The sequence below is a fragment of the Podarcis raffonei genome, chromosome 11 (genome assembly GCF_027172205.1).
Source record: "Podarcis raffonei isolate rPodRaf1 chromosome 11, rPodRaf1.pri, whole genome shotgun sequence".
Lineage (NCBI taxonomy): Eukaryota > Metazoa > Chordata > Lepidosauria > Squamata > Lacertidae > Podarcis > Podarcis raffonei.
In genome coordinates this window covers 20117876-20262054 of record NC_070612.1, presented here as the reverse complement: position 1 = coordinate 20262054, position 144179 = coordinate 20117876, and the positions used below count along the sequence as shown (strand labels likewise).

General features: G+C 42.4%; 1 protein-coding gene across 1 annotated transcript; it reads left to right on the top strand.

The window, feature by feature from the left end:
- Positions 1-39474: 39474 nt before the first annotated feature.
- On the top strand, positions 39475-122150 carry FGF10 (fibroblast growth factor 10). Its single transcript, XM_053408167.1, has 3 exons — positions 39475-40260; positions 115542-115645; positions 121387-122150. Exons 1-3 carry the CDS (start codon positions 39861-39863, stop codon positions 121603-121605), a joined length of 723 nt encoding a protein of 240 aa, XP_053264142.1. The 5' UTR covers positions 39475-39860; the 3' UTR covers positions 121606-122150.
- The last annotated feature ends 22029 nt before the right edge of the window (positions 122151-144179 follow it).

Genomic DNA, 144179 nt, shown 5'->3' with positions numbered 1-144179 from the left:
TCTCTGGGGGAAGGTAAACGGTGTTTCTGTGCGCTGCTCTGGTTCGCCAGAAGCGGCTTAGTCATGCTGGCCACATGACCCGGAAGCTGTACGCCGGCTCCCTCAGCCAGTAAAGCGAGATGAGCACCGCAACCCCAGAGTTGGCCACAACTGGACCTAATGATCAGGGATTCCTTTACCTTAAATGTAATGGACGAGAGATTTGGGGAGGGTTTAGGAAGCATGCAGAGAGAGAAGAGAGAGGAGAAGTTCCACTGCACAAGTGAAAATCTTTGCTCAAGCAGAAGCACTTAGTTTGATACCACCTTAATTTTTTATTATTTGTTCAAAATAATGAAACTCCCAAATGCACAAGCAGTGACTGAAAATTAATGTGCTGCATTTGAAGAGTTCATTGAACAGACTTGTGCAAAACTGCAACACAAAGCCTGTAAATATGCCTGCCTTTGATTAAAAATTAAGCTTAATCTGGTTTGTGTGTGTATATGTATATGTATGTGTGTGTGTGTGTGTGTGTGTGTGTATGTGTATATATATATATATATATATATATATATGTATATGTGTGTGTGTGTGTGTATGTGTATGCATGCATATATATATATATATATATATATATATATATATATATATATTCATTTTTACTAAGGTGCCCTGCAGTCTGAACCCACATTCACAATGGACAAACAAATCTTACCTCTCTGTATCCTGAAAATCCAAAGAGACAATGTACACAAATGTTTCAATCCCTGGGATAAAGCCTATGAATAAATTTCCTTGTTAGTCTTCAGCTTCAAATAATGCATCATGTGTTTTCTGCCTTTCCATTATTGCTGGGCGAATCTCTGCATGCTTCCTGCAACCAGGACAAGTATAGAAAGCTGCATGTTATGGGAATGGCCCCAAAACCTTTAAAATTGATGGGAATAACATTGCGTTTACAATAAAATGCTTTGGATGAAACTCTCCAGTGTTTCAATAGGCACACAGGGAGGAGCCCATTATGTCACTCTCTTTTGCATTCGGAATTGCATAAAAATAAAGATATTATAGTCCAGTTGCATAAATAGTGTGTTTTCAGAGCTGCATTAGCAGAAACTTTAGAGCCTCGGGAAAAGCTATAAAAAGTAAAATATGCATTACATAATGTTTTTGAAAGAACCTGTAGAGAATTAGTTGGAGTGGTAAGAACATCCAAATGCACCGTAAAAATTTGCTAAAAGAGTCACCCAGAGCAGTTGGGGCAGTGTTATTCCAACGCATCATGTGAAACTACCGTATCTCTCTATCTAAGACAGAACAGGAACTGGCATTCCATGTTTGTTTGTTTTCTTGAATCATATTCATTTCAGGGAAACAGCGAGGAAAAACATATTTCTGGGAGGTTGTGGACTGTAGTCCCCAAAACATTCTCTCTCTCTCTCTCTCTCTCTCTCTCTCTCTCTCTCTCTCTATATATATATATATATATATATATATATATATAAAGAGAGGTGACATTGGGAATGTGTGTTAGTACAAAGTGTCAGATTGTTTACCATTTCCTAATCCTTGCAGGGTGGGAGGGGTGTGTGTGTGTGTGTGTGTGTGTGTGTGTGAGAGAGAGAGAGAGAGAGAGAGAGAGAGAGAGACAGACAGACAGACAGAGACAGCCCACTCATGAGGATAAGTAGGGTGATCTTCTCAGGTGTCAGGATCTACAGAGGCAGCAGATCCTGATGTAGATCTCATGGGTGGGTCAGCCCTGTTAGCCAGTCATTTTAATTATTATTTTGTATTGTTTTTATGGGAAGGGTGTCTGTGTCTGTGTGTGTCTGTGTGTTGCTGTGCACTGCCTTGATATTTCATATGAGTCAGTGGTATACTAATATTTATATAAATGAAAACTGAGGCAGAGTGAGGGAGCTAACCTCTGGCAGCTTTTGCTGAGGAACAAGCAGTGAGGTGGTGGTGGTTGCTGTTGTTGTTGTTGCTGCTGCTGCTGCTGTTGTGTGTGTGCACTGTACCTCCTGCCCTGCATTCTGTAGTGTGACCTGATGTCCTCAGGTTTGCTGTCCTGTAGCCAGGGCTGAGATATGATTCAGCTGCAAGTTCAGTCAGCTTCTGAATGTAGAATATGGCAGAGGCTATCTTGCCACTCACTTCAGGTGGCCAAATGTTCTGGGACGGCTCTAACGTTTTTGTTTGTTTAAAAGCACTTATGTACTGCTTAATATTTTTAAAAATATATTTTATACTGTTATTGGTGTTAAATTTATTACCCACCTTTCACCAGTGGGAGCCAGGGTGGGTTGCAAGAATTTAAAAATCAGTATTAATAACAGTTAAAATAGATTCACAGGAATAGGGTGAGTCCTGAAACACAAACAGCTCAGGTGGCAAAGAGGTGCATCATTAGCATTCATGAAAATGCTGCACAGTGAAGGTGCCAGACATGCCTCTGTGGGGAGGGAATCCCACAACTTGGGGGCTGCCACAGAGAATGCCCACTTCCTTGCCATTGCCACCGACCCACAAACCTCTGCAGGAAGTCATTGAACCTACCATGAAGTCCCCTCTGTAAGTAGTGTACATTCCATTTACAACCAATATTTCATTAAAACATGGAGATCACCTGAATTCCATTCATCACTAGTAGTAGAAGAAGAAGAAGAAGAAGAGTTTGGATTTGATATACCGCCTTTCACTCCCTTTAAGGAGTCTCAAAGCGGCTAACATTCTCCTTTCCCTTCCTCCCCCACAACAAACACTCTGTGAGGTGAGTGGGGCTGAGAGACTTCAGAGAAGTGTGACTGGCCCAAGTTCACCCAGCAGCTGCATGTGGAGGAGCGGAGACGCAAACCCGGTTCCCCAGCTTACGTGACTACCGCTCTTAACCACTACACCACACTGGCTCTTTGCTTGTCTATATTGCCCACCCAAAACCGAATGTAGTATGGACAGCAACAAGAATTAACAAGTTTTTTTGTTTTTGCTTTTGTTTATGGTAGTTTCTTTTTAAAGAAATATTAGCTCCACGTTTCCCTTCCCATAAAGATTCTCTTTAAAGAATAATTACTGTAAATATTTTAACTGCACGTGATTGGTGGGTTGTTTTTCTTTCATAGGATCCTATTACCAGGATCAACTCTCTCTCTCTCTCTCCTTGCGTCACTTGATACCAGCAGGTGCTCATTAACCCAGTAACCTTGTAGTTGTATTCGAGAGTTAACTGTAACCCATTCAGGTTTATTCATGTAATCAATCTATCTAGAGAAAACACTAGGATGGGGATATATATATATAGATGTTATGTCATCAGTGAGGTTTGATTGGTTAAAAAAACAACGAAGCTCCTCCGATGGGTTGGCATCTAAAATGGGATTTGGCTTGAAAGAGCACCTTTCATATTTAATGTAACTGCAGCAAGACAACTTTTGTCCTCTGTCAAATGGAGCAGGACAGTTCTCCCTTCCATGAGAAAGGAAATCTGGGAGCCTTTGAATAATTTACGCTAGCAGCTCGCCTCACTTTTTCACGGCACCCCTAGTTATTAGTAGTTTTAGCAGTTCACCTCAGCACATGCTTAATCCAAAGTAAATGTACATAAGATTCGCTGTTTCCACCTGCCCAGTGGAGATGTGGCTCAGCAAGTCGTACATGACAGTTTGCAGACCACAATTCATGAGAACATAGGAAGCCACCTTATACCAGATCAGACGAGAGCCAGTGTGGTGTAGTGGTTAAGAGTGGTAGTCTCGTAATCTGGTGAACTCCTCCACATGCAGCTGCTGAGTGACCTTGGGCCAGTCACACTTCTCTGAAGTCTCTCAGCCCCACTCACCTCACAGAGTGTTTGTTGTGGGGGAGGAAGGGAAAGGAGAATGTTAGCCACTTTGAGACTCCTTCGGGTAGTGATAAAGCAGGATATCAAATCCAAACTCTTCTTCAGTATTGTCTACACTGACTGGCAGAGACGCTCCAGGTTTTCAGGCAGGAGTCTCTCCCAGTCCTACCTGGAGTTGCTGGGGACTGACGGTGAGACCTTGTGCATGGAAAACAGATGGTCTGTTGCTGGGCTATGGCCATTCCCAGGCACTTCCCTCTATCCTGGATCCTCATTGGGTTGATGCCAACATTGAAGCAAATGCAACTAACAGAAATATCTCAAAGACACCACGGAAGGTCTCCATCCAAAGGAAGTCACAGCTATCTGATTCCAGAAATGAGGAGTGAGCAATAAAGCACATTCCTGTTATTATTACCCAAAGGACAGAGCTTACATCAAAATCAAGCAAAATGATGCACTTGGCTTTGGGCCTGGAAACCAGTAATTATAACTACAGTTTTCAGATCTTTTGGTAGCTCAATGAGAAAGGCATTGGAAATAACAAAGTTCATGCACCGTATAAAATCAGCATCTGACTGGGGTTCAAGAAACCCAACTCATCTATCAGAAGCTGTTGTACCAAAAGCCACCCCATTCTCAGAGAAGCACTGATCCAGAAAATGAAAAAGTAATTGATGTTGGATACTATGGGATTTGTTGGAGTACAGACTTTGGGTGGGGGGAGGTGATACTGGCAGTTGCATTTTGCAAGCAAATCAAGTACCGAAAGCAAATTATTTCTCACCAAAAGAAGATACATAGATGTATGTCAATAAATTCTTTTAAATCAGGTTTTCCATCCCATGGGTTTTTATGGTTATTGTTGATTGGTATCAAAGTGGTGGTGATTTTTTGCCTTATGAAATATACTCGGAGTCGAGTGTGAATTTCATGCTCTTTATTCAGCTCATAGTAGCAATGAATGAAACTTCCCCCAGAACATCTAGCTATATATACATTATTTACGCAATTGGCCCTGCGTGATTGGCTAATTCTGGGCTGCTCCTGTAGGCCAATCAGGTTGCGGATTCACCTCCTCCAGAAGCCTGATTGCTGATTCACTTCCACCTGAAGCTAGATTGGGTGGTTCCTGTGGACCAATCCGACTGTTGCATTCTGGATCCTATTGTTCTAGGATTCAGCTCAGTACATAACACCTTATTTCTCAAAAAACTACAGTGTAGAAAGACACCAGGGGATTGCCTTTAGAATGAGGGGGGAAAGTAGCAGGCATCATTCGTTATTGAAGAAACAAGAGAGGGAATGGGGCACATTGAGCTGTCTTTAGCAAATCAGATCTGGGAGGGGGGGACTTGGTAAGATCAGACATAGCCTCAGCAAAATAAACTTGCCAAGCCAGAGATCAAAGATAGAAAACCAGCCTTTCAGTGGTAAAGCCAAACAGGAGATCAAGAGGCAGAGGTCTCCTCAAAGGCAGGGAAGTACAAAGGGAAGACCTCAACTTTAAATGGAGATTCTAGGCTCAAGAGGAAAACAAGCCCCACCACACACAGGAAGAGAGAAACAAGAGGGGCATGATCCAGGTCAGAAACAATAGGAAAACTTTCTTGGAGTAGCCAGTCCTTTCTGGAACTGATGCAGGCCAATCGGGTTGGAGAATTTTCAGATTTTAATATTATAACATTGCATAATTCCAGCTGGCTCACTGAGCCAACTGCATCATACATTTAAGACAGCAACATACCACTTTAAACAGCCATAGCTTCCCCCAAAGAATCCTGGGAACTGTAGTTTGTTAAGGGTGCAGAGAGTTGTTAGGAGACCCCTATTCACACCCACACACACCCCGAGCTGCAATTCTCACAGCTGTGTAACAACCAGTCCCTCTTCCCAGGGAAGAATTATAGCTCTATGGGGGGAATAGCAGGTTGAATTGGAAAGACAGGCTGCTTTCCTAAAGCTACAGGTACAAGTCATGCCTGGGGTAACATCCCTGACAACTGGAGGCTTCATTAAAAATCTTCTCTCATTAACATGGTAACATATGAAATATGGAACTGGAAAACATTTAAATCACTTGAAACAGAGTTATTATTTTTGGTCTTTGTATATTTGCCTGGAATTGTCCTACTGATGTATGAAATGTTTACACGATTCTATTATTTTTATTTTTATTATTATGCCTTCACATAAATCCCAAAGCAATGGACAAACATATAATAATAAAGAAACTAAAAATAGGTTTAAAAACAATACAGAAAACAACTATTTGTGCTGTTTTTAAACATATCATTAAATAGCCAAGACATTAAAAAAAACAACACCAGAAAACAACTCGCATGCTGGAAAGCCTTATCAAAACAAAAAGTCTTCAATGTTTGCAAAAACTACAAATAGTGGGTGGCTGTCATGTATCAACAGGGATGCCAAGCCACAAACAGAGGCAAGGACACTGAAAATGTTGCTCCAAGTTGTTCTGAAGTGGGATTCTGATATTTGGGGGGCTTTAAGGTGAATAGCACCTGCATAATGCAGTGACCTAGTGGGTATATAAGGGATTAGATAGTTTCTTAAATAACTTGGTCCTGAGCTATGCTGGCCCTTGTACTACCAGAACATAGAACTTGATCCAGAAGCCAAATGGCAATCCTTATTTACAATATTCAACCCTCTGAAAAGCAACTGATGGAGTGCTATCTCTCAAGCAATTAGTTATGGGAAACTTAAATCATAACCAATTTCAACAAACCCTGTGTCATAGAACATTTTTGGAGAATTCTTCAAAAGTCAACAGTCTATTGTAGTGTCTTAATTAATTTAAGATTGTGCTTCATTGATGTGCGAATAAGGTCTATGGCACCAAACCAGTTGGTGTGATTTCTGCTGGCACTTCTTTCTTTTAATCATCATGTTTGAGTATTTTTGTTAAAGCACAACAGCAGTGACTATCCTTGTTCCATGTTTACTCCTTTTGTATACTGGGAAAATATTTGGCCCACCATAATCAACTGCCGACTCTCTGAAGATAACAGCCGATGGACCTCAAGCAATCTATCCAAGAGAGGATCAAGAGTCTATTTTCACAAACCGATTTTAGTCCCATTGGTTGCATATCATTTCCCAGACTAAAGGTAAAGGTACCCCTGCCCGTACGGGCCAGTCATGTCCGACTCTGGGGTTGCGCGCCCATCTCGCTTAAGAGGCCGGGGGCCAGCGCTGTCCGAAGACACTTCCGGGTCACGTGGCCAGCGTGACAAGCTGCATCTGGCGAGCCAGCGCAGCACACGGAAACACCGTTTACCTTCCCGCTAGTAAGCAGTCCCTATTTATCTACTTGCACCCGGGGGTGCTTTCGAACTGCTAGGTTGGCAGGTGCTGGGACCGAGCAACGGGAGCGCACCCCGCCGCGGGGATTCGAACTGCCGACCTGACGATCGACAAGTCCTAGGCGCTGAGGTTTTACCCATAGCGCCACCCGCATCCCTAGTATACTAGTCCCCAGACTAGTATGAGCCAATAACCTGGTCTACATGGTTTAATGGTCAGGGGGCAGTAAATGAGAGGGCCGCTTGCTCAAGAAAATGAGGCGTATACAGTAAAACCTGCCATTGGCGCCAAGTCAACAAGGACAAGTCATTTTCTTATCCTTTTAGCCCAATTCTAAACATATTTGCTCAGAAGAATACCCTGCTGAACTCAGAGGAACTTGCAGTGCAGTCCTAATCATGTTTTACCCATGTTCAAAGGGACTTCCACACTAGAGAAGGACCATACATACCACAGAGGCAAAACACACACCCTGATTGCAAAAGGGCCCAGTTTAGACCCCAGAATCTCCAAGCAGGGCTGGAAAGGTCTCTTGCCTGAACCCCTGGAGAAATGGTGCCAATCCGTGAAGACCAGGCGTGGGGAACCTGTGGCCTTTCAGATATTGCTGAACTACAAATCCCATCATCCCTGACTGCTGTCCATGCTGGCTGGGGTTGATAGGAGTTGGAGTCCATAAACATCAAGTGGGCCATAGGTTCCCTATCCCTAGTGCTGTACTGAACTAGCTAGATGGATTGATGGCCTGGCTCAGCTTAAAGCACTTTCCTATGTTAAGTCTTCTTGGATTCCAGTCCTAAACATGTTTACTTCAAATAAATCCTACTGATCATCTAGTATTTTTGTTGTTGTTGTTAACATACTTGCTATTCAAATAGCCAAATACTTTTAAAATGCCAGCATAATTTTGGCTCCACTTACAGATAAATTCAAAAGCGTCCAGAGTAGAGCAACAAAGATGGTCAGGGGTCTGAAAAATAAGTCCCATGAGGAAAGGTTGAAGAGGCCGAGTATTTTTAGCCTGGAGAAGAGAAGGCTCTGGGGAGACATGGTAGCACTGCTTAAACAAAATACCCGATTCTTTGCTGCCCTAGAGAGGAGGACTAGATCTAATGAGCTTAATAGGGCAGATTTCAATTGAACAATGGGATAAACTTGTTGACAGTAAGGGCAGTTCAACAATGGACCCATTGCATGGGAAGGGTCTTGTTCACTGGTGGTCTTTAAGCCAAGGACAGCTCAAGCACCCTCCATTTCACATGCAGTAACTGACTCAAGGGGCACTTCAATCATACTTCTACATTGACAATGGGGATGCATGTACCATCATACCTGTGGCCTGCAAGGTAGCCAAGAGGGCACATGGCAGACTGTACAAACCACGCTTTCCTCCAAGGCCTCACTACTGCCCCACCGCAGCTGAATCATTTTGCCGGATGGTAGGGCATTGGCAGCCGGTGCCCATTGGTCAAGGTGCTTAACAACTGGTGGTGCCAGAGCCAAGGACAGGAAGAGCCAACTAATTCTAGCTTTGTCTCTATCCTCCTTCCTGAGTTCTACAAGGGCAACACTCAGACTAAGGTGAAGGAAGCTGACAGGCAGCAGCACAGCCTGCTGGACTGGTTGTACATAAGAAGGCAAACAGGGTGATGGATGGCTGAAGGCAACTGAGATTGGTCAGTTGGTGTCCCATTCACTTTAATGGACCAGCCTCCTCTGTGGTAGGTGAGTCCTGCCTCAAGCAGAATCTGGATAGGTCTTGTTTTGGCAGGGAGTGCTCTAGCTCTGAATTTCCTGCACTGAGCAGGTTATTGAACTAGATGGTCTACAACGTTTGAATAGGACCATCAGTGGGTGGAATTCAATGTAGCACACAGTGGGGTCTGTATACATGGAATAAGATCTGTTCACGCAATGTGACTTTTTCAACTTCTACTTCCCCTCACATGCCCACCATGTATCCCCTAAATGTGTTCTCCCAACCCCCCAGAGCAAATTTAGGGGGCTGTAATGCTTTGAGCAAGTGAATCTTATTCCATGCACACATGAATCCCACACAATGGGTCTACTCTGACTATGAATTATTGGATCCAACCCATGGATACATTTCATCAAAGTCCCCCAAGATTCTCTTTTAGGTTCCAATATCCCTTTCTTCTCAGCCTTTTAATTGACCTCAGGGTGGGGCAGAGAAAAACTGAGGGTGGAGGAACCCTGGAGGCAGACAATCCCCAGGAGAAGGGAAGTCGTTTCACTTTTATTACTCACCACACTTGACTTTTTTTTTTTTTTGCAAACACATTGTAGTATATGAGTGGAGTGCCTCAACTGCTGAACAGTGCTGATTTTATTATATAAATATAGGGCTCTTCTTAAGAAATGGAAAGCTTAGGCAATCGCTCGCTTTCCGGTCCACACACGCTGCCGCACTCAATGGTCCTGTTAACAGCTATATTTTTCAGTCCACCTTCCTTGATTCTGGTTAGATTCAACCTGCAAGGCATACATAGAACATGATATGTGTTGATCCCACTTTACAAGCAGTCATTTGAAGCAGCCTCGAATTTGTTAACAGTGGGACAACAGGGAAGGTATCAGGTTTGCCGTGAACTTAACTCCCTCAAAGGGAGCTCTTTAAAAAAAAAAATGTTTTGGTTAATGAAATGTATCATAAAGAGGGAAAAGTTCAAACACTTGCTTCATGTGTGTGTTATACCCTGCAGGTATGGTATTTAACACCACTCTTAAACCACGTCTTTTGCTTTTCCACTTGAAACGTAATGAGGAAGCCAAAGCATACGGTAGGCTGAGATTTCTATGGTTCTGATCACAGGTTTACAAGAAGGCAATGCAGGATTACAGCAGCGTCTCTTTGCAACCCCACTGCAGGGGCTTCATATTGTACTCCACTGAAGAGTACATTTTAGAGTCAGGAGGAGGGACAGATGAACACCGCCGCCCCCCTCCACATCATGATATACTTTAACAGAGGAGTCAATTTGCAGACTTCACATGGTTCCATGGGGTCATTGTCCTAACACCACCCCATTTGTTGTACTTTTATTCTCTGGAGGAAACCTCTTGAGTAATAGTGAGTTTATTTAGCTGCATAAAGTTTGGCTGGCTCCGGTTCATTCAGAGGCCTGTGTGTGGAAGGCAGGAAAATCCCAGTTTGCAGCTCCAGAGGAGTCGGTGCTCAGTGACATTAATAAGATCCAGAGCCAAGAGTTGGACAGCTGTGATCTTCTTTATCCCCTGCCCTGCAGGGTGAGTGTGTTTTAAAGCTTATCATCTCCTTTACAGTATTCCTCGCTCCATACTGCTGCAGCATGAATGGGGCTGGGAAGGCTGGAATAAGAGAGCTGAGAATTGCTATTCTCACGTTGCTATGTGAGAGCAGTGGGTACAAATGTTTCCAAACAAGATTTTCTCTACAGTGGTACCTCGGGTTAAGTACTTAATTCGTTCCGGAGGTCCGTACTTAACCTGAAACTGTTCTTAACCTGAAGCACCACTTTAGCTAATGGGGCCTCCAGCTGCTGCCGCACCGCCGGAGCACGATTTCTGTTCTCATCCTGAAGCAAAGTTCTTAACCTGAAGCACTATTTCTGGGTTAGCGGAGTCTATAACCTGAAGCGTATGTAACCTGAAGCATATGTAACCTGAAGCGTATGTAACCCGAGGTACCACTGTATTTATAGTCACCTTGATGAGAACCGCTAAAGTAGGAACATTCTTACAAGGAATCATTGGGGGAGGGGGTAATAAACAGGCATTTGAAAGGAGTGGCGTAGTAGATTCTGTAGATAAAAGAAGATGGACTAAAGCTCCGAGGTGGTAAAATCCAGAGGCACAGCATGTTCAGTAGAAACTTTGGGAGAAATGTCTCCCCGCTCAAACGGCTGCTTACACCGGATGTGGAATGCAGCTGCACGTTTTCTAATGACCAGGATGTTAGGAAGGTTCTTTCTGTGTGTGTGAAATGAAGGCTGTTAAATGGATGCAACATGGTGATTATGTAATGCTATCTCTATCACTTCCCAGCTCCTCTTATGAGAAAGCAATCCTGGATTTGTTCCCCAGCCCCCACCCCAAAAAGGTTTACTAGCAATTTAATAAAAGGGACTGTTTCACAAGTTATTTTAATTTTAAACATATGCAACTTAATGAATCACGCCACTCTTTTATATACAATGCTGAAAATAAGTTACAGCTTGTATGAATATGTGGCCAGGATCCTTTAGGGCAATGCATGTGACGGCGAAGGGTCTGAAATCTGGTGAATGCCAGCCATCCCAAATAAATAACTGTAAATGTCCGAAATGTCAGGGATACACTGGTGCACATATTGTAGACACTCATCTAATAGTGATTGTCTCTTTCAAATGCCTCCAAAGTGAGATAATTGGGGGCCTTCACAAAATTCCCCTGGGATTGTCAGCATGTCAACATTCACCAAATTTTGGACATCCAGTGAAATAGATAATGTATAATTGTCAGGGGTCCCTTTACCTTTACCTAATCTGCAGCAACTAGTGTCCTGTTAAGGGTAAAGCAACTTAGTGATCCTATATTTTCTGCCAAGCTGAGTCAATGTCTCCAGGATTGTGTCCTCCTAGTGAGCATTTCCCATCAATCAAGAAGATAAAATCCTTGCAGGCAACAGATGCTGATTCTTAAACAGCTTAGATGCTCAGACCACATCAGAAATGTCAAGAAGAGCCCTTTTGAACTTTATTTATTGTCGTCAAAACGAAATTCACCTTTCATCTCCCTTAACATCATATCCTTTTCTGTAAATTTCTTAAACTGCTGCACCTGCTACAGTAGGCTTTTAATTGGGATTTTTATGACTTTTATATTTGATGTCCAAATTCCACTATAACATTTAAAACAGATGAGTATCACCAGACTAGATGTGCAATTAAGGTAAACAGCTGAAGGAGATTATATATTATACCAGAAAACTGTATTTTACTTATATAAGTTTCAGATTTATTTGTTTACTGCAGTTATGATCATTCAGTTTATCATTCCTAGACCAGCATCTCAATCTGAAAGTTGTAGGGTTTATCTAGCAAAATTAGGAACAACATCTATTTTCTAATGAGATCTATGAGATGAAAGACAGCCACACCTATCAGTCTGATCCTTAGCTTATCCTAGCATAACTTCCACTTCAGTGATACGCAAATGAATATTCACTGTACTGCAAACTTAATTCCATAATTAAGGGACTTAGTTAATAATATATAACTTTTGATGTCTCCATACATACAGAGAAATTGTTTTTTGCATATATAGTAGTTAGGAATACTTAAATCAGTCTATTTATGACCTGTGTCAATTTCCTAAATTCATTCTGTCACAATTTCCACATTAATCTATAGATTTTTTTTAAAAAAGTACTTAAATACACATTTAATTAATGTACAGACTTCTAAATGTACACTCTTCTAAATATATTTTATTTAATATACACACTTCTATGCCTTTGGGGATATACTTTGAGCTGACAACCAGAACACAAAACTCAGAGAGGGCTATTGCATTCTGACTTGTACATTAGTCTGGGAGGTGAAAAACAAGTCATTTCCCTTTCAAAATGCAATCAAAGTGAAATGTTTATTCATTCCTAAAAGTAGTTCAACTTGGGTGAGGTGCCACATGAATGAGCAGAGAACTGTTTATTAAAGATGGAGGGTACCAGGTTGGGGAAGGTTGATCTAATCCAATGTTTGTGGAATGCTCCTCCAAGGTAGGCTCACCTGGCACTTTGCTTACATATGTCAATAATCATCCGACTGTGACACTTGGCATTGGATAGTCACTTGCACCAATGAAATTACTAACAAGGTCAACAGGTGCATGCAGTTGTGAACCCGACCTTTAAAACTGAGCAATTTCCTCATTCGCTTTATTTAATAACCCAGATTGATTGACTGTGCAACCTTTGTATTTTCTCCACCAATAATTATCTTCTCTTCCACAATATTCCTACCCTACACAAAAATGTAAACTAGCTGCAACACTGTTAACTACATTGGGGAATAAGTTATAACCCTGTGATGAAGAGTTGCAGGATCTGGACCTCTGATAAGTCTTAAACATCTTTTTATTCCCTGCTTCAGTAAAAAAATTTGATGCTGTCAAAACAAACAGCAGATTAAGCTATAAAAGTCTGGAATGCACAGTAGGCATGAGGTTTTAGGAGTTACAGATGTTGTGCATTGAACAGCTGATACACGGATGTAGTTCTATCAAAAAGTTAAATATTTACAGAATAATTTATTTGAGTATATTAAAGGCTTAATCATTTCTGGAAGGATCTTCCCAACCAAAGAAAGACGATAATGCTAGACATGGACAATCATTGACAAAAAAATGAATTTTGTTATGTATCTAACAAAATGCATCTCTGTGTAGAGCACTAGGGTCCAAGATTCATTCTGCAACAAACATACTTCAGGGAAGAGCTGTAGCTCAGTGGTAGAGAATCTGTTTTGCATGCAGAAGGTCTCAGGTACAATCCCCAACATCTCCAGGTGTAGGTCTGGGAGAGAACCCTGCCTGAAACCTTGGAGTGCCACTGCCAGGCGGGGTAGAACAAATTGAGCTAGATAAGACCAGTGTTCCCCTTCATGGATCACTGTCTTGCCATGGCGAAGGGGCTTGAATAACTCAGAGATAGTGTTCTTGAAGCTACCAGCATGAGTTTGACCAAACTGTGGGAGGCAGTGGAAGACAGGAGTGCCTGGCGTGCTCTGGTCCATGGGGTCACAAAGAGTCAGACACGACTAAACGACAAAACAACAACAAAGACCAGTGTTAAATAAGTTGGAATTCTTGTTATTAAATATACCAAGAAAAAAGCACACCAAGAACTCAGGCCAATGTAAATTTCAATAGACTATGGACTAACATGAACCTACTGATTTCTGTTCCATAATTGACTTCTGACTTCTGCTCATTGATTGAAACTAAGACCTCCACGTCGAATCTGACTATGGACTAGCATGAACTTATCTCTACTCACAAACTCTTATTTCTAATTCTGTAACAAATTATTGTGTTATACATATCTTTATGAGTTTCAGTTTATAATCTCTATATGAATTTGTAATCCTTGTCAGAATACATACTTTTGAATGGATTAGTTTTTGTTACCATTGACTAGTGATTTGCAAGTAGGGACCACTCCCACTATTGAAACTTACATTGGCCTGAATTCTTGGTGTGCTTTTTTCCTGGTATAGATAAGACCAGTGGCCTCACTCATTATAAGGCAGCTTCTTGTCCCCCTATGTGTTTCCCAATAGAAGGGGAGGCTCTATAAAGAATGGATGGACATACCATTAGGATATTTCCGTTCCACCTTAAAAGGGAGCAGGATGTTTATGTCACAGCCTGCGTGTTTCCTGTTCACAGGATGTTTCTGTTGTATCTATTGCTTTCGTTTCTCTCTGTGTGCCTGAACACGCAAGCAGGCAGTCATGTTTTTTCTGTGTTCTGACCAACGCTGAATAAACTTGTAAATATGCTCTCCTGCTGTGCATCTTTCGCTGTGTGAATTCTGCTGATAGAGCGTGCATCAGCCCAGGAATGTGGGAAGCTATTTTCTGGAGCTCATGTTGCTAATTGCTGATACTGCGTGTCTATGGGAGATCGATGGACGTCCGGAGACGACGTGGAGTCATGATGGACTTTATCTCCCTGGCAGTATCCCAACACATACTACCTACTTAACAATATTAAAATCAAAGGAACTTTCTGCTTTATTTTGATGAGGGTGGAATATATTTCAAAATAATATATGGGTCAATGGGTCATTTAAAGAACTAGTGTAGTGGAAAGTATGATACTTCTGATAAGGAAACTGAATACAAATCTCTGTTAGCCATGTGTGAGACCATAGCCACTCCATACATTTAAAGCACTTGTTGGCATCTGTCTGCTTTGAGAGACAGTGGAGTGCTGCTCTGGGAGTCAAGTCAAACTGGTGCATTGCCAGAATCAAAGTGACCTCCCCAGGGCGCAAGCCTGGTCAGTGTGTGTGGAGATCCCAGGCTGCCCAGATGATAAGGCCCCTCTCTCAGCCTCGCTGATGTGGTCCAAAGGAAAGCAGAGCAATATGTTTGACACCAGATTAGCTGCAGGAGTTGCCAGAAGGAGGCGTACAAGGTGCCATCCAACTGTCTTAGGAACTCACTAAGGATTTGTGTAGGGTTTGCTCCTTAACCTTTTATTCTCCTGAAGATATTCCGCAAGGCAGGTGAAGTTTAGGACCACAGTTTTCCTTCTCCTTAGATGGGCTACCTTCCCAGGTTGACAAACCCCATTTGCTCCCATTTAAAGCACTCTGATACCACTTTAACAGTCATGGCTTCCCTCAAAGAATCCTGGGAACTGCAGTTACTTGGAGTTCCCTATCTTGCACACAGAGCTACAGTTTACCGAGTGGCTTAATAATCATTCCCTCTTCCTAGGGAGCTCTGGGAATTGTAGCTCCTCTTCCAGATCCCACTTGCTCATGTGCATGTGCTAAACCTTGGTTTGGCTTACAGTGACACGTGAACCAAGCCAGTATGTGCGTTCCTTTTTCCCCTCTCAAAATTTTTATTGGTTTTCATAAAATTAAAAACACACTAACAAATAAACAAACAAACAGGAATCATAACCTTATTAAAACTAATCTTCTTAACATTGTTATGTGACTTCCTCGTATCCCCCTAGTTGAATTTCAATGCATATCATTTTAACGTTTTTCCAAATCAAAGTTCTTCTAATCTTAACTTAATCACTTAACATCTCCTTTTCTTCCCAATTCCACATTAAACATGATAATTCATCACATTACTTATTTAAGTCCTAAGCCTAACTAGTGATTGCAAGCTTTTTCCAATTAATTTAGTATGTGCATTCCTATCATGAAAACCCATCTAACATGAAAATATGCATCTTTGGTCAATTGTACCTGCTTTATACCATGCTTTTTAAGAGCAAGTAGAGAAGTGCAAGGTTGTTCCTTTTCAATGCACGGGATGGCTGTTTCCACTGGACCTACCTCTAAACCAACATAGTCAATGTCCATGTGTTATTAGACTCCAGCTCCCATCAGCCTCAGCCAGCATGGCCAATGGTCAGGGGTGATGGGAGTTTTAGTTCAGCAGCATCTGAAGGCAACTATGTTGACTACCACTGATCTGAACAGTCTTCTCTGGTTTAGGTTGGGAAAGCTAAAGTCATTTTGTTGATGCAACTATCAGGAATAGTGTTTTATCTAATGTTCCTTTTTGTCTGGACTCAACAGGGTAATATGCAATCAAATTTGCATATAGTTGAACTCCAGGCAACAGACAACAGGGCTGCAGGACACAAACGTATCTGTCAAAAGTTAATGAGCATCTGTTTACTATACTTGGGCTGCAGTGTTAAAAACACAAATTTAACTCATCTTCCCCCCCCCAAAGTAAATATGCCTGCTTTGAACATGAAGGGGTTACCTGCAGACAAAAACAAAACAAAACAAAAAACCGTAACTTGAATGTATAGAGAGACTAAAGCTGATCCCTGTAATTTAGCTCTTTTGTAGTACAGCAGTCTAAAGAAACAGATAGCTTAGCTGTTTCAGATGTTAGACTTCAATGAGCCAGGATGGATTTCTTTTAAGATGGCACCAATTTTTATCTAATTTATTGGCTTTGTAGTCTTTATTAGTTTGCTTTCTTAATGTCAACAGTTAAAGAGGGATTCACACGCATTTAGTGGTCACCTTCTTCTTTTTGGAGTCCATATATTCTTTTATATTTAATTCCCATTTGGATTATTGGTGTGTCTTTAAAAAAATAAAATCACCTGTCTTACATGATCAGGGCCAGCTTTCAAGATTTAGTAACCACAAGTACAATACCTGAATATCATCTAAAGTTGATGAATAATGACTAGCTAGCTATATGGCTGGCCGTCCTGTGGCAAAGGAACCACAGTAGCAACAATGAGTCATTACAGGACACGAGAACCATTGCAAGAGGGTCTATGAAGTGTCAAGCCCGCACTCTTCAGACAAGGGATCATTGCTCTGTAGTGCAGACAGGATAGTGGAGAAATTAACTTCAGTTCACATTTAAAGACAAATTGACCTATTTTGCCATTTTCTCTATTCATTTTCTCCATGCCATGCATAATTCCACAAATTTCTACCATGTCACCTCTTATTGCCTTTTCTCTGAACTAAAAAGTCCTCATTACTGCAGTACAAGTAACGCTGACTTGGGGAAAGCAGAAATCTATAAGATGGAGACTAAATGAAACTTTATTGAGAGATGAAATAATAATAGAAAAAGCCAAAAAGACCTTAAAGGAATTTTTTGAATTGAATTTAAATAAGGGCACCAATTTAAAGATAGTCTGGGATGCTAGTAAAGCTGTCTTAAGAGGTTTCTTTATTCAACAAAACATACGTAATTCAAAGAAAACAAAAGGAAAAACAACAACAAGAAATCTTAGAGGAGACTAGAAAAAGCGAGCTGGAATTATACAAAAAACCAAATAGTGTAGAATTACTGCAAACTTTCCTTGAAGAAGAGTTGTAGCAAAAGGCAGAATAAACCCTCATAACAGGGCATCTGGGGGGGGGGGGCAGGATTGGGCTGCACCAACGTAAGATCCACGGGATCCTGGACAGATCCTGCTAACATGATGGCATTGGGCTCAATTCGGACCTCTTTGCTATGCTTGCCCCTACAACTTCCATCATGGATGATGCAAGTGTTAGTGCTTTGCATGCGGTGCTGGCTGTGCCACTTCATCAACTCCTGCCACAGACAGACAGGGCTAAGGATTGCACCCTAAGCCAATATGGCTCTCCTACTACCACTCTGTGTGCAGTACTGATCAAATGGAGGCCACATTCACACCATACATGTAAAACACTGTGATACCAAGAGTCATGGCTTTCTCTAAAGAATTCTGGGAGTTGTTGTTGTTGTTTTGGGGGGGTTAATGGGTTACTGCCTTTGGTTTGATTTCGTATGTTGTGGTCTTCTTGTGAACTGTCCTAAGACCTCTGGGTATAGGGTGCTGTATAAGTTGAATAAATAAAACAAAAAATAAAATGGGATGCGGAGAGTTGTTAAGGGAATCCTATTCCCTTCCCAGAGCCTCAGTTCCCAGAATAGGGAACTACGGGGTCTCCTAACAACTCAGAATGCTTAACAAACCACAGCTCCCAGAATTCTTTGGTGGAAGCCATGACTGTTTATGGGACGCAGGTGGCGCTGTGGGTTAAACCACACAGCCTAGGACTTGCCGATCAGAAGGTCAGCGGTTCGAATCCCTGCGATGGCGTGAGCTCCTGTTGCTCGGTCCCTGCTCCTGCCAACCTAGCAGTTCGAAAACATGTCAAAGTGCAAGTAGATAAATAGGTGCCGCTCTGGCAGGAAGGTAAACGGCGTTTCCGTGCACTGCTCTGGTTCGTCAGAAGCGGCTTAGTCATGCTGGCCACATGACCCGGAAGCTGTATGCTGGCTCCCTTGGCCAATAAAGCGAGATGAGCGCCGCAACCTCAGGGGTCCCTTTACCTTTATGACTGTTTAAAGTGCCATCGTGGTGTTTTAAATGTGTGGAGTGAATGTAGCCTGATTCACTTCATATCGTGATTTAGCATGGTAACTCAATAGCACAGAGTCTCCACCTGTTGACATGTCCTAAGATCTTGCCCCTCCTTCCCTTCTCACTTCATACAATATGGCCGAACTCTTGGCTCATATTTTTGGGATGAAATTGTTTGAAACACTTCCATAATTAGCCAGAGCTTTGCCTTGGAGAAAGCTGAGAGGAGGAATGAGTGTGTGGGGGAGAAGGGGAGCCTGCCATGTTCAAGATTGGAAAACTTCTGCAGTTTTATAAGTAACACCAGAAAGAGCGAACTCCTGCATGCGGCTGTTCTCATGGCTTTCATTAGCGCAGGGAGTTAATCAAAAACACTTCGACCTCAGGCAAGTACCACTCTGCAACGAGAATATTAAAAGGGGTATAAAAACATCATGCTCACTCTTGCATTAATTTGCTTAGTCCTTTTAAAAATAAAAATAATGAAGGAGTTTTGCCTTTAAGAGAGAGAGAGCACTGTAGGTGTCAGCTAACACCTGGCATGTCTTTGAATTTACTATGTGTGTGCAAACAAATGAAATCTGATCAGTCGCTCTTGAAGGAAGTTACAGAATATCCTCCAGTTGGCTCATCCATTGGACGGAGAGATGATCATGGGGATGGTTGAAAAATATAGTAAATGGGAGTGGTGAGATGGTGGGAGCAGAGTGCATATATTCAGGGCTATTTTTCTAGAAAAAAGAGGAGCCGGAACTCACCACAAACGCCTCCATGCTTCTCTTATAATGGCAATGGTGCCTACCTGAGAGGTGCCAGAACTGAGTTCCAATGTGTTGCAGCTGAAAAAAGCCCTAGCATATATTGGTGCTGGAAGGGGGTTCCAGAGGGAAAGGGAAACAAGACATTCCAATGAAAATAAAGGTGAAAAGTGGGACTTGAAAGGATCTGAAATAGGTTCTTGCAGGGTATGCATAAAGGAGCAGAACTTTGGTCCCAGCCACCTGTGAGTTCTGGAACTTAAGCGGTGAGAAAGGGGGGCTTTTGTCAATGACCTCCCATGGCATTAGTACTAGTCTGAGCATTTGAAAGACTGAAAGTCTGAGCAGAAGGGTGATAACAGAGGGGTGGAACTTCATCCCTGCTTTCACCTGTTTGAAAACTGCTGCTACATGCTGGGAAGACTGGCTACTAAGTGCCCAAGAGTGTGATTCACTGGTTTGGTTTGCTGGTGTGGGTTTTTTGGTTTGTTAGTTTGTTTTAAACCAAATGAAAGAACAAAAAACATTTAGCTTAAAAACAACAACACTTTATGCGCTGATTTCTTTAAAAGCAAAATAAAAAAACCATTCACTTCAGAAAAAGAAAAAGAAAAGTATCATGTGCTTAGTAGAGAGCCTGCCTACATCCTCACACTTAGAAGAAAGCCAAGCCAAAGATTTCACAAGGTTTTCAGGAAATGGGATCACTCAGGAAGATGGCAGAATGAAGACCACCGGAGAGATAACTTGGAGAATGGAAGAAAAGACTCTAACAAAATCTCTCAGCGATCTCAAAAGTTGAAGTGCAAAAAAACCGTGACACCCTACTCATGAGAACTTCACCAAAATTTTCTCTCCCCACTTGATAATTTTCAAATGTAATTACTTTTCTCTTTAATTGACGGCGGGGGAAACTGTGAAATAAATTTTCAGCACATTATTAACTGTACCTTCATAGAGGATTGTCTTCTGTTAGGAAAATGCCATTATCAACATTCGGAGAGTTTAAATATTAGATTCATTTGTCCCAGATCTTAAGCTTTTGGAACTTTAGGATGATGTGTGTCCATTGTAAGTTATTCTGTTGCACTAATTAATAATAGAGCGGATGCTTTTGAGTATTTCTGTTTACTCAGCTTGCTCTTCTATGAAACTAATCCACACCTACATTATTTATGATTAATGAGCACCTCTCCAGTTTACAGCAACTAAATAATGCAGAATTAAAGGACAACAGACAAATGAATTAATGGAGTCACACCAATTCAGACTGAGATTATTACATCTGTTTGCTCATGATTATCCACAAAATATATTGATTACAGCCAAACTGATATAACTTCATGGATTTAGAAGAACAGACTTTAGTTGAGTTAATGTCTCATGCTCATGAAAGATGGCTTTGGATGGACAACTGAGCACATCCTTATGATTTCAAATAATAATGATTCGCAGTAGTGAGCATGCAAAGTTGCTCTCAGATTGCCTTAAATTAACTGCAAATCAGTGACAATGTTGAGTGATCATGTCCTGAAACAAGAGGCATCTATTGCGTTTAGAATAAGCCCAGGCCTTCAAAATAAAGGTCCACAAAACACCAATATACAAAAATAATTTCTGGAAAGCTGTGTTTATTTGTTCATTGGCTACAGACAAACAACCGCTGAACAGGAAATCAGTATTCAGCATCAAATTCACTACAATACATCATTTATTCAACACCTGCAAAATGACAATCACAGCCATCAAATCGCAGTTCAAAGGGGCAGCACTTGACAGTTCCCATAGTAGTGAAGAGCATTAATCTGTGTAGAATCAAATCTAAAAAACACACACATGAAAAGAATGTGCTTGGTGATATTATTGTGCCAAGAGCTAATCCTCTGCCCCTTACCTGTCTTGCCATGTAAGTTATCCGATTGCCTGGAACTGAAATATTTCCCACCCCCACAAAAAGAATGGACCCCTAATTTCAGGAACCCAAATTTGCCCCTGAACATTGTGGGAAATTATTATTTTTTGTGGTTTTCAATTTAGTCATAATGGGTTGTAGCCAAATAAATTCTACTCAGAGTAGACTTTTTGATATTAATGGATCCAAGTTAGTCATGCCTATTAACATAAATGGGTCTACTCTGAGTAGGACCAGCATTGGCTGCATCCCAATATTTATAAAACAGGTATCAGAGTCGCAGCCACTACAATGCTACACCAAGTGAGAGAGACCAGGACCAGGTTATGCTGCTAAAGGGATAGAATCAATAAGGACAATTCTGCTTAGCACTGCTAAGTCCTGGATTCCAAATTTGCTATTGCCATAGCGGAAACATTTCCACAAGTGCATTGTAGCACTAGCTGTCAGGCTGAAATAATGCCTTACATGCCCTTTTGTAGCTTGCAGAATTAGCATTATAAAATCCAGCTGCTTCAAAGAAATCCGTGACTAGCAGTGCCATCTAGCATTTTACAAAATGCTGCCGTGTTCAGATTGGGTGGGTTAGTATTTATGAAACCGGCCATTTGGTGTAATGGATGCATTTATGAAGTTATTTGCCATCCTTGAATACATAATAGGACTTGTTTTCACAATCTGTGAATTACCCAGTGCAAAATCTGTACACACAAACCATACCGGCAATTAAAATGTCAGAAAGCTTGGAGTCTGATGTATCCTTTAAGAGAGCAGAGAAATAGGAAAGAAGAAAAGGGTTGTATTCAATAGCTTCAGGTTGTATTGCAATGTAGCGAAAGTACTGTAAAGATTGAAATAAGGGACGGCAGGCATTTAGGGAGTCCAACCCCCACCCCTGGCTTTGTTTTAAAGAGCCCACACCAATGTGAAATGAACACAGGGGAGTGCAGCACAAAAAATATGCCAATATATTAATGATCAACATCTGCCTCCCATGGCTGCGCAATTTAACTTCTCATAATTTACTGTCATTATAAAATAAAAATGCTCTGTGTACATCTTAGGCCCTTTTTAATGTGCTTAGCCTAAAAAGCTCAACAACTTTGATCTGAACCCCCCAAAAAACAGGGGTAGATCAATGCCAGCTTTTAATTCTGTGAGTAGATCGCCGTCTCTTGGGAGTTGGCTACTCCTGCCCTATATGGCACAGGGTTAGAAGCACCAATGTTGCCCCTGCTGCCAGTCATGCCCACCACCCCACTTAACACCAGTGGTGGTTCTTTGGGCAATACTGGAGGACAACAAAGGGCCCCTTGTTCAGAAGGATGCTTTTGCTTGGACCACAGCAGTCAGATCTGTGTTGGGAAAGCATCCAGCCAACGCCCCCATCTCTCCAAAAGAAACCCAAAGCATAGATGTCCTGAGGGAAGTTTATCAGCCTTCACCGTATCAGAGGAACAGATCAGCAAGCACACATGGTGGACACAGTGTACAGCATGATAGGAAGGTGCATTTGCCAAAAGCCATTTAACTGTGTGTGTTTTTATAAGCAGTGGAAAGCAAACCTTTTAAAAAAAAATTAAAGCATACAACCCTGGAGGGAAGAGGGGCACCTCCACGCTACAAATTCTCTCTTATGAAGCTGATTAGATGCCAGAAGCCCTGAAAACACAATTACCATGAGCAAAGCCTGAAAACTGTGGACTTCTGTGACTGTCTGGCCCAATCCAACACTTCAAAGAACTGTGCCACAGTACAAAATACATCTACAGCACAACTCACCCAAGTTGCACTAGTAGAAGCCAGCTTGCCATTTCTAAGTTTTAAAAGATACTGGACCTCTAGGTGGAGCTAGGAGGCAGAGATAGGGGGGAACTTGGTGGATTATGGGCAAAGCATGGAAGAACGTGGTAGGGCATGGAAGAATATGGTGCCCTACAACTTGGTAAAACTTGGAGTGTGTGAGTTTTCACTCCTGAATACTAGCAAACCAGCACAATGCAGGTTTACTGCTCAAACCAGTAAAATTCCAGCTGGTTAGTGTTTCAAAGTCCTGGTCTTTTTGCACTTGGTTCTGTCTGTTTTGCCTAACAGGCCATGAGCACTTAAGACATGTTTTTGGCCTTGCTTTTTTGTGTGTTCTTTGTGGGAGAAAATTACATCTTCCAAAAGTAATATGTTATATTAAGCTTTTAGGCTTTGGACTCCAAAACATACAATGCGTTGAGGCATCTCTTCTTTCTTTTTATAATTAAAATCAACTGTCGGAAACCCAATCCCTTCAGAAAGAACGTGGCACCATAATACCGCTTTTACTCTAAAGTTTCTTATTTTTTTCCCTCCCAGTGCAAGGAAGCAAAAATATGTGCTGACTAACTGAATGCCTGTTACAGGGAAATTTCACTCTTCGTCCGGGCAACCTCTGACATTTTTTTGCAACTCTAATAACCCAAAATCTAGTTTATGAAGCAATCAGTATTTCCACTGGAGCTGTAAAGGAAGAAGTCTTTTTCACGTACCATAGAATAAACAAAAGGTGTTTCCTTCTTTTCTTAGCTGGAAGCTATGTTACTATAAGGCCGATGGAGCAGGAAGACTGAGCTAATAACTTTGCCATTTGTGGATGCATCAATTTGCTGTCACTGCCAGTGAAACTGATGAAAAGTATTTTCCTATTGCAGGAAAAGTAGCAAAATTACAGAGGCTGCAATCCTACCACCTATTACTCATAAGGAAAATACTGCTCTGCCATCTAGTCAAGAACTTTTTCCTCAATGATCAGAGTGGCTGTCCCATTAAGCAACCTGAGGCAGCCTAAGACATTTGTCTCAGGTGGTGGACTGGGTGGGGTGGCAGAGTGGCGCCCCCATGGCCAACACCCATGGCTCATCTCCACTTCCCTGCCACCCCAATGCCTTAATTTTAGGAGGGGTGACTTTTAGATTGAGGTATTGTGGGGCAAGATGGACCCAGGGAGCTCCCACACTGCTCACACTGAGAGCCAGTGTGGTGTAGGGGTTAAGAGCGGTAGACTCCTAATCTGGTGAACCAGGTTCGCGTCTCCGCTCCTCCACATGCAGCTGCTGGGTGACCTTGGGCTAGTCACACTTCTTTGAAGTCTCTCAGCCCCACTCACCTCACAGAGTGTTTGTTGTGGGGGAGGAAGGGAAAGGAGAATGTTAGCCACTTTGAGACTCCTTCGGGTAGTGATAAAGCGGGATATCAAATCGAAACTCCTTTTCTTCTTCTTCTTCTTCTTCTCACTATTATAATCTTAGTCAGTATTTGCTGTTGCAGCAATCTGACTGGTGCTGCTCTTATGGGGCCGCCCGAGGCCATTTCGCCCTGGTCACCGCAATGATTCAGTCCGAGGAATGGCTGTCTGGACATAGGGTCCTTCCTCAGAGTGAGGCATTGTGGGGTGAGAGCCTATATTTTGCCTGTGTTGGTGCTATTGAAGCAGCAGCAAAAATGTAGAGATGGTGGTGATGATGAGGCCAGGGGTGGAGGAAGGGTGTTTGTGGTCGGGACAGCCCCCCCCCAGGTGTCACCTCTGAGGGGGGTGGGTGACAAAATGCCGGGCGGCACTCATCATGGGATCTGCAGTGCGCCTGAGCCACTCGTCTCTCCTTGGAAAGACGCAGTGACTTGGGCGCCCGCAGGCTCCACGCTGCCCCAAACGGTCCACCTGCCACCTCCCCCTCAGCTGTCGGGTGGCTGAGTGGGAGGAGGCAGGCAGACTCATGAATGGGAGACTGAGTGGGAGGAGGCGGAGTGTCCTGCCCCAGCTAGCCCCCACCCCACGGGCGGCTGGCCCTGCCCGTGGACACAGGCACACACGCTGCCCCAGGCACCCAATCGGCTTGCTCCACCGCTGGTTGACGCTCACTGATCTGGCATTTTGCTGCCTGACTCAGAGTATCAAACTCTCCCCACTCAAGGTCCATTGTATCCAAGGCCGATCAAGGTTTATAAGCACCTACGGCAGAAAACCCCCAAAGCACACCTTCCTTTTCCTGGCAGTAAGAATACAACAATAATACATCAACAATTTGCTTCACTTTCATGGCACTCAAAACCGGCTGCTTGATGTGGCTTCCTCATTCTACCCAATGGTAGGGCTGGCTGATAATATCCCTCCCTTGTTGTAGTATTCAGAAGTATGCTGCCTTAGAACATGGAGGTTTCATTTACCCATCACTGCTAACGTGCAGCTAAATCAGCCTCAAGTTTTCATATGAAGACAAATGCCTCAACCACAAAATCCCACAAATTCATTTTTTTTTACTAACCTCAAATGAAAGAAGAGTTTAAGCCACTTAAAGAAGATACGGATTTGTGGCCCAAAACTGTCTGGTTTCCTTCTCCAGCTCTAAAATTATCCAGAGCATAGCGGATGGGGTTTGGGCTGGGCTCTGGCTGTGGTGAGCCCTTTAGCCACAATGAAATGGATGGATTTCTGTGGGCTTATTGGTAGCACAAAATGTCACACATTTCCCTTTAGTCTGGCAATATGAAATGTCAAAAGAATCAGGTTGCTTGATTGAAATGATTGTATGGATGCACAGAAAAGCTTCGTTTATTGATCCAGATAGATCCAAAATGTTTGGAAAGTAGGATTTTGGATTCATGAAATTAAGATTCATGAAAGTAAAATTGTGGATTCGTCCCAATGTTGTTTGCTGCAGCCTGATGCATTTCAAGTTGGGGGGGGGGGCAACAGAATGTGTCCTATCTAGGATTTGGGAGGGGGTTGATTCAGTTTGTATTTAAAGGCAAATCTATCAAATCTGTACTTTTCAAAACAGCACGAGAACTGAAACACAGCCATTCGTTGAAATCCAAACTTACCTGAATTTTGTAATGGAGTTATCCAACCAATATTTACAAAAATGCACCTATTACTCAAAATAACATATCAAAATGCATTACATTGGGGGGGGGATACTTTCAAAAATGCATACATTCGTCAGAACTGCAAACCCAAAGGTGTTTTTTAGTAGAAATTTGTGCTAAAATGCTAAAGAATTTTCATGAATTACAGAATTAACAAATTGCTGCAGTTGTCCCATGCACACAATGATTAAGTTGGATATAATGCTATATCTCTGCAGCATAATTTTTTTAAGTATTAATACACTTTGTTGTGTGTATGTGTATATACACACACACACAGTGGTACCTCGGGTTACATACACTTCAGGTTACATACGCTTCAGGTTACAGACTCCACTTACCCAGAAATAGTACCTAGGTTTAAGAACTTTGCTTCAGGTTGAGAACAGAAATCATGCTCCAGCGGCGCAGCGGCAGCAGGAAGCCCCATTTGTTAAAGTGGTGCTTCAGGTTAAGAACAGTTTCAGGTTAAGAACTGACCTCCAGGACGAATTATGTACTTAACCCGAGGTACCACTGTATGTGCTGTTTACATTACAAAACCTGGACTGCATATATGTGTGGCATCGCTGTAATAAAACAGGACTGTGTACATGTCATAATTGTGAAAACTGAATTGTTCCCCTGTCCTGACCAATCCCATGTGTTTCTAGAATAACTCTGGAAAGATCCTACAGCTTTGACATGAGTGCAGACCCTTTCGGAAGTTGTGCTGACCATGCAACAGGGGTAGGCAGGCATGACTCCACTCTCCCACCAATGCCCTATGTGCATTCGGTGTGCACAGTCAAAACATGTGCACAATCTTACTGCCAGCCTTATTTCCCAGTTGTCTTTGAACAAGGCACTGAGGCCAATACCTGCCCAGTCAAAGGAAGAACAATAAAGGGAACATAAATATAGGTGGAGAAGATATTCGTTCTGGCCAGGATATCTTGGCAGGCTAAATGTGAAGGCGTTCTGCATAACAAGCCTACAGAGGTCAGGAGGGCCCTGGTTTCCCCTGTGATCAGGAAGGCCCTGCCTCTCACAGCACAGTGCCGCCTGATGCTGGCGCAGCTCCAAAGAGCTGTCGAACTAATTCTGTGAGCCCAAGAGGTCTTGACATTTGGTGTGGCCCTTATCACAAACAATTGCCCCCGTGCCACGGAGCCAGTTGTTTTCGAAATGGAAGGGAGGTTCGACATCAGTTTGTGATAAGAAATTTGGTTCTGGGGGTGGCGCTGCCGTGCAAAGAGAAAGATTTAAAACATTATATCACCAGCTAACCGTTGTGACACACCGATATATCATGATGTCTGAAATAAGGGTGGAACTGTGTAGAGAAGAATGGAGTAATGTCCTGGCAACAGCTACTACTTAGGGGTCTAAAACCAATACATTTTTACTTACCGTATTTTTCGCTCTATAAGACGCACCAGACCATAAGGCGCACCTAGGTTTTGGAGGAGGAAAAGAAGAAAAAAATATATTCTGAATCCCAGAAGCCAGAACAGCAAGAGGAATCTGGCTTCTGGGATAGCCTCTTGCTGTTCTGGCTTCTGGGGTAGCCACGCGAAGCCTCTTCAGGGCAGCAGGATGAAGGAAGAGGCTGTGTGTTCCTCCCTGCCTGGAAGAGGCTGTGTGTGGCTAAGGCAGAAGCCAGGGCATCAAGCAAGGCTCCGTTCCTCCTCCCGCTTCACAGGAGAGGCGCTTCGCTGAAGGGGCGCTGCGCAGCTCTCCCTCTCTGCGCAGCGCCATTCACTCCATAAGACGCACCCACATTTCCCCTTATATTTTAGGAGGAAAAAAGTGCATCTTATGGAGAAATACGGTACCTTTAACATATTGTTACAACTGTTATTTTATAGTACAGAGGAACAGGGGCAGCAAGAATCATGAGAAAAGTGTTGGCAGGCTTCACTGTTTTCCTCACATCGCAATTCTTTACATAGCACACACACTCATTGTGATTCGCAATATATATTTGCCATGTCAAATATGATGAAACCGTTATCATGATGTGGACTTCAAACCGATTTTGGATAATACATTGTCCAGCCCTAGAGCTCAGTTCTAGCTGGCACACAGATGATGGCCTCTTCCTAATTGTGGCCACATACAGTATGTATTGTTTGTGGTTTGCATCAAATTTGCAAATACTTATTTATATGTATATATGCAGACTTTAAGTACTATAATTTAAATAGAAGTAAATGCTTCCTATATTCCCAAGACGGTGATCAGGTGAGTGTGCCTGCTCAGTCTTTTTCCCCCCTCTGTTTTAATTTTTTATTAAATTTTCCAACATACATTTATAGTATCCAATCTAAATTTATCACATATTTTCTCTTTTAGACTTCCTTCAACCTCTCTGACAATCACCCATTATTCAAATTTTTAAATACGCATTTCCTAATTTTATATTGCATTTTATAAACCTTCACACACTTAGTTTTCATCAATATTGATGATGGCTGCTCAGTCTTTCGTCCAGGGACTAACTGCTGGTGTGCTACTGAAGACCCCTGCTATCCTTTCTTACGATTCTTTGTCTTTAAATTGCACTTGGAATAGACAGCTCTTCAAACAGGGATTTTTTTTCTATATATAAGAATGCCCACTGAGATTCTATAGAACACAAAGAATGTCCTCAGTACTGTAGGACACATGACCACCCTATTGAAGCCCCAGAGTCTCTGAGGCAGAGATTGGGTGGGAAGGGATGCTGGCTTCTCAGAGACATACCAGGAGCTCAGTCAAACACAGGACATTGAACTAATACATTGGGTGAATCATCTTTCATAAAAACGATCTCAATAATAGAAGGGTGGCGTGCAAATAGTAAAGAGCAGAGTAGGGAGGGGCAGTGCAGTTCTAGCAAAGACAAGGAAACACAGATATTTCCTTTCTTTATTTTTTCCCGGAGCCCAACCTGTTTTGGTGTAATGTGTTCGACCCCTTTGCTTCTGGGAAATGACCAGAGTGAGACCACTTTTGTAAGAAGTGGCTCCAACGCTCACAAACATGGGAGAAACGCCTTGTCTGTTGGCAAAGAAGGTTTGCTAGGACAGTCTGTGGCTGGCTGCTCTCTGGATTCTGGAAAAGCGCCTGTTGGGCTTTTCCAATATGCTGCAATTTTTCAGAAGAAGATGCCATTTTTTCACATGCAAATAGAAACATAAGCAATGCAAATCCCATTGTTTGCAGTGGGATGAGGTACACATCAAACCTAGTGGCGTGTTTAGGGGGAGCTTAGCATGAGGCTGCAGTGATTTGGATCTGTGTGGCCAATTTCTCAAAGGGTTGTAAGATAGAATGACTAAACTTCAGACAGCTTACTAAATCTAACTAACATGCTGGATGAATTTGAAATAATGCTCGAAAGAAGATACCGTATCATTAAGCTTTTGCTCATGCACTCTGATGTTTGTGAAAGCCTAAGCAATTTGCTAATAGCTCTAAATCCTGATTCATTTCAGTATTTAGAGGTTCTGATTTAATCTGACATTTCCCACAATTTAATTAGATTATTCTAACCAGAGCAAACTTGTAAAAGTACCGTCCATTCCAAGCCATGTGGCCTACAGCAATGGCAGGTAATTAAGCTTCACAAAGATACAAAAAAAAAATTAAAAAATGACAATAGCAATGCTGGGAATGAGCAGTGGCCTTCATATACACCTTAGCTCTCCCCTTCAAATTGAAGCTGGCTTGGGAGTCCATAAAACAAAGACTGAACCTGACTGACCAGTTGCCCTCCAGCAGTTGTTGTTTTTTTTAGGAAATGAGGCACCATATTTCAACATTTTTTTCTCAAACCAGCAACCAGGTACCTGTTACCAATTTCCAGAGGTCACTTGTTCAGGAGCCCTTCTTGAGGAAGCAAGATGGGTCACAATTCTGCAACAGCATGGTCTCAATACTGCTGAATGCAATTGCTGATCTACCTATGACCTTGAAATACATGTGCAGAACTGAGGAACATCAAACTGAGTGCCTTATGCACAGATACCTGTTTTTCTCTCTTTCCCTTTCCTCATTGTAGCATGGTCTAATCTTCCTCTATGAATGATATAGAACAGATACTGAAACTTACAGCCCTCCCCTCCCAAACTCCTGATCTCTCTCATCCATTGGGATAGCTCTGAGGGAATACCCCAAAATATAAAGCTGGCCTTCACAGTAAAAACGAAATTAGTTATTGCAGTTATTCAATATTAGTCCAATTTTCAACATTTGTATGTTGAAATTCTCCAGATTTTTGGCTTTTGAAGGTATCGAATATAAAATATTACCAGCTGACAGCTGTCAAATATGAAACACGACTACATGTCAACTATCCTGTCAACATCAATCTTCAAATACGTTTCAAATAATGAAATCAAATGCTACTGGGTTGTTTATGCACTATCATTGGGTAACAGTGATCTGGTGCACAGTCAACATGAATCGTGGGTAAGATTTAACATTGAGATTTAAAGGTTCAAAGGAAGTTAAAATGACTCTTAACTCAGAATCTGAGATTACATTGAGAAACACTGTGAAGAACAAATTAAGTTATTAAAAACCCATAAGCCTAAGTATGGCTACTGAATAACACTGTTTCCCAAAACTATGAATGGGTCTAGCATCTTTCAGTTTGTTATGTGGCTATTCTAGATTAGCATTTTGTTTTCCACCTTTGGTTTATTTTAATCAAATCAGAATTAGATGGCTACCTATGGTGCCCACAGAGGTGGATTTCAGGCAGCGTGATTGGTTTCCCCGCTCTGGGCGCCAAGTTGGGGGGAGGGGCACCGTAGGCAATCACAACTATGTTGTAGTGCACATGCACATGAAGGTGAGAGGGCACCAAATTTTGGCTTCCCACAGGGCACCACTGATATTTGAAATACCCAAGTCCACCCCTGGGTGAAGACATGACTTTTTACGCAAACAATCCTGATTGTTTCCTTCTCATAGATAACCTAGTGTTAAATGTCTGAATCAGCAAAACATATGAAGGATATGCCTTGTACCTAAGGCACAAAAGCCAAATATGCTACTGGCTAATACATCTCTAATAAAACCGGGGGGGGGGGGGACCAGTTAAAGAACAACCACTTGCCCTCCCTTTGTACTGCGGTTTTCTATATGCTAACTTTTCTTCCTTCCCGGTGCACCACATTTTTTACCATGCTATGACAGCACTAAGCAGATCACTCCATCATTGCAAGCATTTGTGCTTCCCTGATGGAACGACAGTCCCAGATTTAGCATGGTGTGGGCTGTTCTCCCGCCAAGGGGGTGCATAACACAATAGTAAAACCTATATTTATACGGGTACATACAGAGAAGATCCATAAACAAGCAACTGTACCAAAATGAATTATTGTGAAAATAATAAATATTTAGGTGGAGGGGCACCAAATTTTGTCATCGCTCAGGGCATCTTATTACGCAAGTGCACCCCAAGCAATCTGCTTTTTCAGGGGCTCTCCTGACTCCACCAAGACAATTTTGCACAGGGGGTTTTGCAGGGAGAGGAGAGGCAGGGAATGCCCCATTGCACTTTTGGAAGTCCTTGCAGGGACCTCTGCTGGCGGAATCCGGCCTGTTGGTTTTAATGGGAATGCTGTGACATAGGTGTGTGACCTTAGGGTCATATACAACCCTTAGTCTTTAAAGGATAATCCTTATGTGTAATGGTTTCCATAAGAGAAACCACATGATCTCTCTAATGCAGGGATGGGAAACCTGTGGCCCTGCAGAAGTTGTGGGATTAAAACTCCTATAATCTCTGACCAAAGTTTTCTCATTCCTGCTGTAAGGCAAAAATTGGTGCCATGACTCAGTTTATACATCTCTCTCTCTCTCTCTCTCTCTCTCTCTCTCTCTCTCTCTCTCTCTCTCTCTCTGTGTGTGTGTGTGTGTGTGTTGTATACGGCAGCTTCCCATGTCTGATAGCTAAAATAACATGGCAGGGGCTGGCTACTGCTTTGTTATAAACTTTGGGTAAAGGTAATACTTTCAAGTGAAAAACAAAGTAGACAATAGGAATACAGTTTCATCATGTTACAAAATCATTTAAAATGGATTGAGCATATATCCTCTGCTGGGGTAGCCTATTGCTTCAATGTGAAAAGCTCAGGGTTTATTCTTTGCCCTGAAAAACAAAACAAAACACTGAGTTGATAAAGTGAAATTGTGACACCTCTTTTCTGTTTTCTGAATTGTATTATGAGCCCGTTGCAGCACGGATGTGTCAGAGTTCACAAATGTTTGTAGGACTACATCAAGATGAATAATTTGCAAATTTGCAAAGGTCTTGGAGGGGAGAGAGCAAGAGAGAATGAAACACAATTTTAGAGGTAGTAGGTACCTCTTCTAACCTAGGACCTGTACTGAAGATAGCTCCCTTTCAAACCTAGCAGGGGGAACAATTAATAAAGGAACCCATTAAGGTCTGATTGTTGCTGCTAAAAAGGAAGGTTGAATTTCAGTCCTTTGAAGTAACTGAGAATGATTCAGGCCTCATTACAGAGATATAATCTACATTCATACATTTATGTTAGTGATTCAGATCTATTGGGACAGATTGAATTCCGTTAAATAGTGGATCTTTCCTCTGGAACTTTTCTCAGGCTTTTTCAGGCTAACCTAAGAGGGGGCCTAACAATACAAAGTAGTAGGGTACTTAGGGATTCCACTGTGCTATAAAAGAAAGGCTATACAGAAAGTAGGAAAAAAGGAGTGAGATATAATCTAAAAAGCTATGTCAGCTTTTCATTGGGCCTCTGTTTTGTAAGTGCCCATCCTGTCATCACACAGTATACAGAAAAAAGGAGTCCATGAGTGTTTCTTCACCAAATATTGCACCTGCTGTAGCTGGATTTAATAGGATAGTTTCTAAGATTATTTTTAAATAAAACATTTTGTTCATGCAATCAAACCAAAGCTGCAAAGAGGATCTAAGCAGAACTTTTAACAGCAGGAGCATTGTTGGGGGGTGGGGTGGCCCAAGGGGCTTTCAACCCAGGTCTTTTGCAAATGGTCCTGGATCTCCTACTCTTTCCTTTGCTCTTTTTTAAACTTTAGAAATTTGCCGCATTATTTATTTAAAGCATTTATATACCACTTGCCCACTAGCATTTCGAAGAGTTGAATCGAAAATAACCATACAGAATAGAACATTAAGAATCAATCACTACCTGAAAATGCCTGAAAGCACAGATTCTAGGACTTATGAGCCATGCATCCAAACCAACAGAAAGCCCCCAAAAGTTCTCTTTGATCTACAAGTGATCAGGTGTTCCTTATCAAATATATACCCCACTACCCCCCCAAAAAAAGCAGCCCAGGGCAGGAAACATATCTGTAAAAAAATGCAATTGAAATTATTATTATTATTATTATTATTATTATTATTATTATTATTATTTATTATTTATACCCCGCCCATCTGGCTGAGTTTCCCCAGCCACTCTGGGCAGCTCCCAATCAAGTGTTAAAAACAGTACAGCATTACAATTAATATATATAATTGTTAAAAACATCTAAAAACAAGGAAACAGGTAACTAACCATGTGTCCGAATACTCACCCAACCAGAAATGTTTTCAACAGACATTTAGAAGAACACAAAGATGGCACCTGCCCAAACTGCAAATGCTGCTAGACTAAGGCCATGACTGCAGAATGGACATTGCACCACACTTGTAGAAGTCAAGTTCTGTAGACTGATTGAGACAGCACCTATAGGGTAAGACAATCCCTTAAGTAAACTGGTCCCAAGCCAGTCAGGGATGTATATACCAGTAGTAACACTTTTAACTCAACCTGGTATTGAACTGGCAACCAGAGCAGATGTTTGAGCACAGGTGCAACACGCTTACAGACTCTCACTCCTGTAAGCAATTATGCTGTAGAATTTTACACTAACATCAAGCAAAAGGGAAGCGCCATGCAGAGTGCATTGGAGTAGTCCGGTTCTGAAGTTACCGGTTCCTAAATCACTGTGGACAAGCAGCCCTGGTCCAGGAACAGCCGCAGTTGTCTAACCAGCTGAAGCCTGACACACACAAAATCTACTCACCCACAGAGCCTTTATCTTGCTGGGATTCAAGCTCAGCTCATTTGCCTTCATCTAGACACCAGTCCAAGACCTGCAGGGACTCTCCTCCTTCAGATGTCATGGAGGAAGAGACCCAAATACCCTAATGAGTACTTGCGCGTTATCCTGGGCCCAAGTTGCTAAGGGCCTTGTACATTACTACAAGAACTTTGAACCTGGATAGCTAGTACAACCTTTTAAGCACTGGTGTGCTGTGCTGGTGGTAGTCTGACCCCATGAATAGTCCGACCACAGCATTTTGCACCAGGTGGAGCTTCCAAACCAGGTGGAAGGGAAGACCCACATTGAGGCAACGTAATGACCAAGTGGGTGCATGAGTTCCCAGCCGCTGCCACCCATCTTAATTTCCCAGGGGGAGCTATACAGATAAATTAGGGTATTTATATGCAATGTAACATAACAAAACACTTGCACCATGGGCACGTGTCCCAGACCCTTAGAGTACGTAGCAATGCCCCCAACTGCTGCATATAATAAAGCCTTTATTATTTCTTTTTTAAAAAATGTAAGAACACTGTACATGTCTTAAAAATATAACTGCCCTCCTCCCTCAAAAAAACCCACAAAACCAAAATCTGAAAGCACATCGCACATTAAGGCTGCAGTCCTATATGTGCACTTATTAGGAGTAAGCCTCACTGAACTCAATGGGGCTTCATAGTTGTTGTTTTTTTAAAAAGATAAATAGGATTTGCCTGTAAAATTACTGAAGTAATAGTTAACGAATTAGCACTACTGAAAAATGGAACACTGCTTGCAATTTTCATCACTATTGTATCACAGATCTTGTTTAGATAAAGGCCACTGACCAGCTCTACTGATGTGCAACTAGTCACACACATCATCTCTAGTTGCCTGAATCAGGATAAACATTCAAATTAGATGGCTTTAAGAGGGATCAGACCAAGCTTCCTCAACCTCGGCCCTCCAGATGTTTTGAGACTACAATTCCCATCACCACTGGTCCTGCTAGCTAGGGATCATGGGAGTTGTAGGCCAAAAACATCTGGAGGGCTGAGGTTGAGGAAGCCTGGATTAGACAAAATCATGAGGGATGAATCTATCAGCAGCTACTAACTCTGATGTCTGTGTTCTACCACCATAGTCAGAGGCAGCATGCCTCTGAATACCATTTGCTGAAATCACAACTGGGGAGTGTACGGTCGCACTTAGGTCCTTCTCGTGGGCTTCCCATAGACATCTGGTTTGCCACTGTAAGAACAAAATACTGGACCAGATGGGCCCATTGGCCTGATCCAACAGGACTCATCTTATGTAATTGTCCATATCAAAGATCACATTCAAGCTGTTCAATGGGCATAGATAAATGCCACCATGTACATGCACATAAACCGAAGCATGCGTCCCTCGGGTGGCTCTCTTTCTAGATTAGGGCAAAAGTATCTTTGTAAAGGGGGTCAACCTATCCATTGGGCTGAAATTTACCTCTACAAGGGCAAAATGTATCACAGGCAGGTGTATCTGGTTGGCCACTGTCAGGGCTGGATTTAGGTTTGATGAGGTCCTAAGCTACTAAAGGTAATGGGGCCCTTTATATGTCCAGCTGTCCTTTGTCAACAACAAATTGTTGCTGTTTCTTTGTGTTGAATACAGTGGTACCTCGGGTTAAGTACTTAATTTGTTCCGGAGGTCCGTACCTAACCTGAAACTGTTCTTAACCTGAAGCACCACTTTAGCTAATGGTCCCTCCTGCTGCTTCCGCGCCGCCAGAGCACGATTTCTGTTCTCATCCTGAAGCAAAGTTCTTAACCTGAAGCACTATTTCTGGGTTAGCGGAGTCTGTAACCTGAAGCATATGTAACCTGAAGCGTATGTAACCCAAGGTACCACTGTATATGCTACATGGTAATTTATGGACCTAATAGGTATCTAAAGCCATTTGCACATGTTGCCATGCAACCAGTCCATGCAGAATGTAGGCACCACATATATAGAATCGAGCAAACCAGTGATATTTTAGGAAGCCAGCTAGCAGGCGGCGCCCATTACTTACATCATAGGAGCCTACACAATACACAACACTGTTGCTGTATGTAGGTTTTTTTTGTTTTTTAACTTACATTTTGGAAATGTACACCCAGGGTTTTTTTTCCTTTAAATTTTTTGAGGGCCCCCAAGAGAGTGGGGCTCTAAGCTATAGCTTGTTTAGCTTATGCGTAAATCCGGCACTGGCCACTGTGAGAACTAGATGGGCCATTGGCCTGATCATCAGACGTTTCATTCATAACCCTATTTAGCAGCTAGTTATATCAGTGAGTGAGTTGGATGATAGTAGATATCCATAATTTCTGGGGCCTCTATGTAATTTCCCAGTGTACACATTCCCCCTCCTGTATTATATAAACTTGCCAATTGAGGACTATGCAACTGATGTAGTAGTCCATGAAAACTTATGCCATAATAAAATTGAAAAGGTGCCGCACAATTCTTTGTTGTTTTTACAGACAAACATGGCTATGCTTCTGTATGTTCCCAATAGCTTCCCCCCTTTTCTCTGTAAATAAAGACCTCAACCGTTCCCTAAATCAAATGCAACCCCACAACTTTCCAAAGCGTTTAGCGCGTGGATCAAACATTAAGAACAGCTATTTCAGAATGGCACAAACAACGTAATAAAACACATGAATTCCAGAACTAGACTTTTCTTTTTCTTTTTCATTTTGAAGGCTGTTTAAATGTTTCCCCCAGAATCATAGCCCATAAATTTCAGAAATGAGTCTTTGGTAACAAAGTGCACATCATAATTAAAGAAAATAATTCCTAATTTTCTGCTGCAGCATTCCCAATACACTCGAAAGCCCAAGCTAATGAATCAATCCAATCTGAGAACTATTTGTTCTGTACATATGTTCTGCTAGTCAAGGAAAAATTGATTCCAAATGCATATAATATAAATGCCCTGGCTATTTTTCCATTGCATTCCATGGATCAGCATTTTATTCAGATCATGCTTTCTTCCAAGTAATCCGTATGTTTACATATGAGAGAATTTCCTTCTTTCTGTCTTTTAATTTGGAAGGCTAATGTTGCAATAATTACTTTATGCTGGCGTATGCCAGCACAACACTGTCATGGCATGTAACTCTCTAACAGCAGAGTAATCTCACAGGTCCTTAGGAACTAGAGAGACAGAGAGAGAGAGAGAGAGAGAGAGAGAGAGAGAGAGAGAGAGAGAGAGAGAGAGGCAGTCTCTGATTCCTTAACATCGAGAAAGGTATATAAATTTGGCACATCCCACTGGAAGCCTGTTAAGTGTTGGCAACAACAGAGTTCATCACAGGAAAAGCCTAGTATATCTGTCATGATAGCCCTTGTGGAACATGACAAATTCCCTGGGAGGGGTGGATAATAACAGCACCTTCTGTGGGAAATAAATCACTACTTGCCCTTCATAAACAATAGATGGCTACCAAAAAAAAAGTTTTCAAAATGGAAAATGTGCTTCTTTCTGGTAAAGGAAATTGCATTAATAATAAAAAAAAAACAGACAGATTTTATGGGCAAACCTTTGCAATGCCAATAAAAGTCCCCCCTCCCCATTTCCCCCTCTTATTTTCTTTTGAAGTCCAAGGCGTGATTTGGTAAGTTGAGTCATGTTAGCAATTAGAAATTGGCTCATTTAAGGGGGGCTTATTTCACGGTGAGTTGGGGAGTGATAAATCTTGAGACGCTCAAAAGGAAGAGTAAGCTTTAAAAGTGCAGTCCCCCCCTTTTTTTGTTTCAGCAACGGAAGCCAGAAATCATTGATTCGTTAAAATAAATGGGAGAGGGAGTAAGAGAGAAAGAAAGAAAGAAAAAGAGAGAGAGAGCGAGAGCGCGCTGGAGACCTCCAGGGAAGTTAGCAGGAGGGGAAGCAAAGGGAGCTAATTATGGATATCTGTATTTCCCTCGGACCAGCTTATAAACTGCTTTCTTAGAATTTGTCTGCACTTATATCCTTTCTCCCAGATCTTACCCACACGGCCTCCTTTCTTTATAGAAGGGGTGCTTGGGGCGGGAGGAGGGAGAGAGAGTCCGTCAGCAAAGCAACAAGCACCAGGTGGCTCTCAACTACACACTGCCAAAAAAATAAAATAAAAATCCTTCTCTAGAAAACAAGTTTTAAAAAGAGGGGGAGAAGGAGGAGGGCTCCCTAGAGGGGATTGGCTGAGAGGGAAAGACAGGAAAATTAGTAAAGCATGAGTCTCTCAAGCCATGCTGGTGGCCAGAAGGACTGCTTGAGGAGCAATTAGCTGAAGGCTGCTGCTTGCTGCTGCTGCTATAGGAGAAGAAGCAAAAAAGAAAAAAAGAAAGGAAAAGGAAAAGGGAAAAGGGCAGATTCTGTTGGAGTCTCTCTCTCTCTCTCCCGCTCCCAGTAGGCGCTTGCTCATTGCAACTTGCAAAAGGGTTTCAGATGTCCCAGCACCGCTGCTTGACCCCCTGCAAATAAAACTTGACCACCAGAGGCACGTCCCACCTCTCTCCTTCCTAATCTCTAGCACTTAGGATACAGCTTCCAACCTGTTGGCAACCCTACGGAGAGAGAGGGGGAAAGGACTTGTTTTGCAATCTTTTTTTCTTTTTCTTTTTTCAGGAAATATATATATACAGATATTTGAGATACAGATATCTATCTATTTCTGGAAGATTCAAGAGAGGGGGGGTGCAAGCCCCTGTTTTCTGCTTCTGAGAAGGACTGCGTTTCTGGGCTTCGGTGAGAGGAAGGTGCAGAAGTTGTTCAGGGTGGGGGGGGCGCTGACCCCCCTCCCGTTTCGTTTTTGCTTTCTCCCGGATTTTTCCCCCCTTGTCCACCACCAGCTCCGCTGCAAGTGTCGTCGCTCACCCGCCTTGTCATCTCTCTCTCTCTCTCTGCAGACTTTCCCTCCTTGCCTCTGCGAGAGATGGTGCACAGGGCGAAATAGCCTCGCGCGCTCGCAGCAGCAACAGCAGCAGCAACAAAGCGGCAAACCAGCCCCCAGGAGTTTGGTGATGGGGGGTTGAAAGGCCTGGGGGAAGAGAAAGAAAGAAGGAGGGAGAAAGAAAAAGAAAAAGATCGCCAAGAAAATCTGCAAGCCAAACAACCGCCTGGGCTCGCCCAGAAAACTGTAAGGCAACTTTGTGTGTGTGCGTGTGCGCGCTTGTGCGTTTTTGGAAAGGACTCGAAGGATTAATAAAAGGAGGGCGAAGGAAACCGAACCAAGGAGAGCGCGTGGAAGTGGGGGAACCCAAAGTGGAGCGAAGGCACCGTTTCCTGCGGAGCGCTTGGCCCCCTGAGGCATGGAAGTCGGCGCCCTCCCTCCAGGCCAGATCAGCGCGCCGAGGTCTGTGAGCAGGAGGGCTCCCCATCAGCTGTCCCCTCGCCTCTCCCCGGGGTTCCCCCTTCCAGTATGTTTCTTTTCATGAGGCATCTCCCCGCGCCCAGAGCTTCAGTACAATGTGCAAATGGAGACTGATACAGGGTGCCTCAGCCTTCGCCCACCTGCCTTCCTCCTCCTCCTCCTCCTCCTCTTCTTCCTCCTCCTCCTCCTCCCGCCGCCGCCGCAGCTTCGTCTTCCTGCTGCTGCTCTGGATGTCGTCGTCCCTGGCTGCCCCCTGCCATGAGCACGGCCAAGACATGCTGCTCCTCAAGGCCACCAACTCTTCGTCGTCGTCGTCGTCGCCATCCTCCTCCTCTTCCTCCTCCTCGCCCGCCAGCGCGGGGAGACACGTGCGGAGCTACAACCACCTCCGAGGAGACGTGCGCTGGAGGAAGCTCTACTCTTACAACAAGTTCTTCCTCCGGATTGAGAAGAACGGCAACGTCAGCGGCACCAAGAGGGAGAACTGCCCTTATAGTAAGTCTCTCTCTCTTTTCTTTTTCCCCTCCTCTTCGCCTTTCCCTCGAAACGCGGGGATGGTGGGGCGGGGAGGGTGGCGTCGCGCAAGGAAGGTTGGCGCTCTGCGCGCGCTCAGAGGCGCCCTCGCCCTTCTGAGGGGTTTGGAACCGAGCGCGCGAGAGGAATTGTGGAATTGCGCCCTGGTTTTATGGGTGTGAGCGAAGTTCTCTTCACAAACCACTTCCCAGGCATTGTTGAAACGGCTTAGAGCGTTACCGTTACCGTCCTTTCCATCTCTCTCAGAGGTGGAATCACTGTGGGGAAGAGAGAGAGAAGCTTTCATCGTGAAGCTTTCTCTCTCTCCCCCCCCTCCCGCCTCTCTCAGCATCCCTTCAGGTCAGCGCTGTCTCTCCCTCGTCACTGGAATAACCAGCCGGCCCTTTGCTGCGCCTCAGCCGGGGTAGGAAAGTGTGAGGTCTTCGGGAAAGGCGGCAAGAGCCAGGAAAGTTCCGAGCACAACTTAGGAAGTGTCAAAAATGAATTAATAAAACCGGTGCGCGCTAGTGTGTCTGCTCACACTCAGACTCAGCAGATCAAAAGGCTCGGCGAAGTGAAGGAATGGGGCTGGGGCGGAGAGAGCTCTGGCGGTATCCTGACACGAAGCAAATGCTCTCTTTTGACAGTGCTTTTTAAATTGAGGGGCGATCTCTTCAAAGGGAGGGGAGGGCAACTGGCAGATAAAACGAGCAAGATCTCTTTTATATGGCCAGTGGGTGCTTGAGGGTTCCCCTTCACTTCTCAATTTCCCCCTAAATTTCATTAGCTGGAAAAGCTGGTACCCTATGGAGTTTATACCGTGACACTCATGGGTTTTGTGTGTGTGTGTTTTGTGTTGTCAAATTCTATGTGTGGCTTGGTGGCGTCCTGTCAGTCCTTTCTTTCTCCCCCTCGCTCTGCTTTAAACGGTCTCAAGTTGCATCCCTGAGAGAGCCATGTAAACATCTGGGGCTGCACCAAGTCATCCAGACCTCACGCACATCTCGCTGTCATTTTTTTTCTTTTAAAAAAAGAAGTCATTCTCACATATATATCTCTTTCCAGACTGAAGTGGATATAAGTAGTTATTTTTTTAGTTGTTTCTCACAGCCTGTTTCAGGATAGTTTTAAACGACTCTGTCCTGGTGGGTAGATAAATAAATAACTGCCAAGACAAATGTCTCTAGATAAGCTGATTTTAAAAATAATAATTAAAAATTGCCTCTTGATATTGGTTGGGAATCCAGCGAATTCATTTTATTCAATGTTTTGTTCACGCATGGCCCTTTCTCACTCACTCATCTCAGGTTTATCCTCACAACAACCTTGCAAAGTAGATTAGACCTAATGACGACATGGTGAATGTGAGCAGGTTGATCCGGTTTGTTTCAGGGAGTGTGTGAAGGTGTGAATACTGATCTTTCCTGGCCAAATCAGTCTACCACACTAGCCTCAGGAGATAGTCAAGGGAGAAACAGGTACACTTCTTTTCTTTTTAAGTACACTGCTCTACACACACACACACACACACACACACACACGACCTATAAATAGTGTGTGATTAACTCTGCCTCACAGCTATAGCTGGACAGAGCAGTGCCAATTTAATCCAAACAAGAAGCATAGCTAATGGGGGACTTCTTTAAACAGAAGGCAATGTGCAGTTTTGAGAAGTGTGGACAATGTTGCATCTTGCAGAAGATAACTACCGTATAACTCTCACCAACCCATTTATTTGTGCTTAGTTGGTTAAAGCAGCTGTGCTTTTAACAATTCATGCATTCCTCTGCTGTGGCCCCTGCTGGCTGGCTACACTTGACTTTCTGTCTGCTTTCACAGGCTTGTGTTATTTATTATCACATGTGTCAATGTGTGCAGCGGGAAATGCTTGCTCCGTTGAAGAACCACTGTATATGCCAGAGACATTGTTTAGTTCAGGCTTTGTGAAACAGTAATGCCAGAAAGCAATCATATGACACAGAGTATTCTGGGATGTCTGAGGACTGCTTCATGAGTTCCAGGAGAAGCAGGTACATATTAAATATTGTACAGTGCAGCATATTGTATTGGTGCGGTGATAAACTGGGAGTTCAGACAATGGAGACCTGGGTCCAAATGACTAGAGCAGTCATCTTCGCTCAGCTTCACCTACTTTGCAGGGCTTTTGTGACACAGAAACTGGACAACCACCTTGAGATCCATGGAAATGATATTATTAATATTGTTTTGTTTTCAAATATATAATAATAATATCCAACAGGCTCAAAGCATTAGGAGTGGTGACAGCTTAAGTGGTTATGCTTGTGACAAAGGTGCAGCAAGCAAACTCAAGAGTTTTCTAATACTGCCTCTGAACAGAGCTGTCCAGACAACAAACCCATTTTCATGTGTTCAGTGAATGTGCAAATGTTAGAATGGGATTGGCCAGGGTTCCTGCTCAGAGCCTTGCATTCACAGTCATGCCAAACAAACATGGACTGTCAGTAGCTGGTGGCATGAACCCCTTTCACAGATCTGTATGAACAGCCAGCCAAACCTTCTTGAGAGCTTTGTGCACAGTGAGAATGCAGTATGGTTGAGGCCATGAGCCTCTATTCTCTAAAGACAGCCTTAGCTCTGCTGTGTTCGTGAAAGCACATTGCAGGGCCCCAGAGTTGCTCCCCAGGTGTGGGCTGGGTATGCCATTTGAGGAACTGAGCACATACAGTTGCCCCTGTTTTATGTGGTGGTAGTATTAAATTCTGCATGCTAAATATTTACTGTGTACTTGTGTCAAGCCGGCGTTGACATATGAAGCAGACCTTTGTTTTCAACTGGCTGTTATCTTTATTCATGTAGGCATCTCCTCTTACAGAGCTGGCTCATTGTGTTTACGGAAAGTGCAGTTCTTAGGGCTTATGCTTTTCTTTTTTCTTTTTTCGCCTTTGCAGGATTTTCTCTAGGGTATATTAGTTTTATCCTAGAGATGTTGCCATCTGTCGTCACCTTATGTTAGAAGTAGGCTGCATGTATTCTGATCAGAAGTTCCCCTCTGCTCCTTCTCTGTCTCACAACCCTAGAATTAAGATTTACCAAATGAAGCTGACAGGGCAGCCCTTTTCAAGGCAGGCTTCTTTGCGTAACTTGCAGAATTCAACCGCTGCAAGATATAGTGATGGCTGACAGCTTAAACTGCTTTGAAAAGGATTATTAGACTCGTGGAGGTCTGTCAACAGCTATTAGCCATGATAGCTTAATGGAACCTCCACAAACAAGTAGAGTATACCCCTTAGTACCAGGTGCTGGACAAACATGCTAGAGAAGGCTATTGGTTTCATGCCCTGCCTGTTAGCTTCCCATAGCCATCTGGATAGTGTTTGGGTCAGATCCAACAGGGCAATTCTCATTCTTTCCCATTCTGAATTTGCTGCCCTCTCAGTCACAGTGCATTCTGTCTTCCTATGCATTTTGCTTTTGGAAATAGAATTTTGTTTGGTCATAATTCTGACCTTGGAAAATAACATGGTGATATGGTTGCCACCTGGCTCTCTGCCTCTCTGCCTCTGCAGCTTTTTAACATGATCCACAACTTGACACAGAGGTGTGTAGGGTGGTAGTACTGCTGTTGCAACCCACCTTAGATCCGGCTGTGGTGAAGGAGTGGGTCCCGACTCATGAGTTGATGACCAATGTGGTTGCAAATGGTCTGAATGCACCATTAGTCTATGCTTCTCATAGGAAGATATCTGTTAGATACATCTCCCATTAAAATTAACTTGTGACTTTATGTTAACAGGAGATGTATCTGACAGAGAACCCTGCAGGCTATTTCTCAGTGTGGCCACAGAAGAAGACCTCTGAACAGATATTCACAAAAATAAAACCCACATTTTATTTTCGGCCCTTTGGGACACATTCTCTTTTGTTTTGGGATTCATTTTGGATGCTCTTCAGGTTTTTGAGTTTTTGCATTTCTTGCAAGTAGCATTCACGTGGAACGCTTGCCACATGGGTAAGCTGGGGTGCAGAGGACTTCAGGCGACAGATAATGGCTGGACCTAATGGCAGCAAATTGCCAGTTGTCCATTTGTTTGCAATCTGAGCTTTCTACTGCAGGTGCCATTATCTTGGGCAGATGCTGGGGATGAACATAATGACAGCAGTTTAAAGATGGGTGCTTGGGAGCAAAATTCAGAGTGATGTGGGTGAACAAGGAGGACATAACTTGGAGCCTTATTTAAACTGATTTTCCTTGTCTGTGTATGCAGCACTAGCACAGCAGAGTTCAGGGCAGGCTGCTATATCAGTTGCTGCTTTTGCGCACATAGTGGGTAAGTATCTGTTTTGACAAGGCATGGGGCATATGCAATGCCACCTGGGCTAATTCTTCGTGCCAATTCTGGAGTCATGCATTTAAATGGGTCCTGACTTCACTGGGCCTGATTTCCTAGGTTATGCTTAGGGTTTCAGAGGGGGTGGGGTGGGGAGAATAAACAGAAAGTTGGGGAGAGTAACCAGCACCCGCTGATTAAAGTAGCTTCAACAAGATTCATTTCCATAGCAGGTTTGCTCTATAAATACTGTATATTAAGCACTAAATAAAGGTTTACTTTGGCAGATGTTTTCCAACTTGATTACACAGAGCTATTACCTCAGCCTTTTCTATACCTTTAGGATAATGGGAATTGGGGGTGAATTATGGTGGTTCTGTCAAAAGTCTGGGACAGCTTCCATAATTTAGCATTGCTGGAGTGTATCTGTCACTAGATACGCGTAGGATGGCTTGGGTTTTGTTTTATTTTCTTTGCAGTTAGAGCTTTGCCCTGAAACTTGACCACTCAGCACTCCTCCTTACCTCAGTGTTGCAGCTGCAAAGGTCCCCCTGAAAAGCTGCTCTTGAGAAGCTGATTTCCAGGAGTGAACAAAGCAGCTGTAAGTCTCTCTCTGATGATGATGACTTATAACATGTGTGAAATAATAGTTAGGAGTAAGCACTCCAACTTCACCCCAGAGACGGCCCATAAAAAGTTTGAGGATTGGGTCTCTCTCATCTGTAGTAGATTGCAAAATAGAGGACCAAATTTTGGGATGTTTGCAATTCTGTCCTAAACATGATTACTCAGAATTAAGCCCTAAAGAGTTTAATCTGTCTTACTTTCATTCTGGATAAGTTTGTATAGGATTGCAACCCCAATATTGGTCTAAAGATGGGAAATGTAGACCCATGTGAATTTCACAGTGATAAGCTACTGATCGGGGGGGGGGGGATAGGTGCTTGTTTTTGTAGTTGCAATCTTGGGGTTGCATTGGGAATATGTTCTGCTGATCTTTCAAGCATTAGTTTTGGGGGCTTCAGGCTCTGAATAATAAAAGTTGTCAAAAGCAATTTGAAACTGGGGAGCAAAACGAGTCAATAGCCTAAGGATGCATTACATATAAACCTTGACAGCTGCTTTTTCCTAGGGAAAAGCCAATTTGGTAGGGGACAGTTTCGAGCAGAGAAGTGCAGGGGAGGGGTGCGTAAGCCATTCTCCTCCTGCCGCTCTTCTTCAGTGATTTTTCCTCTTGCCCCTTTTGTACTGCAGCTATCCTTTCCCAAGCTGATACATACACCCAGCCTTGTGAGTTCCAGTTAAATTGTAACCCCTAGGAAGAAAAGCATCAAGGCGAGAGGGAGCTGCAGTGGGAGAAATGACAGCCACCTAAAAGGTTAAACACACACATGCACACATTATGGATTCACCAGTGTTAACAAGGTTCTTTAAGACCAGGATCCAAATCCTCACTCAGCCATGCATCTCATGGGGAAATGTGGAACATAAACACAGTATTAAATAATTTCACAAAAAGGAGGTTGCATATTCACAGGGGTATGGGCTATTGAACAGCATAGCTGTCAACCTTTCCCTTTTTTAAAGGGAAATTCCCTTATTCTGAATAGGATTCCTCGCAAGAAAAGGGGAAAGTTAACAGCTATGTTGAACAGCGGTTTCCAAACTTCTCCTTAAATAATCACTTTCAACTTCAGCTTGTTTACTGAAGAGACGCTTCCCGCCTGCCATGGAAGCCCTCTGTTTACTTGCAGAGGATTCTGGGACATATTGTAGGCTAGGGCTAAGAAACTTGCGGCCCTCCAGGTGCTGCGATACTGCATTTCCCATCATCCCTTGGCCATTGGCCATGCTGGTTGGGACTGATGGGAATCTGGAGAGCCACCGGTTCCTCATCCCTGTTCTTCTGCTTTGAACAAAGTTGGCTTCTGTTGCACCTACGCCTTAGAACATACCCATTGTTCTCCACATGGCTGCACAAACTGTCTTTCTCGGAAGTTTGTCTGCCATTGCTCTTGTCATTGACAAACTCTGATGGGTTCCTGAAGATCCCTAGTATTTAGTTTGAAAGCTACTGCTATGTAGCATAATTCCTGTCATGGGGAGTTTATTCCCAACATAGCCTGAGTCCAGCTCCTCAGTTTTAAAACCATCAAACAATAGTATGGCCAGTTTGCACTTGCTGAAGAGGCTTTGCAGTGTCTGGTTACAAAAAAACGTTGGTTCCTATTGAGTCTTTGCTGGCCATTATATTAACTTGAAGGACTGTTGGAAAGGTTAAAATGGAAATAAGAATGTGACGAACAACAGGTGACGATGAGAAGGAATGAATCTTTTGGATTAGGCAGCAGTTCTTGGATGCTTTATAGGAGAAGGATAAGTGGACAGGTCAATCCACTTGCTGAAATACTGTTACGGTGCTTCCTACACCAGGGTAGCATTCTGTTCCTGGATTCGTTGTGAAGGTTATTACACACCACTGACGCAGGGATGCATCATTTAGGGTTGACCCGAGTTAACATTCTCTAAGCAATAAATGTTAAATGCAGCCTGAATGCAATAAATTAGGCATTTATTTGTTTTTTAATAGTACGCATGTCCAATTCAATATCCTTCTGCCTTCCAATCCACTTTCCATTTGCGTTGCATCTTTAGATTGTAATCCTGAGGCCAGGGACCATCTTTTCCTTTATTGGTCTTTAAGCTGCTCTGGGAGCCTTCTTCGGATGAAGAGAGGGATAAAATTATTAAACAAATAACTGTTACTCGAGTCTTCCTTCAAATTAGGACTCCTATATTATTTATAACTGGTGTTTGGATGTTCCCCTGACTACAGCATTATTAGTGATGCAGTTATATATCTCATTCTAACCATGTCACTTAGAAATCACTGATTGCTGCAGATCGTGTCCCAGCTTGGGATAAGGCAGGCATAGGCAAACTTGGCCCTCCAGATGTTTTGGGACTACAACTCCCATCACCCCTAGCTAACAGGACCAGTGGTCAGGTCCACTGTAGTTCCAAAACATCTGGAGGGCCGAGTTTGCCTATGCCTGGGATAAGGCTTCGTTGTAGTAACATGAGACTTTGAATGGAAATGCAGCAATTGGTTTTCATTGTACTAAAAGCATTTCACAAATATGCTGCTCTCTTTTTTCAAATATGTCCTATAAAATACAAATGGGATCAATTTCTCTGCCATCAACACTGCTCGTCTTATTTTGAGATTGGATCTAATCTGTAAATTTGTCCATGTCGGCAACCTTGAGTATCAGTTTCTAGTCTTGCTCTGATTGTTTTGAAATTTAATGGGGAACTGCTTACTTTCTTTCATATATATATATATATATATATATATATATATATATATATATATGAATGATGATGTTTTGAAAAATGTATGTGGCAAAACTGCTATTTGGTTATTTTCTTTCAGTAGTTTCCACATTAAGAGACAGATCTTACTTGCTGTCAAGAGTAATTAAATCATTTCAACAATTTTATAAAATAAGTGAGATAATGAATGGCATGTTAAATTCAGAGCTAAAACCTTAAACAGAATAAAAGCAGAATTAGCAATGTGTGCTGTTTTATACTGAATGAAAATGCTTCTGTAAAATCACATTTAATGTTCCTTCAAAGTCTTGTCTTGCATGTTAAACAAGTAAATTGGTTTTTCTTAGAAATAAGTCTTCACAATATTACTGTTTTTCACTTTCTAATAAAGGTTAGTTCATGTTGCTGATGGATAAAACAAACAAACAAACAAACATGACATCCAGAAAATAGAAAATTATATACAGCCTTCTAATAGATACTGCTGTTTCCTGGGTAGGGAAGTTGTTGCTTTTTATTATACCAACTGCTTTCTCCTTTAAGCCTGGACCCAGGTTACATAATTTATAACCAGTGACTTACAACTGTGGGCATTTAGGATTTATGAATGCGGAAGGGATTGTATTCTTTAGTGTCTACATGACACTCTCCTGTTACCTTTACCACATTCCCACAGGGTAGACCCTCCACACACATCACCAAAGCTTTATCATAAATCTATTAAAAATATACAGTTGCAAGGAGCCTTTGTCTTCATAAATCTGATTTATAGCCACCTGCTAAAGATGACTATGAAAACATTTGGTAGGAATCACCCTGACAACCTGAGAGGAGTACAACACAAAGGCCAAAGGAGCTTGAGTGTCCCACGCTATTTCAACAGGGCTAATCTTACGGCCTTACATAAGCAAAAAACACATGCTCTGGTGGGGATTTTGCACAGGGAGATGGAGCATCACATAGGAACATAAAGTAGGGGAAATGGGTCATGGCCCCACCAACCTCAATCTGTCCTCTGCCAGCACCAGTACCACCCCTTACCTGCTGTCAGAAACTGGTTGGACGCAAAGGATTGCTGGAGGAACCAGCTGGGGAACTCCCAAGGGAAGCAGGCTCAGTGCCCAGGGAGAGGTGGTGGGATGATGATGAGTAGTCAGAGGGAGAAGACTGGGAGGAGGAGGAGGTATCAGAAGCTGAAGAGGTTACAGGGCTTAGTGAGAGGAGAAGGTAGTTTCATGCGGCCACAGTCTCAGATTGCTTTGGGAAAACCTTGGAGAGAGGGGGACTTAAGCAGCTGTGGAGAGGCAGGGACCTTCAGTCTTAGCAACTGCTTCATAGGGGAAAGACTTACCAAAGATGAGTTACTGTGCCCATTAGGCCTGACACTCCTGTGCAGATCCTGTTTTTGCTAACTCCACTTGCTTGGTGCAATTTACTGCAGGTTTGCTCCTGTCACCTGCCTTCATACTTACAACCAGCTTGGTGGGTGACACTGCCTGTCAGCTTCCCCCTCCTTAATCTCATCGTCACCGTGTTGGAACAAGTTCTCAACCTCAAGAAAACTGATTATAAAAAGTGGAGAACTACAAACTGGCAATTGCAGCTGGTCTAAGAGCTCTGGCAAAGGTTTAAAAATGGTGCCACCTGCTCAGTGATAAAGGGCCTCTCCACAGATGGTTTAGGTGGACCCTCGGTGATACTGTGATACTGTGATGATCAGGGATGGTTAATACATCTTCAACATTTCATGAAGATCTGCATATCTGAGTCATCAGATATTAAATTGCCATCAGGTAAAACTTTCATATTCAGCCACTGAACTTCGTCACCCATTCAGCCACTGAAGGGTTGAGAAGCCAAGTGTACACGTGTCTCTCTCTTTGTGTGTATCGGTCTTACGTTGCACCTTTAGCTTAGAAATAAATATTTTTGTATGCAAAGCACTCACATCTAAAGTACTCCCACTAGAGACTTGTTTAAGCCTTTGGGAGTTAATACGTTAGGAAATTGCATTTTTTAAACCTTTGAAACAACAAGTTTTACAAGCCCTACAATACTGTGTAGTTTTCCATTGGCTTCAGTGAAAAGTTTGGTGAGGACCATAGTCTACCTTCAGTCTTGTATTTAAGGCATAACAATCTACAGTAGAGCTGGGTGATGAGAGCTTGTACATGTACCCCACTGTAATATGAATAACATAATTATTAACCCCCCAAAATGTGTGTGGATTCACACATGTACATGAACTGGACACCCACCCACCCCTGCTTCTCAATCTATGGTGAAATGGATAGGGCAGCTTTGGATTACTTCAGTTTTGGGATCTAATTTGTTTAGGGATAACTTTTACTACAAAATCTTAAAATCATAAACCTTTTTGCACTTACTCCCCCCCCCTTTTTTTTTACTTATCATGCTCCAATCTTCTTTGGAATAAATCAGGATACATTCTAAAGCACACACAAAAAGAAAGTACAAACCATTTCTCAGAATTCTGTATTCTCCTTCTCCAGTGGATTGGTTATTAAAGCAAGGTTAATTATATTTGGTCCAGATTTTTATTTTTATTTTTACTCAAATGTGATCTAGGAGATATGAGGACCTTTAAAATGTGACTTGGGTCACACATTTAAATAACAGCTTTACAGGCATTCTTTGCTTTTAAATTAGGTCACTGGTGTTCTTTCTTTGAACACTCTGTTCTAATTGGAACAATAAATCATTGACGATATGCAGAATAGATTCCCTTCTAAGGTGGACAACTGGACTGTGCCTTATTACTGCTCCTAACATGTGCAGTGCATTCTGTTATTGCCTGTTAAGAGACATGGTGTCAGTATGAAAGCATTGCCTTGTTTCATTGTTCAACTAAAGCCAATCTCCTCCTGCATTTACTTGACGTTAATTAATGAATTGAGGCATACCTTCTACATGCCTTTTTCTGGAAGAAGAGCTTAGGGTGCCCTAAGATATGTTAAATCAGGGTCATAGATGACATAAGAGATATCACACTTGCCGATAAGCATTTGTGTTCTCAAGCTTAGATATTTGCGAAAGCAAAAACAAAAAACAGTAGCAAATAGATTTTTCCCTTATCCCTTTGCATAGGTCATGACTTACCCATCCCATACATACCTGCAAAGGATTCTCTTTATTCCACTTCCATTGATTGATCACTGTATCATTCTGGGTTTCTTGTTCAGAAAATGTATTTCCTTTTGGTATATCACAGTCCTATGCTTATTTACCTGGGAAGAATTCTCACTGAACTCAGTGGGGCTTATGACTGAGTAGGCATGAATAGGACTAGACTGTTAAATATAGTTTATTAATTCTATCTCAATTTTCTCCAGCTTTTCAGTTCTCCCAACCCAGCCAGGGAAAAAATTTTTTTTTTCAGCTAAGCGAATTGCAAATTTGTAATACAGCCAAATTCTTCACATCCTTCTGGTTATTACTCTAATATACAAACATGACATATGCAAATGGTGCAGAAGCTAGCTATATCTAACATGTCCATACCTCAGAGTTTTGCATTCAGGCCGAGGCAGAGTGCATTCATCAACTGGGTTTGCTTCATAGGCAAATCACACTGGTGGAAAGTAATAGCCTTTGATTGTTCTTCTTCTAGCCATTTGAATCTATGACATTCAAGTCCATTTATTTTCAGTTTATAGTGTTGATTCCTACCCTTTTATTGCCTCAATCCATGAGATTATTCAAATCCTATTTAGGAGTAGGTTACATCGAAGTCAACTTGCATTACTTCTGACTGAATTCTGCATTGGATTTGACTCTACACATCTGGACAGAGAAATGAGTGTTTCTTTTGTCCCCCACCCCAAGTGGAAACAGCTCCAGATTGCACCTGGAAAAGCTGTGTTTTCCATAATCAGAGTTGAAAGCTTGTTAAATATGGGCAATTCTTATTGGTAGCTGCACACCCTAGTTGGACTTGATGGTTCTTCTCCCTATACAACTACTGGAGCTAGCGTACGTAGCTTGGTTAGAAAACTAGCTTTGATCAAGTAACACAACTGCAGGAGGGGAGGGGTAAATTTACTGACTCCTGTGTGCATACACGTTTAGATCAGGCTGCTCAAATGGCTTCTGAAATGCGAGCAGATTTGTCCTCACATGTCAGATGTTGTGGTGCAAGACCCAGAGGTGGACTTAGCCTATAAAAGAAAACAGGCTTTTAGTGCTGGAGGTGCAGCTCCCTGGAATTATTTACCTGACAAAATCAGGCAGGCACCTAGGAATTATTTACCTGACAAAATCAGGCAGGCACCTAGCATGTTGCTGTTTAGGCGCCTACTGAAGACATTTCTGCTTAGGAAGGCTTTAACGGAAGATATTAATGTCATTAATGGAAGATAAATTTTATAGCTAGTGAGATGGTGGTGTTGCTTTTAAAGGTTGTGTGGATGGGTTTATCCTTTTTAGTGTGGGATTGATATTATTGTTTTTAGGGCTTGTGTTTTTTATTTTCTATATTGTACACTGCCTTGACGTTTTTACGCTATGAAGCGGTTTATAAGTGTGTTTAATAGGTAATGAATAAATATTTGTCTACCCTGGTGTAAAATCGATACATGTTTGCTGCATAGCCTTGAGTGGCTTTCCAAGCCCTGTTCATGCAGCAGCAAATAGAAACGTTTTCTGTTTACCACTCTGCTGGGTGGTAAATCAGAAACAAAAGCATGGGACAATGGATTAGGATAGGGTCACTGAGTAGCTATAGGCCAAGAAAACTACATGTTGTAGCCATGGTGTTGGTGTTAAGAAGCCTATTTTCACATCCCCGCCTCCCAGATGTTCTAATGATAAGTGTTGGCAGAACATTGTCACGGTATAAACCTGTGAATTCCGCCGGAGTTGTTGTGGATATTTAGTTAATCCACAGTGATTAGTATATTGGAAAGCTTCTTTTTGGACTTAATTTTTGTTATAGGAAAGAGGAGTTCTGTTCACATGCTGAGATCTTAGATGCATCAGGTTTCCAGTGGAAATATCATTGTTTCCTCTTCGCTTCACTTTCTAATCTATCTACTCTTCTTCAGCCTATCCAGAATTCTCTTTCTGAGGTTTCCTGGCATCTACTCTTGGCTGATGATTGGCAGTCATTATTTCATCCTTTTAAGGGGACCACATAATTAGACTGTTAACAGTCACTTACTTGTCTCAATAGAAGTTTCTATAGGGATTGGGGAATTTTCAGCACCTCTTCAAACTATATTTCCCAGGAACCTTGGGCCATGACAGTTTAAGTAACAGAAGCCTATGCACACTTTGGATATAGTTAAATGCTCAGTTTCGAGAAATCATTTTAGAGCTAATCACAATCCTTTTTTAAAAAAACCAAACTAAACCATTCTGAATAATTGCGTGTTACCATCAAACATCACCACCCCACTGATGCAGGCATCTTCAACCTTTTCAGACCCAGGACGTACTTTTTACCCAAACATGCACTTGGGGATCCATTTCTTTATCATTTACTACATATTTGCACGGTGCTTGTGCTCCTCTTGTGACCTACATTGGATCAGACCACAGCCCACTAGTGGGTCCCGACCCACAAGTTGAAAACCAGTGCTCTAATGAATTTGTTATGACTTGCATTTTTCACATTCAAATGCTACATTTTTAGGTGTATGCATGTGTGAAGAGTGGGAATGAGGAAGAATTTTGATTCAGCATTTAAAGGCGAACCTAACACAAGTCACACTCTTCACAACAATATGCAAACTTCACACTTCTCCAAATTTTGCAGTGCAGAATTTCTCCAGACAAGCAACATGTACCGAAATGCATGTAATAGGTTAAAGTGAGCACATAAAGGCATATATTAGTGAAACTAACATATAAAAAATGCATTCTGTTCAGGAAAATGGCTTTACAAACCTATCTATGTTAGGCAAAAATGTGTCTACAAGGATAAACATGCAGTAAAATGCTGGTTAATTTTCATGAGGACTAAAAAATACCGTATAATTTCATTTCCCAAGGTTAGAAAAATGAAAAACTTAGAGAAATCAAAATTGTCAGATCCACCCATCCCTAGTGAAGAAGACTACAATTCATAGCCATTTTAAATGGCTGAGAAGAACCTCGGAATGTGTTGCTACTTCTGGTTAAATTGTCCAAATTGGTCTTGCAACTTGAAATATATACTTTGTGAATGTGTTAAGCTAGCTTTTAAAAAATGGTGAGACTTTGTAACAGGGCTGGGGAACCTGTGACCCCTCTGAAGTTGCTAGACTAGGCTTTCTTCATCCCTGACAATTGGCCATGCTTGTAGTTGGAGTTGAAGAACATCTGGAACTCTAAGGCTCACTACCTTTGCTTTATAGAAACGAATTAAGTAAAGCAAATGAAAGAAATGTTATGATAATTCAGCATGCTATATGCTTCCCTGAGCTACTCTGCAATTAAACTCAGACATTTCAAATACTGAGGTGAAATATTACCTTATGCCTTTTAGTTAATATTAAGATATTATATACACTCGTTCAAAAGTAGTATTCACAACTTTTGTGTTGTGCATAGAAATTGGCAAGATGAGAGAGAGAAACTTCAGTGTATCCTGCCAAACACAGAAGCCTGTGAGATGCCAAACTAACAATGTTTGACATAGCCTTGTCCAGTTCTGGCACTAAGTGATGATATTTCAGCATGGCGTAGGTTGGAATTGGTTTGGAAACTGCACTGAGGGGGAAGGCAGGCACAGTTCAGCCCCCAGCTAAATCCTTTCTTAGGCAGCATGCTAGGGGAAGTCACACAGGCTTAAAATCTGCTGGCCTACTTATTTTATTGGCTCTCAATACAGCTTACAAAAATTAAAGTAAAACATAAAGACACAACTGAAGATATCAGGAATGCCTTTAATTTAAGTTACAACTTTTAACACACACACACAGAGAGAGAGAGAGAGAGAGAGAGAGAGAGAGAGAGAGCGCTAGTGCACAAATGCATTTCTTCCTTTACTTGATTCTTCAGTGCCCGATGACTCTCGGTTAATGTGTGTACTGTCTCAATTGAAAAGTATTATTTGAGATGAGATTCAAGTACAGTGGTACCTCTGGTTATGTACTTAATTCGTTTCAGAGGTCCATTCTTAATGCTCTGATGGAGCATCTCCACCCCCATCATTCAGCCTGGATACTGAGATCCAGCGCCAAGGGCCTTCTCCTCATTGCGAGAAGTGAGGTTACAGGGAACCAGACAGAGGGCCTTCTCAGTAGTGGCGCCTGCCCTGTAGAACGTCCTCCCTTCAGATGTGAAGGAAATAAGCAGCTATCTTCTCTTAAAAAGACATCTGAAGGCAGCCCTGTTTAGGGAAGTTCTTAATATTTGATGCTGTGTTGTTTTTAACACTTGATTGGAAGCTGCCCAGAGTGGCTGGGGAAACTCAGCCAGATGGGCGGGGTATAAATAATAATTATTATTATTATTATTATTATTATTATTATTATTAACCTGAAACTGTTCTTAACCTGAAGCACCACTTTAGCTAATGGGGCCTCCCGCCGCCGCTGCACGATTTCTGTTCTCATCCTGAAGCAAAGTTTTTAATCTGAGGTACTATTTCTGGGTTAGCAGAGTGTAACATGAAGCGTCTGTAACCTGAAGCGTATGTAACCCAAGGTACCACTGTATAAAAAATACGGAAAAACAGACTGCAGTCTGCTCCAATGACCAGCAATTTCTGTGTCCCTTCCATGAAGAACTGTCATATAGACATAGCCTCCACTACTGGGCTAAACAATCTGACAAAGGTGCCTGAATAACTTTACAATCCCCACCCCACCCCTTTTCAAATGTCCGTAGAAGTGAAGTGCTGCCCTTTAAGATACCTATTTCACATGAGTTTTTGGTTCAAAAATGTGTGGTATGCAAGAAAAGGAATGAATTAATAACATCTTCCTGGTAGTTACCTTCCCTTGGGCAGCTGTTGTTTTCTCTTTATGCTTTCCAGAGAGAATATTGCAAAGTCATGTTGTGTCATCAGAAAGAAATAAAATAAAATTCAGTTCTGCCCAGTATATTCTTTGGCTGTGGCATGGAAGCATCTTTTTAGGCACGTACGCATGCATTTAGCCAAATGTTTCTGGAGGTTTGGCAGCCACTGGCATACATGCATTCATCTGGAGAGCCAGTCATCTGTGGCCATGTCGTATGGTGGACTTGATCCTATCACAACCTTTTTTGCTCGGGTTCTGCTCAGTGGTGTGTATGTGGTAGAAATTGTTTTGCCATGCAGCCAGATGCAACGTATTGGACCAGGTGCCAAGTAGTGTAGGCTTCCTGTTAACCACAGTTAAAGGACTGGGAGTGGACTGTAGCAATCTGATCATGCAGTGCCTTATCTTCTTGGGAGCAATGTGTGAGCGACCTGCACCCCTGTATGCCACCATCAAGGCATTGGGTACTAAGTCAGAAGAAGAAGAAGAAGAAGAAGAAGAGTTTGGACTTGATATCCCGCCTTTCACTCCCCTTAAGGAGTCTCAAAGCAGCTAACAATCTCCTTTCCCTTCCTCCCTCACAACAAACACTCTGTGAGGTGAGTGGGGCTGAGAGACTTCAGAGAAGTGTGACTAGCCCAAGGTCACCCAGCAACTGCATGTGGAGGAGTGGGGAAGTGAACCCAGTTCACCAGATTATGAGTCCACCACTCTTAATCTCTACACCACGCTGGCTCTCTTTATGCAACATTTCATTGTCAAAATTAGGCAGCCCTTGAAGCACTGAGAATCTATGCCTCTTATGGATGGGTGGATTTGTCTCTTTCTAAAGGTAAAGGACCCCTGACAGTTAAGTCCAGTTGCAGATGACTCTGGGGTTGCAGCACTCATCTCGCTTTACAGGCTGAGGGAGCTGGCATTTGTCTGCAGACAGTTTTTCCAGGTCATGTGGCTGGCATGACTAAGCCACTTCTGGTACAACGGAACACCGAAACCAGAGCAGTGCACAGAAATGCTGTTTACATTCCTGCCAGAGTGGTACCTATTTATCTACTTGCACTTTTTGGCGTGCTTTTGAACTGCTAGGTTGGCAGGAGCTGGGACCGAGCAACGGGAGCTCACCCCGTTGTGGGGATTCGAACCACCGACCTTCTGATTGGCAAGCCCAAGAGGCTCAGTGGTTTAGACCACAGCGCCACCCGCGTCCTTTTTGTACTCCATGTCAATTTTACCATATGTACATTCATAAATCCATTCAGTCCCATTTCTGCAGAAACCTGCATTTTTTAAAAAAAGAAAACCAACCACCATGAAAAGTAATATTTAGATACACACCTCAATAATATTGAAATAGATATATTATCTTAATGTATACATTTCTTTGAGCTGAAAACTCTGTTGAAAAATTCAGATAAGTGTGAAATCTGAAGGATAATAGCATCCTCATCTATGCATTAGACTGGGACTTGTGAATTAGGTTACTTCCTTAAAAACATGAACTGAAAGAAATTCACCTCCATGCTTAAAGCATCTTAGTTACTATCTGTATCATACACAAATCAATAACTGTAGCACAAAATTAAAAGATCCCAATATACTCTGGCAAAATGCAGGAAAATCAATCATTTCGTAGTAAAAGCACCAGTTGGAAACCGAGTGCTCCTAGTGGTAGATTTCCAGTATGATTTGAGTTAATGTGGTTTGATATTTGGCACCATTTGTAACCTTGAACATTATCATAATTGTTTCTCTCTCCTGCAGACGCAATCCTCTGTGAATATGGTTTCACACAAAACCAGCAATTGCAAGATAAACAGCAGTTGATTGTGGTACTTTGGAAAGCCTATCTTGGCCCTAAAAGTCCTGTCTCTCTGTCTCTCTCTCTGGCAGGAAGGAGGGAAACATATCAAATAACATCTGCATTTAACATCTGAATATGGGTTTTCACCACTTGTCCCATGGAGAACTCTGTCCCTGATTTTCCTCCCTTCCCATGGGTTCTCTCAAAAACATGTTTTTTATTCTTCTTTTCTTTATTGATTTCACCCCACCTCCTTTCTGGAGAAGACAGCAGAATGTGTGTACACTACCTCGTGTAATAGATTTGGAAAGGGGGCATTACACACCCAGTTGCCTTTTTTACCTGCAGCAACACAATTGCATGTATTTCTGCACTTGTGGGGTTTTAAATGTGTTTAAGGGGTTCGATGATGACATAGTTCAATAGCTTTAAACCTTTTTGGATCCAGCTTGAACCCATGTTGTGCTTGGAGTTACATTTATTTTTATTTTTGAGCAAATATTCCTGTCCTCGGTTTTCTGTCTTTCTTCTTCCTATTCCCTTTCACTCGATGCCTGTTTTGGCACCCATCAATACTGCACTTTTATTTATTAAATTTCACTTTTATCCTGCCCTACCTCCAAGAAACTCAAGGTGGCATACATAGTTATGATCATTGCCTCCTCATAAACAGCCTTGGACACTAGGTTAAGCTGAGAGATAGTGACTGTGCCCAGAGTCACCCCAAAACCTTCATGGCTGAGTGGGGATTTGAATCTGGGACTCCCCAGTTTGAGTCTGACACTATGATTCAGGGATGGGAAGAGCTCTCCAGATGTTGTTGAACTCCAAATCACATCAGCCAACATGGCCAGTGACCAGGACTGATAGGAGCTGGAGGAGTCCATCGACATCTGGACCAACACAGGTCCCCTATCCCTGCTATAAATGCTAACTCACACTTGACCCACTTTACTCATCAGGAGAATAATATTTCTGGTTTTGATTTTTTTTTTATGCTACAATTTGTTTTTCTGCACAAGCATTTCAAGAATGTAAAAAAAAGTGTGTTCAACAAGGGGAAAGGAGAAACGAAAGACCACTGAGAGTGAAGGGTGGAGATGTAATCTATATTGGATAATTACCTCAAGGAATACAACAGAACATAGTGGAGAAATTTCACTCACCAGTGAGGCCCCTATGGTAAGGTTATATAAGGTTCATTAATAAATCTAACTTGGAGATCAAATAAAAGCTGAATCGTTTGCGTAGAACAGTGCTGCAAGCCAAAGAACCTCATTAGTTTGAGAATGGAACTGCGTAAAACTTCTTGAAGGTCATTTATATGCCGAGCGGACATATACCAGGAGCAGCATATTTTTTTTATCATGTGCCCACATAAATCAGAGAAAGTAAAGCAAAATCAAATCAACACTGGGGTAGAATAAAGAATGTAAGCAGACGGATGCTGCCATGTTCCCTTGCAGGTTCTCATTCATCATCCCACAGGCTATTTAGCAGGCAAGCTGCAAACTGGATTAACCTGCACAGCATACCTTAGCAAGGGATCTGCCAATTTGGACAGGTGCAGCCCAGGATAGCTTGCTCTCCTACGTAGCTTTGGATTCTGGGGTGCAACTTTAAGCTGAAGCCTTTATAGGGGATCCCGAGGGAGGCATCCCTCTAAGATCATGTGATGCCTTCATGGGCACCCCTAAAAAGATTTCTGCATCAAGCAACAACTTTGATTAGCCACCCCCAAGTTTGCATCAACCAACACAACCAGTGGTCAGGTAGAATGGTAGTTGTAGCCCAGCTTCGCTAGAGGGCACCAGGTTGAGGAAGCCTGGCTTAGGTTGATTTTGTAATCTAGCCAGCCATGAGTTTGGAACTATCTACCAAAGTGGTCTTTCCTTATAACACAACTATTGCTTACTAAACCGTTCTGCCTGATAATGCCTGAAGGAATAAATAACACAGCTTCAGTGCTTTTCTGGCAACGTTCCCATCACCTCTCCTATAGGGGAAAGTTTTTTCCCCTCCTTCTCCCAACCTGGAGAGAAGTTGGATTATTCCAAAGATAGACATTGGGATGAGCTACAGATATTCCAGAATACTTCTCTCTTCAGCCCCAGTCAGCATGGTCAATGGAGGACACCAGGTTGCTTATCCCTGGTTTATTCCATTACCAACTGCACCATCCTGAAGTCCTGATTATATAATAAAACAGCATCTGGAAATGTTCAAAAATTCAGAAAGGAATTGATCTAGTCTGGTATTAGATGTGTAACGAGCCCCTCCTATCTGTATGGCCACTTCTCCATGACCTGACTTAAGGGAATATGTGAAATTCATTTCAGTTAGTAAACGGTATTCTGTGGCTTTGCGCCTCAGACCACACACCCAGAAAGAAGCATCCAGATTTTTGCTCAGAATTTACCGTATTGGCTTTGCTTCTCACATTTTGCCACATATACACTTGCAGACAGAGCTCACAGCTGATTCTGCTTATGGAACAGGAAGTGTTTTGCAATGGCAAAAGGTTCACAAAGGGAGGAGGAGTAGGAAAGAGAATGAGAGCTTCTACAAAGAGATTATTTTGAAAAAGGCAATGTTCCCTTCACCACTGGTTCTGTGCATGTGTTATAACGGTGAATAAGGCTCAGACAGGATGGCCTGTCTTGGGGTAATAATAATAATAAAAGACATTCTGATGTGGCAAAGGGGTTTGAAGATGAATGTGTTTCCAAACTATTTCCAGTGTACCTTAAGAATCTTTTTTCATACTAAGCCATAGGCCATGCTGTTGACATGAGAAGTCATCATATTCATCATTTGTTCACTGTATTACAACAATTCACAATGGTGAATCCTGGAGCTAGAAGCGACCTCAGAGCTCATCTAGTCCAACCCTCTGCTGATATAGCGTATCTGCTGCTATAGCATCTCTGATTGGTGGCCTCCTGGGCTCTGCTTAACGGTCTCCAAAGGAGGGTGGTCCATCATCTTCTAAGGCAATCTGTTTTATTGTCAAACAGTCCATACCATCAGGACATTCCTCCTGATCTCCTCTCTCACAATTTCAACCTTTGTCCAGGTCCTAGAGCAACAGAAGACAAACTTGCTCCATCATTTTTTTGTGACAGATCTTCAAATATTTGAACATGGCCATCATATCACCCTGTAACGGAGCCTTATTCAGGCTAGACATATACAGGCATACCTTATAGAAGTCAGTCTCCAGGACCTCCAGCCCCACACCATGATGGCGACATAAATGGCCTCTCACCACCTTTCTTGCAATAATCCAGTATTGATGGTGCTTGTTTTCTGAGCAAACCTTCGTACTAAACACGCAACACGAATGAGGGCAGGGATACACCAGAGAAAGAACAAAGCATGCCTGTTCAGCCTTCAAATGGGTATAGGATCCAGAATTGGCAGCAAGTAGGAGCCAATGTGTGTATGTTTATAGGGGACACAAAATACATGTGCATGGGATGGATTCGAAATATAATATCATGTTGACCAGAGTTGGGAACTTGTGGCTTTTTAGATGTTCCTAGCTTTCAGTTCCCATAATCTCTGACCAATGGCCATGCTGGGTGGAGCTGATGGGAGTTGGCATCCTACAAAATCTGAGGGCCACAACCCTGACTTAAAACACACTGCTTGTGAAACTGCCCAAAACATGGTCACTACCAGCATTAATGTGTTTTCCCCCTTGCTTGTATCAAAATATTCCTGCCAAGTAATCATGCTCACTTTGTAAGGCTACATGGGATATAAGAAAACCAGACATGCTTGCCTCACAGCCAGCCAGATCCTTACTGCTGCCTGAAGGATGTCTTGTTTGAAGGAAAGTTTTGCAATCCTGGTTCAGTTGATCTCAGCAAACTGGCTATCCAGCAACTTGAGTTGGCCAATGATTTTGAGCAGCTGCAGGACCTCTTGCAAAGAGGCCATCTGGGAACTTAAATTTGTGTTGGACTAACAGTGGTCAAATAATCTGGGGCTAGAGAGAAGGTGTTGTTGAGCAGGTGCAGATTATCCTCTCCAAAATTCTTCAGGACCAGATTGATTGTGCACAAAAAATTGTTCATGTTATGCTTTTAATGTAAAAGGTGAGCCATAAGAATGTTACTATATAATTCCTGTTTGCTGTGTAATATTATTACCCGCTTTGAAGGCAGGTTGAAATTTTCTTTTGCAAATTTTTTTTGTACAGCTCCAGTTACGCAATAAAATTAATCAGATATGCTTAAGGGCCTTTGGCTGTTTACAGCACTTGCTATTAACTACAATCTGCAGAGTATTAAGGGATGTGGTGGGGTGATCAATCTAATAAACTAAATGTGGCTGGGCACATGAATGTTAAAAGTTTTCTTTGGTGTGTGTTTTGTTTTTTGTTACGGAGCTTGGGAAGACAATTTGTTATATCCTGTGAAGTTACATCTAATGCTATAATTGGCACAGTGCCTCTCTATGATGCCATTTTGGGTTACTTCCTAGCAGCCAATTCATAAAATTGACAAAAAGCAGGAGATTCTTTTTCACCACAGTTTGGCACAATCCAGCAACAGCAAGCTGCATTTGGAAACAGTCTCTTTTCTTCATGGAACCCCTTATTGACCACACTCTGTACATGTACAGAGAGTGATGCAAAGGGTAAACAGCAATAAATAAATATAACTGAGTGCTATTCGTGAGTGGTAAACATGGAACAAGCATTTGTGGGGTTAATTTTCCAAGACTTTTTTTTTCAAAGAAAAAAATAAAGAATCTCTGAGAGATTTTGGCTCAGTTAACGCTGTTTAAAACTCTGTTGCTATTTCATATTGATGAATAATGGAATTAATGAGCTGAAAGTGGAGGACTGAGAGGATTAGGAGACAATCCTATTGCTTCCTTCAAGAATATTAATATAAACAATATTAAAACTGGACCCAAAATTCATGGGTGGTGAAAGTCAGAAGGCTGTGTTGCAAAAAAAAAATAATTTTCCAGACAAGGACTGAAGTTTTCCAAAAATTGAAAAAGAGCTCACAAAGGAGGAAAATTCATGTGTGTGTGTGTTGTATTCAGTCCACAGAGTTATGTGCTCAACCAAAACACAGCCTTGTCTGTAGCATCTACTCCTATAAGTCTGACAGCTTTTCCTACAGATAAGGATGTAAGTACGCATTGTTTTTCTTTTCTTTTTTTAATATATTTATTAAGATTTTCAAATTTAATACAATAAAAAAAGAATCAAAAAGGAAAAAGCAAAAAAGATTAAAAACACATAAAGTTCACAATACCTATTTTTCAATAACATATTTCCCTGACCTCCTCATACCTCCCTTTCTTGTATTCCAGTTCAAATTGTTAATTCAGCAAATCCTTATCCATAATTTTTAACCTATTTCTATACTTAATTTAACATATTATTATTTTACTTTTTCTCTTTCATCCATTTCCTCAATTTATTTTTGCTAACCTTATTTTCATTTAATTTAGTTCATTTTAAAAAATCAGTTTTACCTTATCCAAACTTAAACATCAATACTTATACATCAATACACATTCTTAAAACATTCTTTCTAAAGTCGACCCAAATTCCCTTCCACGAATTTCCCAATTTTCATACACATTACAAAAACAAAATAAAAACAAAACACATTATAATTATGTACCCTTTGGATTCCCAAACTCCACCCCCCCCTTTCCCGGTTTCAGTCCCCAACAAATGTCCATCAGTCTTAATCTAGTATTAGCCTGGAGATCTCACATCCGAGGCTCTTAATTCTCTCTCAATTCCTCTCTGCCGGTTTTTTTGATTGTCCTTAAAATTAAACACCAAATCTCGGAGAAGCTCTGGCCCTTCAGGATCCATGTTTCTTCCAACCAGTCCTCCATACTTAAAAGTGGAGCCCAAATCTTGTTTCTTACTCCTTTCAAGTCCAAATGTCCCCGAGGCTCCAACCTCCACCTTAAGCAAATTTGTAATCCTTAGGTCTTCAGATCTCCACATAAGGAGATCTCTCCTTTTTTCAATCTCCAATTCAGGCCAGATTTTCCACATCAAGTTCTTATTTTCCTTCATTACCATCATGTCAGACCTCAAGTCCTCCTTCATCATCTGCAGAATTACAGCTCCTCCTTCCTTTTCTTCAGGGACAACATATGTCTCCTTCTCCAAATTCTCAAAGTTGTCAAGTTTCTCTTTCTGTTCAGTTGAATAAACTTCCTGATTCAAATCCTTATCAGATTCAATAATATTGTTTACAGTTGAGTCCAGAGTTGTAACATTTATAGCCAAAACATCAATTTGGCCTTGTAACTTTCCCAAGAGAACAAAGACTCTGTCCAATTCAGCCTGAATTCTCCCCCTTCCAGCCATTCTTGTAATGTCCCAAAACCCCCTCTAGAGGGATTTTGGTTTCTTAATATTCATTCCAGTTCAAATCCAAAAATCCAGTTAGTTTGTATCAGTTCTTCCTTGTTTTCAACAAATTGTAACAAAATTGTAACAGATATAACCAGCAGAAGCAACAGAAACAAAGTTCTCTTTTTCCGTCTTGACAGCTAATTTGACAGCTGTCAAACTCTTTAGTACCTCATCAACAGGCTCTCTTGCGGAACACTCCCGGGTCCGGGAGGGTGGCACTTCAGCTCCCAAAATTAGCTCTTTATCCTCCAGCAAGATTTCTTATACTGCCAAACCGTGAAATTAAAGTCTTTTACCAAAGAAGGAAAAAAGAGGTTCTCTCGACCTTAGTTAGCAGGTCCTTGCTTTAACTTGTTTACAAGACGGGGAGGCAGACTTCCTTTTTACACCTTCCCCGATCGTGCCTAATTCTTAAAAAAAAAATTCTTTACAGTTCCAATTTCCATAATACTCACGGGTTGTTACTTTTAGAATCCAATTGTTCACAAGAAGAAGTCAGCGCTCTCCGACCATGGCAATGCGGCTTCACTCCGCAGGAGAAGCAGTCGACTTTCAGCATCACGCCGCTCACCCCGTCCCCCGTTCCGAAGCCTTTAAAAAGGCTCCTTCGCAGGTCGGGGGGCGCAAATGGTGCCCGCCGAGTCACCAGGTTCACAGGCTTCACCGCCTGTGATTTTTGAGGGTCCCCACGTCGCCGCAGCGGCCAGACCCAATCCTGCGGAGCCGATTCCCTCCGGAGCTCAGAGGGAATCCGCCATTAGTCGATGGCGCTAACCCGGACTGTTTTTCATTCCATCCTGTGTTTGCTGCGTGCAGCTCTGTTTCTGTTCCGCTGCAATCCATCTTCTGCCAAAAGGTACATTATTGGTTCTTGCTGTCTGCCCTTGGTGAAAATACACAACTTAAGTAATTTGTGTAAATTACGTTGTCATTATGTTATTCCACCCCTTTCATTTCAATGCAGAAGAAACGCAATGCAAATGTGGGAAAGCCATAATCAGCTGCATATTGTTTGCAGACTGAAAGCAATAGCGGTTGTATTTGGTGGATTGATTTCCATTCCAGACATGGGACAAATAAACGAACACTCGCAATTTCTGTTCCCACTTCCGTTTGTGTCTGAATTCCCCAAGTACCGGACTCCTAAGTTTCATCGCCAATTCACAAATCTCTTTCTCTGGGACAATTGTAAACTGGCAGAAGGTTCCCCAGAAAACAAATACTTTGCACATTGCAGCCATACACTGAATGTAATCCCAACCTTAACATCCCAAATCAAACCTCACGTTTGCAAAAATCGTCTGGGGTGAAGTAAAACCAATCATGAGCAGGACCAACTGGGAGAGGGTTGGAAAATGGCTGCACCTTGAGGCTAAATGTCTTCTGTGATGATAGAAGCCTTGTTCACCCTTTTGACGTAGAGTTTCCCCTCCCTCATGGTAGAATGGCTTCATGTTTGACAGATATTCCACAGATTTACAGGATGTCTAAAACTAATCCCAAATTTCATTTGGATAAAGTCTTTTCCTGTTTCAGCAAACACCTTGTTAATGACCTTCCCTCTTTATATCAGTTTTCAGTAATTTGCAACTGAATGTTAGCATTCTGTGTACAAATGGTAGATTTGTTTTTTCTGGCGTGTGTTGAGTGGGCGGATGGGGGGCGGCTGGTACTCACAAATCGTATGTCAGAAGCCACTAAAAGTGTCAGAATCCCACAGCAGGCTTTTGGTGGCTTGTTAATATCTTCTCCTTTCAAGGAAACAGCCTAATTCACTTAAATATAATGAAAGCCATGCCCTCAATGGTGAAACCTCTAAACAGCGTCAACGTTTACAAGTCCTGCCTTCTTTTTTCACCTCCTCCTTTTCTGGCTTCAACCATTTCAACATGAACTATGATGTTTTTCTGTCTGTGGTCTCTCAGATGTCACACATGCGGAAAAAATGAATCTGTAGTTATTGGAAGGGGGGTTCATATACAACAACAAAAAAAGGCATTCTGTAACTGGTTTCCTTCCACCCTCACCTCCCTGCTATCTTCTAAACTATTATCTGCACCAGGTAAAAAGAATAATCCTAAATGCAGTTTGGACAGTTAGGAAAATCCAAAGCTGAAAGCGCAGAAATATTTACCTAAGGCCACCCAGTATATTCATGGCAAAGAGGAGATTTCAACTGGGGACCCGTCCCAAATATATCCAGCTCCCCACCGATGATACTACAATTGGAAATTTAGTTCTTTATTGGCAAAGTACATCAGCTCCTAAGGTGCAAGAACAGCAGGCACCATTCCTGCTAAATAGCTAGCTAGGCATCACCTTCTTCAGACCTGGGCCCCAATCCAGACAACCACAGTTAAAACCCCTGCAAGCAACCAAAAACTTCTCCTGTGCATTAGTCCCAGCTGCCCCTGCCACTTCAAACCCATCGCTGTCCTTGGGGACAGTGTTGGAGGGGGGAGATTTTAATGGTCCAACTCTCTCTGGGACTGTATCTTCCACCTCTGCACCTCCCTCCTCTTCTCCCTTCTCTGCCCGACCCACTCCCTTCCTCCCTGCCTCATGGGTAGCACAGAACCCCCAAATCAGTGGCCCCTTCCCCCGTATCCCCCTCCTGCCACCTCTGCTGCCTCATTTGCCCACCCTTCGGACTCCTGCCTGTCCCTGACATCACCTCAGATCAGTTGCTTCACTTCTGTTTACTTCACTTCTGACACCCCTCTGTTGCAAAGGTGTTGACAGCAAACACTGAACTTGAAATCTTTAAGGCATCTCTCATCCGTCAGTCAACATGTCCCTTACACTCTGTTTTCAGTTTTGGATGGCTAATCAGTTTGATCTGTTTTAAATATTTTAGCGATTTTGCCATTTATTACCCTGTTCCATAGATGGCATATGTTGCAAAGCAATTATCTTTGCTCATTATTCAGAATTTCCTAGGTATGCCTTGGGAATTACTGATTCTAGTTTCTGTGGCCAGTGCTATAGACTCATTGGCTGAGATCCCGAGTTCCACATGACCCTCTGCACATCCCTTTCAGTGTGGGGAATGTTCCACATATACAGTCAAGAGAATTAGGCAGGTCCTGCTTCTACAGAGCTATATTCCTTTGCAATAGAATCACATCTGTTTGCCTATCTTTTTCTCTATCTATGGGTGCTTCCAGATGATGTGTTTACCAAGCATTCGGCCTGATTTGTTTGCATGTAGATTTGATAACATTGGCTATTTAATGAGCATTCATTCTGATTTGTTTGCTGTATGATGTCAAGGCAGGTTGTCATCCTATACTTTCCAGCACATTTCACTGTCACTTTCCTTATTGCAAAAAGTTTGATTTTTTTCCCCCAGGGAAGCAGGTTTTCTCCAAACAGTTTTAATGGGCAACCTGGTTTGCTGGTATGTGATTAAATCCCACCAGGGTGGGGAGCGGAGGTAAGCAGGCAGGCAGATTGCTGTGCCAGCTTGGAGCTACCACAGTGATTGGGCTAAATTCTGTCACATGACAGCACCTAAGCCAGCATGGGATCCAATGGCTAGCTGCCATCGACTTGGATCCTACCAACTGCAGTTCTGGCTGCTCACAAGTCCAGTGGGCAGAATGAGCTTGTGTCACTCCATAGGCAACAGCCAACCGAACGCCAACAAAGGCTGGCAGGGCAGGAGACAGGGGCATTTCCACCCATTCGAACCCCATAAGCCTGCCATAAAGGGAGGTTGAGATGCTTTGTTGGCTAGCAACCATCACCTCATCTTGTTTCAGGGAATTGTGTAAAGGAATAAAGAAGGCACATGCCTAGTACACTTTCAGAAATATAATAATATGCTAGTGCTCGTTTTTCAAAATCAAACATTTGGAAGGAATTAATTCCTTCATGTTTAGACTCCAAAATGGCTCCTAAATAAGAAGTCAGGGAGAGGGGGAATTTTCCATGCATACAGGGCATTCCATCTCTCTCTACTTAACATCTTTTTTGGTTATGGATGCTGAACTCCAAAACCTTAGGCTGTTACACTGACAACTTAGATGCTGTATTAGTTTGACGATTCTTTATGGCATTTCCTGTTTTCACCAGTGATGGATTAAAACAGGTATAAAAGGACCCCAGGGGTAGAAAACAAAAACTGGGCTGTGTGGTATGTTCAGGTTAAAAAAAATCTTAAATATTACTCCAGCTTTGAACTCAGAGGGTGGGCTTGGCCCCAAATTTTGGTCTTGCAAGCCAAAATCTCAATCTTTTTTTCTTTTTTCAAGAAATGAAAAAGAAAAAAACAAATAAATAAAAAAACATTCCTTTGTACTTTACACTTGGCAAACCTAGGGAACTAAAGTGCTCATGCTGTGAGTCTAGCATCTACCCAACATGTTTTCATAAAGCTTTAGGAAGAAAGATAATATACTTTGGCCCTATTTGACACATGGGTGGGGGAAACATTCTGAAATCCCAAGAGTAACAGAACAGAGTGGCCAGCAATAAAGGCAATGGCACAGCATGTTGTAATGTGGCAATGTAGGGGAAAGGAAGGAAGACCAGAAGGGATATGCCGTATTGCAAATTATCTGCCCCTGGAATGTTCTGTACTTTGGAGCAGCCTATCATGTTTATGTGTATTTCCCAAAAATGTCCAGGCATGGTCAACATCTGGCAGCTCCAAGCCAATTGTGGCCTTTAAAAAATGTCCTCCTCTGTGTCCCTGTGCTCCCCCGCACCGGATTGTGTAGCCATAATTTCTATAGCGTTAGAGCCAGTTTCATGTTGGCATGGAATTACATTCAAGAATGAGGAAGTAGAGAACTGGGTACTTCATAGCTAATCCAGACCCTCCAAGAATTCCTGTTTTCCAGGGACAGTCCAAGATTTACAGAAGCTGTCCCGGTTTCTGATTTGATCAAAGAATGTCCTGCTTTTCCTTAGGACATCTCTATTCCAATGAGAGAAATCTTGGAGGTTATGGTAGAACGTCCCTATTTTCGTGAGAGAAATGTTGGAGGTTACGGAGTTATGCAACCCCCGAGCCAAGGAGATAAGTAACTATACAGCTTTTAGAAGACATCTGAAGGCAGCCCTGTATAGGGAAGTTTTAGTGTTTAATGATTTATTTTGTTTTTATATATGTTGGAAGTTGCCCAGAATGGCTGGAGCATTTATACTGCGGGGTATAAAAAATAAAATTGTTGTTGTTGTTACGGAATAGGACATCCCTATTTCTATTGGAGAAATGTTGGAGTGTATGCATAACCTAGAGGTAGCAAATGCTCTTGTTTGATAGACAGGCTGATTCCCTTCCCTCTTCTCCTCAACCCTTGATTCCATGAATAATCTTCATACCTGCATGAGTTTGGCTATAATAATAGCAGTGCCCTCTGCCTATCCAAGCAACAGCACCATCAATTCCAGGATAGTTACTCTGCCATGGCCAGGAGAATGGAGGTGACACCATTGCAAGACAGTCAACCTCTTCCCCCTTGCCCTCCTCCCAGATCAAAGGGATCTAGCAAAGGCAGGAAGCCTAGGGCAAAGGACAGAGCCAGAAAATGGTGGAAATCTTGTGAGAGATGCAAAGCTAATCACCCACTTGGAGACCTCTTGTAGTTTGGGCCAACGCTATTGGAAGACCCTTCCAGAGATCTCTGAAAATGGCCTCCCTGGCACAGGCATTGCTAGCTGCTCAGCCAAATCACTTCAGCCTAGCTGCTTCCTTTCCTAAAAAAGCAAATTAAGTTTTCCAGGTGGAGGGATTCCAGGCCGCTTTTCAGAGTTCAGGGACATTATGTTAATGGTGCTGCATGGTGCTGCTAATCTTCTGGTCGTGAATTGAACTCATACGTGCAACAGTGCATGATTAGTGCATGGCTTCATAGAAGATATCCAAGTTAGGTGGGGTATAAATATTGTGGTGATGATGATGGTGATGAGTTGAGATAGGCCATGAGAGAAAAGCAAAACACTCCAGAAATACTCAACATATGCCATGTATAATCCTGTCTGGAAAATGGCTGAAGTTTTAACGATGATCATTTCTAGAACACCCTTCACTCTACTGGCTAGGGCTGATTGGAGCTGTAACCAGGAACATCAAGAGGGTGCCAGGTAATGCATTAGAAAACGAATTTGTAGGTTTTAACACTACTGAAAGCTATGCTGTACGTTTGAAGTTTAAGCTTGTTGTGTTTTCCAAAGAGTCTTTGGTGATTTATTAACAATGTATATAAACTATTATCCTGCAGTGGTTATTACTAATTAGTGCTGTGCCCAAACCAGTTGTGCAATTTCCATAAAGTTTCCTTGTGCTTTTGGTTTTCTATGTCATACACAGGGCACCTTAGAATTTCTTTAGGATTTTGGTGCATTGGGTGGGTTCCTCACCACCACCACTTCATCTTTCCATTAAATGTTTTTCCTGCACTCTGCAGCCTCCCTGGCTGCCTGTACCTTCTTGATGTGAAAAGTCCCCAAAGATGCACCTGCCCTGGTTCATCCCTTTGAGATCACCAGCACACCTTCCCAATCTTCAAAGGGACATGCAGAGTGAAGGCGCTTCACCCTGGCGTGCCTCGTTGAAATTGTCAGGAAGTCCAACATTCAGGTGGCACCTTGTCCCCATGGAGTTGGTGCACTTGACCGCATGGGCACCTGGTTGGCCACTGTGAGAACAAAGTACTGGACTAGATGAGCCTTTGGCCTGAGCTAGAAGGTTCTTCTTATATTCTTATGTCCTTAATGTGTATTTTGGGTATACCTGGACAGAACATTCAGTGTTTCTTCAGCCACACACATATTTTTTGAATAAAATTTTAAAGTCCAGCATTAAAGGCAGCAAACTCTATGGAGCGCTCATTGAATACGTTTCTTTGTTGTTCCATGTCTTTTGCCTCATTGCTTCCATCTGCAATTGCTTTGACAGTCTGCTGAACATATTATATCTGAAATGTGCAATGCATCAACAAGAAACAAGGAATACTTTCTGGCACACCCCATACTGGTGGCAGTGGTGGTACAGGATGAAATTTATTATCTCTTCCCAAATATAACAGATCTCCTGAGATCTGCATGGAATCCATGGCAGGAAATCATTGATTTAATGGAACATCTCCACATATTGTGCCTCTGCACATATTCTGCAGAAAGATTGATTGCAAAAATATATTCAAGCAGTTTCTCAGACATCGTAAAATCATCTCTTCCCTCCTTCCCTGCCTCGTCTCTTCTACACCCCCTCCAAGCATCTGACGCTGAGTTTGGAAACATTATTTTGTTCCAAATCAAACCTGAAACCAAATTATGGATATATATTTTTCTTAAGCTTTTGAGTCCAGCAAAAGAAAGGGGTTTGGGCAGAGAGAAAGGAGGAAATGGCAAGCAATAAGATCAGAAGATCTACACAAATAACCTAAAATGATATGTGCATAACTGTAAGGTATGTCATTCCTTTTAGAAGCTCTTAACATACGGTTCTTAACAACAAAAATTTAAACTTTCCTTGGTTTTTCTTCTTTCAAACTCCTTCAGAACTTCAGTCCTTCCTGGACAATATTCAGTGCCTCCCCAATTTCACCATCCATTAATTTTGTATTCAGGTGTAATATTGATTAACGTTACTTTAATAGTATTGAAGGAAGCAATGGACTTGTCCCCAAATCCTACCTGCCTTCCTCTCCGAGTACATTGCATCCTTTACCCACTAGAATGAACTAGCAACAGAGTTTAACTCAAGAATGGTTTCTTTTTGGCATCCGTCTGTCTCGAAAGACAGTGGAGTGCACCTCCAGGGGTAAAGTTAAACCACTGTGCTAGCAGCGTTGAAGTGATCTCCCTGGGGCATAAGCCTGGGCAGTGTATATGGAAGTCCTGGGCTGCCCAGACACAAGATCCCCCACTCTTGGCCTCACTCATGTGGGGCAAAGGAAAGCACAGCAGTATGTTTGGCACCAGCTTGGTTGCAGAAGTTGCTAAAACGACTCCTACAAGGCACCATCCAACTGTCTTAGGGATTCGACTCCAGATTTGTGTAGGGTTTCCTTCCTGTTCTTCTCCTGAGGATATCCCACAAGGCAGCGGGGGTTTAGTATCAAAGTTTTCCTTCTCCTAGATGTGCTACCTTCCCAGGTTGGTGAGCCCCATTTCCATAGACACCAATGAAGAGATGAAAACTGAATTATAGAAATATCCTAACACCCTAAAGCAAACATCAGCACCAAAACCTCCTTCGTATATTGAGTGAGCCAAAATCTTTCAAATGACAATTTTCTGAGAAAAACTGTTGGCAGATTCCTCTTCCCGCTCTTGCTGACCACAAAGAGCCTGGAGAATTTTGGGAGGCGATTTTCACTTGTCCCTAGATTCTATGAGGTGCAGATGTATCCTAGACTGTTGTCATTTATGAGACAGTCTGGGAGATGGCTGGCTCCCATACCTTATTGCTCAATGCTTTTTATTTATTTATTTATTTATTAGTCATTTATTTTAGTTATTTATTATATCCCAAGTTTCAGGACCAAATCTTGTCTGGGCAGTTTAATCAAATTATTGTAAGCTATATCAAAACATAACAAGTCCTTGCGATTTTCCTCAGAGGGTAATTGGTGGCATGGCAGATGGAGTGACGTCCCAACAACTGAGTCACTTCTGCTTACTGGGGCAGGAGGAGGACAGTGGGGTGGGGGGTGAGGCAATGAGGACATTGGCACTGTGCAAGCAAACCAGCAGGAGTGCCATATTAGCTTTGCTGCTGCATTTTCACAGCACTGACCTGCATCTTCATTGCCTCTCATGATTTACATGAACTAGTGTCATGCACAATAAACTGAATGAGTTGATGTGGGGTAATCATACCATCAGTGATGGCTTCTTCAAACATACAATCATACAGTTCACCATTTAATGCTCCAGGAATGATATGCAATTTTGGAACAGTTTACCAAGTAGATGATTTAAAAGCATGCCTCACTGAGTTCAGTCGGAATCACTCCCAAGAAAGTTGGTATAGGGTTGCAACAACTACAATTGTTTTTGTAACTTTGCTTCATGTTTGGGACTCCTATCTGCAATACCAATAGATAGATGATAAAGGTAAAGGTAAAGGACCCCTGACAGTTAAGTCCAGTCGCAGACGACTCTGGGGTTGTACAGGCCGAGGGAGCTGGCATTTGTCTGCAGATAGTTTTTCTGGGTCATGTGGCTAGCATGACTAAGCCACTTCTGGTGAAACCAGAGCAGCGCACGGAAACGCCGTTTACCTTCCCACTGGAGCGGTACCTATTTATCTACTTGCATTGTTTGGTGTGCTTTTGAACTGCTAGGTTGGCAGGAGCTGGGACCAAGCAACAGGAGCTCACCCCGTTGCGGGGATGCAAACCGCCGACCTTCTGATTGGCAAGCCCAAGAGGGTCAGTGGTTTAGACCACAGTGCCACCCGCGTCCCCTAGATAGATGATAAATATACATAAAATAATGGATACATGGTATAAGAAATCCCTGGCTTGCTAATCACTCAAGAGCTGTTAAGATGATGGTTGGCGGGAGGGAGGGAGGGAGGTTTTGGGTCTGCTATTACTTTTATGATTGTTGATATATTGTGAGCAGTTCTTTGTATTTTATAATGTTGTATGTTTTATGGATTTGAAATCTTAAACATTGAATAATATTCACATGCAAGCCTCATGCTTGCTCCTGAGATCCAACTCTGTGTGGTGCATCTTAAGATACAGATCTAGAAGTTTGTGGAACATGGACAGAAGCTCTGAGCTACACACTGTTCTGATCACAAAGTTTGCATTATTATATATTTCATTCATCGTTTTACCTCTAGAAGTTCTCAGAAACCTTTAGAAGTTTTCCATCCAGTACTATGCAACAGAACTAGGATGCCGGACCAAAATATTAAATCTGGTGTTCCGAAAGCCTAATCTAAGCATTTAATCTATCGGAACCCAAATATTGCTACTTGGCTCCTTAGCCAGAAGCCCATGGGTTTGGGGCAGTCACCAAGCACAACTTGTTTGTACCACACAAATCCACCTTAGGTCATGAAAAAGCTCCTGGAATTTACAAACCAGGATTGAAACTGACCAGTCACCATCACTCCTAAAAAGCAACAACCACATTTTAAGCAAATAACAGTATTTACAATTATCTGCACTATGTAAACATATGAAAATGAGTAACAGGCAGATTTTTATTCCAGGAGAGGACGGATATAATATTGTAGCTAATTTTGTGGTGCAAGTATAGTCCATGCTCTATACTGTTACTCCACTCAAAAACAGTAGCATAATGCATTTAATATCTGGTACTTGCATGAATTAACTTTTAATCACTGATAGCGACTTATCCACTAAAAAGTGCCATTTCTTTCTCTCTTTTTTGAAAGGTGAGATATGAAAGATCCAGAATCTTATTCAATATCAAAATGTACCTTTATTTTAGTATGTAATGTGGCTCTTTGAGTATGTAAAGCACAAAGAACACATTTTAGCAAAATTTAGTAAGATCATTCTATAAACACCTCCTATCTATGATCCACCAATACCTCTGTTTCAGAAGCGTTTAAAATAAACAAATGAATAGAAACCTTGATAGATGTGTTTTCCTATTGTGACAGATCTTTCTAATATAATATTTCCTGGGGCCAGTGTGTGCCGTTTTATCTGTTCATCACTTTTCCTGACAGATGTATCAACAGGGGATATTCTCAGCAAACTGACTTTTAAAATATGTCATGGCTAGAGTGTTCGCCATTACAACTGATGTATGCAGATAATGTACACCACATGGTTGGTTGGGCTTTTTGTTTTTTTCCTTTAAGAATCCATCTTCGCGTCTGGCTTTAATCATTGACTAATCCATGAAATGTTGCAATCTTGGATTGGAAGAGCCATTACACTCTTCTGTAGAATATAACTGTGGATTATAGGTGAAGCTGCATTAAGAGACTACAGGAGTTAATTATGCCTGAAGGTTTCCAGTGCTATCTGCATCAGCTGACGCTCTCGGAAAGCTATATAAACAATTGGGGAGGTGTTATTAGTGGAAGGAGAAATCAGCCAGCATTTTCCTTAACTGGCGGCAATATCTTTGGGAGGGCTGCCGAAGTTCTGCCTCTGACTGTACAAAGCCCACCCCCACTGTCTTTTGCACCTCCTGACGTATGGGTCTTCCATCCCTCTGGTTATCCCCTTTGCCAGTGGCTCTGAGACCACAAGTGAGACTCAGTGAGCTGCCGCTTTTCTAATTTTTCCTGGCAAGGGCAACGCTGGGCACCGTTTCTTTCATTATGTCCCTTTCGACAACCCTTTTCCCCTTTCTCCCTCTGTCTTCCTCCTTTTTCTCTCTCTCCCTTTCCTTTCTTGGAAGGAGTATTCTCGGGGGCCAAGTCATCAGGCCAAACTGTAGAAAATGTAAATTTCTATATGTGAAAAAATAAATAAACTACAGCTAGGAATATAAGGAAGTGGAATCAGACCTCTGGGCCATCTAGGTTAGTATTGCCTAGAATAGGGGATGGGGACATTTTTGAGCCTTTCTCAGAACCCTTCCAAGAGCCACATACCAGAGACAATTGTGGACTGAGCAACAATTGTAATTTTTACCTTTGTACAGTAAGCTAGTTTCAGCATACTCAAGTACTCCACTCTGTGTCTTCCACCTGGACGAGCAAGAGTAATTATCAGAGTTCAAAGCAGGGATAATGAGGGTGTGGACCAGGGAGAGTTCCAAATACCAGGTGGAGAGGTCTGGAGGACCACATCTGGCCCCCAGGCCAAACAAACATACAAACAAACAGGCTGTTTTCTACAAACAGGCTGCAGTTCTTCAGGGTTTCTGAGAGGGGTCTTTCCCATCCCCAACAGGAAGTACTGACGGCTGAACCTGGAACCTTCTGTATGCAAAACATTGGCTCTATCCCTGAGCCATGTACCTTCCCTTACTGCTGAAGCTATTAGGATTTGAAAGAAGAGAAGATGTCAGCCTTCTTTTCTGGCCAATTCACACTTGCTAAGAAACTCAAGCATAAAGGTCAATTTAAGGTACCATCAACAGCAGTCGTGCATCTCCTTCATCCTCTCTGTGTGTCATCTAGAGAGGAAATAATGTGGCATTGTGCTGGTGTCATCATGTGATGTGTTTCATATGCATCAACTGCCCTGCAAAAATAAGGGACATGCTTTTTCCTGTGGGAACATGGCTGCCATTTTGGGCACCTTGCTCTCATGTGATTGGGGGTTGAGCTCTCACCCTGAAAAAGCACTTTTCCCAGTCCACAATCACCTGGAAGATGGAGTTTCAGATTTGGGCCATGTCTTGTTGGAGGGTATGCTGTTTCCTTAGCGGACTTTATTACAGAGGGAGATCTTCGTGATAACTGTCATAGAAGGCTGCCCACACAATAGCAAACATCAATTCATTGTGTAGTGTGAAACAGTGAATGTAAACTTAAAGACTTTAACAAATGATTCACTACATATTACCGTAGCACTGTCTCCCCTCCCCCCTGCTCTTATTGGGGAACCTATCCTGAAAGAGGCAGGATTGAAAATTTTCTTAGACTGCATCTGAACTGATCACAGGTGAATGACTAAGGCGTATGTAAACCAAAATGATATACTGCCACTTCAGATTCCATGGAGAGATGTGGCTGAGATTCTCTGCAATCTCACTTGCTGAGATCAGTAATTTAAAAAGTTTATCAGTCTTTCCTCCCTGTCAAATGGTAAATTGTGTTTAAGGAAGTTAAGAACAGATACTTGCGATTTTAAGAGGAACATAGACCCTTCAGCCTAGGAACTGAAGACAACATAGACCACCCACCCTATTTTGCCTTCACAACAGCCATGTGAAGTTGGTTAGGATAAAAATCCAAGGCCTCCCTGTGAGCCTCATGGACAGATGGGCATTTGAACCCAGGTTTCCCCAGCTCAGCTTCAACACTCCATGTACAACACCATTCAAAAAGTGAATGGAAACCCTCCTGGTCTCTTTGAGGGAGGCAAGGATAAAGGAATGTCATGTACAGTAGATATGCTCAGGTCCTCTGTATCTGCAAAGTATGGGATTAATTACATAAGAGATGCTATAAAATATCTAAAATATCCAAATACATTAGAGAATATTTGAGAATCCAGACCTGGCCATTGCCCAATTAAATAACTATGTGTTTATCAACTTGCCATTATCCCCCTGCCCCAAACCACCACTTTCATCTCTACCCTTTGGCATTTTTTTCTGTGTATTCCTGCCCCTCTGCCTTATCATTCATCCCATTATTCTGTTTCTTTCCTCTTTGGCCTATACTTTCTCCTCCATTTGCATTCAGCCAGGAAAGATGGGTAAACTGAAAATCTCCAACCCAGCTGCCTGATGCTGATACTTGGGGAAACTAACAGTTTTAGTGGGGATAGGGGGTGAGGGGGAGGCGCTGCTATCTCTTCAAACTTGAGGGATAGCCCTTAGGAATTTGAAACATTCATTTTTCAGCCTGCCATGAGGAATGGATGAAGAAAGGTTCCCTAGGCTAGTATATATACATCGATGAGCTGAGTGTATTAGTGCAGCTGTTTCAAACCACTTTGGCAGATGCTTGAAAAATTAGAGCTCTTCTGAAATGTTCAGACACTGGAGGATTCCCTTTCCCCTTCTTATTGATGTAATGCAGGCCTCCTAAACCTGATGCTCTCCAGATATTTTGCACTGCAACTGTCATCATCCCTGGCCATTGGCCATGCTGGACGAGGTTGTGGTCCAACCCCCGGTTGGGAAAGGCTGCCCACACACCCTTCGGCTTTTCTTCCTGTCTTAACACTAGCCCAAAGAGTGTATCGTACCAATACTCTTTACATGTTTAAATAGTTTAGCTACAGGATCAGAATCCACTGATTTGACAACACTGGAAAGAAAGTTACTGTGCTGTGCACATGTACCAACAATTAAAGTAAACTAGGGACTCTTACGGGAAGTGAGCTACTGCTCATGATGATTACATGGTACCTCTATACTCTTTACTTCACTTTGGGCATGAACATCCATGCCATCTTCAACCACAGCAAAGCAACCTTTTAAAAACATGGGTGATGGGCAGTCTGCAAATTACAGGGTAGCGGTGCCCTTCTTCCCCTTTGTAATGGCCCCCTTTAGCTATTGGTTTAGATCAGGGGTCAGCAACCTTTTCCAGCCATGGGCCGATCCACCATCCCTCAGACCATGTGGGGGGCTGGACTATATTTTTTGGGGGGGGAGGGGAAATGAACGAATTCCTATGCCCCACAAATAACCCAGAGATGCATTTTAAATAAAAGGACACATTCTACTCATGTAAAAACACACTGTTTCCCGGACCGTCCATGGGCCGGATTGAGAAGGCAATTGGGCCGCATCCGACCCACAGGCCTTAGGTTGCCTACCCCTGGTTTAGAGTCTAAACTTTGGGGTGCTTGGGGGAATGATTTCCCATGCACACATCCCACATGTCTCTCTGTGGCTCTGTTCTTGGCTAAGGCAGGCAGTCTGGTCTTCAGCTCAGTCTCATTTTGTTTACTCGTGCTACCTATCCAGAAAGACCCATGTCCAGTGCTCGGATTACAAGAGGGCCAGAGTCCGTTTGCCCTTGCCTCCTTACCTTTTGAGATGCCTCCCCCTTAATTACTGTTTTTAGAAAGCTGTGGGGAGCATGAATCAGCTAAAACTGGGAGGAGGAAGAGGAGGAGGAGGAGGAGGAAGGGTGGAGGAGTTGGGAGACCTGCCTTTCCCCCCGCAATTTGAGCACTGTTGATGAGCTATGTCATTCAGTCATGCAAAGGAAAGAGATCGTAGGCATTTAATTAGCTGGATAAGTGAATTTGCTTACTACGTGAGCACTGATGTTCACTTGATGTGTCTAGAACCAGGAGTGCAGTTCCTACCTGCTTGCCAGGGTGGAGACTGAGGCCAGTATGCTGCCTTCTCTGGACATAGGAGGGCTGAGTTTTTGCTATAGGCTGGCAAGAAGTTGGTTTGTGAGTCATGCTGTGGACTGTTGCTGCTCCGAAGATGGAGAAAGTGGTGTGTATGTTTTCCCACTAGAGAGTTGAAAGCAGTTTGAAAGAGAGATCGCAGCTCACCATGTGTATTCTCATTTCCCTTTTCTACTGGCAAACAGGTTTCTGTAAGCTACTCTTGTTTCAAAAACCTACAGAGCCTACAGTGGGATAAAGCAGTTAGGTATTTTTGTCGTGTTGTTAGCCACCTTGAGCGTGGTTTGAATTATGGAAAGGCGGCATATAAATAAAATTATGTATGTATGTATGTGCTTCACATGGGTAAGGTCCTAGGCTTAGTTTCCAACATTTCACATTAAAAAGGGATGAGGCAGCAGGTGTTGGTAAAGTCCTCTGCCCAAGGCCTAGGGTTCATTGTAAGTCACAGCAGATAGCTCTAGACTAGACAGTCAAATAGTGTAACCTACTGTAAGACAACTTCCTGTGTAGCAGTGGGTGAATCTGTAAATTCTGGTTTCCCTTGGTTTTTCATTTTTCCAATCTTAAGTTCAGTTCTCTACATTTCTACATCAGTTTGTGATAGTTTTAAGGCCTCGTGAAAATTCAACAGCTCTTTAGTGCTGTACAAAGATGGACATCTTTGTACAGTGGTACCTCGGGTAACATATGCTTCAGGTTACATACGCTTCAGGTTACAGACTCCACTAACCCAGAAATATTACCTCAGGTTAAGAACTTTGCTTCAGGATGAGAACAGAAATCGTTCTCCGGTGGGGTGGCAGCAGCAGGAGGCCCCATTAGCTAAAGTGGTGCTTCAGGTTAAGAACAGACCTCCGGAACGAATTAAGTACTTAACCTGAGTTACCACTGTATGCAGTTTTGTTCAATCTAAACATTTCTGCAAAGCAATTTTATCTTATATTTTGTTTTTTCATATGCCATTTTCGCATGCGTTTTTCTATGTTACTTCGCATTGCAAAATTCAGAGAAGAGTCCATTTCAAAGGATGACTGTGTTTCAGTTCGCATGTTGCTTTGGAACATGCCAGTTAAGAAGGTTCACCTATAAATGCAAACTGCACCAAATGTCTCCCCCATCCCTATACCTAAGTCCTTACATCCTTAGCTTGGAGTTGCCTACGTACCTGCAAGTTCTTTTCTTCCACTCAACCCAACTCTGCCTATATTATATGTTCTTAAATAAATTTAACTAATTACTAAAGGAATCCCAAGCTTCAGAAGTCACCTACCTTGGCAGGGGTGTGTGTGTCCTGTTGCCACTTTTTCCCATGGGATAAATTCTCATCTCCCAAGGATACCTGCCATGGCTGCCACTGTGCAGTTGTTACTGTCTGGGGACAGCGGATATAGTTAATGTGCAATTTTGCATAGGTCCCATCTTCACTCTACATTTAAAGCAGTATCATACCACTTTAAACCACTATGCATTCTCCCAAAGAATCCTGCGAATTATAATTATAATTCCCCTCACAGAGCTACAGTTCTCACAGTGTTTTAACCATCAGTGCCTCTTCCCAGAACCTTCTGGGAATTGTAGCTCTGTGAGGTGAACAGCATTTCCCTAACAACTCTCAGCACCTTTACCAAACTACAATTCCCAGGGTTCCTTGAGGAAGGCCCTGGCTGTGGTTTGAGACTGCTTTACATTTATAGTGCAGAGGGGGCCCTAGTAGCTTTCCTGAAATAGCTTGTGGGCCAAGAGTGCCAAGGCACATACAATTAAATTTTTTCCCCCAAAGCATTCCTTGACAAAAAATAATAATAATGGATTTCATTTTAAAGTTAGAAATGAAAATGCATGTGCAAGTGTGGAGATATAATGCAAGACATTTCTTGCTGTCAAAATGTGCTTAGAAATGTATAGCAGAGGCCAGCAGGATGTTGCGGGGGGTTGGGGAGGGGAAAAGAGGTACACATTTTGCTGGTGTCAGGTGCCAGTAAATGTCTGCATTTGTTTATACATTAATACTGCATGCGAAATCCAAGATGGTCAGTCGCCAAATGTTGCGCTGCGCTGTCCAACTTGGTTCTCATTCTGAAATCCTCTGTGCCAAAAGTGATGTTTATAACATTTTAATGTGTTGTGTAAGAAGAGAACTAGGTAGTTAAGCTGATTGAATAATTAATCTTACTGGGCTGCATGGATTTAAACCGAGTGTACATCTCAGACTATTCATGGAAAAGCATTTCTTTCGAAGTAATTGAAATAGGCTTGGCGAATGCTGCAGTTTAAAATCCTCCAGATCAGCATTTTAAGAGCTGATTCTGCTAATAAACAACATGTAAGCTGCTGAATACCAACACCCACACTCAGGCTTCTGAAATCCTTGGCCGTGCTTATATCAGAGCAATCTTTTTTAATAAGGAAAGAACCAGGTATAAAACAGTGTGACTGCAAAGGAGGTACACATTTGAAAGTGACAACTGAGCTACACTGCCTTATCTTATTTCTTTTTCTCCTTACCCCATATTTCATTTTCCTGGCTCCTTCAAACCTTGTTCTTTTTTCAATCTTATCATTTTTTAGAATAAACAATGTCTATAACGAGTTAAATACTAATATGCTTTATGTGACATATTAAATTTAATTTTTCAGCATTTTGATTTATGATTCATACAAGTCACTGGATAAAAACTCAGAAAACAATTCAAAAAACACTGGAGAAAAACTCGGGAGAAAACAACTCAGAAAACATATATAAGCATATATGCTTAATACAGCCATTGAAAGACAGTCAAAAGTGGGAGGTCTTCTTATTGCACTTCCAGAAAATTCAGGATCCTTCTCTGTACACTCTTTCCACACAGTGCATCATATTCTCAAAGGGCTGAACTTTTGGAGTCAAACTGATTTTTTAAACAAATCATAAGAGCGTTATCTAAACTGCAAATCTCAGGAAATTGAAGCATTTCTCTCTTTGCGCCTAGGGCAGTTCCTGCTCTGAATAGACCATATGCCCCTAGTGACTCTTTTTGTGATGCACAATTTGGGAATTAGCCTCTACAACCTGTGGGGATTTGGAATTAGTGAAAGACCTTTCCCAATGTTTCTCCATACATTTCTAGTGCTTTTTATGCCACATGGATTAGAATCAGGACAAAGAGTTGGGCACATTAGAAACAACACAGGGAATGTCAGAAAGGCAGTCAGGGCTTAGTTATTATTAGACTTTCAGGTTTGGGACAAAAAAGATCCTAACAGAGTTTCAGCCCACCATCTCCTCCAATATGGGCATTCATGCTCCCTGGCTCCCATCACCTTAATTTTTTTTCCCTTTTATAACTATTACTTTGAATTCTCCAACCAAGTAACCTGTGCAAAAATACATACATTAGAGGGAACTGTGCACAGACATACAGCAATTCATCATGTTAGGGAAAACTCCTTATAAAAATTGAGAATCTGCTCTAAAATGCTGACAAATGTTCATGAGGACTTCTTTAAAAATGGAATTTGCAAGCTGGAAATGTGGAGAACTGAATGTTTTGATGATCTGCAGTTTGATAAACAAACTGCCTGCTGTGGGAAGTTTTTAAAAGATTCAGATTGTTATTTCACATTTGTGCATTGATAGTTCAGCAATGGTATGGGGGAATGGATATGCAAACTTTATAATGACTCGAAATACACATTTCGAGGGGACGTTTTCATCATTTGCTCATCCGTGCAAAAAAAAAAACTTCCCCTTGCACTGTAATATTTTTCTAACGTCTCTCGATTTATAACCATCTTTGGAGGATCTCTCTGTCAAGTGCTTAAGAATGTGTGACTTTCTGGCAAGGCACATCCATTCAACAGGCTAATTATATCAAGCATGTGCACTTTACATTTGCAAAAGCTTTGAAAATGTAAACTAATTAATGTTCCAGAAGCACAGGAAGCAATAAAGTTTTAGTAGGGCTTAGCATGGAATGGAGCAGTGCAGCTTTAATCAGTCTGTTGGACTAAGCGGGAAATTGGCTCAGCTGAACACCCTGGTATTGGGCTAGTTGGAGCTCAGTGTCTGAAGCAAAAACTAATTGGAAGTCTTGGCTATGTGCAACAGTCCTTCATGGGTCCTTCTTACCCCCAAAAAATATGCCCTGGCTTTTTCAGGTGTCCAATCAACATGTTTAGCCTTAGGACGTCCACAAAGTAGTATATTCATAGAGCAGTGTCTCAGTACTATACAAATCTACTAGGAATTGAAGTCCCATTGAGCTATCCCTGGCATCTCTGGGTAAGACTGGATAAGACCCACTGTTCTCAGTCAGTGTAGACAATATTGAGCTAGATGCACCAATAGCCTGACTATTACGGCAGCTTCATGTGTTCCAATTCCCAGATAAATAGATAAAGAATAGCATCACTCAAAACTACAAGCTTACTACTTCAGTATATTATATAAGAACATAAAAAGGTAAAGGTAAAGGACCCCTGACAGTTAAGTCCAGTCGCAGACGACTTTGGGGTTGCGGCGCTCATCTCACTTTCCAGGCCAAGGGAGCTAGCGTTTATCTGCAGACAGTTTTTCCGGGTTATGTGGCCAGCATGACTAAGCCACTTCTGGCACAACAGAACACCAAAACCAGAGCAGCACACGGAAACACCATTTACCTTCCCGCAGGAGCGGTACCTATTTATCTACTTGCACTTTGGGGGGGCATGCTTTCAAACTGCTAGGTTGGCAGGAGCTGGGGCCGAGCAACGGGAGCTCACCCCATCACAGGGAGTCAAACCACCGACCTTCTGATCAGCAAGCCCAAGAGGCTCAGTGGTTTAGACCACAGCACCACCCGCCTTCCGATATAAGAACATAGATACTTATTTATTAAGGAAAAGGGCATATAAATTGGGATCGCGTCTGTGGGGTTGGGGGAGCACAGCCAGTTTAAGCTAATGCTGAAAATGGGTTTATAAACTTGGCAGCCCCCCACAAGTTGGGAGCAAGGGTGGCTGCTTGTTGGCTCTCGTTGCATGTGTAGAGGAGCAGATTGCATGGAACTTACAAATTGGGCATGTGACTGGCACAATTTCTGAAATCATGGCAGCTTGGAAGAAGCTGTTTGTCTACTGCCCATGGAGATGCACCACCTGTACAGTGGACTCAACTCAGGGTGAAGATGACTGTAAGTGTACTTTATGTACTGAGCACTAGAATGCCACTGTTTCATACTTTGGATTTGACAAGTACACCTGTTCTGAAGAAGGTTGACAAACAGGTATATGCCAGAACATTTATTTATGGAACATGAATTGGTTCGTTATAAGCATTTTGAATATCTTCTCTATTGTTTCCGGATAGTTTTTAACTTTTCAAATTTGTATGATTTCCACCACACACACACCTCATTAGAGGAAAGTTTTATGTGCCGGCTAAATATATCCAGCCAATGACAGCTCTTAATTGTACAAAAGAATTTCCCCATGGGGCAAATAAACTTTCTTTCTACTTTATTGCTTATTGGACATATGGGTCTGTAGTCCACTAACCAGTGCTGCTACCAGAAGCTTGTGCAAGGACTTCTGCTTGTGCAATGGGACTTTCCCCACTTTCATTTCTGTGCAACCCACCCCAATGGTTCAGGGAGGTTGGAAGAACCCTGTTTCCACCACCGCCACCCAAGAACAGAGGAGGAAAAGGGAAGATTGTTCCATCTGTCAAGCAGAGATTATTTGTTTTCATGTAGACTTAGTAACTTTGGCCTGGCTTGGTGATGTGATCTCGTTTCAACTGAGAATCGCACATACAGCACATGCATTTTACAGTCAGCGCATTTCTACACAGTGGTTTGAGATTCATGGGAGAACAGTTTGGAGAAATCGTGAGTCAAGAAAAGGAATAGAGGAAAGATTTTCTTCCTCTCTCTTAACACTAGAACTTGGGAACACCCAGTGAAGCTGAATGTTCAGAACAGATTCAGAACAGACAAAATAAAGTAGTTCTTCACACAGTGCATAGTTAAACTACGGAATTCACCCCAAGAGCCCACTGACTTGGATGGCTTTAAAAGAGGATTAGACAAATTAATGGAGGGTAAGGTGATCAATGTCAACTAGACATGATGGCTAAGTTCTGTTTCCAGTTGCTGGTGAACACTTGTGGGGAGAGTAGTGATGCACTCACAACCTGCTTGCAAGCTTCATTTTGGGTCATTTGGTTGGCAACTATGAGAACAGGAGTGTTAGACTAGATGGACCTTTGGCCTTATGCTCGTATGCCGTGAAAGAAATCAGGGTGAGTTTGGTATATGGATGGTAGTGGTGCCATACAGTGTCTAAAACTAGCAACTCACAGGCAGTATCTGGCTTTTGGGTGGCTACCATCTGACCAACAATCACTGAACAATACTGTCCTACAGTTTCATCATATGCGGCCAGAAAATTGGTGGACCATGTACTCCCCTATTGTTTCCCACATGAGGCATCTCAGATTTTGTCCTAGGCCTGACCAATGGGGGAGGAAGGGGGTGCGGTGGGTGCGGTCCACCCCAGGTGTCATCCGTGGGGGGGTGACATTGCTAGCCCCGCCTCCAGGTGCACAGCATGTGCACCGCTCTGGGTGCCAGAGCAGCTAGCTCCGCCTCTGGGCCCGACTCCTGGAATTCTTAGTAATTCAGTCATTCACAATCATCACAGCTAGGATTGCAATGTGATGGATGTTTTCTTTTGCCTCTTTGGATCTTGCTATTTTCTGTCCTGCCAGGATTGTTGAATGTGTGACCCTCCCAAGCTGAAGACAGCACATGAGCCCAGCCAGCAGAGCTCATTAAACCGCCTGTTTTTGATGCCTGCCAGTGACTGGGCGGGGGGACGGACCCAGCTGTTATCAAGCACATGGTAGAGCGCAAGGCATGGCTGCTGCTGAGGCATACAGAATTGGGCCAAGAACATTTAACACGTGTATGTTGTTAATGACTTAGCATAATTCTCTAAGAAATCTGTGAGAGTAGTGTTCCCCCACTTCTGTTCAAGAAATACTAATCCTGGGTCACATCCACACCATACAATCAAAGTGCATGACACGTCTTCCCCAAGAAACCAAAGAACTGTCATTTTAAATGTGTTTTAAATGCATCGTGTAGTGAAGCAGAGGTCTGCAAGAACTAGTTGCAGGAGGGCATTCCATTGCTAGATGGTGTGCTTCCATCTTCATTTGATTGGAGTGTTTCAAAGTAGGTGGTATGTACTTGTCAGTCAGCTTTTGCCAACTTCACTGCTTGCTAAACATTCTCCTGCTCTCTTCATAAGTATTTATGTCCCAAAAGAATGAGTGAGAGCTGCTGAGTGAGACAGTTGCTGATAAATTATTGTGCCAAGTGCAATTCAAAATAGGGAGGTGCCCAAATAAAAAACAAATGTTTCAGCAGATGGGAATTTTTTCAGCTAAGGATTCAGGGTTTTTGTTTTTGTTTTAACAGGGCTCCATGGTTGGGATCTGCTGCTAATTCTAATCCTGCTGCTGAACGCTGAAAAATATATTTGCTACACTCAATAACTTCTAAAGAGCTGTTTCACACATTACGCAAGGCAAGCCAAATTTGCCACTGCGTACACACTCAAAGAATCCCCGCGACGGGGTGAGCTCCTGTTGCTCGGCCCCTGCTCCTGCCAACCTAGCAGTTCGAAAGCACGTCAAAGTGCAAGTAGATAAATAGGTACCGCTCCGGTGGGAAGGTAAACGGCGTTTCAGTGTGCTGGTCTGGTTCGCCAGAAGCGGCTTAGTCATGCTGGCCACATACCCGGAAGCTGTACACCGGCTCCCTCGGCCAATAAAGCGAGATGAGCGCTGCAACCCCAGAGTCGGTCATGACGGGACCTAATGGTCAGGGGTCCCTTTACCTTTATCTTTACACACTCAACAGGGAGCATCACCCAGTCCAGTTTCCCCAAAAATATAATACACGTTTGTCACATTCATGTTTTACATTTTTAGCTTTGCTCTTATGCAACTACTGCACGACAACCTGCAGTTGCTGCTTGTTGGTTTAGATCAGGGATTGTGAACCTGCAGCCTTCCAAATGCTGTTGGACTTCCAACTCCTTCAGCCTCACCCAGCATAATTATTAGCTAGGGATGATGGGAGCTGTAGTCCAACAAAAACTAGAGGGCAATCCCAAGCAGGTATGAAAAACACAGTCATTGAGCCCATGATTGGTGAGTAGACCTTAGCTGATCACAAATAGTCCAGGCCCACAAAATACAAATAACATGACCCATCTGCACTATACAATTAAAGCAGTATCATACCACTATAAATAGTCATGGCTTCCCACAAAGAATCTTGGGAACTGTAGTTTGTAAAGGGTGCTGATCATTGTTAGGAGACTCATATTCCTCCCAGAGAGCTACAATTCCCTGAGTTCCCTGGGAAGAGCAGGTGACTGCTGGCAACATGGGGGAGCCATGATTGTTTAATGTGGTGTGGTACTGATTTAAATGTATGGTGCAGATTGGGTCTTAGTTTAACCACCATGTAAGCCTTGTGCAAGCAAGATGAATGCTCAATAAACATGTCACCTGGAAGAGCCCTTAGCTGTGATTCTTTGAGAGAAGCCATAATGGTTTAAAGTTGTATGATATTGCTTAAAATGTATAGTGCAGATAATGTCTAAGACTCAAAGCATTCCATTTTGGGTAGTATTTTCAACGTGACCCTGAACTTGCCCTTGACAAATCAGAAATGTTTGTTTCCTTATCATCAAAAGCCCTTACTTTCTTCTTGGACCCCACTTTGATTACGTAGGTTTTACTGATATCTTGAGGCCTGGTCACTGGAAAAACCCTTTTTTTACTCATATATTCCACATTTCTCAGGTCTTTCTCACTCCTGTTTCTATAATGAATTGTATCTCATGGTGATAGATGGATAGATAAAGCAGGATCAACCTGGACACAGAATTTCTTGGTCCTAATCCACCTATTATTTAACTCAACTCCAACACGATAAATACTGAAATCATTCAGGTCATTAGAGCAAATCTGCCAACAATTTGAGTGCTTATCTTATATTGATCCATCACTAAGATAATTAGTGCTCGGCCAAAGTATACAGACCAGACTTTTATCAGCGTGGGGGAGGGGGCAAAAAATGGATTAATCGGGGGGTGGGGTGGAATATGAAATCAAAGAATCTAGGGTGGGAGTGACAAAGTGGAGAGGTTCTTCTTTTTGACCTTCAAAAAGTATGTAGCAATGTTCACCAAAAATGTCTAGCCGAAGTCTTATTCATTGCCACCTTCATTGCAGCATTAGTGTTCTGCATCTGAACATTCGAAGACTTCACATGACCCTGTCTCAGTAATCAATGACATAGTTTGCGCCTGAGCACAGTCTCAATCATCCCAGAAATCCTGTTGGGATTAAAAAGCAATTGTCGAATCCCTTCAAAGAGTGTAAGAACATAGGAAGCTGTCTGCTGCTAGGTCAGATTATGTGTGGCAAGCCCTGTAGTTGCTCTCCAGAGTCTCAGGTGCTGCTACCTGATGCTTTTAGTTAGAAGAGGTTGAACATGGAATCTTAGTGCTTTGGCACTAAGACGTGGTCCCTCCCCAAATATTATACTATCTCACCTGAGTTATTGATAGTAATCTAAAGTTTCAATAATTCCTCTAGGTTGGAATTTTCCAGGGCTTGGGAGATAGTAATCATGAGTTAACTTTGGTTACACACGTTCTCCATGCCCAACAGAGTTACAACTGAGACTGCATTCAGACATGGGTTTATTGCATTGGTTTTGCTGGTTATAACAATAGGGCATCTGTCCTCGTTTCCAACATTCATTTTACACCACAGTAGCTGTTTGCATTATGGACCTGTGGCTGTATCACCTATATATTGTCCCGTCGTGCTACATTTTAAATGACAGGAAAGAACTGTATGCCGGAATACTGCCTCAAAACTCCTGTGATTTTCTGAGTTAAGATGGGTTGCAAACATTTTTTTTCTGGAAACAACAGGGAAATGAGAGTTAAGTTTCGACTAGGTTCCCCTAGATTTCCAGAAGTGGCTTTTACATAATGTGAAAAATCACATAAAACGTGAAAATGAACAGATATTCCATGAAGATGGAATAAAGTGCCACCTAAATGCAGCCAGAGTGCATATTCTGCAGAACACACATTATTGACCAGGTTTTATCACATACAATTAGCTTCCAGTGCCTTTGTTCCAAAAGGACCAATTTCCAAAAGCTTAGTAAAAAAGAGGGTTCATTTTAATTACCATGCAGACCACAGATATGCAACAGGTCCCCATACATGCAGGAAGTCCCAGGTCCAATCCCTTGTATCTCCAGTTGAATAGATCTCAGATACAGCAACTAGAAAATACCTCTGCCTTAAGTTGTGGTGTGCCTCTGCTAGTTGGAGCAAATAATTCTAGCTCTAGCAAATCCAGCTCAGTGCAAGGCAGCTTACTGTGTTTGCTCGGCTGCAAGCAGCTTATTCATTGCATACTCGTAACACAAAGGTGAGGAACTTTTTCCAGCCAATGGGCCACAGTCCTTAGTGGGCAACCTTCTGCGCCCCACATGCTAGTAGTGGGGCAGGGCCAGGGGCAAAAGTGGGTGAAACAACTGGTGTGACTCTTGCCTTTTGTATCAAACTAAGTAGCGCTCTGAGTAGGCCCACTGAAATTGGCCACATCCATTAAATTCAGTGAGTCCAATCTGAGTCAGACTAACACTGGATAAGGTAAAGGGTAAAGGGACCCCTGACCATTAGATCCAGTTGTGACTGACTCTGGGGTTGCAGCACTCATCTCGCTTTACTGGCCGAGGGAGCCAGCGTACAGCTTCCAGGTCATGTGGCCAGCATGACTAACCATGGCAAACCAGAGCAGCGCACAGAAATGCCGTTTACCTTCCCGCTGGAGCTATTTATCTACTTGTACTTGTACCTATTTATCTACTTGCACTTTGACGTGCTTTCGAACTGCTAAGTTGGCAGGAGCAGGGACCGAGCAACAGGAGCTCACCCCGTTGCGGGGATTCGAACCGCCGACCTTCTGATCAGCAAGTCCTAGGCTCTGTGGTTTAACCCACAGCGCCACCCGCATCCCTTCACTAACACTGGATACAATCCTTCAAATCTTTCTTTACATTTATAACATGACTTTGCAACATTGTCTTCTACAAGGTGTAAAACTGGTGCTGCAGCATGCAAGGAGTGCGAAAAATTCATGTTATCCTATTTCTTGTAGTACATTTTTTAAAATATATATGATCTCGAGAGCCAGTGTGGTGTAGTGGTTAAGAGCGGTAGTCACCTAATCTGGGGAACCGGGTTCGCGTCTCCGCTCCTCCACATGCAGCTGCTGGGTGACCTTGGGCAAGTCACACTTCTCTGAAGTCTCTGAGCCCCACTCACCTCACAGAGTGTTTGTTGTGGGGGAGGAAGGGAAAGGAGAATGTTAGCCACTTTGAGACTCCTGAAGGGGAGTGAAAGGCGGGATATCAAATCCAAACTCTTCTTCTTCTTCTTGCCTTGTTTTTGCCACACTCTAGGAAAATATTTAGGAACACATTAATCAGTTGGACCTCAAGAAACAGCTGTCTTTTAGAGCAGGGGGATTTTGTAAAGAAAGATGTTCCATCACCCACTTCCCTACTGAATTCCATGAAACTGTAGAAGTTATTTTCCCCAGCTCCCCCCTTGTCATAATCCTGTGCTGGGTAGTGTGGCCCCACACACTGTGACTCCTATCATCATAAATTTCTCCTTCCCCTTCCCCTTCCCCGCTTAGACACACACACAAAATCTATTGCATTAGAGTTAACCTTTTCAGTTGATGTAGTACCTGGCAGCTCACATAACTCTGACAGATAGAGAAGGTGTCAAATGCTCAAAAGCACTTGAGAGCAGAGGCACTTTAATCTGTCAGCGGGTGATCATTATGCTTATGGTGTGTGACATACTTGTGATCACAGCTCTTGCTTTAGAGTTAGTTGTCTGGCCTGTGGACAGCCGTTTATAATTGGTGCAGCGAGCTCAAAATATTGTTTTGCAACAAGCAGAACCTGTAGCTCAAGTTCAAGATCCAATGCAGAGATTATTTTTTTTGTCCTTGGATACCCATACTGAACAATCTTCCCCCAAATTATTGATAGAGTCAACCAAGTTTTACTCCGAGTAGACCCAACTTAAATTAATGTCCCTAATTCAGTCATGTTTGTTAATTTCAGTAGGTCTACTCTGAGCAAGACTTAGTTGAATACCTCCTATTAATTCTAAATGAGAAGTTGGGAGGAATTCAACATTGCTTGGATGAAACTGATTGTTCCATCAGTGGAAGCCTTCTTGCTTGCCAGACAGAACAATATCCCCTCTCCTCTCCATCCCATGCACTATTCTGGGAGTTCTCCTGCTCCTACCAAGCTGTTGGGGGGGCATGTGTGGGGAGGAGAGGGGAGAATGTCTCATTGTGCTAGTGGCTCCCACTAGCGCATCTATTTAGTTTGTTCTGGCCCAATGTGTTTTGACTGCAGCTGAGCTTCATCTCTGACTTACATTTAGTTCTTAAAATTACATTGCTATTGACAGAGTTCAGCACAAGTAAAATGATCACCTTTATTGACCAACTCTTGAATTCCTAAGTTGTCCTTCAGCTACAAACATGCAACTGACGTGTTGTGTCTCATGCATAGTCCTTCTTCATGCAGTCTGCAATGTCCAGGGGTGGGGACCACCAGATGTAATCGTGTGCTCAGTCTCAAGAGTGAGTCTAGGCATTCAGTTCTACAGCCAGCTTCTGTGTGCAAAAGTTGATGGAGCTGGGAACTGCCGCTTATATCCCAGTTAAATTATTTTTAAAAAAACAACAACAACAAAGCATTTATATCCCACTGTTGGACTCAAAAGGTCTCCTGCTGCTGCTGAAATTGGACTTGAATGGAATAGGCTGTGGTATTTGCTTGGCTGGGAAAGGTGTGAGTGCCCACATCTATATCTCCAGTTTGCAAATGTACCCACAGGCTGAAAAACATTGGTGAACTTTACTGAGCTGAATTCCTCAGCATGCATATCGTCCCATTTTGAAGAGGTGACTTTTTATTGTAGCTGCCTTCTCTTTCTAAGATCTCCAGCTCCTGCTCTTCATACGACCTTAATTCCCTCTTCACTTATATGGTTCCTTCTTTGAAATAACCACCTGCAGCTGCAGTGGCCCTTTCATTTCAACAGCACATGCACACATTCCAACCAAGGTGCCTGGCAATGGAAAAAAGAAACAAGGAAGGTTTTAAAATTGGATGTTATCAAACTATGTGGACGTGTATAAATAAGTTTAAAATAATGGAAACAGGAGGGGGAGTTGGAGGGAAGTCAATTAAGGTATATGATTTTGATTGTGATGTTTTGTTTTGTTTTTTGTTATTATAAAATTAATAAATTGTATCTTTAAAAAAGGAAAAAAGTAACAAGGGAGTGATAGGACCTGTCTACAGGAAAACGGTAGCAACGTTTATTGAAATGCCTTTAACAATATGTCCTTGGTGCATCTTCCTTCAAAAAGCAGTGCAGCCTATTCAGCTCTTCTTGAAAAAGTTGTAAGGGCTGACTTTGGCATGCATAAATAAAATGGCCTGTGAATTCTCCAGTTCTCCCTTAAACAAATCCACAAATTAAAATAACACACAGTTTATGTTAACATATATTAGTCTAATTATTGTTCCTATAAGTGCAGGTTGATTTCAGGTTAAGATATAGATATTGCAAGGGCAAGTATGGTTGGTAACAACCCATGACACTCCAATATTCTCCATGGGGACTTTGTCCCCTGCTTTGAGTAAGATTCTAATAACTTCACTATCAGGATTTGACATGTTGCAGCCAGGTAAAAACACTCCGGGAGGGTGTGAAGCTGGGCAGGTGTGTGTCTGGAGAGTGAGGGTGGCCTTTAGAGGGACTCCTGGGGGCCAGATAGGCCACAGGGATTGGAAGGCTATAGGGAGTTCCCACCCTATCTTACAACTTGCTTCCCCCCTCCCTCCCTCATATTTTAAATTTCAGTTTTAATAATCAATAGGGGGGAATCACTGGATTCTCTTTATTCACAACATTCCAGCTATAATCTTTGGAAACATCTTACTGGACTTAAAAAGTGAATGTGGGGGCATATCCTGGGTTCAAACACCTCCCACATGGACACCAAACTTTTTTATATTATCTTTGTCTCCGCACCTGAGGGGGGGAGAGGAGGTCCAAGCAGCTCTTTCAGAGTGTGCTAGATGAAACGGAATATACTAATCATTACACCGCTCACTAAAATTAATAGGCTACATGGCTTTGACTCAGATGTGGAGGCATTTCTGATAAATAAAGTTATACTGATGCTTCTTTGGTGTTGCAGCAGTTCAAAGCGGCTAGGAAGCTTTGGTTACATTTAACCTCCTTGTAGTTCTTTGAACTTGTACCTCAATGAGGGGGAAAGATGAGAAAAGGGTTTTCCTGAAATTCTAAGCACATCAAAGGCTTAAGAAACTAAACACGTTGGACAGATGCTTTTGTCGACCTGGCGAATATCTCCTCTTCCCATCTTCCGCAGCACAATCGTTCCCATTTCCTACCAATAAGAAGGGGGGAGCACTAGCACAACACCAGGATAATAATACAGGGCCTCAGTCAATATCCATCGTGGCATCTGCCAGTTCAAGTGACGATGCCCCACAGAAACCTGCTGAAACAATGGTGAGAAGAGGAGGTTGTGGCTGAACTTTACCTCCGTGTGACAGTGCTGGCCCTCTGTTCCGCAGCTTCAGCATCTTGCATTCTCCTTTCCTGTCTCTGCAGCCCTGGAGCAAAACAACATGATCAGAGAGGCATATGGAATGTGTTTTAAGCTTCTGGCCAAAGCTGGAGGGCGGGCGGGCTGGGGGAGAGAGAGAGAGAGAGAGAGTGGAATTTGTAATTTCTGGGAAACGGGGCTTTGGCTCACCTCATTTCAAGGAACAGGTGCACCAGTTGATCTGTGTCCGGTAAACTTTGGCCATTTCCTTAGACTACAGAAACATGGATACTTCTGCTTTTCTTTTCATTTTCACACGGCAACTTATCTGACGAGCAATGTATAAAGTGGTCCTCAACCCCCCAACAAAACTTACTGCTTGTGATTTGGTAGTTCTGAATGCAGGAATTGAGCCCAATACAGGATTTAACATGGGCAGAGGGAGAGCTTATATATAGTATTGCTTTGTTTGTTTCTCATGCTAAACCCTGCGTTGTCACTGCAAGGACCTTTTGACAAAACTCTGACAAAACAGGCATTCCCAAAGGATTGTGTGGGCGCATCCAATCATCTCATAGGAGAAATGAACTTGGAACAGCACAATGACATCACATTATTGGCACTCTTCCAAGTTAAGAGGATGCATAGCTTGTATGTTTTGGTGTGCAACAGAACACCAGCCAAAGAAGTATACCGTATTTTCTGCTCTGTAAGACTCACTTTTTCCCTCCTAAAAAGTAAGGGGAAATGTGTGTGCATCTTATGAAGCGAATGCAGGCTGCGCAGCTATCCCAGAAGCCAGAACAGCAAGAGGGATTGCTGCTTTCACTGCATAGCGATCCCTCTTGCTGTTCTGGCTTCTGAGATTCAGAATATTTTTTTTCTTGTTTTCCTCCTCCAAAAACTAGATGCGTCTTGTGGTCTGGTGCGTCTTATAGAGCGAAAAATATGGTATATAGTTTCTGATGCTTGTGAGTTGTCTTGGTGAAACTATTTGGGAGTTAAACCTTTTGATATCTATGATGAAATATGTTGTGATTTTAATCGTAACGTCCAAGATTAAGTTTGAGGCTTTTTCACTTAGAGAAATGGTGAGCAAATGGGGAACATGGAATGGGTGTGTAAACTTTTGCAGGGTGTGGTGAAAAGTGTGTAGAAAGAAGTTTCTCTCTTTCAGGATACTAGAATTAGCTCATCCGATGAAGCTGAGTGTTAGAAGAACAAGGGGACTTGTTTCTCCACACAGTGCATAGTTAAACTATGCAATATGTGGCGAATGCCATCAATTTAGATGGCTTTAAAAAAAGATCAGACAAACTCACAGAAAGCTATCGCTGGTCATCAGCCATTATATTTATGTACATAAGTACTTAAATACTTAACTATGGAATTGTAGAGTTTTCAGGACAATCCCCCCCCCCAAGACAGCTAACGAAAGAAAAAGATTTTCAGATATTCACAGTAGGATAAATATGCTTCGAATTAATAGCAGAAACATTGTGTTTCCAAATGATTCCCATTACATTTCACTTGCAATGGTCCAGACACCTCAGTTACGTATCTTCCTTTCCCACATCCACTTGTGATGCATGCTTCTGTGTCCGTCCACCAAAGTTGTTCCGAACCCTTATTATACCTTCCCCTTTTGGCTCCAGCCCCCACTTCAGATGGACCTGTGCCCCTGTCTGTGGATTTATTTTTTGTTCTAACGCTGGAAAGATTTTGGAATTTGAACATCATGGTTAGACCGTCAGGCATGGTTTAGACCATCTTGGTTTCATCTCCAAAGCCCTTCACACCGTGTGACAGGCAGAAATTGAGCAGGTCATGGAACTGGATCCAAGCGCAGTGGAAGAAGGGCTGCTTCTTATTCTCCCTCTGGCAGCCTCAGTAATGGCAGCCGGTAGCTAGCAGGACAGGGAGCTTTCTGATGGAACTGTCTTCAGGCATGATGATAAAGGGATACCTGCTTGCTGGTGCTTCTTGCTCTGATGCTCCCCAGGAATGGCTATATGCTACATTCAGGATCAAAGGCATTGTGCCTCTGAATACCATGGGCTTCCAATGAGCACACTGGAGAGCTAGTGTGGTGTAGTGGTTAAGAGTGGTAGACTCATAATCTGGTGAACCGGGTTCACGTCCCCACTCCTCCACACGCAGCTGCTGGGTGACCTTGGGCTAGTCACACTTCTTTGTGTCTCTCAGCCCCACTCACCTCACAGAGTGTTTGTTGTGGGGGAGGAAGGGAAAGGAGATTGTTAGCCACTTTGAGACTCCTTCGAGTAGTGATAAAGTAGGATATCAAATCCAAACTCCTCTTCTTCTCCTATGTGAGGAGTGAGACACTGGACCAAATAGGTCTTTAGTTTCATCCAGCAGAGTTTTAATCATGTGTTTTTAAGTTTGATCCTATGGGGAAATCAGGGTGTGTGTTTTTCTCATTTGCTTGTGTAAATGCATTTAAACGCTTTATATGTGGTGCTGAGCATTTACCAGGAATGGAATTTTCTGAAAGCCTCATGTCAGGCTTCCTCATATATATTTTCTAATTTCTGACTGCAGTCCTAAGCAAATTTACCACCCCCCAACCCCTGATTGTACTACTTTTTGGAACAAGTCTCCCATTTTATGTTCATTATTACACATACAATATTATATGCATATATTTAACTCCAGGGCTGGATCGAGACACATCAAATAAACATTTCAGTTTAAAGGGTAAATGTAAACAGGGAAAACATGTCACCATCTGGTGGCACAATGTTATATTGCATATACGTGCATATAAATCGCTTTTTCTTAACCAGTCTAGCTGAGTCCCAGGTTTCCTAAGTAACTAATACATAAGCAGAAACACAAAACAGTGTGTGTAAGTGTGTGTAACTCTGTTTTATTAGCACGACCTGGCTTTAAAAAAAGAATGAATGAACACCCTCCCACTTTTTATTGCACTTCCAGTTGCCTCATAACATGGAATCACATTATAAATATGTGAGTTGCATTCTGCAGTATGAATGGGAACCAGTTGTGGTGATTGTATTTGCAAGATATACCAGTACAGCGCTGACTTGCAGGCTGGAGAGTCGTCAGTGTGGATCCGACCTTGATTTAAAAAACAAGGACTGTATGGCACATCCCTATTCAAAAGTAGAAATCCTTGCTTTTACTCACCAAGAGGCTCTACTGAAATTGACCATTTGCACTGAAAGTATCTGTCTGAGGCATGTCTGTGGGAACAATGAGCAGACTAAAAAATTACTTTCTTTTGGAATTGCTCATCTGTAGAATATAATACTATCTTCTCCCTGTTGCCAAACTTCCACACACGGGCAGTTCATAAATAACTTTTAAAAGTACCATCCAAAATACCTCTTATTTTCTGCAAGCAGGGCCTCAATTGCCCTCTTCCAGAGGAGAGAAGCCAGGAGGACCATGAGGTTCTTTTTATGTGGAAACAAATATAAAATGCATATGTACTGGGGGATGAAAACACTGCTGTCAAATCCAGGCAGTTAAAAACTCAAGAGTCTCTCCCTTTTGAATCGTAAACTTTCCAAGACCAGGGTACGTAAGGGCATCCAGTCTCTGAAAAGAACTGCTGCTTGACGGCTACTTTAAAATGTCACCATTGTGCCAGCTGTATGAAGAGCACTGGGTTTAGATTAAAACAAAGGGTGGTATTCAACTAGGTTATACTCAAAGCAGACTCACTGAAATTAATGGACCCAGCTAAGGTCCCATCTACACCGTACATTTAAAGCCGTATGTATCAGACTGCTCTAAGCCATTGTGATTTCCCACAAAGGATCCTATCCCCCTCACAGAGTGGCAATGCCCAGACTTCCCTGGAAAGAAGGGTTGATTATTAAACCACTCTGGGAATTGTAGCCTCTCCTTCTGGCCCTTTGGGGCTCCCGCCAGGCCACACCCCTTTAATGGTGCCTTTGTTGACTCATTCCATTCACTCTGATCACGCTTCTTGCTTGTCTCAATGGGGAGGACAGAAAGCGGTGTATGAGTGCATGTCGAAACTGGCCTACTGTACAAAGCTTCATGTGCACGCTACCCCCTTTCATGCTGTTGTCAAATGGATGGCCAGAAGCAGCCACAGCCAGCACAGGCATCACTGGTAGGATCCATGCATCCCTCTCACATATATTTTCAACCTGTGCAAACTCCCCTCTAGGAATGTGAAAAGAAGATTTCAAAATATCCCAGTTCACACACCATGGCTTAACAGGAATGAGCGAATGTGGCGGTTATGCAGAGCAAAGATCACAGGTGCTGCACTCCTCACACAGTCATGCTGCTGTCACAGTACCCCAAGCTATTCCATGGTTTTGGCTTAGCATTATGTCAGAAGAACCCAGGCTCGTGGTTTTTCTCCCACAGACAAACCAGGAGCGCTAATCCAGCAGCAAACCTTGGCTACAGCTTGTGGAGTTTCTCTGGAGCAAGACAAACCATGAGCCTGGATTCAGATGTGACACAAAGCCAACTCATGACTCAGCCACAGGTGGTACAGCAGCAGCAGCAGGAGGACCAAAGAGATATTAGCCACAATCGCAATCCTATGCTCCAGAAACCTGCATGTTCCTTGTTAAGACTAAGCCAAGGTTTGGCTTACCCTAAAATGTGAACCAGGTCAAGTATAATTTTATCAACTTTTGTAATTCTATAAACCTAAGTCGTTTTTTCTTCCATTTCTTTTTTTTCCACCACCACAGATTGGTTACGCCACTCCACTTTCACTGATTTTTTATGACTGCAATCTTTTTTTTCTTTTTTAATGCCCTTCTGTTCAAGAACTACTCATAACTGCATTCCCCCATGAGCATTTCGTTCTCATGCCCCCACCCCCACACTTTTGGGATTTCCTTATCTTGCTTTAACAAAAAGAAAGAAACGAAGAATGTCAGTTTTGCTTTATTCTCCTATAATAAAAGTTCACAGCCTTTAATCATTACCAGCAATATTAGTGGCACACCAGTGTTTACATCCTAAATATGCTTCTAATTTTCCCAGTCAAAGGCAAGTTGTTGGTGATATCTTAATGTTTTGTTCGTTTTAGGCAGTTAATGCCAAACTTCAAGGTTATGATCTTGAACTGAATATTTCCCAGATGTGTGGTAAAGTGAAAGGTGCCACACCTAACAGAACCTGACTTCCTATCTATGTTAGTCTAACTTAGGTGAATTTTAAGTCAGGCTTAATTAAAGAATGAGCCCCGACAAGCTTTCACCTTTGCAATGGCTTGAGATGAAAGGTTCAAGATTGTGTGCATGGTAATATAATCCACATGTAGGAACCAGCTGTCACAGTCTGCATAGTTTATAGCGCCCCCTTAACCAGTCTCTTGTCCAAGCTAAGTTGTCTTGGGAGAGCTAAACTATGCACATATATTATTGGATTTAAGGCCTTTCCTTCCTCTCGCTAAAGTGGCTTGCAAAGACCCTATTAACTTCCGTGATCTGTGTGATTCTGGATTCAGCTCAGCATCTTTCAATAAATGTCCAAATGACCCAGTCCTAAGCAAGCTTACCTAGAAGTAAATCCCACTGAACTCAGAGGACCAGCCAGAACCCAGTCAATTCTGAACAATAGCTATTGCTGGGAAAAGTAACTAAAAATTTAAGGTATATAGTAGAGGACAAACAAAAGGCTTGTTTTCAACTGGATGGCAAAGATTTGTGAATGCGGACAATTTTGCTTGCAGTAAACAAGTTTCCTGTGCATGTATTATTTATTCAATTTATATTCTGCTCTTGCTTCTGAAGGAGCCCAGGGTAGCAAATACATCAGTGCAACTTTTTTTAAAGCATTCTAAAAACAATTTCAAATATTTTCTCAACTGATGTTTCCAGGGTTGCCGGGAACTGTAGTTTTCAGCCATCAATAGCCTGAGTAAACAGGAATGTTTTGATTTTCCTCCTGAAAGTCAGTAATGTGGGAGACAGAAACATTTCACCAAAAAGAAAGTTCCACGAATGGGGAGCCATCACTGAAAAGGACCTGTCACAGGTCAAGTGCCCACCAGGCACCCACCCCCCATTAATATTTATTTAAAATCACTTTTTTACCACCTTTCACCAGAATGGCAGAAACACTATGAAACCACACATATAGAAATGTTTTTAAGGTTTGAAATTAGAAGTCTGGTTCATTGTGTGCAGTTGGGCTTTATCAGTTCTGTTCCAACAACTTCTGTAAAGCCTCCTAGCATACAGCAGGCTAAAAACCTAAATAAGTAAACAAAACTTGAGTTTGGAACTGAAAATGTCCCCATGGCATTAGCCAAGGACTTTCAGCAGAAAACATATTGTTCACCCTAAATTTGCTGGAGAGCCAAATACGTTCTGTACAAATCATATTCTCCAAATCATAGTGTTGACATAATAGGGATCTTGCGCTGAAATGGATTTAAAGTGTCTTGGGGTGAAACCACTCAATTCTATATCCAAGAAGATAATGTTTACTCTGAAGTATTCAATGGAGATACTTTGACTCAGAGATTCCAGTATGGCAGTGTCCCATCATAGTTGATAATGAACAGAAGAAGAACTCTTCTGGATCAGGCTCAAAGCCCATCTGGTCCAGCATCCTGTTCTCTCGTTGCCGACCAGATGCCTATGGGAAACCCTCAAGGCAGGATCCAAACACAAGAGCACTCTCTTCTCTTACAGTTTTCAGCAACTGGTATTCAGAAGCATTACTGCTTCCGACTGCTGAAAGAAAAGCAGACTTGGGGGAAAGCTACATTTGGTAAAGGGACGCGGGTGGCGCTGTGGGTTAAACCACAGAGCCTAGGACTTGCCGATCAGAATGTCGGCGGTTCGAATCCCCGCGACAGGGTGAGCTCCCATTGCTTGGTCCCTGCTCCTGCCAACCTAGCAGTTCGAGAACACGTCAAAGTGCAAGTAGATAAATAGGTACTGCTCCGGCAGGAAGGTAAACAGCGTTTCCGTGCGCTGCTCTGGTTTCACCAGAAGTGGCTTTGTCATGCTGGCCACATGACCCGGAAGCTCCCTCGACCAATAAAGCGAGATGACCACCGCAACCCCAGAGTCGGTCATGACTGGACCTAATGGTCAGGGGTCCCTTTACCTTTAGCTTTTACATTTGGTAAAGCACATTGGATTACACTTTTTCACTGAGGCTAAGCTAAATTAAGTTCATGCTTAAGTTCTATGATACTCAAAGTAAGCGTGGATAGAACTGGGCTTTGTTTTCCATGTAAATGCTTGAAATCTGTGTGAAAAGGTTCTGTATTAGGAAGAGGGTCTTCACCTTATTTCTGAAAGGAGGAAGTAGAATTATTGTGGCTAGCCGAGACATGGGGCAACAGGCTTGCGCAATCAGACCATGAGGTCCACTGCACAGAACGCAATGACTGCCTATCATCTGAGGCTATTGGAAAGCAAGCTGGTAAAGCGATACAGAAGTAGACTGGCGCATAATGAGATCTGAAGGGGGCACAAAACAATTGTGCTCTTCAGACAGGCCTTCCAGATTTCCCAGCAAGACTTGAAACTTTGCCGTCCTGCTTTCGGTTCTGGTTTTTTTGTTTTGTTTTGTTTTAATGAGGTGTTGAAAGAATGTTTAGGGAAATGGTACTTATTGTTATTACATCAGAGTGAATGTTAAAGCATTTGCTCCGGGGAGACAAGCCACATGATCCAGACAAGCGGTTGGGTATAAAAGATGAAAATACTGAGAAAGACATATGTCAGGTGCATGCAGTATAGTGCACAATTGTTTACATATGTGTCCGAGAGTCAGCGGTCTTGGGTTGTTTTTATTACAATTGCATAGGGAGCGTGGAAAGGCACCTTGTTAACCAAAGCTTAGCAACGAGCAGTTTTTTTGAACCACAGCAAGTTGCCATTGGGGTGCAGAGATCTCATCAAAGGTGAAGAGGAAGTCAATAAAAACTACAGCCAAGTCCACTATGTCTCCATGACCCGTAGAAATTCATTACGCTCTTATTCTGATTGAGATAAAGGATATTTACTTTATTGGAAGGCGTGTCCTGTCCAAATAAAGGAAGCTGCCTTATACTGAGTCACAGCATTGGTGCATCTAACTCAGTGTTGTCTGCAGTGACAGGCAGAGACGTTCCAGGATTTCAGAAATGGTTCTCTTGCAGGCCTACCTGGAGATTCTGGGACATTCAGGCAGCAAAGCAGATGTTCTGCCACTATCAGGGACCGTGCTGAGGAGGGCTGCACTGAGGAGGAATGGTGGGAGCCTCCCCCTGCTCCTGATCAGGATCCTGAATCTTCCCAGGAGCAGGAAGACAGTATAGATTTGGAACAGTGGTTTGCAGAGGGGCATAGTTCAGAAGACAGAAGCTGGGAAATACTGGATGGGGAACAGCTAGGAGAAGCACTGGGAGAGAGAGGGTTAACACTGTCTCTGGAAAGCGTTCATCCGCTCAGCCCAAGGTCAAAGAGCAGATAAGGTGGCAGCACAGGAAGAACAGTGGTTACGAGATCAGGTTACAAGATGCGGTAGTGACGTGGGTGACCAGGAGGGAAGTGGGTGGAACCCTTAATTGGGAGCACCTTCATTCCTATGAATAGATTCTTTGTGTGATCATTAAAGTTTCTAACTGGTAAGAAGACTCCTTTCCCTTTGTTCTCCTTATCTACTGCCAAAGCGGGGAGGAAGCTGATTCCCTGAAACCTGACCGCCATTGAGCTGCAGCCCTTCCCCCAAGACATAAGACCCTAGGAAGCTACCTGCCTTACACTGAGTCAGGCTGTTGCTCCATCTTGCTTCGTATTATCTACACAAACTGACAGTGGTTCGCCAAGGTTTCAGACAGAAAGCATTTCCAGCTCTAGCTGGAGATCCTAGGGATTGAATCTGGGGCCTTCTGTGTGCAAAGAAGGTGCTGTACCACTGAGCTACAGTCCTTCTCATACAGCCACACTTCCTAGCAGTTTCAAGAAGATATCGACAGTGCAACTAGGGGATGAAAACCCATCTCAACAAAAATGGAGTGTTTCAGTTCAGTCATTTCTAAATGGTTTCATTTCTAATCACCTTTTTTTTTATGACCAGTCAGTCAAGCAGATGAATTTGGACAGAGAGAGGCAAAAGAGAGTAATAGGCTGACTTCATAACCGGACACTTGGCATCATTTTGAGAAAGTGATAGCAAATTGGGCAATACTGAGTTATCCAGGCCTTGTAAATGCTAGAACACAATCTAATTTAGGTGGCAGGAGAGTCTGCGCCTTGTGTGGGTCAAGGGAAAGAAGACAGCAAAGACGGCTGTCTTGCAACAACAGGCAAAGGATACACTAAAAGTGATTCAGAGGACTGGAATGATTTTGCATCATTAGCTTTTAAGTGGGGCGCAGCCGGTGGATTAATAATGCAAGTTCCAATAACCCAAAGTTCTCAGTTTTTAGCGTTGCCTTGAGCTCCTGAAATATTTAACTGGTAGGTGACCATCTGGTAAGATAACATAGTTTTGACTAAGTATGTAGCGATCTAAGAGAACTGATAAGAGGCCCTCCCTGAAGTAGCTCTGCTGCAGGGAACCTGCACCCTCTCAAACCAATGCCTGTCTTTTGACTTCTTAACACAACAGCTGCTTTATCAGTGGTGCTTGTCACCCAGTTGCTCTGAAGGGAAGGGAGGGGAAGGGGGTTTCTGGTCAGACTCCTAATTGGATTACCATTAAGTTGCGCTAGCCCACCGACCAAATGGTTCATAGAAAGGGCTTCAGGAATTTTACAGCCAGTGATGCAAATAAAATATACATTGGGGTTAGGCATGTTTATGTTTGCAATCCTTAGGGGTTTTAAGTGAGCTGATAAAAAGGGAGGAGAACAATTGAAAGTTGAAACCATTTGTGAATGTTGCTCCATAAGAAAAATTCAAAAATCCGTAAGTGGATTGCGGGGGACATGTCTCTAGATGTAAATCACTTTCCATCTTGTTTAACTCTCAGACTCAGAGCTGCCGATAAGGAACAAAGCACGGATGATGCCCAGCTTGTAGTATGAGTGCAACATGCATGATACATGACAGGAGTGTGTGTCACATCTGAGTAAGAACCACACACCTGGGAACTGGCTGTCCCATTCTGTGCTGATTCCTGGCTCAGAAGACTTGGAGCACACCTAGGCAGTTTGGGGTTGCATACATGCAGTTCATCATCATCATCATTTTATTTGTATTCCACCTTTCCACAGTTAAAACAATGCTCAAGGCAGCTTACAATATGAAAAGATTTACATGGTTACAAACATAGCAAAGTAGTCATAAAGATAAATAAAACACATCAAAAACTACATAACCAAACTGAACAATTTCCACATAAAAATAAAGATATGAAAAATTAATTTCAATAACAGCAAAAACTCCTGACAAAACTTCCCTCCAAATACCCCAGTCCTTGCTGGGTGGCAGCAGCAGAAGCAGCAGTTCTTATTAAGCCTGTCAGGCCCCGCCCTGGGCCAGGTGGAGAGAGGCAGGAACGGGGCCCTCAATCTCCCAGCAGGTCAGACTAGATGGTACATTCTTGTGCTTTTGACTAAACTTAATGGGACACTTCCCAGCATACACCAAAAAAGGGCTGGCTACTGCTAAACCAAGGAAAGTAGTTCTGTGAAGGAGTTGGGGACCTTCAAGAGAAAATTCTCAGCATCCTCACCAGACTATAATTCCTAGGCTTATTGCACTGTGGGGAGGCTATGACAATATATACCAGTTGTAGTGCAGATGTGCCCTTGTGTTACTCGTGACCTATGAATTCATGAGGTGGCAAAGCTACTGGCTGCCTAATTTAACATGGTCTGATCTTACTTGCCCTAATGCAGTGGCAGCTCTTAGTACTTATTGTTGAAGAAAGCAAACAAGAAGTACCAAACATGGCATGGAGAATTAGTTGAAAAGTAAACCAAGGCAGATTTGTCGATTTGTTTCAGCTGGAAGCAGTGCTCATTCTTCTTCATCTGACAGTCATTCCAGCATGGAATGACTAACGCTACTGGACCGAGTCACTTAAGAAATATTCACTTGCTTACTCAAATGAGCCCACCCATGAGAGTGACTGCGAAGAGTACGCGGCAACACTATTGAGAAAAGGGTGCATCTAATTTTGGGCCCAGAATACGCTCTTGCTACTTTCCCGCTGTGAAGGCGAACAAAACAAATATATCCGACAAGTATATTTGATTCTGTTTCTTATTTGCTTTTGAAGCTCTCTCTTGCTTCATACCCAAAAGCTAACGATGCATTTAAAAACTACAAAGCAAGCCACTTGCAAGGGAGAGAGTAATACTTAACACATATATTGAATACTAGCTTAACCTCAGCTACCAAAAGCCAACAAACAGAAGAACACAGTGCTTTCAGAATATCCTCACATGCAAACTTTGGTCTCTAGCGCAGGGCTGGGCGGCCTCTAACCTCTAGTCCTCCAGATGTTCCTAGACTGCAGCTCCCATCATCCCTGACCATTGGCTTCGCTGGCTATGGCTGATGGGATTTGGAGTCTAACAACATCTGGAGGGCTGCTATCCCTGATGTAGCACAGCATTAAGGATAGCTGTGAATAAATTTCTCCACACTCTTGCAATCCTCACTGGGCAAACTGGTGGGCGTAACTATGACTCTTTAGAAGTCAAAAGTCACTTATTGCCATAACTACTGGGTGACCCTGGTGGAAACAAGTGTATCTTTTGCTACATGCCAGACAAACACTGTGTTTTCTTTCCAATATTAAACTAAACAGGCACTCTGATCAATCATCCTCCCTTCTGTGGGTAAGTTCTAAACTTCCTTTAATGAAGTTGTTGGCATCCATCTGTCTCAAGAGACAATGGAGTGTTCTTTCAGGGGTGAAGTCAAACTGCTGCGTTAGCAGTGCCAAAGTGACCTCCCTGGGGCACAAAGGACAATTCTTGGTTCATTTTAGGACAAGTTTCCAAGCTAATTTCATAACCTGATGATATTCAATTGATGCTACAAAGCAGAAAGCCTGTTCCATAATATCTAAAGCACTCCCAATTTTGCAAATATCTGAAATGGGAACTGAACTAAAAATGAAACCAGTTATTTGCAAGTATTTGAATTATGAATGCATAACCATTTTCCTGTGGGCTCTGTAACATTTTCAAATATTGGTTTAAATGAGGAAGTGGAATCACCTATGAAAACGAACTGTTAATAATGTGAGTTGCATCTACTGAAAAGTTGAGAAATGGTTCATGTTTTCAGAAATATTCCAAGAGAACATTTATTCTACCCACAGTTGATAGTTGTTGGTTTTCTTTCTTTTTATCAGGGGGGAAATGACACCACACAAAACTGGATTTATTTATGTGAACTTGGTTCCCTTTCTTGTCATGTATAAATGTAGGATCTGCTGAATAGCATCCTCCAAGCACTCATGATTTTGGAAGGGCATCCTGTCCTATTAGTAAGGAGAAAAATAGCAAATGTATTTTAATTACTTCTGCCTGTCAGACAAAATTATTAAAATGCATTGTGACACTTTGTTTTATAGAGATCAGGATTCATCAACGTGGTACTTTCCAGAAGTTGAAGCCACAGCCAACATGGCCAATCACATAATCAGTCTTGGGTTAAGAAGCTGGATGCTAAGCAGGACTGGAGAGGTCCTGGAACTGTGGTTCTTTTTAAATGCCACTAAGAATAGGATGTACTAGGAGAAAGGACCTAGGGTTGTTTGTGTGGACCTACCAAGGACCTGTAAAGCTCTTTCTGAATCCCATACTTCCAGTTGAGGGGCTCTTGCCAAAGGACTCCCAGAGTCCTGGTGCCACCCATGAACAAATTGTTCCTGGATTTGGGAACTGATCCTCCTTGAATGCTATAATATGTAGATTTCCTGAAAATTCAGTCGATAGACCAGTAGTACTAGCCTATGTAGTAATTTGCTGTTTTAGCAAATTGCTGTTTCATCACCAACCTTTGACTCTTTCCACAGTTGCCTGTGATTTTTTCCAAATGCATTCAGTTTGCTTGTCAATATTTTTTGAAAAAATGTGAGCGCAAAGAAGTTAGGAAACAAAGCTCACAACCACACAGGGATCTTGCTAATGATTCCCCTTTGTGGGGCAAGATGACCAGCCATTCTTTCTCTCCCTTGTCATTTTGTGTAATGAGTACTTGCTTTAACTATAAAAGGGCAGTTGATTTTAAGGTAAGTATATTTGGCTCCTCTGGGGAACATGCTTCAGACTTCAGGGACCTATAAAGCGAGCACATGTAATGCCCACAGGGCATATCTCATGTTGATATTTGGAATGTTTCTAATTATAATGAGTTGGGAATGATTCGGGCACTGAGAACCATGCTTTTACAGTGGATGTGGTCAAGTGGGATTTACCATAATTGTTGCAGTTTACAGAGTTCCGACTGCAAAAGAAAACCCTCAGTGTGCTATCTGTCTTAAAACAATTATAGAGACCACAAGTGTGTGTTCCCAAAATTCCACAGGGAGCAAACATGAATTGAGCAACTACTGACGAGAATCGGTAACATTGTTTTATTGCTTTTTTGCTTGTTGTCGATGTCACCTTCTGTTTTACACATCTAGCAGAGGTAAATGCTTTTTATCATTAAAACCGCTGTTTCCAGCTTTTATTATCTGAACCTTCCTGGGGACCTCAGAGCCTTAGAGACTGTGAGCCTTCACAATCACTAAAATCAATCAGAAACACCAGCTTAATGCAACCACACTTGCACAGGTCAAATGCCAAGAGCCTGAGTAGATGTGTCCGTCCCCCCTCCTTCTTCCTTGGTAGATGTAGAAAAACTAAGAAGGTGGAGCACCCAGTTAGCAGGGATCCAAAAGAACAGAATCAGTGATGATCGGGAGTAGAATTCCCCTCTGATGTGCACAAAGCATTTTGGGATTCCCTTTTCTTTTCTTTTTTTAATAAATCCTGTTTTGTACCTATGCTAGTCTGTAACCTTTGTGGTTATAAGGCTTCCTTGCATTGGAGGTTCATTGGAATCATTTACAGTGGTACCTTGGGTTAAGAACTTAATTTGTTCTGGAGGTCCGTTCTTAACCAGAAACTGTTCTTAACCTGAGGTACCACTTTAGCTAATGAGCCGCGCCGCCGGAGCACAATTTCTGTTCTCATCCTAAAGCAAAGTTCTTAACCCGAGGTACTATTTCTGGGTTAGCGGAGTCTGTAACCTGAAGCGTCTGTAACCTGAAGAGTCTGTAACCCAAGGTACCACTGCATTCATTTACCACATTTGTATCTCAGCTTTCATCCAAGGAGCTTAGGACATTCAACAGGAATAAGCCCGTTGTATGCATACCATGAGAGCCACTGTGGAGTAGCAGGTAGAGTGTTGGCCAAGGGTATGGCAGATCAGGGTTCATATCCCTACTCAACCATGAAGTTTACTAGGTGATCTTGAGCCAGTCTGTCAGCCAAATTTACCTCACAGAGTTGCTGTGGAGACAAAATAGGGAGGAAGGGCACAATGTACAGCACCTTGAGCTCTTTGGAGAAAAGGTGGAGTATAAATAATAAATATACCTGTGGTGACTCAAGCCCCCTTGAGTCCCAGACTGGGGAGAAAAGGTGGGATGTACTGTAAATAAATTGTTGGCATCCAGATATCTCAAGAAACAATGGAGTGTGCCTCTGTGGGTAGAGTTAGCAGCACTGAAGTGATCTCCCTGGGGTGCAAGCCTGGGCAGTGTGCATGGATGTCCTGGGCTGCCCAGATGACAAGACACCCTCCACCCTTTCTCAGCCTCACTGATGTGGTCCAAAGGAAAACAGAATAATATGTTTGGCACCATCTTGGCTGCAGGAGTGGCTGAAAGGAGGCCTACAAGGCAACATCCAACCTTCTTAGAGATTCCACTCTAGATTTGTGTATGGTTTACTCCTTAGCCTTTTCTTCTTCTTAAGATATCCCGCAAGGCAGCAGAGCATTTAGGACCAGAGTTTTCATTCTCCTAGATGGGCTACCTCCCTAGGTTGATGAGCCCTACCTGCCTCTCACTTTCTATAGCACATGCAGAAACTGCCTTCTTGACCATTGGACCAACTATTAGCCTCATCTGCTCCATCCACCAGAGCCTGCAGGGGAAGTTGCTAAGTCATTGAGGATCTGAGAACAATTGACTACTCTTGCCTCATTTAGCCAGCCAGTCAAAGCCATTTCCCAGGATGTGGCCACTGTTGCATGCTGGCAGTTTCTAGGAGCCACAGGTGAGAACTGAGTGCAGGGTAGGACCAAAGGTGAGCAAACTACCTCAGAAGGAGTATGACGTGTCCCCTACCAGAGCTACTGCTCCTCCCCTAACGCCCCATACACCCCAATAAATAATGATAATAATGATGATAATATGTTAAGGTGAGAGTTCAAAGGTTAAATTCAGGGCAGGGGTATGCATACAAGGTCCCAGTCTGGCGGTGGGTTGTTTATCAGATCTTCACGCAACTAAGGACCTTTCTGCACTTACCATATACAGTTGCTGTTGAACCCAGAGTTTTTAAGAATGAATTTGTAGCTGATGGTCTGTTCCTTTGGTCACATGTCACTGTTATTACAGAGTGAGTAAATGGCTTTCATTTCCATACGAGATGCGAGTTGTTCCTAAACTGAGAAAAGTGAATAGGCTGTAGTTGCACCCCTTATTTACTCTCGTATTCCTCCAGCCAGCAAATGTCAGAGAATGGGAACGTGCAAGAGGGCATTTGTGGTTGGTTGGTGTGTGTGTGTGTGTGTGTGTGTGTGTGTGTGAATGATGCCTAGCATTCTCAAATTCTAATCTTGTAGATTAGAAGGGAAACTCTGCGTACACCTCAGCTATGGTGAACTAGCTTATTGTAATGACATTTTGTCTGCAGCTAATGACTGATGTCATGGGGAAGCACTTCGACTTACTGTCTCTTATCTACCAAATCTCTCCTCTGAACTGAGCTCACAGCTTGCACCGGTCAGAGGGAAGCGGTGTCTTCCATGATACGCCCACCAGCCCCTTCACTCAGAAGCTGGGATGATGCTTGCACACATGCCACGTGAATTAAAATATTAAGCAGACCTTACAGATCTTTCACAAAAGCTGTATATTTTTTTACAGAAAAAGAAAAAGTGGAGGTGGGGGTAGTATGTCATTCCTGAATACTAGCTGAATAATGGTGACGTCGTGCAGCAGCATGCCAGAAAATCTTGAGAATCTTTTTTAAAGCCCAGCAGCTATACCACTATAAATGATAAGTGCAGAAAAGTCCTTTCACAAAGGTGTTGGGTTTTTTTTAAAGGCAAGTCCAATGGAATGCTCTAAGAAACCTCCCTGCAAGCAAGAATTCTGGACAGAGATCTAGTGACTAAGATTCATGGCTGAAAGGGGGTTTGAACCCAAGCGCCCCTGGATTTGTACTCTGCACTGTTACTTTCGCTTGGCTTGAATATTTTCCAGAAGTGAAACTTTTCAAATATTTTGTTGTTTGGGTTAAGCAAGCACAGTGTTGTTTTGAACATCTATGCATGGGATTCAACTCAGTTGCTGCATGAGCAAAACGAGGTCCATTCACACAACGGCACTTCCCACTCCCTGAAAGGCAGAACTGAACAGGTTTAGGGGATCCACAGGGTGCATGCAAGGAGGCAATCTTGTTGCACACAGAAACCTTGTTCCCTTTGTGCATACCACACTTTGTGCTGCATTGAATTCCAGCCAGTATTTTTAATATTTTACATTGGGTCCTATTATTCCCATTCAGAGCTAGCTTATAAATTACACAGAATGAGATGGGAGATCCTATGGTAGGAGAAGGTTTGGTATACCACTACATCACACATTTTTCAATTATGTCCCTAATTCTTCTTCTTCAACAACAAAATTATCCTTATGTAGCCAGCTAACAAACCAGACTGACAGGTTTAGCATAGCGCTCTGCCCAATCTGCTAGTTTATGGTGTGCAGGAAGTGTGTTTTTATGTAGGGAAACATGAAAAAATAAGACAGACAGACAGACAGACAGACAGACAGACAGACATGCAACCTGAAACGGTAGATCCCAGAATTTCATCACCTCTGGCAAGTACTATATTCTGCATAATATGTAGAACAGTTGAGGTCTGGATCTACCAAGAGGCAAGAAGGAGAAATGCCTTGTACATCTGATATTTTGTGCTATTTTCAGAGAGCTATTGGGGACCAAACTATATGTGACGTTAATTGCGTGGTTTTCTCTTGAGTGCAAGCTTTTTCTTTCATAAAATGGCAATCTGGATCCGGGCCATGACTTAGGAGGTAAGTTCACCCCTGCATCTGCTATTTGCATTGGTGGAGTCGGGGGGAGGCAAAGGTATTGAGGCTACAGGGGAGGCAAAGGGTTAATGCCCCCTATCACCCACATCAGGGTTCTGATCTGGATTGGGTCATCCCCACCCTGCCAATTTGTGAAAGAAAAACTGAAGGACAAATGTCATCTGTAGTTTGGACTTAGGAGCTTTTATTGTGGGTTTGGGGAAACTCTTGACCCTCCAGATGTTGCCGAACTACAACTCCCATCATCCCTACCCATTGGCTGTGATTGCTGAGGCTGATGGAGGTTGTACTTCAACATCATCTGGAAGCCCTGAAGTTCCCCACACCTGCTCTGCAGCATTATTACTAAGAGAAATAAAGTTTTAAGTGGATATCGTTACTTCAGGCATCAATATCTCCAGCCCTATTAGAGAAATAGTAAACTGACAACTTAAAAAAAATCAATAAGGAACTTTGTGGGAAATTGTGAAACTATTTAAGATCTGTCTTCCAAACCCATAGCTTATACAACATTGCTGCAGTCTAATGATGTGTTTTTATGTTCCATTTTTACAGAATAGTGTCCTCACATGCTTTCTGTTATAGTTTGTACTTTTTTAGACATGCTTCTTCAATCCCAGCCCTCCAGGCTTGGAAACTGACAAGATAAGGCCCAAATCCTGACTTTCCTTTAACATGCAGGCAAATGGCTCAAACACTCAGACATGTCAGGCATGTAGTTGTTTGCTGCTTTTCATGATTTATATCCTGTCTTTCATTCTAATGCCTTTTTACGGTGGCTTGCAACAAGCTACAATAGTACAAAGAACAACAGCCAAGATTTGCACATACATACACAGGGCAGCAGCCCTTACATCTCTGGCTGATGAATACAGCTTTCCTTTCTTTGGTTTTGCAGTCCCAGGGCAACTGTTGCTTGGAATCTTTCTTTCTTTCTTGAGTCGTATCTGCATTATGCTAGATGGACTGATGATTCCTTTGCAGATCCAACTAGTCCGGCATCCTAAGTTTTATAATCTCTTGAAAGAATACTGATGTTCTCTTTAAGGTATGGTCTGCCTTAGTGAAGAATTACAAATTCTCCGGGAAGAGTTCTTGAGTGATTTGACAAACTGCTGCAGATTCTAGAGGCTTTAGGGTTTCATGTATGTTGTGGTATTGTGAAACTGAACAGAAAATATCAACGATTGTCAGGTTGAGCCATATAGATGTCATTCATGTAAGCCCAGAAATTCTCGTCAAGGTTCTAAGAACCAGTGAAGACTGTAAGTGAACACTCTTCAGGAGAGTAAGTTAAGAGTTTTGAAGCATGACTCCTAAGTTAGAAAGTGTTTGCCACTTTGTTATGCCTGTTGGTTAAAGGTCTGACATTACATAGGGAAAATGGAACCACACTTTTGTTCATAGAATCATAGAATCATAGAATCATAGAGTTGGAAGAGACCACAAGGGCCATCGAGTCCAACCCCCTGCCAAGCAGGAAACACCATCAGAGCACTCCTGACATATGGTTGTCAAGCCTCTGCTTAAAGACCTCCAAAGAAGGAGACTCCACCACACTCCTTGGCAGCAAATTCCACTCTACTTTTATCTCCACCACCTTCACAACACCCTTTTCCTGTTACCCCCAAGAATTTTGACCGAGCTAATGCAATCTACGGGGTTATAGGGAGGGATTTGAGTCCAGCTGTCCCATGCTGATACCTAACCTTTGAATTTTACCGCTCTTTGAGAGTTGGCTCAGAAGCCGCAATGCCCACAATCCTGATCCATCTCACTTTTTGTCAATTAAGCTAGAAATGCAGTGTAGCCTAACAGTACATAGTGTGCACCTTGCAGGTCTAGACCACAAACCAACACAGTTGATGCAATGAAACCCCAAGGTCAGGGCTTGTGTTTGGAGTAGAACAGGGTGGAGATAACTTGGAGTGTTAAGGTAAGCAGGAGGGGAGAGTTGAAGGGAGTGTGGAGGGATTTTGTCAATGGACAGTTGGAAAAGGAAGACAGGGGCATGTACAGGGGACTAGCCAGGTGCAGATGGGTTTAGAGCAAGGATGGGATGGGAAACTTGTGGTCCTCTGGATGTTGTAGGATTTCAGCTCCCATTAGCCCCAGTCAACTTGGTCAATGATTTGGGATGATTGGGAGTTGTAGTCCAACAACATCCGCTGGCCTTTAGGTTCTCCATTCCTGGTTTGGTAGATTGCTGGTCCTGATTGCATCCAGCCCAGATTTCAGTTTACTGCGGATTTGTTTTCATAGTTCATTAAAACTCTGCCTTTTGTTTACTCTGGGGAATTGTGAACCCAGTCCATAAAGGGTTTGCAGTGTTGCTGGTGCAGCTAGACTGTGACAGCATCATATCTGGTTTGATTTAAACAAGCATAGTGGAACACATTCACATTTCATTCCTGTGGCACACAGTGTAAATGTGATAACTTCACTTCTGGTGAGTTTCTTCTAGGTTACCTAAATATGGCTATAAAGGATAAATGGGAGGATGTGACCAAGTGTTTCTAGAAAAGTGTTGCATTATGATATATTGTATTAAAATGCACTGCACAAGCCAAGCGGCTGTATCAAAGCAAAATACATGGCTGGATCATTCCAGTCCTCAACGCTCGCCAGTTTCAGATTTAAACAATCTGCTTTCCCACTCTACGGCACCCAGAAGTTTCACAAACATTTGAAAAATGATACTTTATTAGTCGATCCAACTGCAGTTTGTTTTAATGTGTTGCAATCCTTACAACTATAATATGATAAAAATATATAATTCAATTTTGAAACCGTTTGAGCATAAACTAATAAAATTCCTTGAAAATGCTAATGCTGTGAGGAATTAATCCAACCTGGCATTGCAACAGAAGCCACAACAAACAAACATGTCCTTATGAAATAATAGCTTGTGTTCTTCCCCATTTCTGTCTAACAAGTGAAGGACCAAAAGCATATCAATCACGACAGGGAAAAGATGCCAGCTAAAGCGACAGTGGGAAACAACTAGGCCGGCCCTACCATTTGCCAGTGGTGGATTGCAGCAGAATGCACATAATCAGCCTGACCGTTTTCTCCTTCCTATTTAACAAAACTAGATTAAAATGGACAGAATTTTTTTGCCCCTTTCTTTTTGAGACTGCCATGCCATCTGTGAGTCAGATACCAGACGGCACCAGTCTGTCTGTATGGCGTTTAACATGTGATGGGCTCCACACCCCATGACCATTGAACCACATAACTGTAGCGTTTCCAACAAACAGTGGCTCTGGAGTCCATTTTTGGAGCCAGTCCTTTCTGAAGATTGAGTTCCATTTGATTCTAACTGGGGAAGTCAGCACTGGTAGTATTTATTTTCATTCTCACATTCACACTCCGCCCTTCCTTCCCCCTTAACAAAAGACTTGACTATATAGGAAAGTTGGCTTTGAAATTGATGCAAGGGCACAATCTGATTTAGGAAGGGTCTCGTATATGACATGCCACTGTACTTGTCCTAATTCACACACAGTGTCTAGGACATCACAAAGGTCTCTTGAAATTTGTACCCATGCATCTCTTTTAGAAAATGTTACCAGCATTTAGAGATTTTGATTATATCAAGTAGTATAAACATTTTATAAATAAATGAATACGCAAGTTTTCAGACAGCTACTAAGACCAAAGAGGTATGTAGATTAGTGTTGATATATTTTGTGTTTGTGCATATATGGCCAATAAAGCTAATCTGCTTTTTTAAGTGTGTATTTGGAAGTGCTGGACATGTACGCACAGCCCATCCCTGTGAAACGCTGCCCATAGTTGTTTGGGGCGGGTGAGAGAAGCTAAACATATTTTATTATGAACAGACTGGAGTGGTTTTTCTGTTATCTGACTGAGCAAGACAATGTGTGGCATCAGAGTTAGCCTAACTATACTCCAGAATGTCAAACACGCTTGCCAAGAGTGGATGTATCAGCTTTATATGGCTGGGAGATTTAGTTTTATCTTAATGTCCTAAAAGGAATAAAGTGCTTACCACTGTTTCTGTGTTTTGGGATGACTCCGCCGCTCTATTGTCATATGCTATAGATTTAATTTAATGCTGTGGTTCCTATGTCTCTTTTGATAAATTTCGGTGAAAATCTACGCTAAGAAGGGTTGAGCTATTTCAATATTTATGGAGTTTCAAATGGAGGAATAGGAAAGGAAACACGGTAATTGAAACAACATTTGTGTATATTCTTGCCGTGAAAGTTTCTGAAGCGGGTTTGTCAGTCGCTCTGGATATTAACAGGATTTGAGTGAGGTTTGAAAAGATCCATTTTAATTCTAGCTCTTTATCATAGTTATCCAAAACATCCGCCCTTCCCCGCCCCCCCGCACTCTCTCCCCCTGCTTTAATGATGAGATTCCAAATCTTAGACCTGAACCATTCTCATTTTCCTTTTCCTTTTCTCCTTGAATTGTAGGCATATTGGAGATAACATCAGTGGAAATTGGAGTTGTAGCAGTTAAATCCATTAGCAGCAACTATTATCTAGCCATGAACAAGAATGGAAAAGTCTATGGTTCGGTAAGTATGTTTTTCTGCCTTTATTTATTTAATCTGTTGTATACTGTTCCTACGCTGGTCCTATTGTACTGAGTAGGACTGTTTTTGGAATTGGGCTGAAAGAGAGTCTGCTAACTTGTTTTCAGAAGCAGTTGGTTTTTTGCATTATATATATATATATATATATATATATATATATATATATATATATACACACACACACACACACACACACACAAGAGTAATATATAATCTCTGAACAAGTTTTGGCATAAATTATGGCATTTGATTTGAGGCCATGTTTACTGAAGTTTTAGACCACTCTTCTTCAACCTTTGGTCTCCAGATATTGTTGGACTACAACTCCCATCATCCTAAGCCAATGTACCAATGGCCAGGGAAGTTGGGAGTTGTAGTCCCAAAACATCTGGGGACCCAAGGTTTGAAGAATATTGGTTTAAAAAAATATATAAATATCCAATCTTGATCCTCTTATCGTCTCACCTCAATCTTCTTCCCAAACCTTTTGCAGCCCTATTAAATTCCCCCAGTCTATTAATGCTCTGTATAGTTCGGAAAGCAACCCTTTTACTCTGTTTTCAGCCACCATTAAAATAGTTTCAAACATAGTGGTTTGAAAGTTCCTCCCCCTTTCTAGACTCATTAGATCTATCAATTTCTGATGATCTACAACTCAGCCCAAGAAGATGTCATAAATAGATATTTGTGGCTGTCTGGCCAAGCCCCATAACTTGTTGGAATCCCCAGCTGGTTTCTTCCACTTCTCTCATGCCCAACTGTTTTAACCATATTGCCTCTTTAATGTAACGAACATTGCTAGGTTGTACCAGATGCTAAATGATACAGGACCGTAGCTCAGTAGTAGAGTCAACTGCTTTGCATGAAGAAGATCCCAGATTCAATCTCAATGGAAGACCAGGAGATTCCCCCTGCCTGACACCCTAGAGAGCCACTGCCAGATGGACCAATGCCTTAAGGCAGCTTCTAATATTCCATATTCACTCTGCCTGATTCCTGAACTATAGGAAGCTTGCTTTATCACTTCACACCATACATTCTAAAGCTCTTTGAAACCGCTTTAAACCATCATGGCTTACCCAAAAGACTTCTGGAAGCTGTAGTTTGTTTAGGGTGATGAGAGTTGCTAGGAGAATCTTGCTCCCCTCCCAGAGCTACAATTCTGAGAGTGGCTTAAACTCCAGGGAACTCTTGAAACTATAGAAGTCTTTGTTGATGGCAGGGATTGGAACAGGGCCCTTTGGCATCCAAAACATAGGCCCTTCCACTGAGCTATGGCTCTTTCCCTAACTATGAAGCCACCTCCTACCAGGTCAAACTATTTTCCTTCTCGGCAGTGGCGCCCTCCTTCAGTGGAATGCCCACCCCCATCAGGTGTCAAGGAGATAAGTATAGCTTTTAGAAGACACCTGAAGGCAGCCCTGTATCAGGAAGTTTTATTATCTTTTTATGTATGTCGGAAGCTGCCCATGGTGGCTGGGCAACCCAGCTGTATGAGCGGGGTACAAATGATTTTTTATTATTATTATTATTATTATTATTATTTGATCCCTTTAACTGGTGATGCCAGGGATAGAACCTGGAAACTTCTGCCTGCCAATCATTTGTTCTACTACTGAGCTATTGTCCGTCCTTTCAAGGTAAAAATACCTCTTCACTCTTGAGTGGGCAATGATCCACTCATGACTCAAGCAAGCAGCTAGAGAATTCTCTCATCAGCTCGTTTCGCCTAAGAAGCTGGGTGTTAATTATTTCAAGAAATGCTTATATTTGCTTCCTGGATTAAATAGCCCCTGAAATATCATGCTATTTAAACTTCATTGCTGCCTATGAAAATAAACATCTGCCATTCAGTAGCTACACCGTTTGAAAGCCATGTTATGAAATCTCAAATAAAGCTGAAGCCCAGCTGCATTAATTTTAAAAAAATAATAATCAAAAGCTTTTAAGTAATTCTCAGGTGTGTGTTCAGTTTTCTTTTCACCATTTTTGCCAAACAAACTTGTCGTGATATATCTCTCACAACTGTGTTGTAACATCACGTAATGTGAAAGCAGGACTGCAGCAGTGGGATTTGAGAAGTGGGATTTGAAATCAGCCCATCCCGTTTGCAAAAAAAGGGGACAATGCCGGCCGCTTGCAATTTCTAAAAATACTTCTATTTTAAAAATAATTTATATTGTTGCCCAACGAATCAGGCGTGCCTTTTCGGCTTCTTAAAAATGATTTAATTGATTGATTTAATCAAGCTGCAGTTCTCCAAGCTAGACATTGATCCATAACATACTTATGCCCACCTGTTGACTTCCTGTGGCACAGCACAATCCTGACAATGTCTCCTCAGAAGTAAATCTTACTCAGTTCATGGAGGCTTACTCCCAGGTAAATGTGATTAGGATTGCAGTCTCGACTCCAAACATCTAAAATTCACAAAATATTTAATGTTAATTTTTAAAAAATTAAGGTGTTAAACATTGCTCTTTCCTCCTCCCATAAGTCAAAGAAGGAATGCCTGCCTGCAAAATAGGTATTTAAAAATTGCATATTTTTCCAGAGGCTGTCGTATAGTCAGAACAATGGAACCCACATGCTTATGATCCAGATTTGGCTGTCTGGAATTGAGATCAAAATACCAGAGGGTCGAGAGTGAAAGTTCCCTATTGGCTCTGATATGCAGAACGTTTTGTACCTTAGCACCAAACCCATGATTAACAGGTTATTTTATAACCTTTCCAGAATGTTCTAGTTAGAACTTTTATTCCCAACAAGACTTCCTATGCCTGGATTCAGACTGGCATAGAAGTTTGGCTTTTATAAGCAGATGGATATGAAAAATAGCCTCAATAAATTTTTCCTAAGGAAAGCTCTCAAAGATTTCCAGCCTAGTTTTTTCAATAAGGTATGAGGCATATGCAGAACATGTGTAGAGCAAAGGCGAAATCAGTTCATAGACTTGATGCTCAACAGAACCTCCATGGAGCTATCCTCATGCAGGGAGAGAGACTATTCACTTCACACATATACAGCCATACTTTGAAATTTGCACTTCTCTGAATTTTGCAATGCAGTTCTCTTGGCAAGTAGTGTCTATGAAAATATATACTCACTAGGGTAAAGCTTGCATAAAAGTGCATATATTAGTGCAAATAGCATGCAAAAATGCATTCTATAAGGGGAAAATAATTTTCAAAAATGTGTATTAGGCAAAAAAATGCAAACAAATGTGTGCATATCAGGAGAAATTCACACTATAACACTGATAAACTGGTACGATAACTTTTTAAAAAAATCACAAACTGATGTGGAAATGTGAAGAAATTAAGAGTGGGGGAAATGAAAAACAAAGAGAAACCAAAATTCTCTAATTTGCCAATCCCTATCCTCTTGTTTGAGTCACATACAGTGGTACCTTGGTTTACGAACAGTCCTGTTTACGAACTATTCGGTTTACAAACTCTGCAAAACTGGAAGTAGTGTTCCAGTTTGCAAACTTTACCTCGGTCTATGAACAGAATCCGAATGGTGGAAGGGCACCGGCAGTGGGAGGAAAAGCACACCTCAGTTGAAGAAAAGATTTGGTTAAAGAACGGACTTCAGGAACGGATTAAGTTCGTAAATCAAGGTACCATTGTATGTACCACTGTTTAGGCCCTAAAAGCCCTAAACGGCCTTGGTCCAGTATACCTGAAGGAGCGTCTCCACCCCCATTGTTCAGCCCAGAAACTGAGGTCCAGCGCTGAGGCCCTTCTGGCAGTTCCCTCACTGTGAGAAGCAAAGTTACAAGGAATCAGGCAGAGGGCCTTCTCAGTAGTGGTGCCCACCCTGTGGAACACCCTCCCATAAACAACTACCAGACTTTTAGGAGACATCTTAAGGCAGCCCTGTTTAGGGAAGCTTTTAATATCTGAAGGACTACTGTATTTTAATATTTTGTTGGAAGCCACCCAGAGTGGCTGGGGAAACCCAGCCAGATGGGCGGGGTATATTATTATTATTATTATTATTATTATTATTATTATTATTATTATTATTATTATGTTAGCTTCCTTGGAAAGCGGTAGGAAGGCATTTTAAATGAATTAGATTAAATTTACTTTCCTATGCTTCTTTCTTTTAAAAAAGAAGAAAGAAAAACCCACCACACAAGAAACTACCTCATACTGACTGCCTTATACGGAGTCAGATCATTGGTCCGTATTCAGATCATTTGCTCAGTATTGTCTGCTGTGATTGACAGTGGCTTTCAAGGATTACAGAAAGGAGGCTCCCTCAGCCCTACCTGGTAATGCTGGGGATTGGACCTGGGACCTGCAGGCTAAGCCAGTGCTGCACCCTAGAGCTACAGCCCCTCTCCTTTAAGAACAGCAGTGCAGCTGAGAATGTGTGAGACAAGCTAGACACCAAGTGTGGCTTGTGCAAGTTGGCTGTACTGATAGATGCCAGAATGTGCCCAACGCAGACGTGGCCTGAATCTTCTCTACTATCCTGAGTTTATGCTCATCGCGCTGTCTTTGATGGGTGGATACTGCTTCAGCGTGATCAGATCCCATGCCACACTCCTCTAATATTTGACATGGGGGGAAATCAACTGGTTAGGTGGCTGGGTGAATTGTGCAATTGCTTGCCACATGAGCCAAGCTGCAGTTTTTCCCTTCTAGGCATGAATGCTGCAGTGTGGGGCACAACCCTGTGAAAGAAGTCATGCAAAAATCAGCCCCCCAAAAAGTACATGCAAGTTCATATCCAAATAATAATAATAATAATAATAATAATAATAATAATAATAATAATAATTTTTATTTATACCCCGCCCTCCCCAGCCAAGGCCAGGCTCAGGGCAACTAACAAGCAATAATAAAAACAAGTTGAATGAATACAACTTAAAAACAAGATTAAAATACAACATTAAAATATTGAAACATTAAAATATTAAAAAGCAGCCTCATCACAGGAGGAAAAAGGAAAAAGAAAGAGGGGGAGGGAATCAAATTGGCTCCAAGCCAAAGGCCAGGCGGAACAACTCTGTCTTACAGGCCCTGCAGAAAGAAATCAGATCCTGCAGGGCCCTGGTCTCATGAGACAGAGCGTTCCACCAGGCTGGAGCCAGTGGTGAGAAAGCCCTGGCTCTGGTTGAGGCTAATCTAACTTCCTTAGGGCCCGGGACCACTAGGGTGTTGCTATTTATGGACCCTGAGGTTCTCCATGGGGCATACCGGGAGAGGCGGTCCCGTAGGTACGTGAAGGGCTTTATAGGTCAAAACCAGCACCTTAAATCTGACCCTGTACTCCACCGGGAGCCAGTGCAGCTGGAAATCATGCATTTAAAGCACTGTTATCTGACATTAACAGTTATGGAGAATCCTGGGAATTGCAGTTTGTCAAGAGTGCTGGGAACTGCAGCTCTTTGACGCCCTCACCCTACACTAGGCTTCCTCAACCTCAGCCCTCCAGATGTTTTGAGACTACAATTCCCATCATCCCTGACCACTAGCTAGGGATCATGGGAGTTGTAGGCCAAAATCAAATGGAGGGCCGAGGTTGAGGAAGCCTGCCCTAGACAATCTACAGTTTACACGTTTCTCTATGACTGTTAAAGTGGTATGATAGGGCTTTGAATGTACAGTGCAGATGTGCCCAAAGTTTACCAGTTCTTTCTTTCTTGCATCACTTTGCATTCTAACCTTCACTCTGTGCATGTGTTTCTTTTTTTTTCATGTGAAAAGAGGGAGTTTAACAATGACTGCAAACTAAAGGAGAGAATAGAAGAAAACGGATACAATACGTACGCGTCGCTGTTTTGGAGAAACAACGGGAGGCAAATGTTTGTGGCCTTGAATGGAAAGGGAGCCACAAGGAAAGGACAGAGAACCAGGAGGAAAAACACAACCGCTCATTTTCTCCCCATGGTCGTCGAGCAACAGATGAAGGGCCTGTTCTATTGATAGCAGTTGAACCAAAGATCATTTGTCAGGAATACTTGGTAATCCTCTTGAAGAGGAAAGGCAGAAACAGTGCAGACGTCTGCTTGATTGAAAAGAGGGGGGAAGCCTTTGAAGGTTTTGTGCTCTCTGCTGGCACGTGAAGTACTGCTAATTAGTTCTGTGTCATATCTTATAATCAAGACACAAGCTGAATCAAATGGGATGGGAGCTCTTTCCAGTGTGAACAAAATTATTATTATTATTATTAATATTATTTTTTATCTCCGCGATAGAACTTAAAGGACATGAGACAATGTATGGAATGATGTTGGGGGAAAGTTATTTATGGAATACTAACTCATATCAAAGACCTTCATTGCTCATTCAAGCCTAATGATCCCATGAACAGTTAGGCACGCAAGCATTTACTGGAAATTCATGGATCCTCATATGCAGCGATAAAGAAGATTCTGGAATGGTCTTGTGAAAGAAATGAATAGGATTAAGAAATATAAGCACATTAGAGTAAAACTGTTCTAACAAAATAAATAGTATGGTTCCCCCGCCTTGTATGCTTATGCCATCCTTTTGTACTTCTCCCTAAGTTATTTATTTAATAGGATGTTAAATATCTTTCTTCTCTCTTTTTTGTTTGTTCGTTTGAAGGATTTTCTCAGTTGCTTCCTGTTGCGTTGTTGTTCTTTTTCCTTCTCTGTGTTTCATACAAGATTGACCAAGTCAGATGTCAAAAAGCTCACACAAGTGTCCAAGAGCAGAGAATAGATAAGGCTAGGGCTGTGGTTTTCGTTTGATCTTGTTTGTTTGTTTTTCCTCTTGAAACTGGGTTTCTTTTTTTCTTTTTTTAATTTTGCACTTAAAATCAATAGGATCAGATATGCATGGGAACTGCAACATGACCTGTGTGTTTGTTGGTTTGTGTGTGTGTGTGTGTGTGTGTGGTTTTTGTCAGCATCACTGATAGTCTTTCCCTGCCACAGGAACAAAAGTTCTCATCCTGCATCATCTGAAGAGTCTTGCTGCTGTTTTGAAATGGGCTGAGTTGAACTGGTACCCAGATGTGCATTTCTCTCCAACTTATTTCAGTTAAATGCCTGGTCCCAAAGATGCTGAAATTTAATCAGAGCTCTTCAGCAGGTTTTGTGGAACAGACCGTAAATGCATCCAACTGCATCTTATATTGGTGGGATTATATGTTTTCAGACTAAAGCTGAATTAAGTCTATGGAGTTGCTAACATCTGACAGAAGAAATTTGCCTTCTCATTCTCCCCCTGAAAAAAAGTAAGACAGAAAAGAGCCAAATCTTTTGACTGCAGTCAAACAATTTCAGAAGAGCCGGGATGCATGTGGTGTTGAAAAATTGCAGCCTCAATCTGAATAATCTTCCCTTTTTAATATAGGGTAGCTTCAGATGTTACATAGGACCTGAGGGAGAAGATGTAGGAGTGAATGGCTGTGGTCCTCTGGAGAGATGCAGGTGCTTCATATCTCTATCTGTGGGAAAGATACTAACATTCCAACAAGGAGTGGGCCCCATGCTGCTCCTATGTAACATTTGGAAGCTGGCCTACAGCTCTTCATCATCATACTGGCTTTGGATACAACATACATACCACTGGTGTGAAATAGCAAAAGTTAGTGGTAGCCCCTATTACAATCATTTGGAAACAACAGGGAATATGTCCTTAACTGAAGATATGGGGTTGGGTTGGATGTTCATTTGCTATCTGATGAGAGCATTGTGCATCAACTCTTGTGTTCTCATTCCCTTGCTTTTGAAAACCTGAGGAACAATGGCTGAGTGCAAAATGGCGGAACATGTAAGTGGGGTGGTCAACTTTTTGTGCAAAACGGGCAGCAGGGAGCCCTAGAAACACCTAGGAGTGATCAGCAGGACCCAGCAGTTGTCTCGTGCCTCTCTCATGTCAACACTGTGATAGTTTGGAGATTTAGCTGTACCTCTGAGATAGGAGCGGGCGAGAGCATTCTTTCAGCTTTATGCCATTTTAATTTTATCCCTTTCTTTGTTTCACTGAAAAGAACCAATGACATATAAGGCACCTCAAGCCAGCTTTGCTTTGCTCACCATGCACATGGCAATGTGTCGAGAGCCGGTGACAGGCCCTTGTGTCTGACTGGGACTTAACATGGAAGAACTGCATAGTCCTTTCTCAAACCAACTCGGACAAATAGGGATATCTGGAACCCCCTCCCTGCGAAGTGCCTCTGAATCACTGATAGCTTATACAAAGAGCAGACCATGTGATAAAACTATTCCTGGGCTTTGCCATTTCAGTCCGTTAGGGAGGGCATCAACATATACTGTATATACTCAGTGTAGAGAAATGAAGGTACCAGGGAGATAGCAGATTCCTTTCTAGCATTCTTCCTGGTGGTATATTGTTTTTTGTTTAAATGTGTAGGGACTTTTCCATGGGAGAATATTCAAAGAGTGGTCTGAGCCTGGAAACAGTTTGACCATGTGATCTGCTGTTTGTGTAGACTAGACGTGAGACTGGAGGTCTTCAAGCTGTTGGGGATGCTTTAGCTCTGGACTGGGCAACATGGCGTACAAGGTCCCCTCCAACTCTATGATTCTAACTCCTAGAGCCCAGGATTTCCTGCATTTAGCAGGGAATGGGCTGTGTGGCCTACAAGTTCCCTTCCAACTCTATGATTCTTAATAAAGCTGTTTGCCCTCTTACGGTAGACGATTCATAACCCCTCACTGGCAAGGTGGATACTGCCATTCTTGCCCACTTTAACACTAACTAGAATAACCACACTAAAGTGAACAGATCTACTCTGAAGTAAGTGACTTGAGGATTGCAGCCACTATTATTCATATGTGTATATAACTTCTGAGAGCCAGTCTAAAAGCAACATCTTAAATGTTCTTCATTTATCGCAATATATACAATGGCTCTGAAATGCAATATTGGGCACATTTTTAAAATGAAGTGCTCCTATTTTCACAGCTTACACTGAGTAAATGCGATCTTCAGTTAAACATAATTATCAACTTCGTTCAATCTGAAAAAAAAACACCTATATGATTTTTTTGTTTTACTTTTTTTTTTCCTTTAACGTTAGAAAGCTGTGGATAGTTCATCAATATAACCATAAAGAGATTCATTTTGTTAGAGCAAGTTAAGTAGAATACTGTACATCAAGCCAACATGTACCACTCTCTTCACATTGTATTCCACTAAATAAATGAATAAATGCGTATGTCTTCTTTGCAGTGTCTGTAGCGGGAAACAGAAGTAGTTTTGTTAATACTTTGATTTTGTTCAAAATACTTTAAGGGACTATGTCGATGCTGTGACTTTGATATTTCTCATCATGAAAGAAGTCAGTTTGGTTTCTCATTTTGTTTGGAAATAGAATTTTGATACAGAGATTTGTTAATTGTGTCCCTTTTTAAAAAACAAACTAATGTATAACCTCTACAAAGGCTGATGATTTTGCAATCTGTTATTATCTATTAGCTACTTACCCGAGTCCCTGTTAAACCAGCATGAGGGGAAAATCTATATGCACAATCCGTTATAGTGTGGAAGGGATTGGTATAGGGGAAACACAGTCTGGCTGCTGTTCACCCCATTTTTGGCAGATGTGCAATGCGACACCTGGGCCATGTGATATGGGCCATGGAACGAGAGTGCATCAAACTATCCTCATCCGGCTTTCCCTCGCACCTGGTTGTGAGTCATTTGGCCAAAAGGGCCAGAACATTCAATTGAGCCCAAAGCCAGTTCTTTCCTATTTGGACCGTAGATGTGTGCTAGAATGGAATGTGCCTACAGCTTTCTCCTCGAAGTATGAAATGTTCAAGCTGTATTTCCTGAAGTCCCCCTTTTAAAAAGTGCTTCCCTTATACATGGGATACACTAGGAAGTTCTTCTACACAAGGCGCCCCCCCCTCCAGTGAAACACATGGCAGCAGGGCAATCCCAGTCTGATGTGGCCTGAGCCGACGAGGCAGACTTAGGATGTGTGGCTAACATGGTGTGCTCCATATCTTGCTGGACTACAGCTCACATCACCACTGGGCCTTGCAGATGGAAGCTGAGATCCATCAACTTATAGAGGGCACCACACTGACTACCCGGGGGCTAATGCATACTCTTAATTTCGTTTGTGGATGGAAAGTAAAAAAAATATGTAAAGCTACAGGCAGTGGGTGTTTTGAGATGCTGGAGGTAAATCTGGTAACCTCAGACTGAATAACGAAATGCCCGTTGTCATATCAGGAGAGCACTTCCCTTGCGTTACATTTGCTTTTGTTTTGTTTTCAAAGTGATAATTGCATCTGACAAGGCACCGTGGACCACCCACAACAAAAATTAAATGTTTGTTTGGCAAATAAAGGATTGAATGACCACTCTTCTGAACAGCATCTAGGGTACAAACAAGGTTCTCATGTCACAGAACCATTAACGTTGCTTTGGGGTCTGGGGGGGGAGGGGTGTGTGTAAACATTCATAATTATAGCATTTCGGAATCTTTAAAAAAAAAAGCTTCTTGCAAAAAGAAAAAAAGATATACTGTTGCTTGCAGAAGCTTGGAAGCAATAGTCCCCATCCCAGCATGCAGAAAGACAAGAGTATGGATATGTGTTTTCTTTGGGGTGGGAGTAGCTGAATTTTTCTTTTATAGCCTTATAAAAATTTGTTTGTTCTACCCCTCCCACCTCAAAATCCCGCTGATGTTTCACCTGAGGAGCAAACATCCATATTTGATTTTTAGTTTGCTTTCAGTGAACTCGGGAGACAATCCTGGGGTGTGCTGAAAGTAAAACTCACTCCCTGATAAATTCTGCTATTCTTATTGAAATTCCTCTGGGATTTACTTTGAAATCCTCCAGGTAGCGTTTCACTTGAGGAAGAACCACCAAATCCACTTCGCATTTTGCTTTAAGCAAAATGTTGGGAATACCTCTTTAAGTGGAAGCTTTTAACCACTTTGCTGGTTCCTGGGGATCTTTTCTTTCTCCTCCCGCCCCCAAAGCTGCCAAAAGCCTTTGTTCAGCTGACGTGCTTTGGTGCCCTCTGTTGCAGGACTGTGCTGCAGTTGGGTTTCCCAGAGTAATACCGTTCCACCAGAACACCGGCATGATCCACAAGGAACTTCTTGTGCACAAATCTAATTGAAATGAATCAGTAGGATTCTCATTCATTGCAAAGAGGCTTGTGCCAGGAAAGTTCCCAGGTAGACGTGCCCTAAGTATTTTTCTGTCTCCGTCATAAATATGAGACAAGATAAAAAGAAGGTTATTGTATGGTGTTTTTTTATTAAAAAAAAAGATTGAACATGTATAGTATATTTAAATAATAAAAAATAATAAAATTCTGGGAATAGAGAATGTTTTTGTATGTGTGTGTTTTTGTTTTACTACTTTGAAACAACATGAACTGTAACCGATAAATGCAAAGGAAGAAAGGGGCATTGTGCCATGGAGGGTGGGGTTTGAGAGCCTCCATACAAACACTGGGTAAGGGGGAAATTTAAAAAAAAATACTCATTTAATACAGGTGGGAACAGTCACCTTGACTGACTCCATTACACTAAAAAAAAATAATAATAATTAACTGAATTTCATGGAAGAAGAAGTGCCATAGTCCATGGCCACTGATGGGTACAGAGAATTTTGATAAAAATTGAAACGGGAGTAGAAATTACCAAGGAATACAATCGGTATTTGCTGTTGCTGCTTTCAGTCCATAAATGATAGGTGGTAATTGATTACGTTTCCCCCCCCCCTTTTGCATTGTGTTTTCCTTCCATTGAAATTAATGGGGTGATAATAACGTAATGATGTAATTTCACCAGAGTGGGTGGTGGGATGAAAAACATCACTTTTCATGGAAGGTGAACTGCAGCAGGGATTCTCCAAGGGTCCTTTTTATTATGTAATCAGTATGATTTTTGTTCATGGCGGTATCAAGGTATATTGCTAGTGCCTGCAAAAGTTCTGGGGTGGACCTTTGGCTTCATTCCCATCTACCACATGTCCCACAACTACCCGTTGAATTCCTGTAACTTTTTATACCACTAATGTTCATGGCATGGTTGGGATGTCCACTTTCGCTGTACTAAACGGCCTCGGTCCAGTCTACCTGAAAGAGTGTCTTCACCCCCATCGTTCTGCCCAGACACTGAGGTACAGCACCGAAGGCCTTCTGGCGGTTCCCTCGTTGCAAGAAGCCAAGTTACAGGGAACCAGGCCTGCTTGGTAGTGGCAACCGCCCTGTGGAACGCCCTCCCATCAGATGTCAAAGAGAAAAATAACTACCAAACTTTTAGAAGACATCTGAAGGCAGCCCTGTTTAAGGAAGCTTTTCATGTTTAATAGGTTATTGTATTTTAGTGTTTTATTGGAAGCCGCCCAGAGTGGCTGGAGAAACCCAGCCAGATGGGCGGGGTATAAATAATAAATTATTATTATTATTATTATTATTATTATTATTATTATTATTATTACTACTACTACTATAACACAAGAGTGCCCCTCCAGGTAACACTAGTAATACAATCCCAAATGTGCAAGAACCATCAACTTCAATCAATAGATTTTATTGCATTACCCGTGTGGCCATAGCATGGTATACATAGAAATAACAACATAAAATGGGGGTGGGGAGGTAAAGGTAGATATCGTCCTGGGCAAATACTTAAAGGGGAAAAAAAAGAGAGATAACAGAAGCAACAGGGGATTTAAAACATCGAGTGACCGATAGCACAAAAACAAAAAGACAAAAAACTGCTGAGGGTGGAGGAGGATCGTTAGAGGGGTCCTTCAGCTCCTCAGATTTGTCCTAGCTCCATTGTCCTTGTACAATAAAGCTACTTGGAACTTCATTCGATTGTGCAGCGTATCGACTGCAGCTGTGGTGTTAAAAAGAAGTTAGTGCCGCTTTCCTCTTCATCACACTGAGCAGGAAGTTAGCTGTCATCTCGGTAATCCAACAATCAGAGTCCTGCAAAAAAAGGGACACTATCCAGGGCTGGATTGGGAGATGAAGCTTGTTCATGAGAGGAGTTAAAAACCGAGATCTTTCATCTGTCCAGTTGGGACAGAAGAGCATTACATGTTCCATAGTCTCCAGGGCCGTGTCATTACAGGTGCATGTTCTGTTTGCGATGGGGACTCTGGAATAACGACCCGACAGAACTGCTGTAGGAAAACAGTTGAGACGGGCACAGGTAAAGGCCCTTCGCTTAGCCTCCGAAGAGATTGTGAAGCAATATAGAGGGATTCCTTCAGGGGGAGGAATAGCTAGGGCTAGGCCTGAACACGGCCCTCTTGCATCGGCAGCTGTGTTAGAGAAGTCAAGTTGCTGTAGCTTCTTTTTAATTGAAGGTAGGGCCGCCGGACTGATACACTCTAATTTAAGAACAGTTTTGCAATTCAGATTGAAAAGAGAGCGGAGTTTGAGGTTGATTGTAGTTTTCCAAGGGGAATTATGAATATCTCTTAGGATCAGATTGGAAAAACCACCTCTAATTCGAGCATCCGATGCAAGTAGGTGGGAGCTATAGGAAATGGCTCGACACCATGCTCGTTTTACAATTGAGGGCTGGGCGAACTCAAGTCGTAGGGCTGCACCTGAGACGCATCTCGGAACCATCAACTTCAAAGGTTTATCTATATACCAAAGCCCCTCCCCCCAATTGGTCAACAGCATATTAATGCAAGAGAAATACAGTGGTACCTCGGGTTAAGAACTTAATTCATTCTGGAGGTCCGTTCTTAATCTGAAACTATTCTTAACCTGAGGTACCACATTAGCCAATGGGGCCCTGTGCAACCGCCAGACGATTTCTGTTCTCATCCTGAAGCAAAGTTCTTAACCCGAGGTACTATTTCTGGGTTAGTGGAGTCTGTAACCTGAAGCATCTGTAACCCGAGGTACCACTATATGCAATAAAAACACAACCAATCATTCAAAACAATAGCAAAGTCTCAAACTACCCATCAGTCACACTGAATATATCTTAGGAATGCCACTTAACCCTCTGTTAAGAAACACAGAAACCACTCAACATGCCAGCAGGTACAAACTGCCCTCCTGTTCCACCAACAGGTTCTCTCCCTGTGGCAGAAACTCCTCCTCTCTTCCACCACAACCTACCAGCCAGGAAACAACATGCTCAATTAACCCCACATTGTAATAACCAGAGCCTGGAGGTAAAAAAGAGGGAGGAAATCCTACAAGCCAGGGGGTGGGAGGAACAATATCCACACCAGCAGACTCTCTTCCTGGATCATGAAACAACTTATTTCTCTCTCTGCTAAAGTGTCCCCACCAGTCCCACTGGTTTGAAGCAGGATCAAAGTCAGCTCAGCTTTGGCAGGATTTGCATCAGTGCTGCACCAAAGCAAAGAAAGAACATCCTTCCATGGGTGTTTCGGATGTGGGAAAGGCAACAGATGGAAGCCCATTTTGTACATTACTGGAGTGATGTTGTGAACTGGCAGGATGACAAGGAGAAGGAAGAGGAGGAAGAGGATAGCAAAGGGTATAGCCGGGACTGGTACACACTGGGGCAAGCAGGGGATGGGGAAGGGAGTACTCACAGGGTGATGGAGGATGGCAAGGGGGTGGGGGGTTGGTGCACAAGAACCAGAGCAGCAGGACCCATTACCAGAGCCAGAGGGGTCACTGTTTCCACAAACACAGCAGACTCTGAGGGAACATTGGGAGGGGTGTTCAAGGAGGCTGAGGCAGGTAAGTGCCCACAGCCCAGCTCCCTAGGTGGCCAGATCTGGGAGGAGGTGTGTGATTCCTCAGCTGGAGTAGGCTCACAACTGGTGAGGGACACATGCCTCATCAAGTCCAGATGCTGCAATCAGCATGCAAAGTAGAAAAGAGAAACAGCACTGAGATGCTGTGTCTGCTCAACTGCCCACGTTGATGGATCTTGGCTTGGATGCTCCTGGACCTCTATGGGAGTGTGCTTTGTGTTTGACTCTGGACCGTATCCTGACTGCTGGACTTCAGACTTGGCTCCTTGGGTTGACCCTGTACTGTGTCTCTTGACCTTTGGACTTTGCTTGTGTGGAGTAACCCCTGGACTTTGAACTTTGGACTTGGCATACTGACTTGCTGCCAAGTAGACCAGCGGTTCAGGACAAGCAGAGAGGGGTGTTCTTCTAAGTGGCTTTGTCCCATACTGCTACGGCAACTTCTTCTTTTTTACTGTTTCTAGAATTTATATCTTCCTGAAGGAGCCCAGGGTGGCAAACACACAAGCACCCTATAAATCACCTCATGTACCCATGCATGCACGTAAAGGCTGATCTTAGCCCAAAGGTGCTCTCTTTTGTGGTAAAGGATCTCCAGTTATAGGGAAAGGTAGTTGGAATCCATTTTAGACCATTGTGAGAGAGAATCTTGTTCTAAGGATATAGATTCTGTTGGACATGCACCTCCCCTATTTAACTTTTAATGTTTTAAATTCTAGTTGATTTAGCAAAATCAAATGCAAAATTGTATGCTGATATATGGATTGTATACTTATATATGAATATATAAATTGTATACTTTATGTGGAGTCTATATGTATTTTATTTTTGATGTCTTTTGATATTCTACTTTCTTCTATGTACAAGTTGATATTACTCACGAGGAAACGGGGCAGCCTTTTTCATAGGTTACTCCTTCTCCTTTGCAAACCTATTTCCAAGAGTATCTTCTTTTGAGTTCATTCAGATGCCATTATCTAGCTCATACCTTTATTATTGCACTGGAAATGGACTCTTGTTGAATCTCCTAACTCTGAATCCCACAGGTAGTAAAGGAGCCCATTGTTACATGTGAAAATGTCGTGCAATGGGGTTGGATGCTACAACATATTAATGCAACCAGATGTTAGCAGGGGGGAGAGGAACTGATGCAGTGGAAGGTAGGCTGTTAAATCATTTGCTCAGCTGTCTCCCCACTGAGAGGAGGACTTTGGCATGCCTACGGAGTATGACTCATATCTGACAGCTCCTTTTAAAGACTCAAGGCAAATACAATCGCTAACACACAAACCAATTTATTATTTCTGAACGGTGCCAATTTTCTGTGATTTTTGTCATCCATTTCTTTCAGCTCTTCTTGCTGATTTGGCTTTTTTTCCCCCTTCCTCCCAGGCTCTTAGGACTCCTTTGGCATCCTGTGCCTTGAGATCAGCATATTTGTTTGAAAATAAAAGTACAGCGTCTTTGCCATTACAATCTCTCAGTTCTCTTTGCTGGCTTCCCTGTCAGTTCCAGAATGAATCTCATCACCCTTTCTTGTTTTACTTTACCCCACTTTCCACAGCCTTCAGTCTTGCAAAAAGAAAAAGAAGGTACTTGCCATCTTTTAGACAAAGCTTTTTAATCTGCAAAGTGCATTACAATCTTTATTGCAATTGGTTGCTCTTGTTGTGGGTGTGTTAAAATATTTTTGTTAAACTCTTAACATAAAAATGGTTACATAACATTTGCAGTGAGCGTGTCACTTCATACAGAGTTGGCTTTGTTAAGGACAAGACTTCTCCAAAAGATTGTATGGGGTGGGGGGTGGGACCTAAGTCCTGCTGATGGTTGATAAAATCAACAAATGGCTGCCATATAGCCAGAGCTGTAGCTAGGTGATCTTGCACCCCTGGCAGAACCATCCAGATTGTGCCCCCCCCCCAGCCACAGACAAATTAGTTCTTCTTTCTGCCTCTCCTCAAACCCTGCCCCCTGCCCTTCCACTCATTCAATCCACCCTCTATTTAAAACCATTTCTTATGATGCAGTAATCAATATTTATATTTATGGACATATTTTTAGCCAATTTTGCTCCCCTCCATCACCTGCGCCCCTGGTGGGGGCCTACCTCACCACCCCCGAGCTACAGCCCTGCATATAGCATGGGACCAGTCCTTGTTTTGGTGGTGCCCCTTCCAAGCCAGGCATAGTGAGTTAGTTTTTCTATCAGGGCTGCCTGCCAGACTCTATTTAGCTACTTGCCATATGCGAGGCCTGCTGCATCCTTTCAATGTGATGCTCGTTCCGATCTGGCTGCCACCAATAGCACAGAGAGGAGCGTTTTATTAATTTTTTTAAAATGATATTTATTCAGAATTTCATCAATACAAAAACAAAAACAAGAAAAACAGAAAAATACAGCAAAAAAAAATAAAAGAAAAAGGAAAAAAGAAAAAATACAAATCTCAAATTACAACTTTCCATTTGCCTATTTCTTGAGCCTCCTCACACCTCCCTTTTTGTATTCTAGTTTAATTGGTTATTCCAGCAAATTCTTCCCATATTTCTCAATTTTAATTTAAATGATTAATCTTCACAATCTATCTTATCAATTAATTCAACGTAACCTTTCCATCTTTTAATATAATCTGTTATTCAATTTACCTTAATCTTTTTAACCTTATCTTATCTTAAAAAATCTTAAAATTTCAAAATTTACATCATATTCATTCATATCTCCTTAAATCATTTCTGCTAAAGCCAATTTGGTTCCTTTCCAACATGTTCCCTGATATTTCATTGATGTTACACTAATTCCAAAATTAACAAAAGAATTTCCCTTAATATCTCTAATTTTTATCCATCGTCCCTTCTTCCTGGTTTCGGGTCATGTCAGTCCTTTCTGTCCATTACATCCAGTCCATCAATCTGGTGTTCTTATATCCGAGGCCCTTAAATCTCTTCTTGGCCCCCTCTGCACATTTTCTTGTCCTTGTTTATGCTTGCGCACTTCTTTGTCTGTTATTAGCTTCCTGGGGAGTGGGTCTCCAGAGGATTCCATCCAGTAGTAATTTCCATTTTCCTTCATCAGGCTGGCCTCTTCCCCCCAGTCCCATTCCCCATCGTCATCTTTGTAATCCAAAAAGTATTTATCCAAAAGATAGTTGTTCACCTGTTTCAAAGTCCCACTAGAGTTAAGAGCTTCCTTGACTTCAAACACTTCCCAGCACTCTCCAAGTTCAATCAGTAACTTTTGTTCCTGCAGGACTTTGGATCTCTCCATTTGTGTTGTTTGAGGAGTAATCACTGCCTCTTCCTTCTTCATCTGCCCTTGGACTTGCCTTGTCAAACCAGATTCTTGAGTTGGTCGCTGTATAACTTCTTTATCCTTATTCCCTGTTAAATCATATTCGCTGGCCACAGCGCTCATCAAGTCCAATTTTTCATGCATCAAATTCATTTTCTCATGCAGCTGCTCCAGCAAGGCATTTGTCATGCCAAGGGCAGACTCTAAACTTTCCTTCCAACACATTTCTATTCAAGGTCAAACGGCTGGTCCCACGATCCAAATCTTGCAGCTGTGAAGTCCAAGTAAACTACAACAACAAACTGACAGGCTCCCTCTAGGGGACACAGTTTCTTTTTGTATCCATTTTTAAAATGTATCCAACAAAGGAGATTACTTTCGATTTCAAATCCTTTCGATTTTCAAATACTTTGTATCTTTAAAGTATATGCAGAAGGTAAAGTAAATGCAGAAGGTAGCGTTGAAGTTAATTTGTTTTTCTTCTTCTTTTTTTAACTATCTGTCAAAGCACTCCACTTTCAATCAATGGACGTCTCAAACAATTTCTGTCCCGACACCCCGTCCCCAGGTTTGGGATGATGGAAACTTAAATTCCTTTACTCTCCTCCTGCAGGATTAAACAGTCAAATCCCCCCCTTTTCTCCTGCTTCCAAGGGGGTTTTATTAGTTGTGGATGCAGGAAATTTCCAACTTTAAAGCAGCTTTCCAGGCTGTTAGTTTGCAAGGTCTTTGCTTCAGTCTATATACAAAAAGCGGAAGGCGGACTTCCTGTTTAAACCTTCCCACTTGTGCCTAATTCATAAATTTTGCAAATTTCTTGATCCAATTCTCCGTTTTTACTCACGGGTACTTGATTTAGAGTCCAAATGTCATCAGGAAAAAGTCAGCGCTCTCCGGCGATGGCTGCACGGCTTCCCTCCATGGAAATAGCGATCAGTTCGCAGCACTGCGCTGCTCACCCCACTTCATTCCGGAGCCCCGAAGAGGGGTTTCCTCGTGAGTAGGGGAGGCGCTCTTGGTGCTCTGCCGAACCCCACGTTCCCAGGCTTCTCCGCCTGGGGTTTCTAACGGGCCCCCGCCTTCGCCGTGGCGGGAAGACCCAATTTCCACGGAGCCCGTTCCTCCGATCGGAGGAACTCCGCCATTAGTCATTGGCGCTAACCCGGAAGTCCAAGGAGCGTTTTAATATGGGTGGGTATATTGTCTATTTCAGTGATTGACAGGAGGGCTGTGACTAGGCTGAGCAGTGTGTTGTGTCCAGAGATGGAGAACTGGGTGGCAAATATATCCCTCCAGAGGTTGGTCATCTTTGTACAGGTCCACCACATATGAATGATAGTGCCAATTTCAGGCACCCTCTCCAGTAGAGGGGTGATAAGTGATGTGTTAATTCTATGGAGGCAAAGGGCTGTCCAGTGCCATTGGAGCGGCATTGGTTGCTGTTTTTGCTATTGGTTCTTAGGGTATGGTGTGAGCACATGTAGTTCTTCTTGTTTGACTATTACTATGAAACTGACAGGATGACTACAAATAAAACCATATCTACATTCTAATCTAGTCATTAGAATATACAGATACACATATTGACTTCCTTCCTTTGTTCTAAGACCTCAAAAATTTTACTCTTTTTAAATTGTTGTGTCTAATGTAGATTACCTCTATCTTTATACTTTTTACATCATTTTTCTTTTTCTTTAACCCTGCATGTGTGTGTGGTTTTGTTTTCTTTCTTTTCTTTTCTTTTCTTTTCTTTTTCCTTTTTCCTTTTTTGTGTGTCGTTTTTCTTTCTTGTTTATATAGCTTTATTTTGGATTCAATGTTTGTAATTTTTGTTGTAATTTTGCATTGAAAATAAAAGAAAGAAAGAAAGAAAGAAAGAAAGAAAGAAAGAAAGAAAGAAAGAAACTGACAGGATGATTTGCACCCATTTTCAGGAGTATTGCACATACCAGTGAACAAAACAGTCTTGATCTGGTGTATGTCCTTTATACATTAGATCAGCAACTTCATTCCATCCCTATACCTTGAAAAAAAAATCTGCGCACTTTCAAAAAACTTAATGAGGTGCTCCAAGGGCTTCCCTGAATGCAGGAAAACATGGGTTTCCATATTTACCTGTGGGGATAGCAATATATTTTCCATCTTTTTCTCTGGCGATCACTCATAGCAAAGTAAGATTGCCTTCCATAAACACGGTTTTAACAATGAGTCCGTAGGTGGCTGTGGAGGCCAATTCTGGATCCACACGTCCTTCCACAGTGGGGACATTGGTTTCCGGGAGAGAGTTGATCATGGTGTGGATTTGCCAAGTATGCCTTCCTCTTAGCATGTTTCTTTGTGTCCTGAATTCAAGTGTCTTCAAAGCCCATGACACCTTTGGTATAGGCTGTTCTCCAATTGGAGCACTCACAGGCAAGTGTTTCCCAATTGTTGGTGTTTATACTACTTTTTTCCCCATACAGTGTACATATTTTCCATAAAGTGTACCTGGCAGTCCTCTGTACGTTTATCCTGGCAGCCCTCTGGAAGTTGTAATCTAATTACCATTACATTGTGACTCTGTTGTGATACACCACTGCTTCCAGGAGCTTATTGTACATGCAAACGGAGGGCAAACCAGTATTCCAGAGGTATTTGTGGCATTATCACAGAGGTACCTTTTGTGAAGTTATCTGCATTTCTGTTTTGCTTCTTGATCTATACAAGTATTGGGGACATAGCTCGCCATCAGATGGATAGATGAGCAGGTGTTTCAAATTCTCATTTAGCCTTCAGTGCCTGTTAAAACTGCTAGTTATTTTCAGTGGTTGTGGCTGTTATGTGATGTAATGTGCATTTACCTGTCCACAGGGAACAAGACTGAGACCACCAGGCATGTGCTCCTATGTAAAAACACTACACAGCCATTATTGGTAATAGTTTTCCATCATTAACAACCTGAGGTCAAATGCAAGGCAGCAACTTAGAAAGGAAGTGCACCATATCCTATTACAAATCCCCTGAGCCATCCAGTCTCCCAGAATTAAGTGTACAAGTGTGCTTAGAGTGTTGAACAGACTGGGAAACGTAAGCAGCTAAAGCCTTAGCAACTTAAAAGATATGGAAGCCAACCCAACTCTGTTTGGGGGCAGTTTTGTGCTTGTTTCTTTGTTTTGCTGACTAAGTGGTGAAATGTATGCAATTTGAGAGCAACAAGACCAACCATGTTATGGTAGGTAAAGTATGCAAGGCAGCTATATCTGGCCCACCAGTGCTTTTTGTTCAGATCTCTCTTGATTATTGCTGACAGTCATGAGATGACTTATCCATGAGATGGTTGATCAAGGAACAGGAAGCCTAGAAGTGAGAGGGGTCACAGAGAGGACTCCATAGTTCCTGAATTGGGGTGGTCCATGTAGTGCCACCCAGATGTTATTGGACATGAAACATGAAAATTAGAAGTGTGTCCAAGAAACAGAACCTAAGATAGGGCTAGGCATATGAAAGGGTGGGACAATTCAAGGAAGAATGGGAGTGCTTTGCAGTGTTAGGGACCTGCCTCCATAGAATCATGGAGTTGGAAGGTCCCTCAAAGATTATCATGTCCAACCTTCTGTCCATGCAACCTGCCTGCCTGCAAGGTGACTATCCAGCCTCTGCTTTAAAAATAAATAAATAAACAAACCTCCAATGAAGGAGAGTTTATCACCTTCCAAGGCAGTCTATTCCACTGTCATACAACGTTTAGGTTCTTTCTAATGTTTCTTCAAAATTCACTTTCCTGTCATTTTAACCTGGTATTATGGCTTCTGAGAAGAGAAGAAGAGTTTGGATTTGATATCCCGCTTTATCACTACCCGAAGGAGTTTCAAAGCAGCTAACATTCTCCTTTCCCTTCCTCCCCCACAACAAACACTCTGTGAGGTGAGTGAGGCTGAGAGCCTTCAAAAAAGTGTGACTAGCCCAAGGTCACCCAGCAGCTGCATGTGGAGGAGTGGAGATGTGAACCCGGTTCACCAGATTACGTGACTACCGCTCTTAACCACTACACCACACTGGCTCTGCCCTCTGGAGCTGCCTTCCCCAACCTGGTGCCTTCCAAATATTTTGAAACACTGCTGACCATTGGCCACACTAAGTTGATGGGTGTTATAGTCTGAAAACATCTGGATGGCACTAGGTTGAGAGAGCCTGTTCTGGAGCAACAGAAGATCCATTTGCTCCTAAATCCATATGGCAGCATTAAGTGGGGTCCTTTTTGAAATCAGCTATCGTATCACCTCTTCTCCATCCTGATGGGCTATCAAGATGAATCCTTATATTCTGTGTTTGGGAAGGATTCCATTTGCCCCAAAAGTGGGGGAGAAACATGCTGTTTACACAGAAGACAAGATCACTCCTCATTCTGAGATTTTATTCTAGAGAATCTTTGGAGGAAACCAAATTCTGACCAAGTTACAACTCGCAACTAATAAAACTTTAACAAGGCATTCTCAAAAGGCAAAAGTGGGGACAAATTAGGGACAGCAATTTACCAGGAACTTTGACCCCCCCCAAAAAAAAGGCCTGGCGTAAATAGTGACTAGTAAATAGTAAATAGCTAGGGACGCGAGTAGCGCTGTGGGTTAAACCACAGAGCCTAGGACTTGCTGATCAGGAGGTCGGCGGTTCGAATCCCCGCATCGGGGTGAGCTCCCATTGCTTGGTCCCTGCTCCTGACAACATAGCAGTTCGAAAGCACATCAAAGTGCAAGTAGATAAATAGGTACCGCTCCAACCATCACAAGTAGTAGGTTCTTTCCTTCCTCCCCCTCCTCAAACTCTTGGCTGAGACTCAGTACTGGGTGGGGGAGGAGGTGTTTAAGAGTTAACTTCCTCGTTGCTTAAATATCCCATGCCATACCTTTTTCAGGTTCAGCAAAGTTTCAGAATGGACCCAAACTGCATTTTATCCCAACGGCTTCTCCTGTCTGCAACATGCAGCCACTTTTTGGTTTTAATTATTGATGTTGTCTTTGTTTGTTTGAGGCCTTCCCAGTTTCTCTGTGTTGTTAACATTTCTCCAGTAACATTGCTGTGCCTCATGTAAATACAAAGAATTTCCTTAAGTCGAGCCAGATCGCCTTTAATACTTCACCGTATAACTAGTGCAGCCCTAATTAAATAGAGGACAGATGGCGGTCCTCATATAATACACAGAAATCTTGTGAGGTTTGCTCTTTTTTTATTGAGCATGAAATACATAACAGATTTCTTGCCACCTAGGTAGAATTGAACGAGATACAACTTCCCTCTTCCTTTTCACGTTTGTAGAGTCTGTTGGAAGCACGCTGAGCAAAAATAAATTTCAAAAATTGTGCTTTCAAGGCTTTTGGAGCAAACACTTGAAATGTCCAAGTTCTTTGAGAGCAGTGACCAAAGAAATAGAAAAATCAAGATACAGTGGTACCTCGGGTTACATATGCTTCAGGTTACATACGCTTCAGGTTACAGACTCCGCTAACCCAGAAATAGTACCTCGGGTTAAGAACTTTGCTTCAGGATGAGAACAGAAATCGTGCTGTGGTGGCACGGTGGCAGCAGGAGGCCCCATTAACTAAAGTGGTACTTCAGGTTAAGAGCAGTTTCATGTTAAGTACGGACCTCCGGAACGAATTAAGGACTTAACCCGAGGTACCACTGTATTAGGTGGGACAAAGGTTGTAATACAGAGCATCTCCTCCACTCTTTTGAGACAAGGCCCATTGGGGCCCATTCACAGGGAATCCATGCATGTAGTACAACAGAATTATCCTCTCCCTCGCCCCTTCTCTTCCTAGATCTAGCTGTTTGAACATGCTCAGTAGGTAGCATTTGGAGAAGCGACTGACTACATTGAGAAGATTCCAGAAATCCAGGCTGGCCCCAAAAGAGAGAAGCAGCTGTTCGGGTGTTGAGAATTTTGCTAATTTATATGCCCGCTGTTGGAGGTGTTTGCAGGTACAGTGGTACAGTGGTACCTCGGGTAACCAGGTTACATACGCTTCAGGTTACAGACTCCGCTAACCCAGAAATAGTGCTTCAGGTTAAGAACTTTGCTTCAGGATGAGAACAGAAATCGTGCTCCGGCGGCGCGGCTGCAGCGGGAAGCCCCATTAGCCAAAGTGGTGCTTCAGGTTAAGAACAGTTTCAGGTTAAGAACGGACCTCTGGAACGAATTAAGTACTTAACCCAAGGTACCACTGTATGTCCTGAGATCAAAGCATCACCTAGAGGTCCTTTTTAAGACAACAAAAGGAAGTTAATTGTTTTAGGAGTGGTTAAGGGTATTTTCTGATGGAATTAATATGAGGGCTTAATAGTGAAGCCAATATGGTGGTGAAATGTTTCTTTTTTGCTAGTAAGTGTTGTCAGATTCCTCAACGAATCAATATTTTATTTATTCCAGCAATCTAGGCTGGTACAGGAAGAGAGAAGCTACTCTAGAGCGGTTGGGGAGGCCTGCTTTTAAGTAGAGGGCCACATTCACACCATACATTTAAAGTGCTATGGTCACCATTTTAAACAGCCATGGCTTTGCCCAAAGAATTATGGGAACTGCAGTATGTTAAAGGTGCTCAGAGATATTAGGAGGCCGCTATTACCCTCACAGAGCTACAGTTCTCAGAGTTCCCTGTGAAGAGCAACTGATGACTAAACTACTGAGACTGAATCACTGGCATCTCCAGGTAGGGATAGGAGAGATTACCTGTCTGAAGCCTAGGCAGTGTAGACAAAGCTGAACCAGAAGGACCAATGATCTGTCAGTATAAGGCAGCTTCTTATGCTGCTTTCCATGGCTGTGACATCATGGATCTTTCGCTGAACAGCTCATTCATGGTGCAGCAACAGTGATGGGATAAGCAAGGGAATACTGTCAATCATATGCTATGTCTCAAAAGTTTTAAGATGTGTAACATAGGTGTCCCTTCAGGGTGAGCTTTCAATATGTATTTCACTCTTCTTCTTCTTCTCCTGCTCTGCTGGATCAACAAGGGCACCAGATTTTGATATACCCATGGTTGCAAACTCCACAAATGATTTAAATTCTGACTAAACAATTGGTGTCTTTTGTCCCAGGATGATAGTTCAGTCTGACATGTTTCTCAGAAGCTTCTCCATGAAACTAACTGCAGAGACATCTTCAGCATGTGATTTTTGGAATTACAGTAGCTTTCCCTGATGTCATCTCTTTCCCTGATGACACATCTCAGAGGCAAGACGTAATCTGCTTTTCTTTTCTTTTCTTTTTTCATTTTCAAACTGCAATGTGTTTAAGACTATGAAGAAGAGCCATACTGGATCAAGGGGGGGGGGTCCATCTAATCCAGCATTCTGTTTTCTACAGAGGCCAGGAGATGCTTCTAGAAGGTCCACCAATATTCCTCCTTTCTCATTTGCCCCCAGCATTTGGTATTCAAGGGTATAGCCTCTTGAGATGCAAGCTCCATGGCTCAAATCCATTCATGGCTCTGTCCTCCATGAATTTGCATAATCCCTCTTCAAAGGCTTATAAGAGGCAAATGACAAGATGGTACCTCCATCCAGAAGCCAACCAGGTTGGCAGTTGAGTCTTATTTCAACACTGGCAATGGGACAGCATCCTGCACCAAAGGGTGGCAGGATAGCTATGGGGCGGAGCACAGGGGAAGCCAAATGACACACACAGGAAACAGACTTGAAGCCAGTACTGGAGGTGGTATTAAGCCATTGTGGTTAGTAGCTATTGATGGCCATTGATGTGTCTAATGCTCTTTTAAAGACATCCAGCGAAGTCCTGGCATAATATGGTTGAATTGCCTACTCCAATCTAACAGTTCTGCACTTAAGTCTATTCAGGACCAACCAAAGATCCCAGGCCATTTTCTAAGGCAATCTGACACACAAAGCATTGCAACAATCCAAACAAGCAGCTCCCTATTGCTCTAGCAATTAAGTATGATCCCATGAACCAAAAGTTATATTGTTAGGGGCTGGAAATAACTGCCTTAGATGTCTTCAGTAATGACCTTTTTCTGATAATTACCCACAAATATTACATGAGCTGAAGTAGGGGGAGGCTGTAGCGTCCATAAAAGTTATGAGCAGCTGGTTAACACAATTCAGAACCAGGAGAGCTTGTAAATTATTGTTCCTTCCCCCCCCCCAGTGCCTTAGGAAAAGGATAACTTAAATGCAGCTGTTCTCACATTTTATACAGAAGTGTTGCTTGATATGCAGGAGCTCCCAGGAAATCACTTTCATCTAATAAAGATGGCGGGTGATAAATTCAGATCAAGGGGCGCAAATAATTCCATCCTGCTGGAATTTCCATGTATCGAACACTATTATCACTTGTGCTTTTGTGTAGCAAAATGTAAATGCCCAGCTCTACTAACCAACCTCTGCAGGATGTCACAAAACAGCAGAGTCCTCAGAGGTGCAGGGGGGACTTAATAGTCATAAATGGGGAGGGGCTATTTAAATGGTTCATGTGCATTACCGCACTTACTTTAAAATATGGTGAGCCAACCCTGATGTATTTTTTTTTGGGGGGTGTCCTCTTGTTCATTCTGCTAGGTGAGGCCCTGGACTTCTGCACACACACACACCCAAGTCCTGCCCTGCTGGCACCACTAACAATGATTAGCATATTTTTGACCCCACTATGTGGAATCCAAACTGGATGTGACGTGCAGGATACATAAAGTGTCTTTCAAAATTATTTTGAAATTCCATTCAGCTATGGTCGGCAGAGAGGAGGTGAGCAATCCCATACATGTCATTCATATCACACCTGAGACCCTTTAACTGGAGATAAAGAGGTCTGAGCTGGAGACCTCATCAGTTCAAAGTATGGGCTCTCCCACTGATCAACGGTACCTCCCTATGTTCTAGCACTCTGCCTTCTTCTCATATCGGAGGCAATAATCAAATCCACCATTTTCCAATGTTTTACACATGAACAAAGTGACAGTATGGTGTATTTGTAATACCTCAAGCTTCCCATCAAGAACCACTGCCTAATCTCTCTCCCATCCACAGTGCTAAATGCTCCCCTCTACCGCCTGCATTCATTTACCCTGCAATAACCTGTCGTGTGTTGGCTTTTGAAGCAGGTGTGCTAGTAAAGAAACTACAACACTCTCCATTTCTTTAATGTTTAATACAATGTTTAATTTTACAGTGGCTGTGATAGTACTTCCAGAATAGTGGTAGCCCAAATGCCTGTTTTATTTATTTCTTCTCACACTATCTGGATAAGTAGCTATGATGGGGTTTGGAGAGACATAGCCCATGAACACAATATAATTAGCCAACGAAGAAAAAAATGGTGCGGCCACAGCCTAGATACAAATTGTCTCATAATTTGTTGGTTGAACCGTTTCAAGCAGGCCTCATTAGCTGCCGTATGAGTGCGAAACTGCACTTAAACATCACTGAACAATGATGATTTGCCTTAAAAATGTGCTACCCATTACTTGGCTGGATAAATGCACTGAAAAATTCAGAAAAGTGCAAATTTGAAGGATAGTTGTGTTTGGAATAGCATATTGTTTTTTTTAAAAAGTCTGAATTAAGTAGGTTCATCTTTAGATCTGAACTGAATCAAATTTCTCCCCCACCCCTAATTGTTGGGCTGTAGAGTGTATCAGTTTTGAGATTATGCAGGGTGATCTTCATATCTAGATTTTGATTTGCATGGGTCCTGGGGAGGGGCAAAATGGGTTGGTATGCTCCCAAACACAGAAGAAACTGAAACTCCCTCTGTGTGGACACTATTTTTTTTTAATAAATAATTTTTATTAATTTACAACAAAAACAAAAACACACAATAATTTCACATCCAATTTTTCACAAAGTATTTCTTTTCTGGACTTCCTTCAGCTTTTCCGTAAATCATTCGTAGTCATTATTTAATTTACGCATTTCTTAGGTTTGTATTGTCATTATTTGAGCCTTTCTTTTTCTATTCCCTTTTAACAATACTTCTCACATTTCACAGTGCTTCTTTAACCCTCTGTGTAGACACTAACTCTGGCAGCTCGGCCATCAATTTCTGAACAGCCACAGATGAGACTTCCCCACTACAAATCCGCTCTCTTGCTTTGTTCTGCCTTTGTCTGAGTAATTATGAGAAAGTCGGTGGCTGAACAGCAGTTTGTTGTTGGGTCGTCTCATCCCCCTCCCCAGCCTCCTCCATGAGTGGGGATCAAGTTCTCTGTTTTGCTTCCCAGTAGTCCCCTGCACCTGTGCTGTGCCGGATGGATCACATCTGTACTTTGAGCAAAACCCTTTGTAGTTACACGTATTGGTACATGTTTTATGGGAACCGAACAGGGCAGGGGCAGCCCCAAGAAGTTATAATATATTAGCAACGGTTGCTTCTTCCTCTTTGTTAACTCGGTGAAGTCATTGCATTTCCACTGCTCCGTGATGCCTTAGTTGTTTTCTTAATTAAACAAAAGATTTCAAAAGGAGGCCTTGTTTTACTTGTAGGAATTGAAGCTGCATGGGAAACTCTAGAACGGCTGTGTATTTAATTTAGAGAATGGTCC

Bases quoted from the DNA above. Each gene is read 5' to 3' on its own strand.
- FGF10 (XM_053408167.1), top strand. From the start codon at position 39,861: ATGTGCAAATGGAGACTGATACAGGGTGCCTCAGCCTTCGCCCACCTG. The intron at 40,261-115,541 runs GTAAGTCTCTCT...CTTGAATTGTAG, and splicing joins GAGGGAGAACTGCCCTTATA to GCATATTGGAGATAACATCA. The intron at 115,646-121,386 runs GTAAGTATGTTT...TCATGTGAAAAG, and splicing joins ATGGAAAAGTCTATGGTTCG to AGGGAGTTTAACAATGACTG.